Below are 144,179 nucleotides of genomic sequence, written 5' to 3' on the forward strand. Positions count from 1 at the left end.
TGGTAAATTTGAAATATATTTTTAATTAGTTTTAGTCAAGCAAGTCACTAAATCCCCAACCTTAAGAATTTAAAAAATAAAAAAAAGAAAGAAAAAAGAAAAAAAAACCTCAATCCACCAAATTGCAGAAATTGTAACGTAATGAAATGGGTCAATCTTAATTAAAGCAACAAGGAAGGAAAAAAAACCCTATGCTAGAAACATTAGATTTAATTTAAAGAACAACAAGAGAGATAGATGCTAAATGACAATAAATCAAAGTAAGAGTAATCGGATTTCACAGTGAGGCCATTGGTTCTTTGGGAATTCGAACTAAAAACGCTAATATAAAAGTGATGAAAAATGAAACAATGGCTTGAATTCGCAAAATAAGAGATAGGAAATGAAAGAAATGTGGGTGAACCTGTTGGAAGCTTGCGAAGGACACTGGAGTGGTGAACAGATCGGAGCGAACGGTGAACAGCAATCTGAACCAAATGGCGAACGGAGATCTGAACCAAAAGGCAATCGGAAGGACACCAAAAAGCGAACGGCGAATGACGATCGAAAAGTCACCAAAGATCTGAACCAAACGACGAACGACGAAGGAAACGGGAGCTTGTGAACGGCAGACGACACGCGAACAGCAGACGAGCGGCGATGGCAGGTGAATGGCAAACAGATTGAGAGGGAGCGTCGGCTAGGGTTTGTTTTTAAGATTGGGGTTATTAGAGAACAAAAGAGGTTGTCTGATCTGGGTATATACCAGATCTGATCTTCCAATGACTATCGACGGTCGCCGAGAGATCTAGGAACTCCCGACGAATAACTTACCGCGTCGAGAGATAGGTCCTACCTCCCAACGGTCCCTTACGTCGTCGGGAGAGACCCTATCTCCCGACGACTGATCTTCCGATGACGGATTTAGGCGTCGGGGGAGCTTCTTTTTCTTGTATTGCCATTATATTAAACTTTTCATACACAACCAGATAACTTGTATATCTCATGGTATTGTATATCAACTATTAGAGAATATGTTTTCTCATAATTAATACCAATCTGTTGCGAGAACTATTGTGGGATCTGTCTCGCTTTATATCTTGTGACTTCACTCTATTTGTTTTACAAATACTCCACTTGTATCCTACATGTTTGACTTTTTTTATGTCTGGACTACTAGTCCTCACGATTTGAAAAATGAGCTTATTTATATTGGATTGTTTCTTTCTGTATAAGTTAATCTTTTCTATGTCGATATTTTCATACTCACTTTCATAAATAATATCGTGGTAACATTGTATACAAAATGTTGTCAACTTATATGATTCCACAATTTATTGAGATCTCATTATTATTCTCATTTACTTCAATATCCTTATGAGTACTCATATCTAGGATTTCTTCTAGAACATCCATATTCTTAGCTGGGTCATTTATTGGCTACTTCTTTTTCGAGGATTTTAATCTTTGGAACTGAATGGTCTACCACGCTTCTGGCGTGTCCCAGACTCATTCGTGACAACTTACTGTATTTAATGGAGCATTTGCAGTTGGTATATGTGTCTTAGTCACTTTCTTAGCATTTATAAATGTATCTAGTAACTGATTTGCTAAATATACAAATGAATTATTTTCTGAACTTCAGGTTCACATTAATCTATACGATGACCTAAATGAGACAATAAACGATGCATTCCATGTGACTTCTTTTTCAAACTTCTTAATTCCTCTCCCTAATATTGAAAACTTTGTCTCACTAAAATGACAATCAGAAAATTGCGTAGTAAATACATCACCCATCAGGGGCCCTAATACTTCGAACGGTCGACATGTTTTGGACAGTAGAATGGGGAGAGGGTAGATATTTAATAATGGATGAGGAATCAAATCCAACATATATTCCTAATCTCTTTTGAGGACACATCTTAGTACGTTGTGATGGAGAAATTGGAACATATATTGCACATCCAAAAATTCTCATATGAAAAATATATGGCTCATGGTCATAAGCGGTTATACTTATGATACATTACTGGCCTAATACGTACAAGTGACGCTGCGCAAAATAACATGTTCCCATACAAATGTATTTAGCTCTCATAAGTAATAGTCTAGCAATTAAGTGCAAACATTTTATGAATGATTCTGCTAAACCATTTTCTATATGAACATGAGCTATATGATGCTCAACACTTATCCCAATTGACATATAATAATTATCAAAAGCTTGGGATGTAAATCCATCATCATTATCAAAATAAATTATCTTAATTGTATAATTAGAAAATTGTGCTCGTAACTTAATTATTTGTGCAAGTAATCTCGCAAATGCAAGATTTCAACTTTATAATAAGCACATCTGTGACCATTACTGGATGCGTCTATTAATACCATAAAACACTTAAATGGTCCATTTTGTGGGTTAATAGGTCTACATATATCATCATGAATTTGTTCTAAAAATTTAGATGACTCAGTCCCTACTTTAGTTGATGATGATCTAATAATTAATTTTCCTTGAGAGCAACTAGCACAGGACAATTCATTGGATTGACGAATCTTCTGGTTCTTTGACGGATGTTCATGTGAATTTTCAATAATTTTTCTCATCGTTATTGACCTAGAATGACCTAACTGATTATGCCAATCATAAAATATATGGATTAATGAACTTCAAGTTCATGGTTGCATAACTTCCATTACTAGTAATTTGAGTATAATATAATTCAGAATAAAGCAGACAATTTTTCTAATATACATTTTTCTTGCATGAATGTTGATGTAAGCCCTAGGCCTTGATTTTTCCTACATAAACATGTTTAAGTTAATGTATTAAAGTATGGTTAACTCTATGATATGAATTTTATGTGTAGAATGGGGTAAAAGAGTTTACAAGGAAAAATATCCTAAGTAAGGAAGCCTAGACTCTCGGGTAGCAAGAGGTGTGAAGATGTCTACTAATAGGAGGGGAAAATGGCTAAGTGTGTGAGGCATACGTTCTAGACATGTTGTGCTTGGTGAAGGCCAATGCTTGGGGGATGTGGCAACCTAATTTGTCCAAGGAGGTTAGAAGAGGCGTTAAAGTAGTGGCAAGGTGGGTCGGGAGGGCAGAGTGTGTGCTGATTAAGGGCCAAATCTGGGCATGAGCGTGTGTGGTGATGGCCAAAGAGGTTGAGGTGTGTGTGATAGACAAGGGCGCATGCATAGGCTCAAGGGGTGCTGAAGCGCACAAGGGAGGCAAAATAGTGATGAGCGGCATGCGTCAACGCAAAGGTTTAAGTCATGAAGGCAAGATGCAAAGGATGGGAGCACGTTGGCCGAAAGAAAAGCCTATGCAATAGAATGTAGCCCATGTGCGTTGGTGAAGAGATGGAAAAACTCGGGTTAATCACTGACCTTAGTGGGCCAGCTGTCATGTTTAGATGCCTTAATCCTACTTAGTGGGCTAGTTGTCACCTTAAGAATGCATGATAGTCATGCACTCCCAAGTATATAAGGGAGGTTGAAAGAAAATATCAATTTAGTTGTTTCACATATGCTAAGGGAGGAGATTCTGCTGAATTACAGCTTGAAGGTTGCTGATAAAGAGTTGAGGCCTTCGAGAGGAGAATTCAAGTTGAAACCTGGAAGAATTCCTAAGTGTCTTAAGACTTCGAATGTTTCTGGGCAAGGTGGACAGATTGAGGTATTCTGAGCTTAATAGAAGGAATCTAAGGCTCAAATTCTAAGGTAAGGAAGTCAAAATGATGCCTGGAATTTAAGTTATTCATGATTGAAATTGAAATATGGGAATTTGGGGTTGAATAAGCAGACAGCTGCTTCTGTGGGATAAGCAAGTAGCTGGCAGGCTAGGCTGGGCATTAGTGTGCATGCTAGAGAGTGTGTGGTTAAGCGCAAATGCTATCTGTAGGTGTGCGAGGAGTGAGTATACAGTCACGTTGTTGTTAAAGGCGTCGATGCATAAGGGAGCGTGCAGCGTGCTAGCACAGTGAGAGTGTCCTAGTGCATAGGCAAGCGCTTGTGGCCGCATAGTACCCATCAACTATTCACAAGGTATTTAATTAACTAAGTATAGGATGTGCTAGGTGGGTGTGATGTGTTGATGAATGTGGAAGATGCTCTAAGTTTGATATTAAGCTTATTCATGTAAGTTAAGCTCAAAAGGGAGCTAGTGGCATTTACTAAAAGTATTTGTCGATGTCACAGGGCAAATGCCAATAGGAAAAGCCTATCAACTATGAGGAAGTAGCCCAATACTATAAGTGACAAAGTTTATAAGTGTTTTTTCTGAATAAGTCTTCCAACACATGGTTTACTTTTAAACTAGCTTTAACAGGTTCTTTTCCTAATAATGTACTATGCGTGAGTTTTAGTTTTATGAAGAGCTTTCTAAGTAACCATGTTTTCCTCAAGCTTTATTTTAAAAGCAAGCCTAGTATGATAATGAACACATGAACGCATGACCTAAATTTTCTAACTTAAAGTCTTATGAAGCATGCATTAACTAGTATTCCTGTGATTATGTAAACATTTTATGATGATTATATTAAAAGTCTATTTTACTGGAATACTTAATGATAAAATCGAGTTTTCTTCCTTAAAGTTTGAGATATGATGATATGATGAGGAAACCCGATATCGAAGGACTAAGAGAAGGTATCTGGGCCTAAGGTATGACGATATTCGAGAAATTGCCACGTGCACGTGGGTGTGGATTGATGTTGCTTGTGTTGAGACCATTCCATACCAACTAAGGATCTCAACGTTGGGAGATTGAGCGAAAGGGTTCTCTCTCAACTAAGGCTACAAATTAATGATTTATGTATGAGCATACGATTTTCGGGGTTTGAATGTTTTACACATTTGATGTTTGTGCGTTTGAGTATTTAAAACTCTGAGGTTTTATATGATTGATATATACTTAACATTCAAGAAACATTTTTTTTTTTAAATAGTCACTCACTGGGCTAGTAGCTCATTTTTTCCGATATTTTCCCTTTTCCCTAGGTAGCGGTCAACATCCATGAGTATAGTTGTTATGCTAGTCTACCACTCAAAGTGAAAGTTGAAGAGCAAGAAAAAGGAAAAAAAGCTTAGGTGGTTTTTTAAGGAACTTTAAATAGAGAACCAGTGAGCGGAAGCGGATCGTTTCAAACTCCATTGAGAAAGAACACAAAACAATTAGAGTCTATAAGAACAGATTATGCATAAACAATAATTACAAGCATGTTTCTTTAATTGAACAAGGGATAGAGTATGCAAACCTTTCAAGAACTCTTTCTTTAAGTATCCCTTGATCAATCTCCAACGCGTCCAAAGAAGAACTCGAACCCAACGATCAAAACAACCAACAACACGAACTAAAGAATCCTCGATCACTATCAAGTGCAACTCGATCCTTGACCCTTGACCCTCGAACAGAACAAGAACACCACCACAAGAGTTACCTTGGTATTCTCGGTGTGAGAATCTAGGAGTTGTGGGCTCTGGGTGACTTTGGATAGAGGAATGAACGAGGTGGATGACTGAGTAAGTGGGAGAAGGAAGAAGTCTATAGTATAGACTTAATACTCAGTCGTGTAGTAAGAAGAAGTCTATTGTATAAACTTGCTACTCGATCGTGTAGTAACGAGTAACTATCGTATAGTAAACTCGGTACTCTATCGTTTAGTTTGTGAGATGCTATCGTTTAGTAAAACTCTTTTACTCGATAGTCTTTCTTTTTGTGAGACGATAATAATGAATCATCAAGACGTGACTTTGGAAAACCATTTTTCGTTTTATCTCACAGTCACCATAACCATGCATAACCTCCCACTCAAGTCGGTTATTAAGAAAAAGAATAATTAATATATTATAAATAAATATAATAACCAACTTATCATATTATATTTATAACTTATAGTTTTAATATTTCATCATATGAAACATAAACCATAGTTCTTTTTCTATTTTATGGTATTTAATATAAATCACATTTATATTAAATCCCCCAATTAACAATGTATCAAATACATCATATCAATTATATCACATATAATTGAATCAATTTAATTATATCATATATAATCAAATTTCCTCTTGTTAATTTGACTTCAAACTAACCCAAACTCTGATTCTCAACTTGAACCCATTGAGCTACCAAGGGAACCTTATGGACCTGTAGCTTGAAGCTCCAACAGTATGTGAATAACCGACTAAACTCTTTAATCACGAGATCCACCATCCGTTAACTGTTGGTCACTCCACTAAAGACTGACAGCTGCACTTTTCGCACTACAGATATATTTTTATGTCCATACAACCAACCAACAGTGTGATGACCCTTCACAAATCGTTCGTAATTACAGTTGGGTCAATTTACCGTTTTGCTCCTGTAGTTACATCAACTCCATAAGTACCACTGATTCCTCTAATGAACAATAAGTCATAGTCCCACTATGACCAAGTCCTCTCAGGTCAGGAGAGGATGTGACCACTATGTTCAAGACCTGGAATCAGCCCTTAAGAGAGCAATTTATTTACGTACCCCTGCTTCAGGGAATGAGTGAATTCCGTCTTGTGTAGTTGAGTTCCCAACTCCCCAATCAGACGAATCCCCAAAATTGTAGGCTTGTTGAGTTGGCAGTATAGCCATTCTTACCCATACAAATCAAAGGACCGCCCTGGCAGGAGTTCCCAAAACACTTAGGATTAAGGTCATGTCACCTATGGTCATTTTAGTGAAATGTAAGTCTCAATTATCAACGGCGTTATATAAAGAGACTAATCATCTCATGGTCCGGTCTTATACAAACTCTTTGTATAAAATACCCCGCTCACATGTCTCCACATGAATGGTCAGAATCAGACCATTTGTAGTACTTTACAACACTTGTTACATCTACAAAGCAGGTCGTATCCATAGTGTCATCAGAATAAGATATCCCTCCTTTATCTATCTACTACAGACCATTTAGGTTATTACTTAAGGCATGATCCATTTGTATGTATCCACATACATGCTTAAGTTATATGAAATAACCACAGATCTTAGTTTATTGGATTGAGTAAATGCTTATAAAATAACACTTATTTTATTAATAACAATTGTTTACAGAATGTTTACAAACTACAAGACTACCAGGAGATTTAGGACACCAATCCCAATAGTTTTGTGGTTTTGTCCATATTTTAGTTAACATGTACATATTAGGGACAAGGGGAAAATTGATGGGACCCACTGTATTGTGTGTATGTAAATATGTTACTGCTTATATGTATAAATTCAGGCACATGTTCAAATTATTAAAGTTATGAAATGTCTGTAGAAAGAATATATGTTATGTTATGTTATCAGGTGTCTAAGGCTAATCTAGCTGGTGATGTTGGTAGAGATGGACAGTAGTTTCCATAAAAGGGTTGGTAAATACTATCTTTACATCTTCTCCTAGGATAGAAAAAGGGTGCGACAGTTGATATAATATAAAGATACTCTACATTATTCACAATATTAGTCTTTATATAATAATCATTAGAACGTATATTCTTAAAACTCAGTAAATTTCTCTTTGGCTTATTAGAGAACAAAGCATTATCAAATGTAAATTTTGTTTCTCTGAGCAAACATATATTTGTTTTCCCAAAGCCTTCAATCAAGCCTGCAGGACCTGAGATTGTATTGACTTTTTCTTCTTTCATCGCTGTCAATTATGAGAAATATTTTATGCTTCCTCGTTGCACTATATGCCAAACATATATCTTCGTTATTCATCTCAAAGTTATCCAATAATGGAGAAATATTCATGTTTCTTCATAAAAGTAATGACAACAATAAGTAATAAACCATAATAATAAAAAAAAATAGAAAATGTAAAATTAGGCTTTAACAAGTAAATACGAGCAAAGCATAACAAAATATTAAATATATTCATAACATTTGTTGCTTCTACAATGATATTTATTTTCTCTTCGGGAGATTCAAATGAATTTGTAATATTTAAATATTTCATATTTTCAAGATTAATTCATCTCTACGGGAGATTTGCAAAGTTTTTTCCACACATATTGTTCCAATTTCCATCTATTGAGACATTTTAATTTCTAGAAAAAAAAATAAATGTAAAATAGGTACATTACACATGTCTCTTTTGCATCACATTTAAAAATATGGAACTTTCCTTTAATTATCAGGTTATGTTTGGTTTTATTGAAATTTTGATGATTACCACGAAAAATACTTATTTCTTCTTTTACTGCGATCATGACCTCAACCTCGACCGTGATCATGATTATTGAAATCTAAAACATCCACTTCAGAGAATGTTGTTGCTCTAGTTAGCTAAGATTCATGATTTTTTTTTTTCAATCAATAACTCGTTATTTCATTCAACCAGAGAAGACATTAGACAAGTTCATAATACTTTTCTCTCGATATTGCTACTTCAGGAGCATATTCAAAAAATATCTTCTTTAATATATTTGCATCATTAATTTTCTCTCTGCATAATCACATTTTGAGCTAAGTTTAAATAATGCAGAGTTGTAACCCACTTACTAATTTGAAATCTTGGAGCCTCAAGTGCATCCATTCATAATGAGCTTTAGAAAGAATACTTTTTTTTTCGATGATCATATCTTCATGTCATCCAGGTGTATTTTGGCATAAAGCACTCATAATAAATAATTATTATCATTAAAATCAAATGCTACAAATTCTAATTTTGTAAAAATTTTCATGGTAATACTATCACAAAATATTGTATTTATATTAGAAATGTAATATATGTAATAATTATAACGAAGAGGAGAAAATTTTGCTACAGCCTCTTGCCTACACTCCTCTTTACTCACTTATTTCATTGATGGACTCCAACAGTTTGATCTAAATTTTACTATATCTACAAATTTTTCTGCGTTGTACTCCATCTATTAATATTTCAGGTCTAATCACTATATTTACAACCACCTTAGAAAATAAACTAAAAACTTAAAAATCAAAACCCAATATTTTGAAACCTAGAAATTAAAGTCATGTTTACACCAGGAAAAAAGTAATAGATGAATGATAATATGAAAAATGGGTCCCAACGAATTACATTCGTTGTTGTTTACTCTGTGTATTCTGTACTTGTACCGACATGGGGCCCATTGCCCAATTTGTTATAAAAAATGCAAATTGATTCACGAGTGGAGGATAATCGATGTGTTTGCGTTTTAAAATTACGTTATTATTATCGTTACCGTAAACTGATTGACGAACGAATGTTAAATGTGAGATATTCATAGATATAAATAAACGCGATTAAAATCAATCGAATTACATTAGCGATTCTGGCCATTATGATTGATCTATCAACAACATTTCTTCATGATTCCACAAATTTTTATTACGGATGGATTAAAGTGGCCTAAATTAAAACTAGATAAAAATTTTAGAGGAAAAAAAGTTATTTTTCTGGAAAAAAAAAACAATAGGTTAAAATTGATTTTTTAAAATTCTTTTTCCAAATAAAAATATATCGAAATGTTGACCCCTTCAACGATGGTTGACCGAGGTGAATTGCGATAACTGGTCTTAAACCCTATAAACCTTTTCCCTCCCTCTCATGAACACACTCCTCTGCCTCTCTTCTTCCCTAAACCAAATCTCTTCAACGCCAGAGATATATGAAATCTTCTTTCGAATTTTGATGCTGTGGAGATGATTCGTCCTCCTGGCGGTTCTTCACAACAGGTAACTTCCTATGAATTTGATGCTTTTTTGCTCACTTTCCCCTATCCACTCGTTTTAATTTCTTCATCTTTTCAAATCGACAGTTACCCAATACATCTCTCGCGAATTCCGGCAATGGGTTTCAAAATCAGGCCCCCTTCTGCAATCCCAACCCCCACTTGAACAATCTCCATGGAAACCCTGTTCCCAACATGCCACCTCCCATGTTTCAGCCGGGATTGATGATGAATTTGCAAAACCCTCTCATGGGGTTGCCTAATAATCCTCTTTGTGCTTCCCCTTTTGCCCCGGGCCATGTGGGTTTTGCAAATTCTGCTGCTAATTATCCAGCTCAGGGGCAGTTCAATTTGGTGCCGAATGTGAATCAGATGAATATGAACACTTGTTTGCCTCTAGCGCAGTTTTTTGGGCAGAACATGCCGAATTTGGTTCAGCAATTGGGTCAGAATATGGGTTTAAATAATGGGCAATTTTGTTTACCCTTTCAAAATATGAATCAACATGTAATTCCTGGACAGATGATGAATATGTCGCAAGTTCCTTCTCATACTTCGTATGGTGGTCCAAATCAACAAGCTATTCCAATGCCTTTTCAGAATCCTGGCTTCTCTACAATCCAGCCTTTTGGTGTCAATCAGGCAATGCACCCTGTTAACCAAAATCCCCAAAACTTCACTCCACAAGCAATGGGTGGTGCTGGATCAAATCAATTGCCGGCTTCAGCTCAACCGTTGCAGGGGAATTCGACCATGCTGTTAAACTCTTCGACTCAACCACAACAAGCTAGGAACCTGCAGTCACCTGCTTTTGTTGGGTCACAGGTTCTTGTTGCATTTCAATTTGTAAATTTGATAAATAATATTAGTTCATTATCTTATAGAATAATGCTATACTTGGATTGTTATGTATTTGATTGAATATGAAAAATGTCCTAGCCAAAAGAAATGTGAAAGATGATATGAATTTTAAGGGACAGTTTAGTCTGAATATTTGCATGAGTTCCTGAGAACCTATCGATTCTCATGACTTCAAAATGTTCACATTTTTTCCTTTTGAGAATGCGAGACAAAGATATTTGTGTGTGGCACGAATAGTTGGAATAGTGTTGAATGATTTGAGGAGTTAGGATGAGGTGTTTGATGTTGCCAGGTTTACTTCTATTGTTTGTCTTCGGTTTTAATTAAACTAGTTTTGTAACTGCAATTCCATTGTGGTTAACTTAAATCGAGATGCTTGTCTGCTAACTCTTAGTGTGTGGTTAGTACCCTTGTAAACTTTCACTGTCTATCAAAAGTATTATTTAGTTTATAAATGAATCCGTTTATATATTTGTGTTTGCTTTTCCTTTTCTCTATGATCAGTGTTCTTAGAATGTTTTCTTAAAGGAAATGATCAGTTTTCTAGAAATAGTTCATTTGTCCAAACATTAGTCCTAAGGTCCAAAGAACATTTTGCGATCAATTGACTAATCTTTAATCTTTATTGATTATTACAGGGTAATTCTTCAATAAGTGATGGTGGAAATGGATCAAATTCATTTTCGAATAATTTAGCTCACAGGAATTTCACGAGGAACTCAAAAAAAGGGTATGCTATTCCAATTGTTCCTTTTTTCCCCCCATATTGTGCTTTAACTTAAAAAAAGAGTTAAATTTGAGGGCCTGCTTCTCAACCAACTCATACAATGTAGATTTCAGAAGAATCAAAATCATCATATGAAAAATGAGAAGAAAAAGTTTGGGTTTCCTGGCGGACAGAAGGGGAAAGGTTTGTGGTTTCATACATGCAGATTGTTGCACAGTTTAATTCTATACCCTCTCTCATGGATGGAGACAATCACTTTAAGATCAGCTTTATATAATTTCAAAAGCACTTCGGGAATACTTGTTCTTTTAGGATACCTTTAGGCTTCATTTCACATATCAAATCTGATGGCCTGCATATTAGCTAGAAAAGTACTGGCTTTAAGCCATGTATGTAGAATCTCTGTGCTCTGCTCAATTGGTCCTTGAAATTTTCTATGTATTGAGTTGATTGTGATGACCTATTTAACTTGGTTTTCTAATTTCCCATTGTTCTTTAACAAGAGAAAGTATGATTTACGAATGTTCATAAAAATTGAAATTCTCGAGTCTGTATAGGGCTGCTCAAAATCGTTCTTTGATTTGAAACCCTACTCGGGATCAATAGGTTCATAATATATTCTAAATGCAGTACCTCATTCTTCTTCTTTTTATTTTTAATAAATATGGCATTAGCTTCACTTTTTATTTTACTTTAGCCAGAGAATTGAAGAATATTGTGCAGTTTGAATTTCTGTCTTGTAATTTACTGTGGTTTGTTTCTTGTTACTTCCGAAACATGACTAATAGAGACTGCAAACAGGTTTTCACAATGAGAGGAGGAACAAATTTGGTGACGCTAACTCCACAGATCAAGTGAAAGACCAGAAGAGGTGATACTTTCTTGTTCTTCCATAAATAAAACATTAAGGCACCGTTTGGCAATCATTTGGTTTTTTAAAATAAACTTATTTGCTCTCAATTTTTTACCATGGTTTTCATCTTTCTTAAGTAAAACAGTTGAATTCTTAGCCAAATTCTAAAAACAAAAACAAGTTTTTAAAAAGTACTTTCTTTCGTTTTCAAAACTAAGCTTGATTTTTGAAAATATTGGTAAAAAGTAGATAACGAAGCAAAGACTTTAGAGGTGAAAGGGGATAGGCTTAATTTTCAAAAACTAAAAATCAAAACCAAATTGTTATCAATCAGGCTTAAGTGTTCTCATTTTTAATTGCTCTTGAGGGATTTTATGGGCAATTGATGAAATGAGTTTCATAATCTTAGGATATTTTATCTTAATAGCATCTCTTATCTTGACCATTTTATGTAACTGTTAATATATTTAGGCAGCCTTTTTTTTTGGTATGCTATTGCATTTCTTTTTTATTCCTCACAATGAAAATATGGTTAGTCAAAAAAAAAAAAAAAATCTTGACCATTTTATGTCGATGTTAATATATTTAAGATGCTATTATCGTACATTTTTTTAGTACGACAACTGCGGGGGCGGGGGATTGAACTTACTTTGATATTGGTTTCTGAAAGTTACAATTTGTTCTTGTTAAGTTAAATGATCTGTTGTAGCTCCTCGTCTCATATTTAGTTTATATTTTCCCTAGATCTCTCTCTTTGGTCTATACGGATCAAGAAATTCGGCAATGGCGTGAAGCACGCCGGAAGAATTATCCATCATCAACCAACGTACAGAAGGTTTGACTTACTTCCCTATCCCAGTGCAAGTTATGGATGGTAGGTGTGCCTCCGATCTTATGTTTAATCAAGTTACCAATGTGTTGATAATCTACTTTCCTCCAGAAACTCACTGAAAAGCAAACTGACTGCACATTGGTTGATAAGGAAGCTCAGCTTTTGCGAAAAGTACGTATCTCATGTTTTCCTTTCCTTTTCTTCCTTTCTCTTCTTTTGTTCTCTCTTTTAAAGACCATGGAGATGGCACAACCTTTCCTTAAAGATATAAATATCCATTTTAGATGCTGGGTTCTGTTTAAGAAGTTTAGTTTTTGGATTGAAAGGAACAATGGTATTTTTAGGGAGGTCGAGATAATGGGTGAGGAGGTTTGGGAGGTGGCTAGGTTTAATGCTTCGTTGGTTGTCGGTCCTCTATAACGTTAGTAATTATGATATTGATTTTGTTGTGTTGGATTGAAGTCATTTCTTAATAGTTAGGATAGGACTTCTTTTATGTTGGAGCTTGTTTTTTTGTATTCACTTGTGTTCTTTCATCTTTCTCAAAGAAAGCATGGTTTCTTACCAAAAAGAAGAAAGGAAAAAAGAAATAGAGTATAAGAAAACAGTTTTCTTGTTTCAGAAAGATTTGGTTGCAGAAGACGTCCTTGTGGGTTAACGCTATCGTAAAATGGAAACATGATTCACACAGTGGCTATATAAACTCGAGTAGTCTGATAAAGAGTAAACTATAGTCCTTTTGCTGACATGACATTTTGTAAAAAAGGTAATGCCTTCTTGTGTCTAGTCAATATTAGCAAGAAAGTAGGGAGGAAAGGAAAGAATGGGTCGTTTTTACGATTTATCAAATCACATTGGTATGAAAGTCATTATTAATTATTAAGACCCTGTTTGGTCAGCCTCATCAAGCCCAAAGGCTAAACCAAACCCAATCCAAACTCAATCCAAACTCAGCCTAAAGTCAACATTTGACTGGTTCAATCTAACCCGTTTATTTATTGGATTGGATATAGATCACCCTTTTGAGAATCTGGGCTGGTCCATGGGTCAACCCACCTGAGTCCCGTTGGGCCGGCCCACTGAACTTATTATTGATTTTTTTAAAAAAATATACTTAGATATATCGTATTTTTTAATTAACATTAATTTTTTAAAGTGTTAAAAATTAATAAAACTTTTTAAGACAGTTCAACACTAAATAAAACTTTTAAAATTTTGTCCAAAAAATTAATAAAAATATAAAATAAAATACAAAATTAATCAATTTAATAATAATTTTCTTAAGAAAATCTAAAATTTACATATATTTTTAAATAATTAATATTCAATATGCTAATTCAATTGGTTGATCTCCCAAACTTTGATCTAACAGAACTTTGATCCAACGAGCCAAGCCCAAGGATTGGGCCATGGGCTTGGCAATTGAAGGTTGGGCTTGCTCGATCCAAGCCCAAACAATGTCTTAAGTCCTTAGGCTTGAGCCTTCACTTTTTAGGATTGGGTTGGGCTAGGCCAATGATGAAGGGACTATTTGGTAATCATTTTGTTTTTTTTGTTTTTAAAGATTAAGTCTGTTTTCTCAATTTCTTATGGTAAGTGCTTAAGGAAACGAGTAGGATGGAGCGAAGCAGCTCGCCCTAAGAAATGAGCGGTTTTGTATTCATTCGACCTGAGGCAAAAGAGAAGTCATACAAAGAAAGGTTCTTTCATTGCATATTTTTAAGTGTATGAGTTAAATTTTTAGCCAAATTTCAAAAACAAATACATAACTTTAAAAACTATTTTTTTCCCCTCAAAATTTGGAAGCAATGGTTAAAAGTAGGTAACAAAGTAAGAAATTTAGAGGTGGAAGAAATAAACTTAATTTTCAAAAACTAAAAACCAAATGATGAGGTAACCAAACCAGCCTAAGTTAAAGGTTTTGCTTACGGTTGATGTTAATTGTGGTCATCCTGAATAAGAATTAGTTCAACTTTCTTCTGAAATATGAATGATATGTAAACAACATAAATAGAGAAACGGGTATCAAAATCTTTCTTGTAAAGGAGGATTTGGCAACAGATGCGATAATATTAACTACTAAGTAAGATGATGAAAACGTTTGCAGGAACTCAAAGAGATTTTAGCAAAGCAGGCTGAATTAGGAGTTGAAGTTGCAGAAATACCACCAGAGTATCTCTCATATTCAGAGAAACACAACAATCGAAAACACCGTAGAGATCCATCGACATTAGGAGAGGAAGGCAAAGGAGCCTCGGTAGGGAAAGAAAAATCTCGAAACAGGTTCAACAAGAGGGGAAGACCCGAGAAAAAGAATCGTTCGAGAAAGAAGGGAAAATCAGAGAAGCATTTGTCAAACAAGCCGCAATTAAAGAAGAGAGAGCCAACATTATTGCAGAAGCTCTTGCAAGCAGATGTGAGGAGAGAAAAAAGCCAGTTGTTACAAGCTTTGAGATTCATGGTGATGAATTCTTTCTTCAAAGAATGGCCGAATAAACCCTTGAAGTTTCCTTCTGTCATGGTCAAAGAGAACGCAGATGAGATTAATATGGTTGATGAGAATTCTCTGTCTATTGGGAACTTCAATCTCCAAGAGACAAACAATTCAGTGGTTGAAAACAATGGTAGTCATGAGATTGACAGCGATAACGAAAATGACGATGATGACAGAGACAACAATGAGAAGTTCAAAGGAGATGAAATACAGGTACTCGAAGAGGAAGGAGAAATTATTGATTGAAGTCGAGCCTCTATCGCGAGCTCCGGTTTCCTTTGGAGTACTATGAAAAGATGTGAGTTGTTTTTCTAGGTGCAGGTTCCAAAGATAGATAGAAACTTGTATTGTGCTTAAGTTTAGCAGCACATAACAATTAAAAGGAAAGTACAAGTCTCTTTTCTTGGGGATGCTCAATGAATCCAAACTCATTATTCTTATTCCCTCTCTCTCCTTTGGTTGGTTGAATCTAATCTTAGTAGCTCTCCTCTTTTGGTCTTTGGGTTTTCATTTTTCATAGCTTATTTTTATCATCTTTTTCACTAATGAGCATCTTTTTCTTTTATTGAGTTTACCTTGGCAATCATTAATTAAACTGCCTTTTATCTTTTTGTCATGTTCATAATTGTTTTTTAATTACTATTTCTACAATGTTTTATGTTATCTACTTATCTTTGTCGTGTCTTTGGTTTCTTCATTAAGGATTAAATCTGTAATTTAATCGAACTTATTTTACAAAATGGTTATTTAAAGGAAACAAAAAGGAAAAAGCTGATCTTGTTTCAATTTCCATGGCTGCTGATTCAAGCTCCTATGTAGTGTCAGCAAGGAAGTGAAGCAAGTCAACCTTCAATTGGAATTAGAGCTTGAAAATGGATTCTCTTGGTTGCCAAACGAATCAATTTAGATCCTTTATTAAGATTGTCTTTGAAAATTATCAATACATACATTTTTACACATGTATGCACTTATTCAGATGTCGAGTTAACAAAATTGATGAACAAATGAATAAATTTCAATGAATATTCTAAGAGCTGTCAAATTTGATTTGCTTACAAAAGTTTAAAGGTTTAATTAACAAAATTATAAGTCTTTATCCAAGCAAAATATAATGAATGTTGTAAAAATAATTCAACGAAATTTTCGGATAAATTTAATTCGTTGAATTTAAACGTTGTGTTTATTTATATTGATGTTAAAGTATAATAAGTAGAGTCTCTAATAATGTTTTCCAAGGTCTTTGCAACTCTTTCTCAATGCAGATTTGTCTCAAGGACATTGCAGTTTATTCGTAAATGCAAATCTATTTTGAGGATTTTTCAGCTTGTTCTCGAAGCTATAATTATTGGGATTAGAAGTCGTCTAATGTTTGAAGTGCTTTTGGTTTTAAAAAATGTGATTAATTCTTAAGAGTCGAATGAAATCTTCTGTTTTTTGAATCCTCTCTAGAATATCCTTTGGAGTCTCTAACTTTTGCTTTGGGTTGTTTATGGAGTTTCTAATTTAAGGAGGTTCAGAAAGTTTTCTAATCTTCTGGAAATCTTTTGAACTTTGGTCTTTAGATCTTCAGGAGAGCAAAAGTTGATCTTTAGAAATGTTTGATATGTTTGGTCGGATCATATTCCAACCTCTTAAAATGAATGGGTAGGGCCTCAATTTAAAGAGGTTTCCCATTGGCCTTACATGGACTTGGGCCCAATTGCTTTTGGGCTTGGTCCCAATCTTTCCCTTGGCCCAAATTTCTTCATGGACTTAAATTGAATTAGACTTTTGGGTCCGAACAACTTAAATTACTTGACCTAATCCAATTTATGATTTCAAATTCAATCAAGCTTCTAGTCAAATTTATCGATTACAGTCAAAATTTAATTACCATTGAATTTGATCAGCCTACCATTGTAATTAGATGGCCAGAAAGTAGACACGCTACATTTTTTTTGTTTGCCATTTGAATGACGTTGCAAAATTTGATGGGCCAAAAATTTTCATTCAGTAGAATTTCTTGAAGATAGTAAGAAAATTTTAAAAAGTCATAAAAATTAGAGTGTGGTCTTTACGTTTGGGCTAAAATTTATTATTATTATTATTATTTTTCCTTCTCTATGGTTGATTATAGTTAAGAGTATGATTGAAAATGATTTGTAGTCAACAAAGTTATTGGGTCTGCCTTTACCCATTGTTACGATGTTGAAGTGTTGTTGTTCAAACATATCAAAAACGTTTTGTTTATTTTAACATAAATTTTCAAATTTGACTTTAAGGAAAATAAGTGGAAAATTATTAATAAATGTAAGGTAATTGCAATGAGTAGCATTTTTAGGGATAATAATCAAATGTGTAACATTATTTTTAAAAAATTGCAGATATAATAAAGTCTATCAACAATAGAGTTTCATCATTGATAGACTCTTACTAGTGATGTGGTCTATCACTAATAGACTCCTACCGACGATATGGTCTATAACTGATAGCTTTAGACCTAATTGTTATATTTGCAATTGCCTCGTAAATTTAGAAAAGTAACTTTTCACCTATTAAGTTTTGTCTGTCCAAATTATATGTGTATAAAATAAATAAACGACAACAACTAAATTATATCATAAGATATAAGTAGTACAAACCACTCACGATATAGAGAAGATTAGAAGAAACTTGTTTTTCCAGCACCTTAAACACAAACGAGTGTACTATAATAGTGGTGGTATGGGCCTAGCCCATGCCACTCTTCTTTCCGACCTCGACCTGTATTGAACTTTGCTCATTTTGACCCAAATCTTGTTGCTTTGTCTCAAAATGTTCATTATATTCTTTGGTCCAAAATAGACCATCACACATATAATTTTAATTTTTAATACAGGTATTTTATTTTATTTTTTCTCACAAACAATATAATATATATATATATATATTGAGTCTTTTAGTAAATTTAAGTAGAACTAATTTATTTAAAAAAAAAAAAACTTTGATAAGTTTATATTTAAGTGGATAATTTTGTAATTAATATTAATGTAGATAATGTATATCAACCAATTTAGAATTACATTTTTTGAGTCAAACTGTAAGTTATCGTCCAAAATTTTAAAAATGTGTCTAATCAAGTCCTAATGGTTTCAATTTCGTGTCTGGTTAGTAATTAGTCCTTTAGAAAATTCAAATAGATATATAAATTTTTGACTTTATATCTAATAAATATTAGATATGTTCAATTTTTTTATACTAAATTATCTTTTTTATGTGAAAATTTTTAATTTTATGTCTAATTGAGTCTTAGAGTTTTAATTGTAGTGTATTTTATGTCATAATATTTAATTTTTTTTTTAATGTTTTTGAATATGTGTAAGAGTCCTATTAAATACAAAATTAAGAATTTTAACACCAGTGAAACATGAAGTTGTCAAGCACTTTTACATTTCAAGTGTTATATATATATATATAAAGTTTTTGGATCAAACTTATCACCTTATATAAATTGTACCCCTGACATTAAGTTCTAATCCGATGCAATACAAAAAGAAAAATGAAAAGTACATATTATAGCCTTGTTTGGTGATCATGTGATTTTTTATTTTAAAAAATTAAGTATATTTTCTCTAAAATTCTTACAATAATTTCCATCTATCTTAAGTAAAATAGTTGAATAAATTCAGAGTCAAATTATAAAAACAAAAACAACTTTTAAAAAGCTGACTTAATTTTTTAAAATATTGATAGGAAATAAATAACAAAATAAGAAATTTAGAGATAAAATTAGTATTCATAAGCTTAGTTTTCAAAAACTAAAAAAAAAATAAAAAAAATCAAATGGGTGATCTTAGAAAAGGAAAAGTAATGAACCTCCAGATCAATAAGAACACAATAATCCTTAAATTTTGTTAATTGTTTCAAAACCGCTATTTGTATGGAACAGATGATAAATGGTAAAAAAAAAACTAAGTTTTTTCTACATGGATCTCTTAATAATAATTATAATGATAATAATGGCAAGGCTTGCTTGGTAGACATGTAAAAATCCAAAAAACATCGGGAAAGACTTTTCTGACATTTTTTTTACCGTCGACTACGTCGTCGGCATAATCCTATCCCAATGCAAAAAAGTTCCTTCATCGAAAAAAAATGATCTTGCAACGATTGAAATTGGGAGGATATTTGTTGATACCAATATGGTGGCGTCGGGAGAGGGTTGGATATGTGGAGAAAAAACATTTTTCCAACGCTAAATAGGAAAGATAAGCAACGGGAGACAGTGCCTTTCCCAATGCCAACATGATTTAGCATCAGGAGAGGGTACTTTTCCCGATGCCAATCTAGTTTTGCATCGGGAAGGCTTCAAAAATGTACTTCTTTTGCTGTTTTATTCGACACCTTAAAATTTGGCGTCGAGAATGGTCTTTTTTTGTATAAATTTTTTTTCTAATTTACTGAAAATCAAACTTGTTAATCTTTTTATTAACAATTGAAAGCCACTTGAATCTTACAAATTTAGGTAAATAAACTAAAATCGACAACTTTTATATTTAATTAATTTTTTTTACATAAAATTCAATTTGGTTTCACAAAGTTAATATACAATTACATGATATCCACAAAACATAAATTCCAAAATACCTACAAAATACAAATCTACAATTACATAATATCCACAAACATATCTTGATTCTACTCTTCTTCTTTGCTTGAACATAAACTCTAAGATACTTACGAAATACAAATTTAAATAGTTTCAATGCTACTAAATAATTAATTTCATGTATCATGCATTTACCCCTGTAACAACAGCAACGTTAATACAAGACTTAAACATAACTATATGCATTTATCTACATATTAATATCAAACTCAATATAAAACCTAAACTTAAACTTAGTAACATTAGTAACTTCAAATAAAATCTAGACCCTCAACCTCACCCAACCCTACCCCTTCTCAAAACACGTCAAAACTCAACATCAAAACTTAAAATTCATTTAATGTCAAACTTAAATATATAAACTATACTTTGCAAATACGTCAAAATTAAACATCATATGTATTACAATTCAACTCAAACTTAAACATAACTATGCATTTACATTTATACCATTTTCAAACTCAATATAGAACTTGAAATTCAACCTAAGAATATTAACAACTTCAAATAAACTCTAGTGGCTACCATAAATTTAGGATAGCCATATGTATAAATTATACTTAAATATAGTATCAAACTCAACATCAAAACTTAAAATTCAACTAAAAAAAAAATATAACTATGCTTTTACCACCATAATAATTTCATCAAAATAAAGCTTCAAATTCAACCTAAGAACAATTAACGATTTTAAATATATTCTAGACACCCCCTCACACACACTAAGGTCTTTTTTCTATGCAACAAGTCAATTAAATTATGTGAAGAAAAACCAGAAAAATAAGAATTTTCAATAATCAATCAAATGATCAAGACAAGACTTTCCCACATTATCAATTATATATGTTTAGTACGCAAATAAAATTCAACTGAGTATTTCATGTTTTTAGATATGGTAGCAGGTTTAAAAGTTAAGCTCCAATTTAAACAATTTTTCAAAATATGTCTGATAATGTATTTATAAACTCATAGAACTAATTATAGTTAATTACTAATATTTTAGGTTGAATATAAACTATTATTGATTAATTTAGGTTGTTTTCAAATATAGTAAAATGAATAAAAAAAATATTTCAAATATAGCATAACATCATAGTCTATAAGTGATAGGCACTAATTGTTTATCAATGTTTATCATTGATTGTCTATTAGTGTCTATCATTGATAGATTGTGTGACATTTTGCTATATTTGTATATATTTTCAATGTTTTTCTATTTAAAAACAATTTTTCATTAATTTATTATCTTTTTAGGTTAAATTTTTTGTATAATTGTTATTTTGTTGTATCATATAATATGATATAATATTTATATTAATTAAAAAAGTAATTGAGTTTATATCATGAAATATTGAATTTGTTTTTTTTTTAACTTCTCTAATATAATTTTTCATTTTAAAATTTTAAATTCAAAATCTAGATATGCTGAAAACATAAAAATATTATTTTCAAAATTTATAGGGTTTAGATTATAGAATTTAGAAATAGTTTTCGAAAACATAATTCTTACTACCTACTAAATACATATTCCTTAAACTCGATGAATTTGATTTGATTTGATTTTATTTTATTTTATTTTATTTGCCAAACACACCCCTAATTCCTTCTTCCATCTCCATGGAATTAAGCAAATTTAAAAATTCATGTGAACAACAACTCTTCACACAATGGGAAAATGAAGACCCAATAACTTGACCATATAAATCATTTTCAATCATACTCTATACAAAAATCAACCAAAGAGAAGAAAAACAATGATGATAATAAATTTAGCCAAAACGTAAAGACTACTCTCTAATTTTTATGAGTTTTTTTTTTTCCAAAATAAATTTTAAACAAAAAGGGTAAATATTAACTCATGCTTCTAAACTTTTGGGATTATATCAATTTAAATCTTAAACTAATAAATATAGGACTTAAATTCTGGATTTTTGTAAGTGTATCAAATTTTGCACTCTCCATTACATTTCGTTTGAAAAAACTTTAAGTGAAACTTATAATCGTATCAATTAAACCTTTAAGCTTTTATAAATAAATCAATTTTTACTCTTAGTCAAAAAATAATTTAAGAAACATTCATGCATTAACTCTAATAATCCATTTCATAAAACCAACATTTAAAGAAGTTTACAGACATTTGGAAAATAATGTATTGATGATTTTCAAAGGTAATCACTATGAAAGGTCTAAATTGATTGGCTTATGAAATTCAAAAGTTTAATTGACTCAAATTATAAGTTTTATATGATAATAGTCAAACGAAATTTGTAGGAGATAAATTAATATACTCACGAAAGTTCGATGTTAAAAATAATACAATTATTAGCTCATGGTTTTAGTTGACATGACTCCAAAATTTAGAGTTATAAATTGATTTTGCCGTAATATTAACCTATACCTCCAAACTTTAGAATTATATCAATTATGACAATAAACTACTGATTCTATTCATTTAAGTCCCAGACTTTTTTAGATGTATCAATAATTTATACCTTCAAATTCCTTTGAAAATCATTTATATATCAATTCAAATCGTTGATTTTGTTAATTCGATGTTTAAAGAAGTCTATACACGAGTTAGAATTGATGTACTGGATATTTCCAAAAGAATTCTTAAAATAATCTAAATTGATTCACTTAACAATGAGAAAGAGGGGGAAGCGAGTTTGAAAATTACTTCGCTCGTTTATTGACTATGGCATATTTAAGAGTGATTATGAAATAATTAAAATCATTTTTTTTTTAAATTTTCAAAGTCACTTTAAAACATGTGCTTAATCATTCAAAACTAATTTTGATGATATGAAAATTATATTTAAAAGTGTAAAATTAAACATTAAATTTAATTTAAATATGAATTCTTACCTTTTGGGTGAGGTACATGGGAGAGCTTGGATGAGGAGCCATGAGAATAGACTAAGATTGAAATTTGATCTAATAGAAAATTGATCTTACTTTGTAAAATGAGTTTGGTTAAATTATAAATTTAATTATTTTATCGCTAAGATCTTCTCTTTAAAAAAAAAAAAAAATCACTTCAATAATTACATTGTCAATAAAGATACAAATATCACAATCTCAAATATACAAATATATCTATATTTGACTAATATTTTTGTAAATCGTGAAATTAATAATAAAAGAATGTCTTTCTTTTTAATCAAATGACTTTGACCTCTCCAACTTTTGGAAATTTTGTCGCAACTGTGATCGAGATGCGGAGGGGTTGATATCCTCTTTTATGGGTCAATAAAGAGTTACCAAATTTTATCTTTTATTATTCAATTAAAAAATAAGGTCCACGAAATATTATTTATTTTGTTTTTAAATGTCTCATGTTTATTAGCTCATATTTTAGAAATAAAACATGAGTTAATAATTGTGTGAATAGCATCGAAACCATTAAATAAATTAAAATTTTATTTTAGATTCCCAAAATAATTTCCTACACTTCAAGAATATTATAATATCAAACTTTGATGATTCTAATCTCCGTCATCGATATTTAATGAAAAATTTTATGTATTTAAGGAATTAATAAATTCCAAAAAAAACGAACACTACCCAATCTTATTTTTAAGTTTAAAATTGTTATTGATGGTTCAAATTCAAATTGTTAATTTTTGTGAAAATGATTTCAAATATAGAATTTTAAATTAAGGAGAAATTTCAGGTATTTATGGACTTTTAACGATAAAACCCATAAATTTATTCTTTTTAAAAAATATATATTTACTTGCAGCTTCATGTATGAATTAAAATAATTCACGAAGATAACGGAACTAATTCTCAAATTTAATTTTGGTTAGATATTTCATGTATGTATGGAATTTAACGAAAACCCATAAAGAAACACTACTCCGCCTCCAACCAAATATTAATTTGCTATTTTTAATTTAATAAATATTTATGGTGAATATTTTGTTTTTTTTTTTTAATTTGACTTACACCTGAGAAATGAGGGATGAGATTTATGTAAAGATATATATAGAAAATTACAAATTCACTGTAACTAATTACCTGTGATAATAATAATTAGAAATAAAATTGTGACATATCAAAGAAAATAAAAAAGTTACAAGTTACAAAAAAAGCGGGTAAAAAATTTTACAAAAATGACTCTCCAATTAGCTAAACGATGAGATCAAAATCAAATCAAAACAAGGAGATTTATTAAATAACAAAAAGAATATCACAGACTAACTAACATCAACAAAATCTCTACTTAAGTTTTCTCCTTCCATGACACAAGATAAAATCAATTTTGCATATTTGATATTGATTCTTGAGACACGATTTGGCAATTTGAAAGAAAAGAAGAAAATAAATGTTCATAGTAAAAATAGAGAGACGTGAAAATTTACCATAGCTTTAAGACGGCAAATTACCTACTTCAGAGACGGAAAAAGCAGCATATTTGTGTTCTTTCTACCCATCTCCTTAATTAATGTAAAATTGGAAAGAGAGGAGAAAAAAAAAAAACTAATAATGGAAAATAAATCTTTATCATTCCCCTCTCTGATAGAGTTAAAGTACTTAAAATTAGAAAAGAGAAGAAGAATTAGAAAAATTAGAAGATCTTTGGTGAAATTAATATTTTGTTAATTTATTTATTTTTTTTTAAAAAAAACCAACTTCATATTAAATTCAAACTTTATCTTTTTTTTCTTGTTTTCTTTTCATTTTATGAAGTTTTAACGATAATAGACAATGATAAAAGTGGAATACTAAATCCAATGAAAAAAATGTAAAATAAAAAATAAGTCGGACAAGATACATTATCTACAAATTTCTCAAAAAAAAAAAACTTAGATTTTTCTAGCTTGTTCTGTTTTAATGTCATTGTTACCTTACTTTTCTACTTAAAATTAATTTTATCCAAGGTTTTTTTTTTTTTTTTTTTTTTTTTTTTTTTTATCTACTCTACTATCTACTTGAAATCATGTTTATATTAATATACTAGAACACGTACTCAAATTCACGTCATTGATCGGATAACATTAAAATAAAGTCAAATGCATTTTTTTGCCTTTTTTTTAAGAAAAAATTAAATTTATTAAGCCAAAAATAGCAAAAAAGAGAGGTCTTATCTAGAAATAGGCTAGAGTGAGCTAAATTATTATAAGATCTCTTAATATAAGCCAAAGAAAGATGTGAAGTTGAAAATGAAATCGCTTTATATATTTCGAATAGCTATTTTCCAAAAAGTTTAAAGACCAAAATAATATATATTTGAAATTAAAATAATTATCTATATTTTATTTTGATTTCTTAAGCTTTCAATTTTTGTTTATCAGTTCCAAACTCTTCCATTTTTTCTATTTTGATCCTCAAAATTTAGAAATGTCTATTTCAGCACATTTATTTATTTTTAAACATAACTATTTTAGTTCCTACTTTTATTTTAATTTAAACACACCAGATTTCAAGTAAAATAAGTTAGAAACATGGGAAAAGGCAAAACATATTAAACTTCAATTATTTCAATAATTAGATCTAAAAGCACAAGGCCTCCATAAAGTCAAAGTCAACTCCCACCTAAATAACGGTCTTACTTGGATAAATAAGTAAATATAAAGTATGTTTTTTAAGGGGAAAAAAAGGTTGTAGATTCTTCCAATTTTGACTGTTCGCAATTTTTCTTATTATGTCATTTAATTAAACAATGGGTATTGAATTTAAAACTGAAATTTAAACCATATTTTAAAAAATATTTGCAATTAATTCAAATAGAGATACTTTTAAAATAAAAGTATTAGTAAGATATAAAATATCATTTTTCTATCTTTAAATCCCTTATCATTTGAATATCGAGTCATTTGTTCTATTATAATATGATTAAATTTTTTTATTATTTTTGGAATAATACTTTTTCTGTCCCTAGATTTTAGTTATAGTTTCTATTTGATCTTTAAATTTTAAAGTATTACATATTTAGTTTTAAAATTTTGAGTTTTGTTTCAATTTAATCTAAATTTCAAAATGTTATAATTTATTGATATTTGAGTTTTGTCCATACATTTCAAGATTGTACATATTAAAACATTTTTAACCTCAATTTTTTATTAAATACTTGCTTTCAATCATAGACATCAATTTTTATTAATTAATTAAAAATAATTAGAAGTGAAATTTTAAATTTAATTTTAAAAGTGATAAAAATAGTAAAAATTAATTATAATTTTTTTAATGGTTTTTAATTTATTAATATAAATTAACTCCAAAAAAAAAAAGTGAAAATTTAGTAAAAATTTGAGGTTAAAAGTGTAAACCTCAAGACATGGGACCAAATTGAAGCAAAATTTTCTATTAAAACTGAACTCAAAACTTAATGACTAAATGTGTAATATTTTGAAACTTATGGACTAAATAGAAATTAGACCCAAAATCAATTTACCGAAAAGGTCTTTTTTTTTTTCTATTATTTTTCTCTACACTCATAGAACGATAAAATAAACTTGTGAAACGGCCTTCAAAAAGATTTATTTATTGAATTAAACACATGTAACTAAAAAAAATTAAAAATATGTGAACGGGAAGATTGGAAAATACTAATTTTATTTAATAAAAATACTAATTTATTGTGAATTTGAGGAGTATAAAGAAACACATATGCCAATAAAATATAATATTAAAATAAATATAATAATAATATATAATAAAATAAATAAATATCAAATAAATAAAGCATAATATAATAAAATATAATATATAGAATAAATAAATAATAAATAATAAAAAATATGAAAATATATAGATATGAAATAAATAAATAAATAAAATATTAATATTATGAGATTTCCTTTAATTTCTCAAAAAAAAAAAAATAATTAGGATTTCTTACCAATATTTTCACACCAACAAAACCTACAAATAACCACTATTTATAGAATTCTTTGCAAATAGAATGCATAATGACTTTGACACAAATAATAAGACACGTGACATTTGGACACTAAGCATGGACTACTATATATTATAATATTTATAATACTTCCCTTAAATGCCTATCATATATATGAAATATGTCTGGTTAAAACTTTACTAGGAAAAAATCCTAATGAAGGAAAAATAGTACATATTTTATATAATCTATAGTCCTAAAAGAATACAATATGTTTGCTCCTCTCCATAAAAACATCACGTAAGATTTTTGAGTCACCACATTCCAATATTGTGCACCAAATTTTCAAAGGTTGCGGTTAGTAATGGTTTTGTAAATAAGTTTGTCAGGTTATCTTTTGAACAAATTTGTTATACAGTGATGTCATATTCTTCAAGATCATAAGTGTATAAAAGTTTTGGTGAAATATGCTATGTTCTATCTTCTTTAATATGCCCTCATTTGATTTGGAATATGCATGTTGTGTTGTCTTCGTATAATATCGTTAGAAGATTTTTATTAGAAGACAAATCATGTGTTTCTCGAACATGTTGAATCACTGATCTTAGTCATACACATTCTCTGACTAGCCTCGTGAATTGCAAGAATTTCAGCATGTTTTGAGGAAGCGGTTATTATGGTCTGCTTCACTGACCGGCACGATACAACAGTTCACCCACATGTAAATAAAAAACCTGTTTGAGATATAGTTGTGTGGATCAGATAATATCTAGAATCTACAAAGGCCAACTAGATCAAAATTTGGTTTATTTGAATAAAACAAACTCATATCAATCGTTGCTCGGAGATAACGAAGTATATGCATAATTTCCTTCCAATGTCTTTTTGTTGGAGAAGAACTATATCTTGCTAATAAATTTACCGAAAATGCAATATCCGATCTTGCATTATTAGCAAGATACATAAGTGCACTAAGATATGGTACTTCATGATCAAAAAGTTCTTCATTATTATCTCCAGGGCGAAATACATCTTTCTCCACATCTAGTGAACGAACTTCAATTGGAATGTTCAATGGATGAGTTTTGTCTATATAAAATCTTTTAAAAAAATTTCCTGTATAAGTTGACTAATGAACAAATATCTCATCTACTAAATACTCCATTTGCAAATCAAGGCAAAATTTTATTTTTTTGATATCTTTCAGCTCAAATTCTTTCCTAAGATGATCTACTGCCTTTGAAAGCTCTTCAAGAGTTCCAATTATATTAAAATCATCAACATATACAATTATAATAGCAAATCATGACTGTTATTTCTTCATAAAAACACATGAACATATTGGATTATTTTAATATCCTTCTTTCAACAAACATCCATTTAGGCAATTGTACCACATTCATCCTGATTGTTTCGATCCATATAATGATCTTCGTAACTTTATTAAATACAATTTTCGGGAATTTGATTTATATGTTTCTGGTACCTTAAATCCTTATGGGATTCTCATATAAATATCATTAGCAAGAGATTCATATAAATATGTTGTGACCACATCCATAAGATGCATGTCCAGATTTTCGTACACAGTCAAACCAATTAAATAGCTTAATATAATTGCGTCCACCACCATAAATCTTTATGAAAAACCTTGTGCAACTAATCATGCTTTATATCCGCTGACCACATTATTTTCATTTCTTTTTCTCACAAATACCCATCTGTATCCCACAGGTTTGACACCTTTTGGTGTTCGAACTACTGGTAAGAAAACCTAACGTTGTGAAAGTGAGTTTAATTTTTCCTTGATTGTTCTTCCCACTGAAGCCAATCTTTTCTCCGTCAACATTCTTCAACAGATTTTGGTTCCATCCTCATGTTTAGATATAATATCAAGAGCAACATTATACGCAAAAATGTTGTCAATAACTACATTAGTTTGATTCCATCTTTTTTCTATCATGACATAGTTTATTGAAATCTCATTATTATCTTTAAGTATTTCACCTTCCTCACTAGTCATGGTGAAGATTTTTTTTATGGGTATTTACATCCTCAACCAAGTCTTCTCGACTGTTTTTTTTCTTTTTTAAGGATTTTTATCTTTGGAACCCATTAGTCTACCACATTTTTGGCATATACCAGACTCATTAGTGACGACTTGCGTAGGGATATCAATTTTTTTTAATATTTGCAGTCGGTATATGTGACTTAGTTACTTTCTTTTCATCTGGTAATTGATTTGCTATATTTTGCAAATGAATTATTTTATGAACTTCAAGTTCACATTAATCTATACAGGGATCTAAATGAGACACAATGCATTTAATGTAATTTCTTTATCCTTCTTTTTAATTTATCCTTCTAATGTTGAAAAATTTGTCTCATTAAAATGACAATCAACAAATCGTGCAATAAATACATCACTCGTCAAGGGTTCAAGATATTTGATAATTGATGGGGAATCATATCCAATATATATTTCTAATATCCTTTGAGGATCCATCTTAGTGCGTTATGGTGGAGCAATTAGAACATATACTGCACATTAAAAAATTCTCAGATGCGAAATATTTGGCTCATGACTATAAGCTAATTGTAATGGTGATACTAGCTTAATGCGTATAAGTGGCACTGCATGCAAAATAACATGTCCTCGTATAGATGAAGGAAGCGTAGCTCTCATAAGTAATGGTCTTAGAATTAATTGCAAATGTTTTATAAATGATTCTCCTAAATCATTTTGTGTATGAACATGAGCTACAAGATGTTCAACATTTATCCCAATTGACATACAATAATTATCAAAAGCTTGAGATGTAAATTCACCAGCATTATCAAGACGACTGGTCTTAATTGTATGATCAAGAAATTGGACTCTTAACTTAATTATTTAAGCAAGTAATCGTGCAATGCAAGATTTCGATTTGATAATAAGCACCATGTATGACCATCTATTGGATGCGTCTATTAATACCATAAAATATCTAAATGCTCCACTTGGTGGGTTAATATGTCCACATATATCACCATGAATTCATTCTAAAAATGTAGGTGATTTAGTCCCCACTTTAGCTGGTGATGGTCTAATTATCAATTTTCCTTGAGAGCAAGCATCACATAATAATTCATTAGAACGAATAATCTTTTGGCTCTTCAATGGGTGTCCACTTGGTTTTTCAATAATTCTTCTTATCATTATAGACCCTTGATGACTCAATCTATCATGCTAAATAGCAAATATATTTAGGTTCATGAACTTGTTTATTGTTGCATATGTTTTTATTACTCGTATATGAGTTTAATACAATCCAGAAGATAAAGTAGACAACTTTTCTAATATACATTTTTCATTTGAGATAGTAGAGATAATATATAGATATTCCACATTATTTTTACTATCAGTCCCAATATGATAACCATTGCAACGTATATCTTTAAAACTAAGTAGACTTCTCTTTGAATGACTAGAGAACAATGCATTGTCAATTGTAAAATTAGTTCCTTTAGGCAAAATAATATTTGTTTTTCCAAAACTTTCAATCAGGTCTGCAAAACCTGATATTGTATTGACTTTTGCTTTCAACATTGTCAATTTGGAAAAATATTTTATACTTGTAAGTATTGTATGTGTAGTTGTATTGTCTACTAGACATAGATCTTCTTTACTCATTTTTTAGTAAAATGATCCAGGTTTATTCATTAAAAGAAAATAATTACATAAGAAAAACAACATTTAAAATATACAAAGACTAACATCTACTAAGAGGGAAAAAACATGGAGATGAAAAAATAAAAGTCTAGATATTTCCAAAGTCAAATGAAACGCTAGATGTTCCATCAATTATGTCGATTTTCTATTTAGGAAATTCAAAGAAGACCGTCACATCTAAATTTATCATATGGGATGGGTCAAATATGTCATTATCCCGGTATGCATAATTTGTTTCCACATTTTCTCTTTTTCTTTCAGAGAGGCTTGATAAAGGTCAACTAAGTGTTTTGATGTACGACAGGTACGTGACCAAAGCCCAATCATTCCGCATTTGAAGCATTTATTTTCAACACTTTTTAAACTTTTATCTCGTGGAGCTTTTCCTTTGTGATCATCATTTTGTATAGTTCTTTTGAAATTTGAATGATCAAAACGATCACCATGAAAATAATAATTATTTCTTCATCTGCTACAGTCACGATCTCGATCGCGATCATGACCTCAACCACGATTATTAACATTTACCGCATTCACTCCCGGGATTAGTGTAGTTCAAGTTGATCGAGATCTATGATTTTTCATCAATAACTCGTTATTTTGTTCCACCACGAGAAGACATGAAATTAGTTCAGAATATTTTTTAAACATTTCTCTCAATACTGCTGCTGCAGGAGCATATTCGATACATTAAATGTAAAAAATGTTTTCTTTAACATATCAACATTAATAATTTTCTCTCCGCAATAGCAACGTCGAAGTGATTTTAATTAATGCGGAGTTGTAATCACTTACTTATTCGAAATCTACTCATAACGAGCTTTAGGAAGAATAACTGTTTTTTTTTAAGATCATACCTTTCTTTCAAATTTTTCACAAGATACGAGGATCTTTTATTGTAAAATACTTCATTTTTAATCCTCTCGTAGAAATGATGACGAAGGAAAATCATAGCTTTTACTTTGTTTTGACTGGATGTCGTATTTCTTTCTTTAATAGTCTCTCAAAGATTCATAGTATCTAGGTAGATTTCCAACACCCATGACAAATAATTATTGTCGTTAATATCAAGGGTGAAAAATTATAATTTTTTGTCATGACAGCACTATCATATAAATATTGTATTTATAGAATTCTTTGCAAGTAGAATGTAGAATGACTTGGACACTGATGATGTGTATTTACAAGACACGTGACATTTGGACACCAAACATGGACATCTATCTACTTTCTATTATAATATTTATAATATAATTTTATTATTTGACTCGGTTTGATTTAATCTTTAATCCAATTTTTTTTAAAAAAAAATATTAATAATAATCCAAATGATTTTGAAATGAACTAGTTTTATAATCACTGCATTTAATTTGCCAAAAAAAAACACTCCGTTTAATAACTTTTATTTTTTAAGTTTCTACTTTATAAAATTACATTTTTTATTTATTTTTTTATTTTTTACTTTCCATTAGTCTTATTTGGTTCAACTAAAAGATAAAAAAGTTTAGGCCAAGTAAGTAAATAATACAAGGGTATACATTAAGTTCTCGTAAATTATTTGTATTTTAGATCCCGTTCGATAAATATTTCGATTTTTATTTTTTGTTTTTGAAAATTAAATTTATAGACACTACTTCTACTTCCAAATTTTTTTCATTTGTTATCTACTTTTTACCAATTATTTAAAAAACCAAGCCAAAATTTAAAAATTTAAAAATTAGGTTTTAAAATTTTATTTTTGTTTTTGAAATTTGGCTAAGAATTCAACATTGTATTTAGAAAAAATATAAATCATCATAAGAAATGTGAAGGAAATAGACTTAATTTTCAAAAATAAAAAACCAAAAACTAAATGGTTACCAATTTTTTTAAAATCAACCTAAATTTTCAAAACTAAAAAATAAAAATAAAAAAGGCCTTTGTTTTTGGAATTGGAAAATAATTCAAATGTTTATTTATTTTTAATTGAAAACTATAATAAAAATTTAAGAGAAAAGTTGTTCATTAGACCCTGTTTGATAACCATTTTGTTTTTTGTTTTTTATTCTGTAAAATTAAGCTTATTTTTTTTTCCAATTTCTTATAATGATTTGCATTAAGTTGCATTTCCATCCAAACTCTAAAAATAAAAATAATTTTTTTTTTTAATTTTACTTTTTTACTTTTTAAAATTTGGCTGGATTTTTAAACTATTAGTAAAAAAACAAACGAAAAAATGGTTACTAAAAAGAGCTTTAATATTCCAATTTTCTATATAAGATAGATTCGTGCAATTTTCTATGTTTCAAAATGTTACAATTTTACCATTGAGATTTGTGTCTTGGTTTAATTCGATCCATAAGTTTCAAATTTTATACTTTTAAACTCGATTTTTCACTAAATACCCACTTCAGTCATTGGTGTTGATATTTATTATTTATTTATAAACAATTACTAAAATTTCAAAATTAATTTTAATAGTAATGAAAAAATAGTGAAGCTTAATTAATTAATCAAAGAAAAATAATGAGTATTGAATGAAAATTTGAAAATTCAAAGTGTGAACTTTGAAGTTGAATACCAAATTTAAACAAAATTAAAATCTTAAGGGTCAAATTGTAGTATTTGAAACGTATAGACTAAATTGAAATCAAATCGAAAGAGATATTTTTTTTCTAAAAAATAATTAGAAGTTTAATTTTTTTAGTGAAGGGAGTTTTAAAAGTCATAAAAATTAGAGACGGTCTTTACGTTTTCCTTAAACTCACCGTTTATTTTTATCAGCGAGAGTGAGAGTGAAAAAATGGTGGGTAATTAAACCCACTATTTTTATTTTTATAAGTGGTCGTCAAAGTTGAAAACGCGAAAGTGATAGGTAGAGTATGTCGTCAAAGTTGCTTGTGCGAAAGTAGTCGTTGGAGTTAGTTGCAAGAGTTGTCGTCAGAGGTTGTTGGTGGAGCTTGGAGTTCTTCATTGAAGTTGGTCGTACGAATATGGAAGTTAGAGTTTTTTTAACCAAGGTGGTTGTCGAAATTGGTTGTCGGAGTGTCATCGGTGGTAGTTGTTGGAGCTCGAAGTTAGTCGTCGGAGTTGGCCACCCGAATGTGGTCATCGGAGTATGTCACCAGAGTGTGGTAGTTGTAATCGCTAACGAAGACCGATGGGTGGAACCATTAAAAACATTGAAGGGAGAGAGAATTGGGAACCAACTCAACCCCACCAACATTTAAAGTTGATTGTCAAACATCGAGTTGGCAACTCTACTTGGTTGTCAAACACCCCCTAAATAAGAAGTCGGTCTTTACTAATATTTTTTAAAAATGAATACACAATCATTTGTTTACATAAATACACAATCTAAGTTTTTTTTTTCTCTTTTCAAGTTCGTAAAAGATTCAAATCTCCAATATCGAGCAAACATACATTATAATAATTAAAATAAAAGTAATGATACAATATGTCATTCATACAACATATATTATAAAATACTAACAATATACCGTCTATCCAAATTTGAGGGTATATATATACTATTCGTTCAATTCGACTTTGATTGGTTTGTTCAATAAAAAATCAAACTAACCAATAATCTTTTTTGTTTTCTTTATATACCAATATGTCCAATTCTACATTTAACAACAAAACCAAACCGGTGTTTGGATCAATTTTATTTTTTATTTTGTTGGTTTTTTTTGTTACATTCCTAGTTTATAATAGTGACGTATTTGTATAACGAGACTTGGACAATGTTCTTGAATTATCAATTTTAGAAAATTGCACAAACCACACCTCAATTATATGATTTGTTACAATTACATCCCTAAACTTTTAATTTGATCAATTACTCCGTCTCCATGTTCTTGTTAATTGTTACAATCAAGCGTATGTAGTTTATTAAATTTGTGCATTTACCCTTATTCCCGAGTTATACATTTTTTAACATTTTTTTTTTATTGAAATAACATCCGATTAAATTTATTCTTACAAATATATTGATATGAATACGTGGTCTAATTAATAATTAACCGACATAAAAGTTTAAAAAGGTAAGTTTTGAGTTTGGTTTTGGATCTAATTTCTGTCAGGTTCTTAGGTTTAAAATGTTACATATTTAGTTATTAAGTTTTGAGTTTAGTTTCAATTTAGTCTCTAAATTTCAAAATGTTATAATTTTACCATTGAGATTCGTGTGTGTGAGGAAAATACATTTTTAGTACCTAGGTTTTGGATCTAATTTTTGTTCGGTTCCTAAGTTTTAAAATGTTACATTTTTAGTCCTTAAGTTTTGAGTTTGGTTTCAATTTAGTCCCTACGTTTCAAAACGTTATAATTTTACCCTTGAGATTTGAGTTTTATTTCAATCTGGTCCCTAGATTTCAAGATTTTACATTTTTAACTTCCAACTTTTCATTAAATATGCACTTCCAATCATTGAAGTCGATATCTCTTAATTAATTTAAAATAATTATGATATGAAATTTAATTTTAATTTTAAACGTGATGAAAGACCGTGAAACTTAATTAATTTTAAGTATATTAATTATTTTAAATTTATTAGCATACATTAATACTGAAGATAAAAAATGAGTATTTAGTAAAAAATTAATGTTAAAAATGTAAATGTTGAAATATAGGGACGGAACTAAAATAAAACTTAAATATCAATGATAAAATAATAACATTTCGAAATCTATGAACTAAATTATAACAAAATTCAAAACTTAATAACTGAGTGTGAAACCTAGAGATGAATAAAAATTAGACCTAAAACCTAAGGACCAATGCATTATTACCTATTATTCTCTCAAATATTTAAAGTTTTCCTAAAAATTATATATTATACACTTGGCATGCCACGTGGAAAATTTGTCAGACTTCCTGACCGAGGGTTTGAACAGTCCTAGGTGCAGTGTCATTCACGTACTTTGTTCCCAACGGTCAACAGGAGAAAGTTGCCTTCACATCAAAATATAATAAACCATTTTTCTCCCAAAATAAATAAAACAAATCAATAAGTTATTGATATCATCATGTATACACACACGCTCACTCGCTCGTTGAATCGGTTAAGGACTTTAATAGCGATATTGAAATTTTAATTTTATATTTTTGTAAATAAAAAATAAAAATTTATTTTTGTAAATAATTAAATTGATTCTATCATTGAGTTAAATTGTGGATATTATTATTAGTATTTATATTCTTTTTGAATTAAATATATGATATTTTTCATGTTTTACAAGTATTTATAAAAGATATTTGTGGATATTTAATATCAATGTTGGACCTTCACTTTATGAACATGTTGTGACATATCGATGAATGTCAGCGTCTTTAGAATGAGTTATATTACAAAATTGGCACCTATGGGTATATCTAGAAAAAGTGGGAGATTAAATTTGAACGTACGTAAATTAAAATAAAACAAATTCTAAATAATTATAGGGACTAAAATTTGGTATTTAATTTTTAGAATTTGACAATTACATTAGCTACTTATGTTAGGGTTCATAGTTGACCATGAAAATGATGGCATTCTATGTAAGTTTTTTTCTTTTAAAATAAAAGTTTAGAGGTGATTTGTGACCATGAACTTCGGAAATGGACCAAAATTAAAGCTTAGTCCCAATTATATAAACTAAATTTGTAATTTAACATATAAAATATATATTGATTTTTATGTCAAATTACATTAATATGTATTTTATTAGTATATTTTTTTAAGTTATCGTTTAGTAACAATTTGATTTTTTTTTTTAAAATCAAAGTTATTTCCTCCCAATTTCTTACAATAGTTTTTTTTTTTAAAAAAATATTTTTTAAGTAAAAGAGTTGAATTATTAGCTAAGTTCCAAAAACAAAAAAAAACAAGTTTTTAAAAATTACTTGTTTTAGGTTTTAAAAATCTAGCTTGGTTGTTTAAAATATTTGTAAAAAGGAAATAATAAAGCAAGAAGTTTTAAGATGAAAATAATGTCTATAGACTTAATTTTCAAAAATTAAGAAAAAAAATAAATTGTTACCAAACACAATCTAAACTTTCCAACTCATGTTTTTATTAGTTTATTAACTCTATGGACCATGGTATTTACATAATATGATTATGTCATCTCAACCGTTCAATAATTTAAGGTTCATTTGGTAACTTATTTTGTTTTTTATTTTCTATTTATAAAAATTTTGCTCGTTTTTCTCACAAATTTAAAAAATTATAAGAATTCTTAAAACATAGTAGAAAATGGACAATATAACCTAAGAATTTATAGGTGAAAATTAGAATTTACAGGTTTAATTTCCCCACCGTGTCCCACAAATATTTATTAAAGAAAACTCTATGACATTTACAGTTAAATAAAGATTTTTAATTATAGTTAATTGTTGCGAAATTGACAATTAAAGAACACAAAAAGGAACATAGAGTAAGGAAGATCGACACATAGATATACGTGGTTCACTATGTGTTAGCTACGTCCACGGTCAGAGGGAGAACAATATTATTTGAGAGAATATTTTCAAAATTACATCAAAACGGAACCTCTAGTGTTAGAGAGTTTATATAGCGCACTACTCTAAACCCTATAGTCAAAATCGTAAATAACTGCAAATAAATAAATATGCTGAATACAAAATCTGAATAGTCTTTGGGGGCAACCAGGGCGCGCAGCGAGATCCCCGTACTAGGTTGTTCGAAGTGCCAGCAAACAGATTCAAGGTATTTCAATACTAATATAGTCATTTTTTATAATATTTAGAGTGGAAAAATTGAACCTTAAACCTCAAAATCAATAATAAAAATTTGATATCAATTGAACTACACTCATATTACTATATAACAATAGTCGTTACACAAGAGGAAGTGACATCTAACTACTATATACTTTTTTGGTTGAGTTGGTATTATGGAACATTTCTAAACAATCTATATAATGACCCTGTTTTTAATTTAGTCAACAAAAATTAATTTTTGGTATTATCTTTATATTCTATTTTAGTATTATTATTTCTTCTTTACAAGATCCTATTTTCGAGATAGATATAAATTACACTCTTTTTACTATGCCAAATTTCTTTTAAAGTTGAAAATGACAAGTGCAATAGAGTCAAAATTATATTTGATGTGAGATAATAATTTAACCCATCATATCTTAACTGCTTCATATTAAAAGTATGTGCATTTATTTAAATTAAATGTATGTTTTCTTCTGTTAAAGTGAATATATATAACTTAATGATAATTGACATGTATTAACTATTTTGAGACCCATACGTAATTTACTTCGAGATTAAAAGTTTAATTTCCCATTTATTAATTGTCAAAATAATAATAATAATAACTCAAGAGACGAGAGGTTTAATCTCCTTTGTCCTTGTTTGATGAATTAAGATAAAATATATAATGTTTATTTTTTCAAAAAAATTTCTTCTTATTTAAAGAGTTTAAATTTAAAATTTTTTCTCAATTACATAATTTAAATTCACTAAAAATATACACAATTTTCATGAATAAATATTAAAATAGGGCAATAAAGTAGGATGTTTAGTCAACTAACAAATGATATTAGTTAGGGTGATTTTATAGAGTTCACGAAATAGAAGTTTTATAATTCCTTATCATTTAATTTGCATCTCTTTTTGAGAATATTAAGTGCACATTATTTATTTGAATAATAACTTTTAAAAATGTATCAAATATAATTTAACTAACTTAAGTTATACACTCTTAAGTCAAAAGTTGTTATAAATATTATTATTATTATTATTAAAATAAATAAATAAAAATGCTTACAAGCATGTTAAGATATTTTTTTCTTATTTTTCTATGGACATGTGGAACATCATTTAAAGGTTTCTAATTTAATGTGAATAATGGAATAATAATTATTTGTAAACACGTCTACACAATGGAAAAATCTTAGAATTTGGGGCTGGAAAATTGTGTGTATTAACTACAATACATGGTGACATTGGCTACTTCACTTTAGCATTAATTATTGGGAAAATTCATTTTAATTTTTCTTATTTTCTCTTTAAGAAAAAGGGATAACGAGATATTTGGGCTAGAAGATTAATAAAATATATTTATATATAATTTATGTTTTTTCAACTTAATCATTCAGGGGAGAGGATCAAATCATCAACAATCACTTAAATTCTTCGATTTTAGAAAACTAATGTCTCATTACTTATTTTTATTTAAATTATAACTAAGATTCCATTTGATTTTTGAAACATTCATCATTTGTAGCATTTGAATTATTGGCAAAATTTTAAAAATGTCAAAAGACAGGTTTAAAATTAATTGTAAGTTTGATTACTATAAATCAAATAGTTATCAAACAGAACATAGGTAGTTGTTTATATTAAAATAAGAAAGAAATATAACTGAAATGTTATATAATAGTATGGTTTGGGTGCTTCGAGACCACCTAAGGGGCGTGTACCATCTTGCTGGTTTGAAGTTCATCCCTCGTTGTAAAGAGGTAAAGATTTTCGAAGCAATGACAATATATTGTTCTAAATTTAAGAGTATTTTTTTTTTTTTTTTATCTCCACATCTTTGTTAATCTATTGAATGATGTTGTGATCATCGTTTTTAAAGTTTATTTTCTTACTAAAGAGACTAATGAATGAGGCTGTAATCTAGCCAATGTCTATTTTTCTTATCATGTTTGGGCATAGTCAAAACATACCGGTACACTTTGTTGTGTAAGGCTTTGAGAATCGAGAGATCTCAATCCTTCATACTCTTTATCTTGAATGATTTAAACTACTTATATATTTCGATGTATTCATATAGGTTGCTCGAGCTATTGGTCTTTTTTTAAAAAAAAAAAAAATCTATAAAATATAGGGTTTGAAATGATGTAATTTAACCTAAAATATTATTGAGAAAACAAAAGAGAGAGACAAAAAGGCGGAAAAAACGATGAAGAAAAAACCAAGAGTGGAGCAGTTACATTGTAGGTATTGAAGGGGATGTGCATTGATTGGACTCACAACTCCTTCTCCCATTAATTATCAATACCCATGCATAATAAATAATTAACTAACACTAAAATTGACCATTTATTTCTTTCTTTATATTATTTTTTTCTATTGAAAATAATTTATGTACAAAACATCCATCATCATTTCAAATAAAGGGTTTGGTCTCCCACTCTCAAAATTATTTGTTGAAATATCAATATGACTGGATTTACCAAAATCCATGCGTTTTTTACTACAAAAATTGAGGATTAAATTTACAATCTCATGTAAGTATATGATAATTATCATTAAATTAACATAATTTATTGGTAATTTAACATAATATCGTAACACCAAATTCTTTGGTCGAACATTTGTATTTTGTATTAAGAGAAAAAAGTTGGTTTAAAGAGTAGGTACAAGATAATTTATATGTACAATTTATGATAAATTAATTAATTCTTAAAATGAAATAATATTTAATTCATACGGACTGAATTAAAGTTTTTAAAATTATAGGATTAAATTCTAATTATATAGCTATTTGAATTAAATATGATAAATTTATGTCAAAATGAATTTAGCTCAACTAGCATAAGTATATGATAATGATCACTAGATTTGTGATTCGAATTCCTCTATTATGAAATAATATTTAATTCATACGGATTGAATTAAAGTTTTTAAAATTATAGGATTAAATTCTAATTATATAGCTATTTGAATCAAATATGATAAATTTATGTCAAAATGAATTTAGCTCAACTAGTATAAGCATACGATAATGATCACGAGATTTGTGATTCGAATTCCTTTATTTTTATTGTATTGAAAATAATAATAATACCTCATAAAGGTGATTAAAATAATATTGAAAGCATGTTTGTGTGGAAATTAAAGATTATTAACACTCAATATATCTTCTGTTATTTTTTAAAAAATTGATCCTAAAAAGAAATGAAACTTTTAGAGATGGATGGTAACACATTGAATCTAGTTTTCTCTTTATACCTAATATCTCATTTCAATATAGTTAGATAATTAAATAATTGTTTAAAATTAGGTTAACCTACAAACTTATGTCCTTATAAAACATGCTTTGATATTTATACTGTCATCCACCGAATTAGAAATTTCGAGAATATTATGATTCTACTATTTCGACGAAACTTCGAGATTTCGAGAAAATTTGAAGAAATTTCGACATTTTGATTTTTTTAGTTAACTATGTTAGTTTGGTTTAAGTTCTTCAATTTTATGGTTGTAATTACCCACAATTCTATAGTTTTATACACTAATATTATTTTCCACAAAGGATTAAACCTTTGTTAAGCATTACTTTTTCTAATTTTCAACTTTTCTCAATTTTTAGCTTTATTTTCGATTAAAAAAACTTTTATTTTTAAAGATATTGAATTTGAAAAAACCACAAAAAAAACAACATATTTATTTTTAACCTCATTCAAACTTTTTTTATTAAATTCTTACATAATTTCATCTCAAAATATTCACAAACTTTATATTATTTTATAATATCTTTGTCTCTTTTTAAATTTATGCTCTCGCATCAATATTTACACAAACATTTATAATAGACATCTAAATGTTGTATAGAAATTGTGATTCAAATTGGTCAATTATAGTCTAATTGAGTCACGATTAAATTTTTATTAACTAATTATAACAATTTCCATGTTTTTTTCGAAAATTTTATCAATATTTCCAATAAAATCAATACTTCGATATTTCCATTGACATTCATATTTCAAACCTTAATTACATGTAACGAAAATTTAGCATTAGACACGTGTATGCTAACACAACATTGGTGTAGATAGAGATAATTATGATCAACAGTTATTTAAAAAAAAAAAAATTGTATAGTTTAACCTAAGGCTTTAACAACGTCCATTTTTAATTTTTAAATAGCCAATTGTAAAAATATTATAATAGATAAAATAAATAATAGCCCAACAGAACTTAAGGTCAGATCTTGATAGAAAAGTATATTTTTTTAAATGACTTAGGCTCATAGGAAATTTATTAAATTTAATTAAAAAAACAAAAAGATATTAAATCACCATAATTTTTAGTAACACAACAGTAATATAATGAGAATTGCCATAAATGCCCCCATAAATAAAATATAAGATTATTTTCAAATAAAAAAAAATTGAATTAACTAATTTATAAATATAGTAAAATGTGACTACCTATCAATAGTAGATCGTGATAGACTTCCATGGTAAATTAAATTTATAACATATAACTTATTTAAAAAGTGCAAAACTTACTTCTTAGTTAAGTTATTTTTGATTGGTTTAATAATTAACATGAATATTTATCGCTATCAGTATTTTTCTAATATATACGTAATTGACTCACATAAGTTGATTGAAACGAATATGGTATGTCAAAATAATTACAAAAACCAAAGTAATTGTTCTTGCATGATTAAAAATATTTGTAGCCATCGTATATTAATTGAAGTATGAATTTAGTTATCAAACTTTAGTATGTAAATATTTAATATACGTACATTCAAATTCATAAAAATCTAATATTAGTGTATAGTAGATAATAAATTTGGTTCACGTTGGTTAAATTTAATAATAATTTAGTCTCTTCCGCATTAAATATGTTGTGATTTAACTAAATTTATTATATATGTAGATTAATAGTACGAACAATTAAACTTTAAACCAGTTCATCGATTATATAATAAAATTAACAATTAAATTCGTTGAGACTTTTTAAACCTATCCAAATTAAATTGTTACAAACTTCAAACTAGATAAATTAAATTGTTACTATCTTAAAGTTGAACTAAATTGTTGCTATTTTAAAGTACATAAACTAAATCATTACTAAACAAATATTAACAGCAAATCCATAGAGCAAAATGTGTTTTAAAACTCAAAATATTAAATTAAAATAAAGGGAGATATTTTTTACTCTAATTTCTAGTTGGTTTCCAAATTTAAAAATGTTACATTTTTAAATTTAATATTTGAGTTTAATATTCATTTGGTCTTTAGGTAATAAAATGTTGCATTTTCATCCGTTGGCCCAATTTGGTAACTATTTTGTTTTTGAAAATTAAGTCTATTCCATTGTTATTTATTTTTTACTAATGATTTAAAAAACCAAGCCAAAATTTGAAAACTAAAAAAGTAGCTTTCAAAAAGTTATTTTTATTTTTTTAAATTGACTAATAATTTAACTATTGTACTTAAAAAAAGATGCAAATTATTGTAAGAATTATGTTTAATTTTTTTTTAAAAAAAAATAAAAAATCAAATGGTTATCAATCAGAGAGCCTGAATTTTGCGTTTTGTTTATATTTGGTCCCTATATTTCAAAATTTGTAGTTTTAAATTTAATTTTCAATCGAATACTCTCATTCGGTCATTAGTGTTAATGACCATTACATAATTAATTTTAAAATTTTCATATTTATTTTTAAATTAATTAACTTGTAAGTTAATACTGTAGACAAAATGAATGTGAGTGAAAATCAAATTAAGGATAAGAGGTAAATTTGAAATATTTTGAAATAACTAAATCAAAATTAAACTAAAAATTTATGAGTTGTGTTTAATATTTTGAAACTTATAAATTAAATAGAATTTAGATTCAAAACTTAAGTAGGCAATCCAAATTCTTTTATGTTTTCAAATTCACAGTTAATATGTCTTTGGTAGGTAGTCCGAAAAGATCGTGTAATCCCAATCGTGCAAATTTTGAAAATAACATATTTACGTTTTAGATTATGAATTTAAAAATTTAAAATGTATAGTTATATTAAACAAGATAAAAACATTAACAAATATAATATTTCATGTTATAAACTCAAATATATTTGTTAAATTATGATATGCATTATATAATATGTTATAAACTATATGATATTACAAAATAATAACTATATAAAAAAATTGAACCATAACCAAATTTATAAATAAATAAATTAATAGATTATATTTAACCAAATTATTAGTTTTATGATTTATTAATGTATTATCAAATATATTTTAACAGTTATTTAAATTAGAAATTCTAAATCTCCTTTCAAACATATATCAAGATACAATTTTCATCATATGGCTACCCAAGATTCTCTCAAGTCTTAACTACCAAAAATATTTTTTCCTAAAATAAATTTATAAATTCAAAAAATAATTCAAATTCCAAAAAATATAATCATGTATATCCATAAATTATTATTATTTTTTTAATCCGGTCAAGTTCGGACATCAATATTTCTTCCCATCAATTTCTTTCCCGTTTAAACAAAATTCAGCGGTCTTTCTAGAAGCATCTTCAAGGACCAACGCAGGCTATATATACATATATGTAGTTTTAAATCATATTTTAATTTTCGAATTTTGAATATTGTTCCAATTTGGTTTTTAAATTTTTAAAAGGTGTTTATTTTGATCTCTACTATTAAGATTCTGTTAACTCTTTAAACAAAATATTGAGATAACTTGTATTTTTAGATAACTAAGATGCCAATTAGTTACACTAAAAAAATATAGGATTTCTTGATGGTAAAAGTTATAGGATTTTGCCTGTTCAATAATTTATCGTGTTGGTTGTTGACTTTGTATTTTACCTACAAGTTCAACACATATAAGACACAATTTCATCAAAGAGTTAACAAAATCTTAATGATAAGATTAAAATAAACATCTTTTAAAGTTAAGGGACTAAAACGGTCATTTTTTAAAATATAGAGATCAAAATAGAACAAAATTACGAGTAATGGACCACTATGATATATATATATATATATATATTTTTGTATATCATCATCCAATAAAAAAATTCAGTCTTTTTGGAACAATGACTTCTTCCTTAATGCAGCAAAATAATATAAAAAAAACAAAATCGAAATTTGAAATGCGAGAAAATAAGAAAAAAAAAAACCAAATTTTGTTTGCGATTTTTTGATTCGGTGGATCCATTTTTTTGTTGTTGCTGTCGCCACCCATTACGACTTCTTCCCCCGTTTCTTGCAATGATCGTCTTCTCACTCTCTTTCTCTCTCTAGATTCCCTCTTTCTTCACTCCTCTCTCTCTAAAACGCTAAGATGGCTTTGACCTTCCTCTATTCTACTTCTTCCTTCTCATCTCCTTCTTCCTCTCTTACACGACGCTTCGCCAACTACCATTTTCCCTTAAGAAATTTCTCCATTTGGCCTCTTTCTTGTTTCCTCTCTGATTCTCTGTTCATTGACAGAGTACGTTTTGTGTTAATCCCAGCTCTTACTCTGCTTTTGATCTTCTTTGCTGCTGCATTTCAGTTTTTGTTGGACTGACGATTCTGCTGGGTTTTGGATGTGGGGTTTGTGTTCTTGTGTTTGATTGAGGTTTTTGCAATCTGGGATTCCGTGGAATGAGTTGATGACTGAGTTTTGAATTTGGGTTTCTCGTTTTTCTTTCTGGGTTGTGTTATTCTAATTCGATTTCTCAATCTGGGTGTTTCGTGAATGTGTTGATTTGTGTGTCTCGACCAGAGATTTGAAGTTGGGATTCTCGTTTTCTATCTGGGTTTAGTGTTTTCTTAGCTCGTTTGGTGTTTGATTGGGTTTTTTGCAAGTTGGGGATTTCATGAATGCGCTGATGATTGAGTTTGTGTTGGTAATTCAGAGGCCGCTGATTGCTAAATCATGGCTTCAGAGCGGCCACTACTGATTATATCTCCAAAAACACCCAAGACTGTCTCTCACGATCTACATAAACCGGAGTTGAACCGACCTGGATTGTTGTTCGCCATGGATTGTCGAAGTCCTAATGAGAACTCAGCGAGTACCGAACTGGGATATCGTTCTTTCTCGCGGCGAAGTCAATCATGGCTGCAATCGAAGTCGTCAATTCGTGAAGTGAGTTCTAGTGATTTTGGATCGAGGCCAGTTCGTCATGGTTCTCGAGGTGCTGATTCTGAAGCATTGAGCATATCCCAGAAGGAGATCAGTGACGAAGATGCGAGGTTAATTTACATCGATGATCCCGAAAAGACAAACGAGAAGTTTGAATTCGCTAGAAATTCAATTCGTACCGGCAAGTATTCGATTCTAACTTTTCTGCCCAGGAATCTGTTTGAACAATTTCATAGAATTGCTTATATATATTTCCTTGTTATTGCGGTTCTCAATCAACTTCCTCAGCTTGCTGTTTTTGGTCGGGGAGTTTCCATTTTGCCTTTAGCTTTTGTGCTGCTAGTTACTGCAGTTAAAGATGCATATGAGGATTGGAGAAGGCATCGTTCTGATAAAATTGAGAACAATAGATTAGCTTCAGTTTTAGTAGATGGTCAATTTCAACTGAAGAAATGGAAGAATATTAGAGTTGGTGAGATAATTAAGATTGGTGCAAATGACACCATTCCTTGTGATATGGTTCTTCTCTCTACTAGCGATTCCACTGGGGTTGCATATGTGCAAACTCTGAATTTGGATGGGGAATCAAATTTGAAAACCAGGTATGCAAAACAGGAGACGATGTCGAAAATGCCCGACAAGGAGAAGATTGTTGGGTTGATTAAATGTGAGAAACCCAATAGGAATATCTATGGATTTCATGCTAATATGGAGATTGATGGGAAACGTCTGTCTCTTGGACCTCCAAACATAGTTCTTCGTGGGTGTGAGCTTAAGAATACTAGTTGGGCTATTGGTGTTGCTGTATATGCTGGCCGTGAGACAAAAGCCATGCTTAACAGTTCTGGAGCTCCATCAAAAAGAAGTCGACTCGAGACTCGGATGAATGTGGAGATTGTTATGCTCTCTTTCTTTCTCGTTGCTTTGTGTACTGTTGTTTGTGTTTTGGCCGCTGTTTGGTTCATCAGAAACAGAGAAGATTTGGACATTTTACCTTATTTCAGAAATAAGGACTTTTCAAAGGACCCACCTGAAACTTATAATTACTATGGATGGGGATTGGAGGCATTTTTTGTGTTCCTCATGTCAGTCATCGTGTTCCAGGTCATGATCCCCATTTCACTATACATTTCGATGGAAGTTGTTCGTATTGGCCAGGCTTATTTCATGATCCGAGACACCCAAATGTATGACGAAGCATCAAATTCAAGATTTCAGTGTCGGGCTTTGAACATAAATGAGGATTTAGGACAAATAAAGTATGTGTTTTCGGACAAAACAGGTACCCTTACCGAGAATAAGATGGAATTTCGATGCGCAAGCATCTGGGGGGTCGATTATGGAGGTGAAAGTACCAATCCCCTCGACGAGCAGATTGGATACTCTGTTCGAGGTACGCAAAGCTATGTTGAATCTATTTCTTTCTTTTCTTTTTTTAAATAAGATCTCCTATACATGTCCTTGGCAATTAAACTAGTTTAGCTTATCTTTTTCCATGTTTTGCAACAGTGAATAGAAAGGTTTTGACACCGAAATTGGTTGTCAAAACTGATCCTGAGCTTCTACAGTTATCGAAAAGTGGAAAGCACACCAAGGATGGAAAATATATTCATGATTTCTTCCTCGCATTAGCTTCTTGTAATACCATCGTTCCTCTCATTACCGAGACTTCTGATCCTTCAGTGCAATTAATTGACTACCAAGGGGAGTCTCCAGATGAACAGGCATTGGTTTATGCTGCTGCAGCATATGGTTTTATGCTAATTGAACGAACTTCTGGTCATATAGTTATTGACATACATGGTGAAAAACAAAGGTAGATCATGCTTTAGCTTTGGACTTTGGTTCATTGAAAATATTATTTTGCACTCTATGCTTTAACATTGGAGCTGTTTGATTTTTGTCCCATAACTATTTGCTCAATGATTATTCTGAGTAACAAAGAGCTCAGAATTTTCCCTCTTCCACTCTTTTAATGCTGCTTTCTCAATCTCTTTAATGTTGAGTTGCAGGTATAATGTTTTGGGAATGCACGAGTTTGATAGTGACAGGAAGCGGATGTCGGTGATATTGGGGTGTCCTGATATGACCTTTAAAGTATTTGTAAAAGGTGCTGATAACTCCATGCTCAAGGTGATGGGTGAAAATCTGAACATGGATATCATTCAATCAACTAAAGCTCATCTTCATTCATACTCATCAAAGGGTCTCAGAACCCTGGTTATTGGGATGAAAGAACTCAGTTCCTCCGACTTTGATAAATGGCACATGATGTTTGAGGAAGCTAGTACTGCTTTGATCGGTAGGGCTGCTAAGCTTCGCAAGGTTGCCAGCAGTATCGAAAACAATTTGTTCATATTAGGTGCCTCAGGCATTGAGGATAAGTTACAAAAAGGTGTACCAGAAGCCATAGAAGCTTTAAGAACCGCGGGAATTAAAGTATGGGTTTTGACTGGAGACAAGCAAGAAACTGCCATATCAATAGGTTACTCCTCAAAGCTCTTGACAAACAAGATGACCCAAATTACAATTAACAGCAACTCAGCAGAATCGTGCAAAAGGAAATTAGAAGATGCAATAATCATGTCGAAGAAGCTTGCTACTGCCTCTGGCGTTGCACTGGATAATGAAAGAAGTACTGAAGTTGTAACGACTTCGGTTGCATTGATCATTGATGGCAGCAGCCTTGTTCACATTCTTGACAGTAAACTCGAAGAACAGGTAAATGCTTATGAACCTTTGAATTCTATGTATTCTGGAATGTCTAACGCTTACCTAACTCGCCTGTGTTTCAGCTTTTCCAACTATCGTGTAACTGTTCTGTGGTGTTATGTTGTCGAGTTGCCCCGTTGCAAAAAGCTGGAATTGTTGCTCTTGTGAAGAGGAGGACTTCTGACATGACACTTGCCATTGGTGATGGTAATGCTCAATGCCTTTGTTTTCTCGTTTTCCTTTATCTCCCACTTTCTAAAACCTATGTTATCAACATATATCATCTCTTCTTCGCTCTGGATGTTTGGTCTCATAGAGTTTGTGCTTGTTAAATTACATTGTAGGCGCGAATGATGTGTCAATGATCCAAAAGGCAGATGTAGGCGTCGGTATCAGTGGTCTAGAGGGTCGACAAGCTGTTATGGCATCGGATTTTGCCATGGGGCAATTTAGATTCTTGGTCCCTCTTTTATTGGTCCATGGACATTGGAATTACCAGCGGATGGGCTACATGATCTTGTACAACTTTTACAGAAATGCAGTATTTGTTCTTGTTTTGTTTTGGTGAGTAATGTCTTCCTAGACCACACAAATCTTGAAAGTAATTAAAAAGAATGAAATGATAACCACAAGTTTCCTATGACTTGAATAGAATCTGTTCTATGTACAGGTTGTACCATCGCGTCATTGAGTTCTAAGAACATAAGTTTATTAATACTTTAACAACTTATTGTAGATCATCATAGGCTTAGATATTTTCATGTATTTGTTTGTAGGTATGTGCTCTTTACTGGTTACTCATTGACGACGGCGATCAACCAATGGAGCAGTGTGCTTTACTCTATAATCTATACTTGTTTGCCCACTATTGTTGTTGGAATTCTTGACAAGGACTTGGGAAGAAGGACTCTTCTTAGTTATCCTCAACTGTATGGGGCTGGCCATAGACAGGAAAGCTACAACTCTAGATTATTTTGGTTAACAATGATTGACACTGTGTGGCAAAGCATTGCTATTTTCTTCATCCCCCTCTTTGCATTTTGGGCTACCACTGTCGACATTTCGGGCCTTGGAGATCTCTGGCTACTTGCCACGGTCATCGTTGTCAACTTACATTTATCGATGGACGTAGTTCGATGGTATACCGTCACCCATGCTGTGATCTGGGGATCCACTCTTGCGACTGTCATCTGTGTCATTGTTCTTGATTCGATATTGTCGCTTCCTGGTTACTGGTATGTATTATAACATACTATTTTGTAGTGTTTTCTGAATCTCCATTCATTATAAGAAGCTTCTTAAACTTAAAACATTCTAATATGGCAGGGCGATATATCACGTGGCGGGCAGAGCATCTTTTTGGCTAAGTTTGTTATCCATCGTCGTAGTAGCATTACTTCCTCGTTTTGTCGTAAAATTCCTTTATCAATATTACTATCCATGTGACATTCAAATAGCAAGAGAGGCTGATAAATTTGCAAGGACAGGAGAGCTGGTAGTTGTACAAACAGAGATGATCCCAGTCCTCAACAATCCTTTACAAGTATGACAAAACAACTCTTTGTACCCTTTTTTTTGTTCTTTTATTTCATTTGTACTTCACAGTTTTGTATTTCTTTCTTCATGTAAAGAAAAATCACAATTCTTTAGGCTGCTTCAGAATAATTCTCCTGTTGCCAGTTGCCATCCAAAGGATAGGAAATGTAATATAATCTCTCTCTCTCTCTCTCTCTCTCTTTTTAATTTAAGATTTTGTTGTTGTTGTTTTTGTCATTATTAAGGGTAGTCAGTGTTGTTTAAGAGCAGTTTTTGGAATTTTCTGTGTCTTAATTGAGTAAATATTTATTCTTCTTGGAGTTGATGCCTGCTTCCATTTGTTTTGTTTACTATTTTGGTTTTCAAAGCTTGGTTCAAAACAACTATTCATTTCAATTTTAATTGAGTAATCCTACACAAATATACTTTTTTCTCTTTATGAATATGATTTTTTAATATTTTAATAATGTCAAGCGTTGTTCCTATTTTGGCACAATGTGTCCTTTTATAGTAAGGCGAATTCGAGAATGCTTTTCAGTTAGTTAAGATAATATGAATTGGACATTTAATATTTAGATGTTAAAAGCACCTTCGATCATTTATTAGGAAGGGAAAAAAACCCCTAAAATTTAGAAACATAAAAAAAAAAAAAAAAAAAAAAATCAAATCAATCTATGTCATATGTGAGAAAAAGTGAGCTCCCAAACTTTTTAGGAATATATATATGAAAAGAGAAATATATTAAAACAGGAGCTAAGAACCTGAAAAGTCATTAGATAAAGCAAAGGACTCATGATTTGGAAAACTTGCATCGTAGAAAATACTGGAACTTCCCACAATGGAAAGAGGAGCTACAAAAAAAAAATGTTGTGGGGAAGACAAGACTCGTCAACTTCGAGCATGAGTAATCCTATTGCAAGTCTTTTTACAAAAGGAAAATTTCGTAACATTCAATTGAGTGATAAGGAGAATAATATCCTTCCCAACGTTCAAGTAAATATCAAAGGTATTGATAATGAATGTACAAAATACAAGTTTCAAAAAAGATTCCAAACCAGGAACAATCCAAATATTTAGATTGGTTGGATTGACAATCCAAATGATCCAAATAAAATCTCTAACCCAACCCAACCGGATGAATTGTCGAGTTATAACTTATTTTTCTTTTTAATTAAAAATATGTGAATTTATATACAATACATGACTAATTAACTAAAATCTCATAAAATTCAAATGCCAAATACTATATATCTATGATATTTATTGCAAACTTTAAACAAAAATAAATATAACAATTTTAAAAGAAAAATATTAAAAATTCACAAATTAATCAATAGAAAGTAATCCATTTTTAAACATTGAGATATATATATATATATATATATATATATATATATGTATATGTATATATAATCCGGGTTGGGTTAGGTCAACCCAATTTTTTTTTTAAACCAATCCAACCCAATAAAAATAGAAAAAAATTTAACCAAACTCAATTTAATAACAAAACTAACCCAACCCGATTCTTACATTTTGAGTTGGGTAGTCCGGATTGTTCGAATTGTTGATTATTTGAACACCCTATCCATTATTATTATAAGTAACTCAATAAACATCAATATCAATATTCAATTATGCACATGGACAAAACTTGCACAACCAAAAGTAAGATGGAAATTGTTGTATAAACAAAGAAATAAAAATAAAATTAATATTGGGTTTTCAATTTAAAAACTATAGAAGGATAGTAGATTAATGTGATTTTGAGAAAACCTACATACTGGATGCTCTTTCTCCTAGTATATATGTATATAGACTATATAATCAATAAGAGTCATTAGCAGTGTCTACAAAATGACAGATATAATCAATATGAGCTTATGATTTACACTTACTAAATCTTTATCGTTAAGACCAACAATATAATGATCTAATCTCATCACGGTAAAATTTGAAGATTACATACCAACCAAGACTATAAGCTTATTGAATACGTCACTAGTGTATATGCAATTTATAATAACTAAGGACATTATATACATGTTATTGCTTCAAACTTCCGCCTAAGCAACATTTCAAGAAGTTGATTGTAGCAAGTCGTCTCTGTATAGTTAGTTAGCAACTTGAGATCTCGTTCATTTACAAAATTAACTACATAAATTACTCTATCAACTAAGAACAATGGTCATATGCACCACCAAGGATCCAAATTGTCAATTTATACCTAAGGTATGTTGTATATTAGCAGTAAAGTCAAGTTTAAGTTGGAAAGAAAAAGTTACGCGTTTATCAATTCAAAGTTGTGTTTAGTAGGTTGTGAGATTTTTAATTTTATGTTTGATGACATATTCACGACCCTTAAAAAATGCCTTACAAGTATCTAAGCTTTCAATTTTAAATATAAGATTTTTATTTCTTAATCTCCAATGAGGTAGATTCATTATTAATTGTTGACATTTCTTCTTAATTTTTCCTTGTTTTTCTTTTCTTTAAAAAAATAAAAAGAAAAAAAGAAAAAAAATCTAGTAGAATCGTTTCCTATTAAAAAAAAAAAATTTCTCACAGATTTATTAACACACAAGGTTGATAAGTTAGAGTTCCATTAATTGAAAACTTCAATTTATGTTTGCTAGAGTCATAAATTTCTATAATGTTCAAATTATATTTTGATCTTTAAAATTTTAAATTTATTTCATTTTGGTCCCTAAATTTTCAATATATTTTTACTTGTATTTGAATTTTCATATTTGTTTCATAGTGAATTAAAAGCTTTTTAATGAAAAATAATATAATAAGGACCAAAACAATTGTTTTTAAAAAAATCAAGGACTAAAATAAACATTATGAACCAAAATATATCCAACATGGAAGTTGAGAATTAAATTACAAAATTTTAATTTCTTATATATATAGATATGCATATACATATATACATATAAATATACATATACATACATGTAAACATAGGCCGCCTCCGCCTCCGGCTGTCTGTCAGAATTCCGTCAGGGTTTTTGACCGAAACGCCCTCCCCGAATAAAGGGCTTCATCAATCATTAGGGTTTAACACCTCTCCTCCGAGGGTTTCTCTGTACAGATCAATTCTTCATCAGCTCTGCGAATCAATGGCGAACGGATTAATGAAATTGACCCGGTTTGTCTCTCGCTCTTCTCTCCTTCTCCGTCAATGCCACCAGCCCTCGTCATTTTCTCGTCTCGGTGCTCAGGAATATCTCCAGGTCACTTTGCATTTCAATTTTGGTCTTTATTTTACTCTACTACTACTACTACTACTACTCCTGACTCTCGAGTACTTGCTCCATCGGTGAATACGACCGCTTTTGGTTCGCTCGGGATTTCAATTTACCTAAACTTCACAGGAGTACATTATACTGATGCGATTCTTTTTTATACGTTTTTTTTCAAAGAAGTTTAGTTTAGTTTGTTCGTCGCGAGAAAATGCGGAATTTGATGTCTCGAGTCGTTTCTATCTCAATATGTGAAATCAGACAGCGGAGGTGATGAGCAGAAGTGGGATGAATGTTTCTAAAAGAGTTGCTGTAACTACCTTCGACGAAGCAAAGAGGGCTTTATCAGATACTTATGCTGTAACAGAGGTATGTTTTGGATATTGGTGGAGCAAATCAGTCTCAAAGAAAATGTGTAGGATCTGTAGGTTACTTCTGCTGTGTTAAAGTCTATAGGATTTTTCACAGCAAAGAGAATCAAGGAACAATCTAATAGTCAAATTGTATCTGCCTTGGATGTTCCAGTATGATATATATAGTTCCTCGACAGAAAAAAGCAGAAAAGCAATAACTTGTTAGCAGATATTGGCATCGGATCATATGAAAATATGTGCATCCTTTTTGAACTTTGAACTCTTTACTGTACATGATCGATATGTAACTTCTTTCTATCAATATCAATTTCAATATGGAAACCATTTGCCTTATCTGTATGTGCAATTAGGGAGTAAAATGTTTTATGTGGGACAGCTTTCGGATCAACTCGACGATTTTGGAATTTTAACTTTGGAATGAACTTGAGAGAGTTTGAAATAGAGAGCTCATAGATCCCATTTTGGTCAACTCACTGCAAGTCTGTCTCTTTCTAACATGCTTTTCATGGCTCTTTGGAGAGACAAATATCCTAATAACTAAACTAATAAGTCTTATCAACAAAATGTTTCTTCTCTAAAAAAATAATAAGTAAACTAATAAGGTAAGGTGTTCCTTCTCCTTCAACAAGAAAATTTTAAGGTGTTCTTTTGGACAGCTTTCTTTGAGGGTTCATGTACGATGAGATCATACAATGGAAAAACCTTCAAAAGCTTTGAGTGGATATATGTTTTTTTTGAGGGGGTGGGTGGGATAGGGAGAAGGTTTCTTATTTCTAAGCATTGACAAGAAACCCTCAAGCATTTGGGGTAATGTCTTTGTTGCTTCCCTTTAAATCTATTGTTTGAAACATTTTTGCCTATCTCCCTCCTATATCAACCCAATAGGATGCCTCTTTTGAAGCTTTCCGACTCTTCGATTAATGTTTATTAAAAAAGACAAAAGTTCACGCTGTACTTAATATCTTGGCAAATAACGTAAGAAAATAAATGTTTAACTCTGTAGGATGGATGTAGGTATTGCTCAGAGAATTTCTCTCATCCTAATTATGTTCTTGCATTAGTTACAAAGATTCTTAGCCAAAGTAGAAGATTCTCTAATTTGGGGTTTCTAATGAAGATGTGTAATTGATGCAGCTGCTTGGTCCACTGAAGTCTGGGATTTCCAAACGATCTGCTGTGAATGTGTGTGACATTCCTAAGGTGCAATAACTCTTTCGTGGCAAATGTTGATTTTTGGTTATTATTTTGTTAGCATTCGTTGAATCATGAATGTCTAATTTTATTATTCATCGACTTTGCAGGCTGCACTTGGAGCTAATGGTTGGTTCTATTACATTTATTTTTCATGAACTGGGCTATTCTGCCATGTTTTTGGTTTTATTTTTTCTTGGGGGGGGGGGGGGGGGGGGGGGGTGGTATTCTTGTATGATGCTATTCTACTCCGTATATGGCAATGAAAACTGAAGTAGTTCTAGGGAATGTTCAATATGGACGAACAGGTGAAAAATGAGTTTTAGTGGCTTCATCGTGAGAGCTATTAATCAAATTCTGAATTGTTTGCTCCCTCTCTTGTTTTTCCTTTTTTTGGGGGGGAGGGGGGGCATCTATTTCTTAACCCTTGTTATATTTTTGTGTAGGTATGGCTGTTTTATCTAGATGGCAAGATGCAAGGGCATCTGTTGTCACTTCTTCAACATTAGGTATCACCAGTAGATGTGATACAAGTGCTAGAGGGCCGTGCTTTGCTAGGTTTATGTCATCAAAATCTTCAGAAAAAAGAGAACAAACTGCATCTGAGGTTTGTGTTCAATTTTGAATTTGTTTTAACATTTAAGGAGCTCTGGGTTTCTCCAGGCTTGATTTCTGAATTTTAGTGGAAGGTACTTTGACTGAGTTTAGATGTGGTGTTTGTGTCTCGAATTTATGGATTGTCAAATGACCATGAAGATGACTAGCCTTGTGAGAAAAAAGTGATCAATCTCATATATATCTTAGATCTAATAAAGCAAGGACCTGGGGCTAATTAGAATATCAATAATTTTTGCGAGGAAAATTTAAGTTATTGTTAAACATTGTCGAATGCATTTCTGTAATATTTAATAATATATTCATGAGAAGAAGTCAGCTTCCTGTAAGAGAGTGAAAGAATAACAAGAGGTAGCGATATGACAAAGGAGGGAATACCAACAGAAAAAGGGCTATAGCAGACTAAATACCTTTTTATATATATATATATAAAATAAATCTGAATAAATGCGGTGCACTTTACCAAAATCAATAAGCATGCATCTCATTTGAATGATGGTAAAAATTAAATCTGACGTAACTGAGCCTCATCGTTGCCGTACGGGCTTTTTATTAAATTTCTTGTGCGTATTCTCATTTATTGGTGTTGGCCAGGTGAGGCCAGTGTTATTTTGTGATCACCGATGAGTTCATAAACCTGGGTTTTCCCTTGATTTTATTATCAGAGCAAAAAAGAAATATCAACAGTGGAGGATCCATTTGATGCTCCTACATATAATATACCAGAGAAGCCTGTTACATTTGCAGAGGGAGCTTCCTACAGTTTTATCATCCTTGCAGGGCTTGGAGTTGCAGCAGCTGCTGGATATGCAGTTTTTAAGGAGCTCATATTTCAACCAAAAGAGTAAAGAACCAACTTGCAGCTAGATTAATATTATAAACGTTTGCTTAGAATTACGACTTTAAATTACCATGTGGTTTCCTCTACATGGTGACTCTGATATGCGAGTTCTCTTGCTTAGGTATAAGATCTTTGACAAGGCTCTTAAAAGGATTCAAGATGATAGCCAGGTTAGTGAAATTAACCTTGACCTTTTGAGTTTTGTATGTGTTTGTGTCAAAACTTATATCTTCCCTTGGGGCTCATGGCTTCTTTTTAAAGAAACAAATCCAACAAGGGACTCCATGAGAACAAAGATACTAAATGAAACAAACACAACCAAGGCAATTACGTCTGTGAAAGACCAAATGACTTAAAAAGATGAACTAGGAACTTAACAAGAAAACAAAACAAGATCTGCTAGAGACTGAGAGGAACTAACCAAACTACAGCAGATTCTCAGGTAATCACCAACCAAGAGAACAAAGAGAACCACATAGTGGACCTTTTGCACCTTAACTGAAGGTACTCTCTAGATGGGCCAATCTTTTCTCCACCTACTATGGATTAGATATAGTTCATGTTTTTTTAGCACCATGTTCAGAATTGAAAACGTAATGCGCCACTATGCAGCATCGTAAATATTCCTTGCACCTTAATTGAGTTGGAATAAGATGAATTTCACATCATATCCTTTAGAGATGATGCAGAAGCAGAAATATATACATACATATTATAGTCCAGAAAGTTGTTCTTGCTGTATCTCCAATTCCTAGGTATAGTGAGTCATTTTACTTCAGTAATTATGAAAAAATAACTCGGGTTAATTGGAAAATTAATAGGCACAGAGGGGGTGGTTGGTGGGAATGGGATAATTCTTTTGCATGCTGTCTTCTTCCGTGTCTATTAAATTCAGACTACTGTGTAATTTTCTTTCTTTTTCTTTTTTTTTCTTTGGGTGCTTACCATGAGGATTTCTTATCCTTCTCTTCCTCTCTCTTATGGTTTTTCTTATTACAAAAAAAAAAAAAAAAAAAAACCTTTTTTTAGTATGTTTCCCTTTTTTTTTTTTTTTTTTTTTTTTTTTTTTTTTTTTAAAAAAAAAAAATTTTTTTAAAAGATTTAGCCTTTTGAAGTCTAACTCAACTACTGCTTTACTTTTTTCAGTGTTCAAGCTATCCTTTGAGATTTTATGTTTTATTAGATTGGTTTTGCTATCCTGTCAGGTTAGGGTAAGGATTGGTTCCCCGATAACTGGTTATGGGCAAGAAACTAGAAATCGAGCTGCTCGCCAACGTATCCCAAATAGGGTATGGACTGACGAAGATGGTGTAGAGCGAGTAGAGGTAAAGTGTGACAAGATCCTCCTGTTGTACTAATGATTATGTTTTTCTTAGGTTAGGTTCCTGAATGACCCCATTCCCCTTTTCCATTAGAAATTAACAAATAAAATTTTGTATAGGTGAATTTTTATATCCGTGGGCCCCATGGAGCTGGGAAAGTTTATACCGAGATGTTCAAGGATCAAGTGGACAAGCAATGGAAGTTCACATACTTGATCGTTGAGGTGAAATCACCTTCTCCAGCCCAATTGATCCTAGAATCTTATATGCCTGCCTGAATTTTGTGCACAACCAATTCGCTCAAGATTTTGTATCAAATTATAACATGGTTTTAGAATCATCTCATGTTTATAATATTTCTTCCTCCTCTCACCCCATTTAAACTTTTCGACTCGGTTAGGCTAATTTTTTTCAAGTTCAATATTTCTGATTACCACCTCGACTCCTAGAGAGAGTTCCATTCCAATAAGTAATACTCATTCGACGTGCTTCCACTTGATACAACAAGTGAGTCAGGAAGTTTTGCCCATAGGATCGATTTTCTCTTAAAAGGTCAGATTTATTCTTTTCATATGTCTTTGTTTATGTGCAAAAAAAGGTTCCAGATTTTTTCTCTTGTGACTGTGAGGTGAAGCTTACCCCACTATGTTATGAGACACAACAAGGAATCAACTGGAAATTGGAAGGTATCGAAGCTTTATTTATTTGTTTTCTCTTAGCTTTGTATAACTTGGCATGCTGTGTTAAAAAACTCTCTTTGCCCTTCACCAACATGTCATAAAAGTATGGAACAATAAAGACTTGTGCCAATAAATGGGTGGCAGTTATTTTTGTGACAATAACTTGTTTTTGTTTGCTTTTGGTTGCTGATTATTCTATATTTAAGTGACCAATTGAGTTTGATGGGCCAGCATGATTGTTGTTGGGCATAATCGTGAGAATCATTTCCCTTACTGTGCATGTCCTAGGCACTCTGGCGCCCCTCGAGTCATGGTATTAAATTTATCAACATGGCGATATTTTCATTGATATTTTTGCATATCTATAAATTTGACTTCAAATATAAATATATAAGGGGTGAATCGACATTTTTATCATTGTAAAAGGAAAAAAAACATGAAACGTTCAAAATAAGTAATAAAAATTTTGGTCCTATTTGGCATTTTGTTTTTAGTTTTAGTTTTTTAAAATTAAGTCCATGGACACTACTTTCACTTCCAAATTTCTTTCTTCATCCACTTTTCATCAATGGTTTAAAAAATCAAGTCAAATTTTGAGGGAAAAAAAGTAGCTTTCAAAAAGTTTTTGTTTTTAAAATTTTGCTAAAAATTCAATTATTATACTTAAGAAAAATGTGAATAAAATAGTTTTAATTTTAAAAAACAAAAACAAAAGATTATCAAATAGAGCCTTATTTTTTTTAAATATGATAGAAATAACAGACATTTCAACTAGTTTAAAAGGTGTTAAAATGTTGCTTCATTAATCCATATTTTTTCTTTCTTATTATCTTTCTAAAAATTTTCGACCTTTTTAAATTTATAAAATCGAGACATTGAGATTTTTTTTATGATATTAATATTTAAATTTTACTGACATTTTAAGCTTGAGTTAGGGTTAAGGTCAAACGTGCCTTCCATAGAATTCTAACAAAAGGATTACAGATTTTATTTCTTATTTCTTCTTATTTTTTAGAAGACAAATTTTCTTTTATCCATTAATTTTCTTTTTCAAAATTATTTAATAGGAATCTAACATAAGCACATGTAGAATACTGATAGAGGTTTGAATCATGAAATGTTCGACAAAAATGAGATTTAAAATCTAAAATCTTTGAACATTTGGGATTCCTACAAAATGAGTGGATACAATCATTGACGTATTATTGTTAAAGAAAGGAAAATAGATTAAAAAAAAAAAAAATCAACGAGGAATAAGATGGCTTTCCAAACTTAATTACGATCTTGTCGCTGTGTTTTTAATGATTTTGCTAAAAGCAACGAATTGTTATTTGGTTTCATTTCATTACATCACGACAATGACAAAAAGAAAAAGAACACTAACAAAAACTTTAGCACTCGAAGAAAATGGCCCTCAATGATTGCCTGAAGACCAATAATAATAATTAGTTTTGGAGAAGTGGCCAAAGTACTAACTTCCAAGGTAATTAGTTTGCCCTATTTTTTGAGGTTGGAAAGTTCAATCTTCTATCTTCTCCCGTTTTTGTACTTCAAAAACTTTGTGATCCTTTGTTCGAACATCGGTAGTTATGCACTATTATCTATATTAGATTTAAGATTTAAATATTATTTTAGTCATCGTACTTTTGATTTTGGTACATTCATTTTTTTTATCTTTGTCACTTTTCAATGAATCATTTACTACATTTCTTAAACTATAGTCATAAATGTACTAAAGAGTTTCTACGGTACATAAAATTTATATACAAATTTGCAATTAGTGATCAAAATCATTACTTTTAAGTACAATAATCAAAATAAACAAAACTTTAAACTATAGAAATAAAATGGATATTTTGAAAGTACAGGAACCAAAATCGATAGTATAGGAACTAAAGTAGTAATCGAAACTTAAATCTTATCTATCTTGATTCACCATTTTATCAAAGGCGTCCAAGTTCGACTTGTATGACTCAAATGATCAAGAACTCGATAACATAACATACTGTGAAATTTGAGCAGACTACAACTGGTCCCTAATGAGATAAAAAGAATGGAGTTTGGGAAATTAAATTGATGAGCTGCTTTACAAGTTGTTCATGAAATGAGAAGTTGAATATGAGTACCATTTTCCTTCGAAGACATTTGTGGGGATGGTGATGGTGATGCAGGTGCCTCTCTACTTGAATCCTGAACTTGTCCTGCAAAATGCAAATTCCAAAGAATATCTTCTATTGAAGGTCTATCTGTTGCCTTCTCATGAAGGCATCTTACACATATTTCCATCATCGTCTTGAGCGAATCGTCCGAGCACCCCTTGTGTACTGCTGGATCCACAATGCTCTTTCGAGCTATCTCATCAGTTTTTAGGCTTACCTGCAACTGAAAACAGGAATGGAAGCAAAAATTCCTAGTTCAGTAACAAGGTTAATTATGGAAAAATTACACTTTTGGTCATTGAGGTTTTGAGTTCGGTAGTATTTTGGTCTCTCGGCTTTCAGACTCGACACTTTATCCTTTAAAGTCTGATTTGACAATAGTTTTTGTCATAAGTTCTTCGTTAATTACTAACAGAAAGCTAACGGGACACTCAATTTTTATTTAAAAAGATACTTTTGAATTGAAAATGTACTTACAAGATCTCTTGAAACCTGAACTTCGTTTTGGGAAGTGATTTGTCTTCCCAAAATCATTTCCAGTAGAATGGCTCCTATGTCATACACATCATTCTTATCTTTGTGATTTACTCTGCAAAAACACACACAACTCCAACATTTAAATTTATATTCCACTACATGATTCAGTTCTCTTGCAAAGGTGTATCCAAATTATTCTTTACAAAATAAAAAATTTGCATCAAATTTCATCGTGAAAATATTAGTTTCTTTTTGGTTATATTATAAGTATAGTTTCTAAACTTTCAAGTTTGTGCCATAAAGGTCCTTGAACACAAAAGGAATTTGATAGGTTCCTAAACTTTCAATTTTGTATTTAATAAGTTCTTAAACAGTTAAAATCTCTAATAAATCTACAAACTCTCTTTGATATATTAAAAAATTTAGAAACATAACTGATCTATTCGATTTGAAATTTATTTTTTTTGTAATCAGACCCTAAACTTTTAATTTCATGTATAGTATGGTTAGTAGATACGTCCATAAATTTAAAATTACGTTGAATAGGTCAAGAATCTATTAGATGCAAACTTGAATGTCTAAGGACCTATTAGGTATTTTTTTGAAATTTGAGACCAAATAGGCAAATTTGAAAGTTCAAAGATTAAATTTGTAATTTGACTTCTATGATGTGGTATGAGAGGACATGGCAAACAATGGTTAAAAAAAAACCAATGTGACTTGTTTCTAGAAACAAAAGGAAGAAGCTGTCTATGTTTGAATTTTACAAGTAAAAAATAGAAGTGTTACCCCATAGCTTGGCGCTTCCCTTTTGTACCAGTGGATGAAACTCCTGAAGTCATCTGAAAGGCAAAACAAATATATCAGTCACATTAACTTTTGAGAGGTTATTATGGAAACATACAGGACTTTCTTTATTCTCTCTGTATCATACCATTCCACCATGTTCAACTACAATAGGTAAATTATAACAGCTGATTTTCACATGGAGATCTTGATCAAGTAAAATATCTGTAATCTTCAAATTGTTTGAGCATACACCAGGCACAATTCCTGTGTGTAGGAACTGAATTCCCTTCACCATTTCGATCGCAGCCGATATCCTTTTCGTCCAAGAAAGTTTTTGCCCTGGTAGCCCTGTGGAATCAAATTCTTTTACATACTTGTGTCCATTGACAGAACAGTTTGCTCTGCTAAATCTTATGCACCTTCAGTACAATGCTAAACAAAAAAGGATATACCATGTCTGGATTGAGAACTTTTTTTTTTCTTTCCCCTTTACCTCTGCCCACTACAAGGCCCGGACTTGGGGAGACATCAAGGGTTTTTAGTATTAAGCTCACCTGAAAGTTCGAAGTTGGGATCTCTAAGCCAATGTGACCAAGAGACCTCAAGTCCTTGCCAACGAGGTCACCCCTTAGAGGGCGAGATTGAGAATAAGTCCAACACAAGTTATACGTAATAATAGTCATACATATTTGTCATGGAAAGTCATTTTACCAGATACATGGCTCCTTAGTGTCCCATATGGATAGTACTCGAAGATAAGGAATACTCTGCCAATGGTTAAACCATCTGGTAGGAACTCGTAACAATGTCCAAGAGCACTGATCAAATGGATGTGTCGTAGTTTAGATATCAACTCCAATTGATGCGTGTAGGTTTGAGAGGTTTGCCGCCTTTTCAAAGTTAAACTCCGAATTGCCACGACACTACCATCCGTAAACACCCCTTTGAATATCTGTTGTTGTCAAGACAGAGACTTCATTTATAAGTCTATTATCGAGTTCTTTTTAACTAAAACGAAACTTCTCATTGGATAAATAAAAAGAGACTAAATCTATTAGTTAGTTTTGTGTAGTAGCAGATTAGGAGGTCACGTGTTTGAATCCTTCTAACATCATTTACTCCTTGATTAATATTAATTCCCATGTGTTAGAATGTTTATTAGATAGACATGGGGAACCATGCTTAAGCTTTTTAAGCCAACTTTTTATCTTTGATTCCAAGTTTTCAATAAAAAAACCATTTCAAAAGTACTCTCCTTTCAGACATGCTTTTTGGAGGGGGGGAAAAAAGGCATTGAGAAAAGTAACTGAGATGTATGATTTGACAGCATAAACTAAGAGAGATATGGCAATTTCTGAACAGTGAAAATGTATTAAATTAACAACTGGTGAATAACCTCTGTAAATTGGTACCTGGCCATCCAGACTTTCAGTTATCAGAGTTGAAGCATCAAAGTAGTTGGTAGCCTCTTTAAGTTCATCCAAACTGAAAGTTCGATAAGGAGGAAGACTAGTTCCCAGCTTCATTGTTTGAGAAATATACTCTGCATGCACATGGTGGATTTTAACAAATATACAAAGATGGATTAAATTCATTAACAAAACTTGCTACAAATAACATTTAGAATAATCTTTTATCCCTAAACTTTCATGGATAGACTTTAATAAGTATCAATTTAGTCCTTGAAGTTGACCTTTACAATTTATAATGATTTAGTTCTTACCATGAAAAGTACTATCAAGATTTTTAATGAATTTTTTGCACATGTAGATTGAAAAACATATTAGAGTCAAGTTTGACAATTGATGAGATTTTTCATGATAGGGACCGAAGATACAAGGACTAAATTGTTACTTCTATAAAAGTTCAAGGATCAAAAGTGATATTTGACATAGATGGATATGAAGAAAGCAATTTTTGACAATCTATTCGTTGATATGGGTTAAAAATGCTGAAAGCAGACCTCCAGCCTCTGGGAAGTTAATGGATGAAAAACAATGAATTATGCAAGCAGATGCTATAATACAGATAAAAGTGATTACTTTTCAGTTGTTTTGCTTTAATAAGATCGACCCAGTTCAAAAAATCATCAACCAGAAAGAAAAGGAGAAAAAAAAAGAAAAAAGATAGAAGAAAAGAAAAGAAAGGAAAGAAAAAGATATTCATCTTACTGGCATCATACAGCTGCTTGGCTGTGCCTGTTACAGATGAATTCTCTGTGATAAACCTTGTTGAAGGTTCTTTAACAACTCCCATTTTGTATGTCCTTCTCATCGTCAAGAACACCAGAGCAAAAACTACAATTCCAGCAACACTTCCTCCAAAAATTCTCAAGAAAGTCATTATCTCAGTATGAAGTTTCCTATGCTCCAGATTATGAGGTCTAATACTCACTGCCAAAGCTTCATTATGACAGAAATTCAAAGGGTGCTGTTTTTGGTCTTGATTTGACAAGCAATTTCCACCATAGATGCTATCACCATTCTTGGACTCCAATTCCTGAAGACAAGTAGGCAAGTCTCCCGTCAAAAGATTTGAGGATAAATTTGCAAAAGTAAGATCACTATTGCAAGATATGTTCTGTAAAAGCAGTCCAGTTAATCTGTTTCCCCCAATATTCAGATACTTAATGGAAGGAAGTCCCAAAAGCGATGCCAGAAAAGGTCCAACAAGTTTATTGGAAGATAAGTCCAGCTTTTCAAGGCGATATGACAAGCCTAACTCAGGTGGAATACTTGAGCGAAATCTGTTGTTTTTGAGCTCAAGTATACTTAAACTCTTTGGTAATTTAGGAAAATGGGGTCCTAGAAGATTGTCTCCCAACTCAAGAACTTGCAAGCTGGTTAAGTTGCTGAGGTCTGGGACATTCCCAGAAAGGGAATTCCCTGAGAGAGAGAGAATTCTTAGACTCCACATATGTGAAATGGAATCTGGTAAGGACCCATTAAAGGAATTGTTCTGTAAACTCAGAGTGGTCAAGAATGGTAGTGAACCAATCCAATCAGGAATGCTGCCAGAGAAATAGTTGCTGTCAAGATTGATAAACTGTAGGGTTTTGGAAGAAGAAAGTTGGGGAGGGATGGAGCCATAGAAGGAATTTGAGGACAAGTTGAGTATTTCTAATGAAAAAAGGTTAGCAACAGATGGAGGCAATGGACCCTCAAGACCTAAAGAAACTAGAGAAAGCACTTTCAGATTGGGAAAATGGGAGAATGTGGAAAACAAAGAATCAGTGGAAGTATTAAGTAGAAATGAGGGGGGATGTTGGAGAACATCATCAACAATGTGGAGCTGGGTTATGTTATCTTCATAGCACACTATTGTAAGAAACTGAGTGGATTCAATGTTACAGAAGTCTGTGACATTGTTAAAGCTGGATAGAGCTTGAGGGAAGTTTAAAAGTTGCTGGATTTGTAGAAGGGATTGGGATTGAGAAGGTGGAAGCTGAGTTGAAAGTTGAAAAGAAGAGAACAAAAACAAGAAAAGAAGAAGATGGAAATGGCAGACTGCTTTTAGTTTTGCCATTAAAGCTCAGAAGAGGAGAGCAAATAAGTTACAGAGACGAGAAAGAAGCTGGAAAAGAGAAAACCCCATTAAGAAGAAATGAAACTCTCTCTCTCTCTCTCTTTCTTTGGCTGTGTCTTCAGAGCTTGTTAAAGAAGGCCATTAGAAGTACAGTGGCTGCAATAAAACAAAAAGCTTTAACATTAATCAGTGCTTTTACCCTTTTCCCAAGGGATTAGAATCTAGACATTGCCTACAGATTGCTTAACTTAAATTAACAATAGCATTGGACTCCACCACAATCTTGGCACTGAATAAAATAGAATGCCTTTGAGATGCTTTGTGGTTGCCAAAATAGAATGTATGGACTGGAGCCTCTGTTCTTGTTTATGAATTTGAATTTTTTAAGCCACAAGAATCAAGTTATAGTATGGTTAAACTCAAAGCCACATTATAAAACTAAGTTAAGATACTAATTGTCAGGAGACAGGCTTTTTGTGCTAAAGTGGAACACTATCCTACTTCACTTAATTGTACTTGATGGTGTGATTAATGTAAGGTAGCTGTATATTGGTAAAAAGAAACCATTATTATTCCACCAAAATACATTAAAGGATGTTTTATTTAGTTAAAGTGATATACATAGGAAGAGGGGGATGGAGGAAGAGAGTTATGGGAAAGATGGTGTGAGTGAGTGACTGTTATAAAGACCTTATGATGGGAGGAGTTGTCCCTAAAAACAAAAGCATATAGTTCACGGGAAGCACAGAAGCTGACCAAAAAATAGACATTTTAGATTGACAAATCAAACAATGAAAAAAGTGCTTTTTGATTGTATAAAGCACTTTTGGCATCTATCTTTATCTTTAACCCCAAACCATTTTCAAATACCATACCATAAAATACAAACAATTTCATCTCTTTCTTTTCAGACCTTAGCAGACTCGGATTTGGGGCCCCCAAGTGTTTAGTCACGGGTGAATCTTTGTTGGAGCATTGTTTGGAATTTTGTTCAATGATTGAATATATAAATTATTAAATGGGATTCTTTTTTTTCTTTTTTTTTTTTTTTTATCACTAACTTATTAAGTTGTGTTCATGGGTTGGGTTGAGTTAGGTTGAATGATTTTTAAACTTAACCTAATTATTTGGATTATAAATTAATTCAATCCAAATAACTCTCATTAAAAAATGAATCCAACCCAACTCAACCATGAAACATTTTGGGTTGGGTTGGGTCGATTCAGGTTACTTGAGTCGTTTGTTTAAAATTTTATTCTAAAAGGAACTAAAATGTTAATATGTAAAAATTTGATTTAACTATTTTCATATATTGAATTAAGATTAACAACTCAATTTCAATTTATATAATATATAATCTCTTTCCAAAGTGCTCAAAAAATTAATTTTAAGAGTTGTTGAGAATAAATTATCTAAAAAAGCTAATGAAATTAAAATAAATACATGTACATTTATTTGTATCATAAGCAAATATATATATATATATATTTTAAAGTTAATAATAAGTTCGGGTTGGTTTGAGTTATTATAGATGACATTTGAACCAACCCAATCCATAAAATTTTTATTTATTTGAACCCAACCAAATCCAAAAGAGTTAATAACACAACCCAAACGGCATGGATTGGGTTAGGTTTGGGACCATCATCCTAGTTCTTGCGCGATCTCAGACCGGCCTCTCATTTCGCGGTATTCGAATATAGCAACTCTCCTCTCCGAGCCCATTATTTGCCCTGAAAACAAAATACCCACCTCTTCGGGCCTATTGATCAAACTTCCCAAAGAACTTCTTCTGCTCCTCCTCCGAATAGGGAAAGATATCCTATAATTCATCGTTGGTCATTTTACACAGTAGATTCTCACAATCCTGGTGGCAGCTTACCAGTTGTGATAAACAATGATACCATTAGACCTAAACTCAGAACATTCTGCTCGACTGAAATGAGAGGCTCTTGGATATTCGATCGAGCCATAATTGCAGTGTCCACCTGAATGAAGTCAACAACTCCTGTGCCATATTCGAACCCACCAATAAGCAGTGGGAGAGGCACCACCACCGCTTAATCCACGAAGCAGATAGGAATGAAGTAGAAGATCAAAATCCAGTCGTTTATCCAAAGAACAATTTGAGGATTGATTCTTATTCACCGAGCGAAAGCAGCAGTTCCACCAGTTGCGCCGGTTGTGTGTTCGTGGTAGGCGTAGGAGCTGGGCGAAGCATTTGGCTTCACCACAGCTGCCTGCTCTCTCCTTCTTCGGCACTTCCCAGTCCACAACAGACCTGATCTTCTCTTGATCTATCTGAATCACACCCTTGTTGATGCCAGATTCTCCTCTGGGTGTCGGCTCGTCTTCTCTTCTTCAAATGCTTTTTCTGCTCCTTTATAAGGTAGCTAGCTTGGTATTCTCCTAGGCGGGTGGAGGTGGAAATCCAATTCCGTTTTGTCTTTTTTGCATAAAAACCACTGGTAATATATATTATATAATATATATATATGAATATTAATGAATTTGGAAACGCCAGTTGGCGAAGTGGCGTTAAGCATCCCTAGCGGTATGAAAAGAGAGGTCGTGATGATATCATCTACGTCTGTACCGCTCCTCGTGGAATAAATCCCGCATCCAACCAAGTCTTTGACTAGGGAACGGGAGAATTCCCACTACCGCTGGCAGGCCAGCCGGGCCGTGAACGTGGTGGGAACGGGCTTCCCAAAAAGCCAGCCTGGGGCCGGAGTCAGCATAGAATGAAGGGGACGACCAGTTGTGTTGGCAAAGCCAACTTCTTGGGTTTCGGGAGGAGAAGAGCGCTCTCGGTCTTGAGGGACACTTCGTTTCCGTATATGCATTTATGTGTTTCATCCGACCGCGAAGCTCTTTCCAAGAGTGCACCTTTCCCATTTCGTCAGCCAACGAGATCCCCCTTGGTCCTCAGTAAACAAGGGAAGTAGCACTAAGAACAGCGAAAGGAAGGGGTCCATGTAGCTGCTGCGCTCGCCCCCTTCTTAGTCTAATCTATCTTTTCGAATCATTAGATTTTTTGAACACCCCTAGTTCCTACTGTTTCTGTTTATATATATATATATATAATTATTTTTTTAAAACAAACACTATTGTTTCATTTTATTATTCAGGGTAATTGTTTAAATGATAAAACAATGTCGGTGTCTATCCGTAATAGACAGAAATAAATATGAGTGATAGGCTAGTGACATTTTTCTATATTTGGAAATAAGTTGACTAATTTTTTTTTTTATATTTGAAAACAATCCTATTATTTATTTATTTTTAAAAAATAAGAATAAAAAAATATTTTCAAGTATGACAAAATGTCATTGTCTATCCATGTCTGTCACAAATAGACACTGACATTTTGTAACAAGTTCATTCATTTTTCTATATTTGAAAACCACTCTATTATCTATCTATTATTTATTTATTTAAAAAATAAAAAATCAAGAATGGGAGATTTCATGTTTAGCACCATCTTTGGGTTTTTTTTTTCCTTCTTTTTGTCTATCTAAAAAGGGGAATTGGTAAAAAAAATTTCCTCACGTGAGATTATTTTATTAAGAAAAAGAATCATTCCCGAATTTGCATATGTATTTGTACGTGCAGTTAAAAATTCATCAAAATTCCCAACTAATAATTGAATATGGTAAATAGAAAACAAGAAAGGTTAAAGTAAAAGTAGCTTTAAATTAAAACCCCTTCATAGATATATTTACCAAATAGTCTAAGGGTTATTTTTAAATATAAAAAAATAAACTAAAATATTTTCGAGATATAATAAAATTTTAGAACTATTAATGATAAACACGGATAGACTTCTCTGTTAGCGTCTATTATTGATAGTTCTAAAATTTTGTTATATTTTGTAAATATTTTCAACAATTTTTCATTTGAAATAGTTTCCCATAGCCTAAATATAATTACCTTTAATTTCTTTAACTAAAAAAGTAAAATAAAATGAATCTGATTTTTTTTCGGTTTAAATACCATTCCAATATACGTGAATGAGTCTTGTTATTATTTTTAAATTATGGAAGAAGACGTGAATGAGATATTATTTTCTATGATATTTCTTAGAATTAAGTTAAGATGATGGTGATAAAAATTAATAACAAAGTGAGAGTGAGATGAAATATAATAAATAAAATGAAAAAGAGAGGTAAAATATTAAAATAATAAAATGAGATTTTTGAAGGAAGTTAGAGTGTTCAAAACTCAATTTAGTCTCGTTGAGTTTTGAATATTTGACTTCCTTTGTCGAATTTTGAAAACTGATATACTGAATTAAAAAAAAAAAATCAACAATACTTTTCTAAATTATTTTAAAACAATAATATTTTTTTAAATACTTCTGAAAACCACACTATTTTTCTAATTTTTCCATTTCAATATAACCCAAATTTGTAGGCCATACCTGCAAGCTGCTTTCGAGGTTTGATTTGCAGAGTCAATCTTTACCTACAAACAATCAAACCTCGAAAGCATCAATGAATTCCGAAATAATAATTGACACAGATTTTACATAAGAAAATGAGAGAACGAATATAATGAACATAAACTTGGTAAACTTTGAATGGGTTTCTCGAAATGTCTCATAATTAAAATATAATAAACAAGATCGATGCTGGGAGGTATTCCTTTTCTTTCATTTATTCAATGAAATGTTTCTTATTATGTATATATAATAAATGAGATCAAATACTTATTACACATACCTTGATAAGGTAAATTTATCTTTTAGGAGGCGTTTAGCACGCGATAAAAACAGAGAGTGAGTTGAATTGATAATTATTATCCGAAGAGTTACATTATCTGTGTTTGGTGTGCAGAGTTAAATTGAATTAGTAATTATTGTCGTATTTAAGGAATGAGTTGAGTTGGAGTATCTAGTGCTTCAATTTTTTTTCCATTCTCAAAACATTACGATTTCTCTATAATACAAAACACAAAACTTTGAATTCAATGTTTTAAACACTCAAATAGAAGTGATTATTCCATTCAGAAACCCAACTTAATCATTAATTATCGTAAAAGTTAAAAAAAACTGAAAAGGTTAGTGCCATCAAATGAAATTATTGGCGTTATTTTAGATAGAAGAGTGACACTTAAATGTTAATATTAAAAAAACCAAAATCTTACTATTTAAATCGTAAAACCAACTTTTAGTTTTTTTTTACCAATTTGTAGAATATGGATTTACCTTCTAAAATCTTTGAAATGATTTTAGAAATATTGATATCTATTTTTCTCTACTATTATGTTGCATCAGTGTACAAACTTTTTTTTTTTTTTTTTTTTTTTTTTTTTTTTTATACACTTAAGCCATAATTTTAAATTCCACCATTTCATTAGAATTATGTAATATTTGAAAACATCAAGGGATAAGTTATTTAAAACATATCGTTGAACTTTTTTTTAGTGAAACAACAATAGGACGTCGTGTGTAATATTTTTTAGATCTAAGAAAAAAATGAAATAGAATAAAAATAATTAGATATAAAAAACAGTCATAGAAAGAAAATAAAAAAAGAGAAAGGAAGAGTTGAGAAAGAAAAGAGAAAATAAAACTCATATGAGCCAGACAGAGAAAGATGAGAGAAAATGAGAAAGACGAACCAGAAGGAGAAAGAACAGATAGATGAGAGAAGGGGAGTAAATGTGAAGAGACACATGAGAGAGAGAAATGACAAAGTAATTGAGAGAGTTGGAAGAGTAATGAAAACATGTGAAAAAACGAGTGAGAGTGAGAGCGATAAAATGGTGGATAATTAAACCCATGTTTTACTTTTATCGGTGATCGTCGAAGTTGGGGACACAAAGGTGGTAGTCGAAGTATGTCACTGAACTTGCTTGTGCGAAGGTAGTTGTTGGAGTTAGTCGCTAGAGTTGTCGTCGGAGGTGGTTAGTGGAACCCAAAGTTCTTCATCAAAGTTGGTCATGTGAATGTAGAAGTCAGAGTTGTTTTATACCAAGGTGGTTGTCGAAATTGGTTGCCAAAGTGTCATTGGAGGTAGTTGTCGGAACTCGGAGTTGGTCGTTGGAAATGACCATCCAAAGGTGGTCATCGGAATATGTCGTCTAAATGTGGTAGCGGTAATCGCAAACGGAGACCGGTGGATGAAACCATTAAAAACATTAGAGAGAGAATTGAGGAAAGCTAGAGTGAGTTGGAATAAGTTGGTAAAATAACCAACTCAACCCACCAACATTTAAAGTTGGTTGTCAAATATTAAGTTCGTAAAAAATATCACTTAAACTGAGTTTGCTTCTGAGCCTAGTAGCAAAGTAGCTAGTAGTAAGCTATGAAAGTCATGGTAGCTGCCACCCGACTCTCCTTGGGTTGTCAAACACACCCTTAGTTTGGTAACCTAAACTAAAAGACAAATTCACCTTATCAAGCTAATCTAGTCCTTTTAGTTGAAACATTATACATTCATTATACCTTATATATTTGTTTTGTGTTTTGTTTTAGAGAGGTGAATCTCCACCACATTGAATTCCAAATAAATAATGGAATTTGTTTTGCCCCACACCCTAGAACATCTTTAACTATGGTTGACGAAAAATCATTCAATGTGGTTGCCTCTTAGCAACCACTTAAATGTGGATTAGAAAACTTGCATGCTCCTAATAACCACTAAATACATTTGTACTTCTGCAAATTCTCTCTTATACACTCAACGCTACAAAACTGTCCACCACATCATAGCAGCCTCCAACAATTGCTCCAAAAGTTAATGCAACCCCCGTTCAATTACCTATGTTCAGCCAATGATATGGTAAAAAAATAATAGTGCTACAACTTTTAAGCAAATATAAACAATAAGTTACAATTAATCATTTATCGAGTAAATCAAAGAAAAAACAACAGTTCTTCAAAATATATATACAGAGAGAGAGAGAGAGATGAAAGACAAGAGGGCATCATTTCTTTGCATCCTCTTTTAGGAGCAGTCCAACGGGTCCACCATGCTTCATCAATATGGCCAGTGAACAAATTGTGAATATAAACCATTTCACTGGCTGAAGAACAATAAATAAGAAACTTGACAGAGAACTTACAGGATGGGAAATTGTACTTCTAAATTCTTATCAATCTTCTAGCAGATATCTGTTTCTTCTTGCACCAAAAGCAAGTCTCTGAATGCATGGGAGACATGAAACAATTAATTGGATAGCATGAAGAAGGGGAAAAAGAAAAACGTTTCAACTTAATTGAGGAGTAATTAATCATTTCTTAACTGAGAAAATCTGGGAATAAGCTTTCAGTCCAGTGAGGAAACGGATGTATGTGGGCCTTGTTGAACCATTGGTTGGGATAGATCTTATGTTTGGGACCAGGTATTCTGCGACCTGTAAACTCAGATATCAACCACCGGATGAAGAAAAAGGGCAGATGCAAAAAAATATTATAAGGCTTATAGTGATCTATGGATTTAGTACATTTACGATGTTAGTAGCAATGTTCTTGTCCACGAAGGATGTAATGAAACTGTAATAGGTGTCAACTTATCATGAAACATAATGAGATTGTCCACATTTTCTGCACCAAATTTACAACTGTTCTCATTTGGGCTCTATTTGCTAACCATTTGATTTTTTATTTTTTAAAATTAAGCTTATAAACATACATTTCACCTCTAGATTTCTTTGTTTTACTGTCTACTTTCTACCAAAGTTCTTAAAAATCAAGCCAAGTTTTGAAAACTAAAAAAGAAATAGTTCTTAAAAACCAAATGGTTACTAAATGGGACCTTAGATTTTTAGTTTTTAATTTTTGAAAAGCGAGCTTGTTTTCTCGTAGTTTTCATCTCTCTAATGAATCATTTGGTTTCCTATCCAGCTTTCAGAGGGGAAAAAAACTTACAAAAACTACTTTTCTTTCATTTTCAAAACTGAAAATACCAAATAGTTATGCTTAATAAAATTCACAATCGTGAATGAGACTTGATCCAAGAGGAATTTTCTTAGGTTTACAGCCATGTAATATGTTTATTTTGGATCAAGGTCACTATAAAATACAGAAGACACTCTCAACTGTATGCTAGGAAAATATAAGTATGAAGATAACGAAATTCAAAACATAATCTTACCACTTCAGGTGGTTCCGCCAAAACATTGATGAAAAATTTCGCCTGCAAGAGACCAACTAGTATGATGTTTCCAAATTCATGAAGTTATTAAAATAATCTAATTTAAAATAATCTATAATGCCTCATCAACCTGCTTTGTATTAGCACCAGACATGAGAAGTTCAGTTGTAACCATCCCAGGCTGCAAAACCAAAAAACACAAATAACATTATATAAGGCAAAGAAAAGAAGATGTGATTGTATGGTGTTAAGAACCTTTCTGATGGACCTTAGATGATGTGAAATTTTACGATTTCAATATATTATGTTCTTGAATACATCCCTGGAATGTCAAGGATCTTATTTATGAAAATGATGCAAGATTCAAAATAATACTGCAAAATCAACATCAGAAAAACATAAATAAACTTCTCAAGCAGTTTTGAGTCCTTGACAAAAGGGTTGAGATAGAAGGTTTCACACTCAAATTGAAGGCATAAAATTGTGTAGGAACACACCGAAAGATTGTGCACAACAACATTTTTCACGTCCTGCATCTGCAATTCAGCCTGCAAATAGTTTTTAAAAATTATGGAAATATCGACACTAAAAGCGAAAACAGTAGACAAGTTATTTAAAGATGGTTGAATGACGAGTAAAAGGAATTGAAGGGAGTAAGAACGAGGAAGAACAAGATATTTAGATTCTTCGAATTTTTTTAAAGATCAATGATAAACCCATTTCAATTATTTTTTGTTGCTTGGTGAAACCTTGGTACTCTAGACTCTTGAGGGCAGCGACTTTCCTTGGACTTTATTATTAGATTCTGATGGTAGGTAGTTCTTGAAATGCTTATTCACCCTGTAATACAACCCAGGGATCTTCATGAGTCATGACTGAGACCATCCCAAATAGGCACTCCAAATGCTAATAGATTTTCTAGCCAATCTTATACGTGGTCAAAATTGGTTATCCTCGGTATGTCTACTATATTTGAATCAAACAGAGCTGATGCAGGCTACTCTATATGATGCATAACACATCGATGCTTCGTTTTTAAAGTACAATCCTGATTAAAATCTAATTTATTTGAGAGAGAGCGCGCGTGCAAGAGAGAGAAAGAGAGAGAGAGAGGCTCAAGTAGCCAGTACCTGTAACGACTTTGTTAAATGGACAACACTTCTTTTAGTTGCCCCGTATGCAGCAAACCTAAGGAAAGACAGAATTATCAACCAACAACATTTCTGAGTAAGTGACCACTACATAAACAGAGTAAATGCATATAATAGGCTCATCCAAGACAAAACCAATCATTACCATAATTTAGTTTTCTAACACAGATTTTGAAGTCTTGTCTAATATAGATGTTCAAACTGACTGGGTCCATCCTAATAATTTCACATGAGATTATCCTTATATTCATCAGAAATGTGTAAGATCTCGCTCCCTGAAAATCGAAATAAAAGAGCAACAAACAGAAAAGAGCAAAATAGAGACAAGAAGAAGAGTGAAGATGATCGAAGATGTAGCTCTGCTACTCCTTGCTTTTATTTATGCACGATTTCTTCTATAATAACCCCTCCTTACAATCGTTCAAATAGCCTCTCTAAACCTTCCTCAAAATGGAGCAAATCTCTCCCCAAAAAGTACTCTCCCCTGCCTCCCCAAAAGAAGAAATGCAAACAAGGAATACCCCAAAACCTTAGAGAGAGCTGGGCACTTCTCTCCTACCTAAAAGCCTCCTCACTTTTAGCAAATTCCTTTTCTACCTCCTTCAGTACGATCCCTGCCCTTTTGTAACAGACTCGTGGTCCCCTCCATCCTCTCTCCCCACATTCTTTCCTTGATCATCATTGGTTGTTGTGACATTTCTTTTTTTACCCCTTCTTTTATAAGTATATATTATTTGTGGCCTTACAATACCCCCCTTCTCAAAATGAACCTTGTCCTCAAGGTTGAAATGAGGAAACTGTTGATTCAATACCCGAACATCTTCCTAAGTCGCTTCATTCTCGGACATCCCCTTCCATTTGACCAGCCACTCGTGTGTTGCCATGTCTCCATTCCACCGTACCCCCAAAACAGTCTCAGGTGCAGTTTGTAGCTCAAACTCTTCAGTCAACATGGGAGGGTGCCGTTGGATCTGGTGGCCCTGTCTGAGCTTCTTCTTGAGCTGAGAGATATGGAATACGTTGTGTATTTCAGCTTCTGGTGGCAGGCTTAACCTGTAGGCTACTTCTCCCACTCGTTCAGTTATTCTATAAGGTCCATAGAACCTCGGTGCCAGCTTTTCACTTCTTCTTCTAGCCAATGTTTTCTGTCGGTAAGGTCTCAGCTTCAAGTATACTTCTTCTCCCACCTCAAAATTCAATTCTCTCCCATGTTTGTCGGCTTGCTTCTTCATTCTATTCTGTGCTATAGCCAAATTCTCCTTCGAGGCATTGAGAGCTAAGTCCCTCTCTTGCAACTGTTGTTCCACGGTGTTGTTGAATGTCTTCCTGTCCCCATAAGTGATTAGGGGTGACGGTGGTCTCCCATAAACGGCCTGAAAAGGGGTGGTTTTGATGGAGATATGGAAAGTTGTGTTGTACCATAATTCGGCCCAAGCTATCCATTTGTTCCATTTCCTCGGTTGTTCATTAAAACAACGCAGGTAAGTCTCTAAACATCGGTTCACCCTCTCCGTTTGTCCGTCAGTTTGTGGATGGAATGTACTTCTTTTAAGTTTCGTTCCCATCGTTGTAAACATCTCCTTCCAAAAATTGCTCACGAAGATTTTATCTCGATCAATCAAAATAGACATGGGTACTCCATGGTGTCTTACTACTTCCTCAATAAATATTTCCACGACTTACTTTGCTGAAAAAGGGTGTTTGAGAGGGGTGAAGTGAGCATACTTACTCAATCAATCTACCACCACCATAATAGCATCATACCCTTCAGCCTTTGGTAATCCTTCCACGAAGTCCATGCTCCAATCTTCTAATATCATGTATGGAATAGGGAGTGGTTGAAGTACGCCTGCTGGAGTGAGGGTCTCAAACTTGTTTCTTTGGCATATTTCGCACCCCTCAACATACTTCTTTACATCAGATTTCATTCCCTGCCAGTATAGCTCTCCACTCATTCTCTTGTACGTTCTCAAGAATCCCAAGTGTCCTTCTAATACCGAATCATGGAATGTATGCAATAGTGAAGGGATTAAACTAGATTTCTTTGATAGCACTAACCTGTCCTTGTAAGTTAAACGATCATGTTGCCACTTATATCTCGGCATTCCCTCTGGATTTTCCTTCAAAAGGGTGATAATTTTCTGTAGATCCCCATCTTCCTTCAAAAGGGTGATAATTTTCTGTAGATCCCCATCTTCCTCCACTTCTTTCAAAACAACTTCAATATCTATAATAGTAGGTGCTGACAGTGTACTCAATTCCCCTTGTTCTCGCACTTTTGACAAGGCATCTGCAGCTTTGTTTTGTAATCCCGGTTGGTATAGGATTTCAAAATCATATCCAAATAGCTTGGTTAACCACCATTGGAACTGGGGTTGTACTTCTTGCTACTCTATCAAGAATTTCAAAGCCTTCTAGTCCGAAATCACTGTGAATTTGCTTCCCAAGAGATAGTGTCTCCATTTTTCTACTGCTAGAACTACTGTCATCAACTCTTTTTCATAAATAGACTTCCCTTAGGCCCTTGCTGATAATTTCTGACTGAAGTATGCTATAGGTTTCGAGTCTTGGGACAGAACAACCCCTAAGCCAGTTCCTGATGCATCTATTTCTATCACAAATCCTTTTGAGAAGTCTGGGAGGGCTAGGACGGAGGCCGTGACCATGGCTTGCTTCAGATTCATGAAGGTCTGATTGGCTTCTTCACTCCATTTAAATGAATTTTTTTTTGGAGAAGCTTGGTAAGAGGGGCTGCTATATTCCCATACCCTTGCACAAAGCGTCGAGAGTAACCCGTGAGCCTAAAAAATCCTCTTAACTCAGACACATTCTGAGGTTGTGGCCACTCCCTCATAACTTTAACCTTCTCATCATCAACTTCTACTCCATTAGCTGATATCCAATGACTCAAATATTGTATTCGCGCCTGGCAAAAGGTGCATTTTTTTTTATTTGCATACAGCTTGTGATCACGAAGCACATTGAAGACCACTCTCAAGTGTGTTTCATGTGTTGATAGGTCAGGGCTGTACACCAATATGTCATCAAAGAAAACCAGTACAAATTTACGAAGGAAAGGACGAAAAACCTGGTTCATTAATGATTGAAAGGTAGCTGGTGCATTTGTGAGTCTAAACGGCATGACAAGAAATTCATAGTGACCTTCATGCGTTTAGAAAGCTGTCTTCTCGATGTCCTTCTCATTCATCCTGATTTGGTGGTACCCTGAACTCATATCTAACTTAGAGGAACCTGCTAACCCATGTAGTTCATCTAACAGCTCTTCGATGACCGATATAGGGAACTTGTCAGCCACTGTTGCTTGGTTTAGTTTTCTATAATCAACATAAAACCTCCATCCTCCATCTTTTTTCTTCACTAATAGGACCGGGCTGGAATATGGGCTGCGACTTGGCCGGATGATCCTTACTTTCAGCATTTCCTCCACCAACTTCTCAATTTCTTCCTTCTGGCAGTGGCCGTATTTATATGGCCTTACATTGATTGGTCTCTGATCCGTGCTCATCGATATGCGATGGTCTACAGCCCTTTTAGGTGGTAAAGCCCTTATCTCCTCAAATATGTCCTTATTTTCTTCGATCAGAGCTCGAATCATTGGTGGAAGTTCTTCTGCCTCATTGAGTTCCTCTTTCCCTTCATTTTTTTCTTCACTGTCATACTCATAATTTTGAAATTCTACCAAAAAAACCCTGGTCATCCTCTTCCCATGATGTTGTGAATGTCTTGAAGGAAACCTCTGCCTTGGTTAAGGAAGGATCACCCTTCAAAATGACTTGTGAGTTCCCTGACATAACTGACATGGTTAAGGATGACCAATGTACTCCCATGAATCCCGTCGTGCATAACCAAGCCATCCCTAGAACCACGTCCATCTGTCCCAAATCAATCGCTAGGAAATCGGCCTTCACACTGAGGTTGGGAAGTTTAAGATCAATCGCCTTGCAGATCCCTCCCCCTCTTATAGCATCCCCATTTCCAATGACTACAGAAAAGCTCTTCCTATTCATTGGTATTTTCAGTTCGTCTACTAACCTTTTATACACAAAATTGTGTGTGGCTCCGCAGTCGATCAACACTACTACCTCTTCCCCCTTCATTTTCCCTCTCAGCTTCATCGTCCCCCGGGCTGATAGGCCATATATCGATCTCAAAGCAATTTCGGCCGGTTCCTTTGTTTCTTCTTCTTTTGGCGGCTCCCCTTTTTCCTCCTGCTCCAGTTTGAGTTCTTCGATATCATTGGTGATGAATAACATCAGTTCCCGGTTCTCCTCCAGCTTGCATCGATGGCTTGGGCTGTCTTTCTCATTACAACGAAAACATAGTCCCTTGTCCAGCCGTTCGTGAAACTCACTTCTGAAAGTCGTTTCATGGGTGGCTCCTTCTTCACGAAGTTGCTCTTCACAGGTAGGGTGATCCTTTTAGTCCCTTGTGTCTCCAAGCTCTTCTCGCTCGTCAGAGTCGAATTTTCTTTGCCTTGGGCTTCCTTTTTGCAAGGCCCAACAACCCCCAGATCTACTAAAGCTATCTTCAGGGCTACATTGCGGTCGCTCACCAGTTGGGCTTCATACATACATTCCTCCAGATTGGTTGGTTTTCTACTGATCACTTCGGCCCTTAAGGTTGGTTCTAGTCCATTTACAAACGCATCTCTGAGAATTTCTTCCGCCAGGTTGGGTAGGGGTGCCGAATATGTGACAAATTTCTTCACGTACTCTACATAAGTTCCTTCTTGCTTTATTCTTAACAATCTCGCGCTCAAGCTCCCTTCTCCGGTCGGTCTATAGTATTCGAACATCCTCTTTTTCAGCTCCTCCCATGTTCTAACAGTCTCCGGTTGTGGCTCCAATGAAACCAGTCCACTTCCTCCGGCCCAAAGCTGATGACCGCGACCTTAACCTTCTCCTGATCAGACAGCTTATGGATTTCGAAGTAGTGTTTTGTCCTATACACCCAAGACTCCGGGTTCTCTCCAGCGAAAACGGGTATTTCCAGCCTCTTATACTTGCTTTTATCGAATCCCCCTCCTCCATTGCTGGGGTCGACACTGTTTCGTCAGCCTTCCCTTTCATTTTCATCCTCCTCCCATCAGAAGCGCCCGACTCCTTAGCCTTTCGAGCCGCATTGCTTTCTCTCATCTCCTCTGTCAACTTCTCGATATTCTTGCACAAAACCAGTAGCATCTCTTTCATCTCCGATACTTCCTTCTCATTCTTTTCAAGCCTTTCTTCTATTTGTTTCTGAGCCATCGCTCGTGCACGCCCCAGGATGAAGCGGCTCTGATACCACTTGTAAGATCTCGCTCCCTGAAAATCGAAATAAAAGAGCAACAAACAGAAAAGAGCAAAATAGAGACAAGAAGAAGAGTGAAGATGATCGAAAATGTAGCTCTGCTACTCCTTGCTTTTATTTATGCACGATTTCTTCTATAATAACCCCTCCTTACAATCGTTCAAACAGCCTCTCTAAACCTTCCTCAAAATGGAGCAAATCTCTCCCCAAAAAGGACTTCCCCTGCCTCCCCAAAAGAAGAAATGCAAACAAGGAATACCCCAACACCTTAGAGAGAGTTGGGCACTTCTCTCCTACCTAAAAGCCTCCTCACTTTTAGCAAATTCCTTTTCTACCTCCTTCAGTACGATCCCTGCCCTTTTGTATCAGACTCCCCACATTCTTTCCTTGATCATCATTGGTTGTTGTGACATTTCCTTATTTACCCCTTCTTTTATAAGTATATATTATTTGTGGCCTTACAAAATGCTTAAGAGATAAACCTTCAGATGTTTCAGCATGAAATTAATTGCTCCATCTGCTAATCAAGTAATGGAAATAAAAAGCATATGCCAGTGCGTTGCTGCAATTCTAAAGCAATTACATCATATAAGATTGAGCACATTGTGCATGACATTCCAATGAACCACATATTTCTTGTGCTTTTCTCATGTCATCTACAGTCTTCTTGAAAGAGCGTATGTAAGATAAAGAACGTCATAACAAGCTCAGACATAAGAGAAAGAATGCAAGTGATAGAAAGAATGGCACCTAGGGGTGGGTCGACCATCAGAACCAGCCCCATCAATGTTGAAAATATGACCCCCTCGAGGTTGGTTTAACATCATCTTTATTGCCTAAACAAGAAGTTAGGAACTTAGCCTGATTTACATGTCAAAAATACAATAGAGTATGTGACTGAAGCAGTATATACCTCTCGGCAACATATCATCAAACCAAGAGCATTTGTAGTGACAACTTCACTGCATTAGAGAGTGTCTAAGGAATAAACTAAAAGGATTTCTATTTCATGTCATTGAGGTTTGGGGATCAGGAGGAAGCTCACATGAGATCTTCATCTGAAGCCTCGACCAAAGGCTTAAAGCTATAAGCATTTGATCCTGCATTATTGATCTGCATGGTTCTTCCAAAAAGTTAAAATAGCAATAGAAGCAAACAAAATTCCACCAAACCAATAATAGGGCATAAAACAACAGACTCGTCATATCCTCTCATGGCTTTCAAAATTGATCAACAGTTTAAGTAGTAGACAATGAAATGTTTCTAGATCTTTTAAGTCCAGTTTCCTACGATATGTGCACAATGCCATATTGAAAATGTACACTTTAGCCTAGAACATCTAAGGACTGTCTTAGCTTTAGGCGAATACCTCTCAGATATATCACATGTTATTATTAGAATTGTTTGAAAAAAAACCCCTCAATGACATGATATGAATATTCACATCATATGACAAAAGACAAACTGGGTTAAGGCACTTTTTTGTTGGACATCTCAATACTCAATAGCATCAATATACATGACAATTTTCTTTTACATTTCAACAGGTCTAATTTCATAATTGCTATCGTTATCCATACAGTTTGCTTAATTACTCAAGTATGAGAGGATTATAAATGATATATATCTTGTAATATGTGAATTTGTGAGACCTCTGTAAATACCTATTCACGGAAGGGTAAACTGGGAAGTGGCTGAGAAGTAGTTAATGTGGGACAGAGTTGGGTTGGTGTGGTTGTACTGTCTGTAGGGGAGAGATTTTGTGAGGATTTTGGGGGTTTGGAGTTGGCAGGTATTTTGGTAGACTTGAGTCTAGAGAGGAGAGGGCCAGCTCTCTCGGAAAGCTGGAGGGGAATCCTAGTGGTTTGGATGTGAAATTTCCTTTTGTTTCAATTTCGGATTCATAACACACTGTATATTAAAGAACTCTGGATATATCAGTGTTGCTGAGATGTTTGGGTCTCTGTCTTGTGTCTGTTTGGCTGTTTTGTGCTTGTTTGGCTATTTTCTGCAGGTTAAGGAGCTTGGATACCTAACAGAATCATTCTAGAACAGATATCATGTTATAGTATCAAGATTTTCTAAGGTTTCAATAAAATTCCTATATTAACCACATCGTACTAACCATGAATCGGCCAATTGTAAAAGAGACGAGTTGTAAATTTGGATGATCTCGAAGTTACAGGCATATGTTCAACCCTTAAAGGCCACCTATCTAATATATTCAATATTATATAGGTTTTTTCCTTTTAGAGTAAAAATACTGTATAGATTCTTTGACGCCAAATAAACATACATTCTAGTCACTAGAAAATACAAATTAAGATATACTCATCAGTCTTCATGAAGAAGGGGAAGAGAGAAGAATTTGAAGTAAATACCCATATGTCAATATATTTAAGATTTTTCTGCACAAACGTGACTAAATTCTTTATATCCTCTCCTTCTCGCACATCACATCTAGTACCCTGGAAAGGAAACTAGATTTAGGCCAATGAACTTGACGTATCAGCAACTGCTCAAATTGTAAATAGTACATGGAAAACAATGGAATGATAGAAAAATGGTAACTAAATTTCTGCAGAGAAAAATTAAAATGGAAAAGTCTAGCAGGAGGTACCCACACATGCTGCTCCCCAAATTCTTCTCTCAGGCTTTGAACAGATGACTCAACCCTCTCAGCTGTTAAAAGATTTGTTGAGCAAATGTGAAATGGTGCATTTCATTTACAGACAAAACTTAAACTGCTTCCGAATCTTAACATTAATGTGTATATAAATATTTTTTAGGCGAACATTAATGTATACTTGAACTGCTTTAACAAGTGTAACTCAAAGCCTACTAAGGATGCTGACACCAACCACAAATCAAAATGGAAATAAACATAAAATTATAATGTTCCAAGCATCTTGATAATCCTAGACCTTTCCAGAAAAAAGGAAAAAAAATCAACAAAAAAAACTAAAAAGGTGCAAGATCCCGAGAATGACTAGAATCCAAACCTAATCAATCAACACAAAAACTAATAAATGTGCAGCAACAGACATATGTCTATAAAATAAAAATAATTACAAACACATAACTGCATAAGAAGCCATATCTTGCATATTAAAAAATAAAGGAAAACCAAGTCCATTTTACATGATAACATACAGTCATTATGGGATGTTCTACAATACCGTACAGATATACTCAGAGTCCTATGTGATTTGTGAGTGTGCATGAACGGGGGAGAAAAAAGGTCAAGAAGGAAATATCATGGTGATCCTAGTGCAAATGTTACCTGATCGTGAACAGATAACGACATTGTCACCTGCTTTCAGAAACTGTCTAGCCAATGCATATCCTATTCCTGGATAATTTGCAAATATGAGTAGAAAACGACATAAGAATGGCAATAAGGAAGTCAAAGACAATAGAATCAGCAAATTCTTTGTAAGCTCTCATAAAGAGAACTCTACCAATCCCATGGATCTGTAAGTAGACTAGAATTACATGAACAAGGGAATTGAGGTTATAATGTGAAAATATAATTAACATTTGCCGTGGAATGTGGAGTTGGATTGGATGGATACCCTAAGAAGGACCGATTGTTCTTCGGTCCTCGTAGGAATAGAGTTTATAACATCATATGTCCAAAGGCCTAACTTATTTGGTTTATGAATAAGTTGACAGTTGAAAGTATATCTTGGCACTCCATTCATTTAAGGACTCAGACTTCAATCACGAACGAGAAAGAGACAAAAGAAAGACCGGCACACCTTTAGTAGAGCCGGTGATCAAAACGTTGTAAGGAGGAGCCATAGGCTCCCTCTGCTGAGATTCTTCGGCGTTTGTCGATACGGAATTCGAATTCACGACGCCATTCGTCGGAATGTTGGATATCTCGCGCGAAAGAGCTAGGGAATGGCTGAAACTCTTCAAATTGTAGAGTGATAGGCGGATTCGGGAAGGAGGAGAGAAGAAGAAGCCATGGTTATGGTAGATGAACGGAGACGGAAAGAGTAGGGAGGAAGAAGAAGAAGCTGAAGCCATTTCGCGCGGTAGAAATTTCCAGATTGATTACTTATGGATAAAACTTTTTTGTTTCTCGTTTTTCTTCAAGCATCGTCAAGTTGGTAATCATCATTCTTCCCTTTTATGAAAATTAATTATGGGATAAAATATCATTTTCGTCCCTTAACTTTAATTTAACACATTTTTCATTTTTAATCCAGGCACTTTTTATATATTTTATACTAGATTATTAGTTAATTTTTTCATAAAATTTTACCATCTATTACCACCTTTACTATAAATTTACATATTTTTATTATTTTCATTATTATTATTATTATTACTTAATCAATATCAATTAAAATTTTTTGAAGAACTAAATTTAAGTTTATTGGACGTATAAGGACTAAAATGAGACATTTAAAAGTAAAATGATTAAAATTAAATGTAACTCTAAAAAATAGGGACTAAATTTATCTTTTAACCTTAATTAATGTATAATTAAAAAAATGTCAAAGCCAACCACCAGGGCTGAACTTCTCCTCCCTTCCCCAATTTGATGCTCTTTACACATTGTTCGCACGAGGTTTCCGGAGAAACGTGTTTCGTGGAGTTGAACTTGAGTTGGTGTTGATGTTGGAGTTGATTTGATGCGATGTAGTTCGATCTCTAATATTTGATCATCTGATTCTCTCTCAGTTTGGTGAATATGCTTGACTTGGAGAAGGAAAGCACCGAACGTTCTTGAAGTAGAAGTCTTGGAAGCTTGGAGTAGAAGTCTTGGAAGAGTATTTGTGTCTTCAAAGGTCTTCTGCCTTACAGGAGTGCAGCTTCAGGAGTCTTGGAAGAGTATTTGTGTCTTCAAAGGTCTTCTGCCTTATAGGAGTGCAGCTTCAGGAGTCTTGGAAGCTTGAAGTAGAAGTCTTGAAAGAGTATTTGTGTCTTCAAAGGTATTCTGCCTTATAGGAGTGCAGCTTCAGGAGTCTTCAGGAGTCCTCTGCTTGTTAGTGAATTCTCTCTGAGTCTTCTGAGTATAGAAAATGCTGCCCTTACAAATGAAGAGAACTTCTCTATTTATAGAGTTCTAGGTGGGCTTCATGGGCTTGGTTGGTCCATGGGCCTGACTCTTGGGCCCAATTAGTTGGTTTTGGGTCTGATCTAGAATTCGGGTCCAATTCAACTTTTGTGTAGTTTGGACTTTAAGCCTAAATAATAATATCAAATTGAATTTGATCTCATTTGATTCATTCGCGTGACATCATCGAAACTTGTCTTCAATTCAATTCGAGACATGTGTCAACTTCTAATTGGACCCAAAGTCAATGATTTAGAAATTCGTCGTTAATTTAGCAAATGACGTGGTGACTTGTGATTGGTCCAAAATTTCCCATTCAACAAATGCCCCCTTTTCGAGATTTATGCACGTATATGGGTGGATGAATCTTGAAAAAATGTAATTTGAGATCAAAGTATGATTTTTTACTCTTTTAATTTGGTGCATCATTATGATCAAAATATGAGAATTTAGCTCAAAATTTTGATTTGAAATCTTGTTCGTTTGATACACTTTCGCTAAATAAACTTTAATTTGAACTAAAGTAGGATTTATATTCCACTTTAATTGTAAATTTAATTTAACTTAATTCGAATTTCAGAATAGAATTTGGGGTGAAATTGAATTTTGATCAATTTTGGTTTGAGATAAAAATTTGGGATATGCTCAATTTTACTTGGAACTGAGTATAGAAACTAAGGTTGATTTAAATTTGAGATAAAATTTGGAATATAGCCAAATTTTGACTCGGCATTTTATTCATAACTCAATATCTAAGGTTAACTATTCGAATATTGATAAAATTTGGGATATGGCCAAATTTTAATTTGGGACGGATTTGATATTTATCTCACCCGATTTGGCTAGCTTGAATTTAGAATAAAAATTTGGATTAAAAGCTTTAGACTGAGATTTGGAATAATAGTTGATTTTAATTCCAATTTGAATGGAATATGAATTTGAACTTAAATGGAAGAGATTTCAGAGAGCCAACGTATTGGAAGACAACCTTACTAGCGAGATCAGGCCATTACCAGTGATACCAAGCCATTATCAGCGAGATCAGGCCATTACCAGTGATACCAAACCATTACCAGCGAGATTAGGCCATTACCAGCGATACCAAGCCATTACTAGCGAGATCAGGCCATTACCAGCGATACCAAACTATTAGTGAGATCGTGGGAGAGAGCGAGATCAGCGAGAGCATTTAGAGCGAGATTGTGGGAGAGAGTGACATCAGTGAGAGCGAGATTTTGGAGAGAGCGAGATCGTGGGAGAGAGTGAGATTGTGAGCGAGAAAGTGGGAGAGAGCGAGATCAGCGAGAGCATTTCGAGCGAGATTGTGGGAGAGAGCGACACCAGCGAGAAGATTTCGAGCAAGATTCTCCCCTTTTTATTATTATTATTTATTAATAATTTTTTTCTTTTTTCTTTTTTATCTCAGGCAGCCGTCTGCTTTATGGCTAGTGATACTAACCTTAGCGAGATTTCCTTCTCCATACTGTTGGCTTATGCCAGATTCTCTCAAGTCTTAAGCTCAAAACTCCTCGCCGTTGAATCTGGGGATTCAAAACTCCACCGTGACCCCAAATTCAGGCAACCTCCAATCGAGCATGATCTTTTTTTGTTGACTCTTAACTAATTTAAGCAAGAATCGGAGTTCCACAACAAAATAAACAGTATTCAGTTCGAGTAACCCGTGATTTTATCAGATTTCAACTGATTAGTAGAAAAAAAATCCCATCGAACTTAGCTATATAAATACTGGCAGGACGCATGCTCTTCTTCATCTTGTAGTGTGATCTCCTTCGTTCTTACGTCCTTTGCAGTTTGAATTGTGATTCTCTTTCGATCTTACGTTCTTTAAATCTTTGTCAATCGGACTCGGATTGCAAATCAGCCTTGAATTGCAGTAGGAAGCTGTAAGTGAGGAGAAGGGAGAAAGAAGGAAAGATGGGGAATTAAGGCTTCACTCCCTTTTTTGTTTTCATATATATATTTTTTTCTTTTTTTTTTTTTTTGCTCTTTTTTTTATTATTTATTATTATTATTATTATTATTTTACTAACTTGCCCCCCTACTATTTTTTTGTAGGAGTTACGGTGCAACCAAAGGAGCACAACAAAACAAGTTTTTTTTTTTTTATTCTCATCGACCCGTCTTTGGTGCGCTCGTGTATCCTGATCGTCATGGGAGGGGCCCCGTAAAGGCTTACAACTCCTCCATTTGATCACCTTAGGTGGATCCCGAAAAGGTCTACTTTGTAGCACTGTTCGTATATCTTGATCGTCATGGGAGGGGCCTTGCAAAGGCTTATAACTCTCCCATTTGATCACCCTAGGGAGGATCTCATAAAGGTCTACCTTGTAGCGCCGCTCATGTATCCTGATCGTCATGGGAGGGGCCCCGTAAAGGCTTACAACTCTCCCATTCAATCACCCTAGGGAGGATCTCGGAAAGGTCTACCTTGTAGCGCCGCTCGTGTATCCTGATCGTCATGGGAGGGGCCCTGCAAAGGCTTACAACTCTCCCATTCGATCACCCTCGAGAGGATCTGGGAAAGATCTACCTTGTAGCACCACTCATGTATCCTGATCATCATGGGAAGGGGCCCCGCAAAGGCACACAACTCTTCCATTCGATCACCCTAGGGAGGATCCTCGAAAGGTTTGCCTTGTTATGTTACTCCTTGATCAAAATTTGAAGATAAGGGAAATATGCCATTGAGTATTTGAAGATGAGGCGAATATGCCATCAAACCTTAAAGATGAGAAGAATGTGCCATCAAGATTTTGAACGAAGTTAGGTTGGCTAGAGTCGATCTCGCATACAAGGCGGAGCCAGACGGACCAGAGTTTTCCTCGCATATGAGGTAGAGCTGGGCAAACCAAACTTGATCTCACATATGAGGTGGAACCACACCCACATTTTTGGAGAGGAAGCGAAGCTACACTAATTTTGGAGAAGGGGTGAAGTTGTACCAATATTTTGGAGAGGAAACGAAACCGTACTACGACTTTGAAGATGGAGTGAAACCGCATCATCAGTTTGGAGATGAAGTGAAACCGTGTCATCAGTTCGGAGATGAAACGAAGCCACGCCACGACTTTGGAGATGAAGCGAAGTCGCGCCAACATTTTGGAGAGGAAACGAAACCGCACCACGACTTTGGAGATAAAGCGAAACTACGTCATGATTTTGTAGACCGAGTCATTGAAGATGGAGCCGAGCCATGCACACCAACCTTGAACTTGAAGATAGAGAAGCATCGACGGGACCTTCACATTTGAGTTTGACAAAGCATCGACAAATCCTCTGCATTTGAGTTTGATGAAGCATCGATGAATCTTCACATTGAGCTTGACTTCGTGACTTTGAGCGTGAAGATGGAGCATCTAAACTTGAAGATGGAGGAGCGTATAAGTTTACTTTTAAAGAGGAAGCGAAATGCATTCCACGTGTGTGCCTTTTATTTACCGTGTTGGCTCCTTATGAGGGATGAACATCTTTAACCCATTGTGTTGCCCCTAATAGGGATGAACATCTTTAATTTGAAGTGTCATTCTTTGACGGGGATGATCAACATCAATCTTATAGTATTATACTTAGGTGGTTGTGGTATCTCTTCTGATGGGCTAAACTTAAATTTCTTTAAGTTTCTTTCGTACCTTTAAAGAAAGGGATCGAATCATGACGTAGTTCAAGTTTTTTTTTTTTAACTGGACTGAACTTGAAGTTTCTTTCAAGCTGCCTATATACCCTTCTTAATGATAGGGATCAAGTCATAATGTAGTTCGAAGAGATTTTTTTTTTTTTTATGCGCGACTGAACTTAAATTTCTTTAAGTTGCCTACGTACCCTTTATAATGAAAGGGATCAAGTTGTAATGTAGTTCATATATTTTTTTTGGGCAGTTCACATTTTAAGCTCATGTGGGCTAGAAGCATCATGCAGTTTAGGCTCGTGCGATGAGGAGCTTCTTCATTTAAACTTCAGAAGCTCTTATTTCATCATAGTTTTGATTATTCTCTTCATTTGTAGGATTCGTCAATATGATGAGTTTTGACTTCACTATCAAGGAACCTTCTGTACTTATGTCAATAGAAAATTTCCTCTTCATGCGTGAAAGGACACGACTGTGAATCTTTTCGTCGTTGTTTTCTTCATGGAATGACGTTGGCTTCAAGATTTTCATCCTTCCTTTAAGTTGATCGCTTGTTGTCTTGATACGATCAAAAGTAGATGCTGGAGGTTAATCTTTCTTTGATGTGGATGTACTTAGCCTTTTGAAGGCTGAAGTTCGAGCAGAAGTAGTCGTTGGACATTGGTCTTCTTCTCCTACTGTGGCCATACTCAATCTTTGAAAAACTGAAGATTGAGCACTTGAAGGCTTAATACGATCGAAGACATAAGTTCTTTGCTTCATTTCTTCTAATTCTTTGACTTCTTCAGCAGTCACATGATTGTTGTCGACTTCTACTATGCCGATAGTGTGACATGCAATAACTTCTGATACTTTCTCTGGATGATTATGGAGAAAGCTTTTTGGGAGAAATTCTACCAAAGTTGCCGGCCGTCGGAATTGAGGGAAGTCTTTGTCTTCTTTCTTAGCAGGCTTAGGCTTCCGTGTCATCTTTTTGCCTTTCTTTTTATGAGTCTTGTTTCTTCTTCTATAGCTTCGATAGGAACGCGACTCTTTTTGGGTGGAGTTTGGTTGTCTTCTCTTTCGATGAGTCACTATTATCCACCCTTCGTTGTCATCTTCAAAAAGCTCATCTTTCTTTTCGGAATTTTCTATTTGAATCTCTTGTTAGAACCGAACAACTATAGGCTCGAATTCTCCAAACTGGATCGGACTTTGTCTTTGAGCATGGGACACAAACAGTATTGGAACATTTGAAGTCACTGCTACTATAGCGTGATTTGTCTGAGCTACTTTACCCAAATCTAGCTCAATCTTCTTTTCACGGCCAACTTCATAATTCGTTCCTTCAACACGAAGCACCTTTCAACTGGGTGACTAATGACCCGATGATACTTGCAGTAGTTAGGATCATCTATTTTTCCTTCTTGTTCCGATCGCTTGCATTCCGGTAGCTGAATAAGTTGCTTCTCTAGTAGTTGCTCCAACATATCTGCCACACCAGAGTCAGGGAATGGATAAACCTTCTCTTGTCATTCTTTAAGAGTTGGACGACGTTTCTCGCCCTCATTGTGCCTTCTTTCAACTTTTGTTTGTTTTTCTTTGGAGGAAAATTTCAGCGGGGTCACATGAACGACCATAGATTCTTTTGTGGCACTACCCACGATCTTTTCAGTGCCCTTGGCATCATTTTTGTATTTTCTCCCTTCAGAGACTAGGAAATCTTTAGTTCCCCTATTGGTAATGCTCAGCTCCATATCATGAGCGCGTGTTGCCAGCTCCTCAATAGTACGAGATTTTATCCCTTGTAGGATGTAAAGAAGCTCCCAGTGCATGCCTTGAGTGCACATCTCCACTGCAGATAATTTAGTTAGTCTATCTTTGCAATCCAGACTTAAAGCTTTCCATCGGTTGATGTAATCGATGACTGTCTCTCCCTTCCACTGTTTGGTGTTTGTCAGCTCCATCATGCTAACAATACGCCTTGTACTGTAGAAGCGGTTCAAGAACTCCCTTTCTAGTTGTTCCCAACTGTCAATCACTTCTGGCTCCAAATCAGTATACCAATCGAAAGCATTTCCTTTCAAGGTACGGACAAACTGCTTGACTAACTGGTCTCATCTGGTTCTTGCATTTTCACAGGTTTCAATGAAGTGTGCAACATGTTGTTTTGGATTGCCCTTTCCATCGAACTGCTGGAACTTTGGAGATTGATACCCAGCTGACATTCTGAGGTTGTCGATTCTTTTAGTGTATGGCTTGGAGTACATAAAGGAGCTTTGCAACGGTCCTTCGTACTGAGCTCTTATGGAGTTTGTGATCATATCCTGGAGCTGTTGAACTGACAGGGAGGCAACAGAGGTGGATTGTGGTGGCTGACTTTCCTGCAAGACAGTCTTTCCTTTGTCATTGGCTTTTGTAGCTGGGAATTGACTTGATTCAGCAGTATCTCGAGCTTGTATCTAATCTCTTAAAGCAGCGATTTCATGATCTCGCTCCTCTATAGCCTTTATTAGGAGGTTTATCTTTACCTCCATCTCTGCCATGGTCGACTCAGTCGTTACATCAGTCATCATGACAGTCACTATATCAAGATGTGATTCTTTCTCTGATAGATCAGTAGCAGAAGCATAGTTGTCGAACAAGGGATTTTTTCTAATGACGATCCCACCTTTAGGAGATTCCATCAGTTGGTCCCAGATTTCCTCCATGATGACAAAGCTTATGTAAGTGTTGCTTGCAATGGTAGCTTTGGATGCAACTTTCTTTGGTGCCATTTGTAGACTTCTTGTCTCGGATGACGAGAGAGAGATGAGAGGTAGAGATGTTCCACTGGGCGTGCCAATTTGTTCGCACGAGGTTTCCGAAGAAACGTGTTTCGTGGAGTTGAACTTGAGTTGGTGTTGATGTTGGAGTTGATTTGATGCGATGTGGTTTGATCTCTAATATTTGATCCTCTGATTCTCTCTCAGTTGAATGAATATGCTTGACTTGGAGAAGGAAAGCACCAAACGTTCTTGAAGTAGAAGTCTTGGAAGAGTATTTGTGTCTTCAAAGGTCTTCTGCCTTATAGAAGTGCAGCTTCAGGAGTCTTGGAAGCTTGAAGTAGAAGTCTTGGAAGAGTATTTGTGTCTTCAAAGGTCTTCTACCTTAGTTATCTTTTCTTTTCTGCTTCACACGTAAGACTTGCCACCACATCACATGATCTTTGTATAATCTTCACAGTCAGCCTCAACCTCAGTATTTTGTATCATGAAACCTTTATCTTGTATCATCTTAGATTAGGTTTATTACACTTTATTTTATTATCGCATTTTATTGCTTTCCTTTATTTTATCGCATATTTTAATATTTGTACACAAATACTTTTATAAATTGAAAAACCTGGTCGCATGTATCATAAACATAAGGCAATAACCTCAAACAGTCCTATGTTCGACCTCAAATCACATCGAGAAACTTTCGGTAGAATTATACTTGGTTCCAAAGCAAGGAAACTTGTGACGAAACACAACATACTACAAGAACATCCATAACGCATATCTAGAAGTAGTATCTCATAAATTGAATCTAGTCAGGTCATCGTTGTATATCTTTGGACTTGAACCGTGCTTGCATTGTATATCTCAATTTAATGTCATCAAGTTTATGGCGCCGTTGCTAGGGATCTGGTTAAGGGTTAGTATTGAATATTTTTGTGTTATGTGCAGGACAGATCTCTTTGTACTGACTGTTCAATGCAGAGAGCAGTCTGACGGCTTATGAGTGCTGGAGTGATCTGGTAATTCTAAGCGGACCCAGAGATCAAGTGTATTATTCGTGCAAGGGTTCATTAGGGCCGAATTATTTGGTGAGAAAGCATGGCTAATGAGAATGTGGCACCCGCAGGAAACCAAAAGGAAAATTTACTAATGCAAGATCCAGTTTTTCTTGCTGCTGATCATAACATCCCTATGAGGGATTATGTGGCGACGGATTTTTATAATTTCTCACCAAGAATTTCAAGACCCATGGTTGAAAAGAATGTAAGCTTTGAGAGATAAAACCTATTATGCTGCAGCTGATTCAGAATGTGGGACAATTTGGAGGATTACAAGGAGAAGACCCACACGCTCATTTTACGAATTTTGTAGACATGTGCAGCGCATTCTCCATGCCTGGTGTAACTCAAGAAGAGCTTAAACTATATCTGTTCCCATACACACTACGGGATGAAGCAAAAAGGTGGGCTCAAGCTTTAGAGCCAGATGAGATTAATTCATGGCAGCAGTTAGTTGATAGGTTCATGAACAGATTATTCCCTCAAGCCGTCTACGTAATGAGACAGAGGGATGTGCTGAATTTTGAACAAAAGGGTTATGAAACCTTGAGCACCGCTTGGGTGCGATTCCGACAGTTAGTGAAGAGCTGTCCGCATATCGGGATTCCCGATAGTATTCTGATGGAAACATTTTACAATGGCTTAGCCCAATCAATTCAAGCAGTTGCCGATGCCTCCGTAGAAAGGGGATTAATGAATAGATCATATACGGAAGCAAAAAATATCTTGGATCGCATCTCGCGACATTCTGATGAGTGGATTGATATCGGGCTCGAGGTAAGAGGTCGGGAGCAAGAAAGAGTAGAAAGTATCGATGTGTCAACGGATACAATGAGTGCACTGGTTGATCAAATGACCACAATGACCTCACTCCTCCAGACAATGGCTAACCAACAGAGAACTCTCTCGCAAGGAGCAACACAAGTTAATGCTCAAGGTATACCACCTTGTGACCAACCGTTCTTATATGATGCCTCTTGCAGCACCTCGTCTCTGAAGACGTCGTTAAAACACTATATTGAAAAGAGCGAGGCAACGAGACAATCGCAAGCTGACGTCCTTAAAGAATTAGAAGAGCAGATAGACCAGCTTGTGAGGGAATTAAAGAAGAAAGCGTCTGGTACGCTACACGGCAACTCAGAAGCATCGGGGCCACGAGGAAAAGAACAATGTCATACAATGACATTGAGAAGTGGCAAAACAACAACCCCTATGCCATCAGTACCCGATGCGACAACGACACTAGTAGATTCGACTGTTGATGATGACCAGTCAACTAATATTGGAAAAAATGCCAGTTCAGACGTAAGTTCACCTACAAAAGATGAAGCTTCTCAAGACATGAATTCTAAAACAATGCAACCTCCAGCTAATGAAACACAGCAAGCATAGGACCTCAACAAACAGCCAAGTGAACAGAAATATGGCGGGACCCTCCACCTTTCCTGTCCAGGCTGCAGACGAAAGATAATAGCAAGTAATTTCAGAGGTTTCTGAACGTTCTCTGACAGCTACACATTAACATTCCCTTAATAGAAGCACTAGAGCAGATGCCGAGTTATGTAAAATTTTTCAAGGATATTCTTGCCAATAAAAGGGAGATTGGGGAAAATGAAACAGTTGCATTAACATATGAATATAGCGCGCTGTTTCAAAACAATATCCCCACCAAAATGAAGGACCCTAGGAGTCTTACATTGCCATGCACAATAGGAGGGAAGATGGTGGAAAACGCGTTGTGCGATTTAGGGGCAAGCATAAATCTAATGCCCTTGTCGATTTTTAAGAAGCTGGATATCGGCAACGCAAGACCAATCACGATCACATTATAGTTAGCCGAAAGATTGATAAAGCATCCTGAGGGCAAGATAGAGGATGTACTCGTGTAAGTGGACAAGTTTATCTTTCCAATAGATTTTGTCATATTGGATTACGAAGCTGATAGAGAAGTCTTTATCATCTTGGATTGCCTATTCCTCGCAACAGGGCGAGCACTGATCGATGTGCAAAAAGGAGAATTGACCATCAGGGTCGACGATCAAGAAGTAAAATTCAACGTATTTAATGCACTGAAATACCCAGGTGATATGAAAAATTGCCAATATATTGAGGAACTGTGGGAAGAACTTTGGCACAAACCCCCGAAGGAGCTGGAAGAAGAAGATTTTGAAATCGGCGCAATGTTGGAAGAGGACTGCGTCGCAATTTATGTTGAAACAAATTTTGAACTGCTCAAGTTATCTGAACGAACATCACAACGCATTAAGCCATCTTTGGAAGAACCACCTGTGATAGAGTTAAAGCTGTTGCCCATGCACCTTAAGTATGCTTACTTAGGGAGTAACAACACATTACCGGTTATCATTTCTACATCGTTGAGTAAGGAGAAAGAAGATGTGTTCATACAGATCCTAAGAAATAACATAAAATCTTTAGGATGGACCTTGATAGACATACGAGGAATCAGTCCCTCTTATTGTATGCACAAGATTCGTCTGGAAGAAGGAAAGACTGGATCAGTAGAAAGGTAACGTCGCTTGAACCCTGCCATGAGGGAGGTCGTGAAAAAGGAAATAGTAAAGTGGCTAGACGCAGGTGTCATCTACCCGATATCTGATAGTAGTTGGGTGAGCCCAGTGTAGTGTGTTCCAAAGAAAGGGGGGATGACAGTTGTAACTAATGACAATAATGAATTAATCCCCACAAGAACGACTACGGGGTGGTGAATTTGTATGGATTATCGCAAGTTAAACTTGGCCACTAAAAAGGACCATTTCCCACTCTCGTTCATTGATCAGATGTTAGACAAACTTGCGGGGAATGAATTCTTCTGTTTTTTTTACGGCTATTCAGGGTACAACCAGATAGCAATTGCGCCGGAGGACCAAGATAAGACAACATTCACGTGTCCATTTGGTACGTTTGCATTCCGACGCATGTCATTTGGACTCTGTAATGCGCCAGGCACTTTCCAACGTTGCATGATGGCCATATTCTCAGATTACTTGGAGGAGTCAGCTGAGGTATTCATGGATGATTTCTCAGTCTTCGGCAATAACTATGACTCCGGTTTATCTAACCTTGAAAATTTTTTGAAGAGATGCGTGGCAACAAATCTTGTTTTGAACTGGGAAAAATGCCACTTTATGGTGGAAGAAGGAATAGTTCTCGGTCACAAAATCTCTAAAGTAGAATTGGAAGTTGATCAAGGAAAGGTCGACGTAATTTCAAAGTTACCCCCACCAGTGAACGTGAGAACACTTAGGAGCTTTCTGAGACACGTTGGGTTTGATAGAAGATTTATTCGCAACTTCTCCCAGATCGCAAGGTCCCTAAGTGCGCTCCTTGAAGCTGACCGAGAATATAATTTTGATGATGCATGCACCAAAGCATTCAACACATTGAAAGATGCGCTTATCTCCGCACCCATTTTGATTGCGCCAGATTGGATGCAACCATTTGTGTTGATGTGCGATGTAAGTGGATATACTATGGGCACAGTTTTAAGTCAGTGCAAGGACAAGGTATTGCATCCCATTTATTATGCAAGTAAAACATTGAATGATGCACAGGAGAACTATACAACCACAGAGAAGGAAATGCTCCCAGTGGTGTTTGCACTGGAGAAATTCCGACAGTACTTAATTGGAACAAATTTTGTGGTGTATACGGATCACTTTGCGATCATGTATTTGTTGACAAAGAAGGATGTAAAATCGAGGCTTATATGGTGGGTGTTGCTACTGCAAGAGTTTGACCTAGAGATCAAAGACCAGAAGGGCACCGAGAACCAAGCCGCTGATCATTTGTCAAGATTGGAGAATTGCGAGGTTCAAGGGACAGAAAAAGATATTGAGGAAAGATTCCCCGATGAGCTGCTAATGGCAGTAGACATTAATGTTCCCTGGTGTGCGAACATAGTAAACTTCATCGTTTGCGGTCAAATACCGGATGGCTATACTTATCAGTAGAACAAGAAGCTAAGATATGATGCCAAATTTTATTTATGGGACGATCTATTCCTATATCGACTTGGACCTGATCATATATTATGTCGATGCGTTCCTGAGCACGAAGTCAAGCATATTTTAGAGCTTTGTCATGAGTCCCCATATGGAGGACATTTTGGGGGGCAGCGAACCGCAGCAAAGGTCCTATAGTGTGGCTACTTCTGACCAACACTGTTTAAAGATGCCCATGCCCACATTGTGCAATGCGACAAATGCCAGAGAATGGGAATATGTCGAAAAGGAATGAAATGCCACTGACGTCAATCTTAGAAGTGGAATTATTTGATGTTTGGGGAATTGACTTCATGGGCCCGTTTCCATCATCAGAAGGTCATCACTATATTCTGGTCGCGGTTGATTACGTATCAAAATGGGTTGAGGCCATCGCATGTGCCAAGAATGATGTGGCCACAGTGGCGAAGTTTCTGAAGAAGAATATTTTTGCTCAATATGGGACACCACGTGCCTTAATCAGTGATGAGGGCTTTCACTTTATCAACCGCATAATTGCCAACCTGTTAACTAAATTTAACCTTAGCCATCGAGTTGCAACTGCTTATCACCTACAGACTAATGGGCAGGCGGAGATTTCTAATCGAGAGATCAAAACTATCTTGGAGAAGGTAGCTAATACTTCCAAGAAAGATTGGTCACCCAAGCTTGATGAAGCACTATGGGCATACAGGTCTGCCTATAAAACACCAATTGGCATGTCCCCATATGTCCTGGTCTTTGGAAAAGCTTGTCATCTGCCGCTCGAGTTGGAACATAAAGCAATGTAGGCATGTAAAAAGCTGAAGTTTGATTTAGCAAGTGCGGGGAAAGTCTAGAAGCTGCAATTGAATCAGCTGGTCCAATGGCGAAGGGACGCCTACGAAATTGCCAAGATCTATAAGGAGAAAAACTAAGAAATGGCATACTGGACATTCACCGAAGGTCAACAGGTATTATTATTTAACGCACGTTTGCAATTGTTCCCAGGAAAGTTGAAGTCTCGCTGGTCTGGGCCATTCCGAATCAAGACAATCTTTCCTCACGGCGCAGTGGAACTAACAACTTTAGACGGGAATAACATGTTTAAAGTCAATGGTCAACGAATTAAGCCTTACTACGGAGGCGACTTCGAATGACACATGGACACCATTGACTTGGGCAAGTAGGATTAAACCGCTTGCAGGGCAAGCGATTGCGGTAATTCTAAGAACTTCTTTCAAACAACATTCCTATCTATGTTTACTTGCTTTCTTTACAGATTTCTTTTACCGTTTTCTAAATTTCGTTATTTACTGCTTATTAGAATTAGTCTTTAATGCTTTCTATGTTTCCTTTCAATATAATTTCGTATGCATTTCCATTTCTTATATTTAGTAGCGCCGTTCGTAAGTTCTTGTGAATGATTGGATGAACCATTAAACACCGCAAAGTCCTTTTCGACTTATGTTTTAGATGAATTAAAAAGAAAAAAATAAATACTAGTATGAAACGCGATGATGGGTGCTGTGTGTTAACAAGAGACACCTTGCGTCCATTACACCCAAATGCATTGCGTTAGGGGTGTGTTGCACGTGTATGTGCCCTTGCCCATCCTTAGCTAGATGCACTATGTTGAGGTATCCTCCAGAAACGTGTTTAGTTAAGGGGCGTGTTGCGGGAGTACATGCGTGTTGCCCGTCCTCGGCAAAAATGTATTTGCGAAAAATGGAAGTGCGGTGTTAATTTTTATCGTGCACCCGTCTGAATTAAATTCAATAATTATTCTTGCCTATACAATAAATTTTGTATTGCGTTCATTTGTAATTATTTATACTTTGTTAATATTCAATACAACGAGTACATATTCACTCTACTTTTTGCCTGTGCCTTTCTCTTTATCATCCTTTGTCAATACTTGCAATGTTCTTAATCTTTTATTTTTGCGTTCGTCATTGCGTTGCTATGATGTATTATATGTTTATACCTAGAAACATTTCCCATACTTTGTAAATTCTGACTAACACTTAGTTAATTCTTAGTTTAGTAGTACTTTACCTTTTATCTTTCAAAGTTTTGCTCAAAGCTTCTTTTTGAAAATTTTCTTCTAAGTGTTTGTCTAGTCTATCCAAACAACGCAATGAGGACCTTACTCATCTTTAAATTTGGGGGTGAGGAGGGTCTAAGTAGATAAAATCAAGAATATGCAGTATTTAAGAAAATGCGTTCATTGTCTGTGAAAAAAAAAAGATTTTTTTTATGCCAAACTCCAATGTCATCGCAAGGGAAAACCTAAAAAAATGTTCCCAACCTAATAAGAGTTTAATTGTGAAAAGAACCTGCTGTAGTTGGATGTTCGTATGACACCCGTAAGAGCAAGCCAAAACGAAGGTGGGTTTCCAAGAACAACGTAGGATGAAAATGAAAAAAAACAAATATATATAAAAAAAGAAAAAGAATAATAAAAGAATGCAAGAGACAACTCCTCTGAATATCATGAGTTAGAGTTGAAATTGGCACACAACCATAGTTGGATGTTCGCATGATACCCGTAGGAACAAACCAAAACGAAGAGTGTAACCATGATCAACAGTCTCTAATAAATGACGCAAAATTTTTGACCCCTGTATGTAGATATATCAAGTTGTTTTGACAAATAAGAGATAAACATTCTATTTTGAAAACTAGAAAAGCATGTTTGAGCAGAATTTTGTTATATAGAAGAATAAAGTAGGGCTTGTTAAGAATTAACAAGGATAGGAAGAAATTGCGATGTTAAGTAATGTGCCTAAGTGTAACATTCGGAGCAACCAATTGATGCAGAAATATAGGATAGGAATTGAGCATTATTGCCGTAGTAGAAGATATGCTTGAGGACAAGCATATATCTAAATTTGGGGGTGTGATATCTTGTAGAAATACAAGTTATTTATGCTGCCTTATCTAGATATTGCGGCCAAAAGTGAATAAATATGTGCCAATTGTATGAAAATTAGCTTAGAAATACAGTAATTATGAATTATCGTAATTACACCCACTAACATCATTAAGATGGAAGAAAAGGAGATTTCTACTCTGTTTTGCAGGAAACCAAGTCACCGCTTGCGATTAAGGCTCAAGACAAACTGACCAACACATCCCTATCTTATTGCGCCCATCAATCAATACTGAAGAGACGATCAATGCAATGACGACGCAATGCGACAGTCGATCCAGAGCTGAACTTTAACCGCATATGGTAATAAAAACAACGCCGCATGCAAGCACCCGATCGAAAGATGCAGCTGAGCAACGCAAACGCAGAGGACACGTATACAACTAACGGTTTTGCAGATTTGACGGTCTGATTGCATAACAAAAAGAATACTTATCCCACCATCTTCGGAATTGCCATAACAAGAAGTGGGGTCCACCAGCTAAGAGTCAAAACTTTTCATCTATAAATACCCCCATAGACTTCAGTGAAAAATATACTTGATACGGGGCTAATTGATGCTAGTTTATTGAGAGAGAGGCTGAGCTGAGTACTGATCGGAAGAAATCCGGGAAGAGAAGAGACAAGGCCGAGAGGTGAGTCTCAGTGTTATTCTGCCAGATCCCTACCACGAAGCTCTATACTCAGATCCCTGCTACCGGTTGAGCAAGCCTGAAAGGGAAGCTCATCCTTCCGCACGATCCATCCACGCCGGCAAGCAACTTTCCATCCAGATCGACGCTAAGACATTGGCGCTTATTTGTATTTGTTTCTAACTCTATTCATCATTGTATTTCATCTTCTTTATCTCTTCATTCACAAATCATGTATTAGACGCTGAATAGAAATATTGAATGTTTCGATCGCTTGCATATCCCCTCCTCTATCTATTTCCGTTCCTCCTTTTATCGTTTTCTTCATAAAGCCTTCTTAATCCCTTGGTAATTAATATGGATTAAACGAGTAACTTAATCTGTGATAAAGAGATAAATGCGTTTAGCTAAGGCATGCTAGACGGTATCTTTACCTGTGAGAGCAGAAGTGAAGATGTCATTCCGATCTATCGAGAGAAGGTTAGAAGAATGCGTTAACTAGAGCGAGTAGTACTTCCAGACATGGAAGCAACCTTGCGTTCATTATGTTCGTCTTTTTTTCACCACAGAAATGTGAGAATGCGGCCAATCACCGAGAGGTGTATGCTAAGGGAAAAGCGGAACCGTACTTATATCATTATTGCAATTAAGGAACTTGCACTGTTTATATTAGTTATCTTTTCTTTTCTGCTTCACACGTAAGACTTGCCACCACATCACATGATCTTTGTATAATCTTCATAGTTAGCCTCAACCTCAGTATTTTGTATCATGAAACCTGTATCTTCTATCATCTTAGCTTATATTTATTGCACTTTATTTTATTATCGCATTTTATTGCTTTCCTTTACTTTATTGCATATTTTAATACTTATATACAAATACTTTTATAAATTGAAAATCCTGGTTGCATGTATCACAAACATAACACAATAACCTCAAACAGTCCCTGTGTTCGACCTCGGATCACACCGAGAAACTTGCGGTGGAATTATACTTAGTTCCAAAGTAAGGAAACTTGTGACAAAGCACAACATACTACAAGAACATCCATTAATAACACATATCTAGAAGTAGTATCGCATAAATTGAATCTAGTCAGGTCATCGTTGTATATCTTTGGACTTGAACCGTGCTTGCATTGTATATCTCAATTTAATGTCATCACCTACCATTTTGGGGATTCGTCTGATTGGGGAGTTGGGAACTCATCTATAAAATGAAATTCACTTCTTCCTTGGTGTAGGGGTAAATAGATAAATTGCTTTCTTGAGGGCTGATTTTGGGTCTTGAACATAGTGACCACACCATCTCTTGAGAAGAGAGGATTCAGTCATAGTGGGACTATGACTTTTTGTTTCATTAAAGGAATCAATGATACTTAAGGAGTTAGATGTAACTACAGGGACAAAACGGCAAATTGGCCCAGCTATACTTACGAGCGATTTGTGAATTGTCATCACATTGTTGATTGGTTATATCCAATGGACACAAAAATATATCTGTAGTGCGAAGAGTGCAACTGTTGGTCTTTAGTGGAGTGCCCGACAGTTAACGGATGGTGGATATCGTGATTAAAGAGTTTAGTCAGTTATTCACGTACCATTGGAGCTTCAAGCTACAGGTTCATAAGGTACCATTGGTAGCTCAATGGATTCTGGTTGAGAATCAGATTTTGGGTTAGTTAGAAGTGTTCAAATTAACAAGAGAGAATTTGATTATGTATGATATAATTAAATTAATGAAATTATATATGATATAATTGATATGATGTATTTGATATATTATTTTATTGGAGCAGTTAATATAAATATGATTTATATTAAATGCCATAAAAATAGAAATAGAATTATGTTTTATATGTTGCATATGATGCAATATTAAAACTATAGGTTATAAATATAAAATGATAAACTAGTTATTGTATTTATTTATAATTTATTATTTATATGGTAATTAATATTTCTATTTTTCACTAACCAACTTGAGTGAGTGGTTATTCATAGTTTTATGGTAACTGTGAGATAAAAGGAAAAATAGTTTTTGAAAATAATTCTGGAGACGTTGCCAGAAAGCTTCCTACACTTCGTAAGCAACGTTGATCTGAACAGGGTTGATTACACCCTTATAACTCTCCTCAACGAGTTGCAGACATTCCAGTCCTTGTTGAAAAGCAAGGAGAAGAAGGTTGTGAGGCAAATATTGCTTCATCATCTAAAAAGTTCCTCCGAGGTTCGACCTCACTAAGTCTGCACCTTCTTCTTCCGACACTAAAAAGTGGAAGAAGACGAAGGGTAGTAAGGGGAAGGGGAAAGCGCTTGCTAACCCACAACTTGCCACTCCGCAGGGTAGACAACCAGTACCAGTTGAATAAGAAAAATGTTTCCACTGCAACCAAGATGGGCACTGGAAGCGGAACTGCCTATTCTGGTTAAAGGAGAAGAAGAAGGCCAAGGTCAATTAAGGTAAATGTGATTTACTGGTTTTAAAGACTTGTTTAGTGGAGAATGATGATTCTGCTTGGATTATAGACTATTGAGCCACTAGCCATATTTGTTCTTCTTTTTAAGGGATTAAATTTTGGTGGCAACTTGAGGCTGGTGAGATGAAAATGCAAGTTGGTACCGGGCACGTCGTCTCAGCTGTATCAGTGGGATGCCTCCGATTGACTTTACAGAATAGGTTTATCATTTTGAATGATGTGTATGTTGTTCTCGAGTTAAAGAGGAACTTGATTTCTATAAAGTCCTTGCTTGAATGCAAATACACTATAAACCTTTTAGTTAATAAAATGTTTATTCTGAAATATGGAGTTGAGATATGTTCGGTTAAACTAGAAAATAATTTGTATGTGCTAAGGCCGTTAGCAACAAATTCCCTCCATAATATAGAGATGTTTAAATTTGTCGTAACTCAAAACAAATGACTTAAAATTTCTCCTAAAGAAAATGCCCAACTTTGGAACCTCCGTTTGGGGCACATTAATCTCAATAGGATTGAAAGGTTGGTGAAGAATGGACTTCTAAACGAGTTGGAAGAAAATTCTTTACCTGTGTACGAGTCATGTCTTGAAGGCAAGATGACTAAAAGACCTTTTACTGGAAAGGTTAAAGAGCTAAAGAGCCTCTAGAATTAGTGCATTCAGATCTTTGTGGTCCGATGAATGTGCGAGCCAGGGGAGGCTACGAGTATTTCATCACCTTTACTGATGATTATTCGAGGTATGGGTATGTTTATTTAATGCAATATAAGTCAGAATCCTTTGAAAAGTTCAAAGAGTTCAAGGCTGAAGTTGAAAACGCATTAGATAAACGGATTAAAACACTTCGATCTGATTGGAGTGGAGAGTTTTTGGATTCTGAGTTCCAGAACTATTTGATAGGACATGAAATAGTTTCCCAACTCTCAGAACCTGGTACACCTCAGCAGAATGGTGTATCGGAGAGGAGAAACAGAACCCTGTTGGACATGGTTTAGTCAATGATGAGTTACTCTTTCTTACCGGACTCGTTTTAGGGTTTTGCAGTAGAGATTGCAGCTTACATCCTTAACTGTATTCCCTCTAAGTGTGTTGCTAGAACATCTTTGGAGTTATGGAACGAGAAGCTAGTTTGCGTCACTTCCGCATCTGGGGTTGCCTAACACATGTGCTTATGGCTAATCCTAAGAAATTGGAACCACATTCGAGGCTGTTCCTTTTTATAGACTACCCCAAAGGGACATGAGGGGGTTACTTTTATAATCCTAAGGAAAATAAGGTGTTTTTGTTGACAAACGCTACCTTCCTTGAGGAAGATCATGTTAGGGAGCACAGTCCAAGAAGTAAAATCGTGTTGAGTGAGCTTTCCAAATAAACTACCGAAACTTCAACAAGAGTTATTGAAGAGTCTGCTCCATCAACAAGAGTTGTTGATGGAAGTTCATCTAGTCGATCAAATCCACCTCAAGAGTTGAGGGAACTTTGACATAGTGGGAGGGTTGCAAATCCACCTGTTTGCTATATGAATTTAACTGGAATCTTGGCTAGGTAGCCGATGGTGAAGTTGAGGATCCGCTGTCTTATAAAAAGGAAATGGAGGATGTTAACAGCGATGAATGGGTAAAAACCATGGATCTTGAGATGGAGTCTATGTACTTCAACTCAGTTTGGGATCTTATAGATCAACTTGACGGGGTTAAACCTATAGGTTGCAAATGGATCTACAAGTAAAAACAGGGTGTTGCTGGGAAGGTGCAATACTTCAAGGCTAGACTTGTGGCAAAGGGTTATACCCAGGTAGAGGGAGTTGACTATGAGGAGACGTTCTCTCTGTTGCCATGCTTAAGTCTATCCGCATCTTTTTATCCATTGCCTCATATTATGACTATGAGATATAGCAAATGGATGTCAAGACCGTCTTTCTGAATGGTAATCTTGAGGAGATCATTTATATGGTGCAACCCGAGGGATTCATAGCCCAAGGCCAAGAGCAAAAGGTTTGCAAACTGAATCGGTCCATTTATGGGCTGAAATAGGCATCTTGATCTTAGAACATAAGGTTTGATACTGCGATCAAATCTTACGACTTTGACCAAAACGTTGATGAGCCTTGTGTCTGCAAAAAGATCATCAACAGTTCAGTAGTTTTCCTAGTGTTATATGTAGACGATATCCTACTCATTGGGAATGATGTAGGTTCATTGACTTCAGTTAATCACTGGCTAGCGACCCAATTCCAAATGAAAGATTTGGGAGAGGCTCAGTTTGTTCTTGGGATTTAGATCTTTCAAAATTGAAAGAACAAAGTGCTAGCACTGTCTCAACCATCATATATTGACAAGATGTTGATCAAGTACTCAATGCAAAACTCCAAAAGGGGCATTTAGCCTTTTTGGCATGGAGTTGCATTGTCTAAGGAACAGTGTCCTAAGACACCTCAAGAGATTGATCAAATGAGACAGGTCCCCTATGCATCTGTCGTTGGTAGTTTGTTGTACGCGATGTTATGTACTAGACCTGACATCTGCTACGCTGTGAGGTTAGTCAGTAGATATCAATCTAATCCAGGACTGGGTCACTGGACAACCATCAAGAATATCCTCAAGTATCTTCGGAGAACGAGGGACTACATGCTTGTGTATGATTCTAAGGATTTGATCCTTACAGAATACACAGACTCTGATTTTCATATTGATAAGGATTCTCGAAAATCCACTTCAGGATCAATGTTCACTCTTAACAAAGGAGCTGTAGTATGGTGAAGCACTAAGTAGGGTGCATCGCTGACTCCACCATGGAGGGCGAATATGTAGCAGCTTGTGAAGCTACTAAGGAGGCCGTTTGGCTCTAGAAGTTGTTCTAGACATGTCTAGGCCCATCAACCTTTATTGTGATAATAATGGTGCTGTGGTGAATTCCAGATAGCCTCGGAGTCACAAACGCGACAAGCATATTGAGCGAAAATACCATCTCATCAAAGAGATTGTGCATCGAGGGGACGTGATTGTCACGAAGATAGCTTTAGAGCACAATATTGTTGATTCGTTTACGAAGGCTCTCACGACTATAGTGTTTGAGGGTCACCTACAGAGCATGGGTCTATGCGACCGTCTGCGACTGGACTAGGGCAAGTGGGAGATGTTTTTATTGGGCTTAGTGCCCTAGTTTATTGTTTTGTACTTGTAATATGATTACCTTGTACATCTCACTAGTTTTAGGACAAGTGGGAGATTGTTGGGGTTGATGTGCTAAATCTCGTAGGATCTTGTAGTTTGTAAACATCTATATGAATAAACAATTTTGGGATTTATAATATGAGATATTTTATTCGCTTCAGTCTATGAAATATGAGATATTTTAGTTGCATTAACCAAAAACCAATAAACTAAGATCCTTGGTTATCGTTGTAACTTAAGCATGTATGTGGAGACATACAAGTGGATCGTGCTTTAAGTGATAACCTAAATGGTCTGTAGTATATGGATAAAGGAGGGAAACCTTATCCTAGTGATGCTACGAGTGTGACCCGCTTTGTAGGTATTACAAGTGTTGTAAAGTGCTACAAATGGTCTGATCCTGACCATTCATGTATTAGACATGCGAGTGGGGATGCTTTATACAAAGGAGTTTGTATAAGATCGGACCATAAAATATTTAGTCTCGTTATATAACGCTGTTTATGACAGAGACTTTCATTTCACTAAGATGACCATAGGTAACATGACATTAATCCTGAGTGAGTTGTGAACTCCTGCCTATGAGGGCGGTCCTTTGATTTGCATGAATGCGAGTGGCCAGATCGCCGACTCAAACCTACCACTTTGGGGATTCGTCTGATTGGGGAACTGGGCACTCAGCTACACAAGACGAAATTCATTCCTTCCCCAAAGTAGGGGTAAGTAGATAAATTACTTCCTTAAGGGCTAATTTCAGGGCTTGAACAATGTGGCGCCACACCTTCTCTTGGCCCGAGAAGGGTTTACTCATAGTGGGACTATGACGTATTGTTCATTAGAGGAATCCGTGGTACTTAAGGAGTTAGATGTAACTAGAAGGACAAAACGGTAAATTGGCTCAGCTGTATTTACAAGCTATTTGTGAAGAATCATCGTACTGTTGATTGGTTATACTTAATGGACATAGAAATATATTTGTAGTGCGTAGAGTGTAGTTGTAGGTCTTTAGTGGAATGCTCGGTAGTTAACAGATGGTGGATATCGTGATTAAAGAGTTTAGTGAGTTATTCACGTACCGTTGGAGCTTCAAGCTATAGGTCCATAAGGTCCCTTTGGTAGCTCAATGGATTCATGTTAAGAATCAATTTTTGGGTTATTTTGAAGTATTCAAATTAACAAGAGGGAATTTGATTATTTAATTCAAGTATATGTGATATAATTGATTTAATGTATTAGATGTTGGGTTTTATGTCCTAAAACTCGTGGTTTGTAAACAATAAAACTGAAAATTCAATAAGTTGTTATTGAATATATGTAATACTTATTAGAATTCTAATAAACTAAAAAGACCCACGACTATTATATGAGTACTTGAACTTTATGTGGAGACGTAAAAGTGGATTAGGTTCAAGTAAATAGTCAAAATAATCTATAGTATATGAATGAGGTTGGGTGCCTTATGATGGTAACATTATCGGATGCGGCCTACTATGTAGTTGTTATAAAGAGTTGCAAAATGCTACAAACGATGTGATCCTAATTCGTACATGTTATGACATGAGGAGTGGGGGCGTCTTGTGCAAATGGGTTTGTACAAGATCGGACCACGAAATCAGTCACTCTTACTTTATAACGTTGTTCTGTTTAAGATTGACTATTTCAGAGCGATGGCCTAGGTAACTTGACCTTAATCCTGGGCTAACTATAAACTCCTGTTTATTCGGGATTATCCTTAGATTTGCATTGGTGAGGATTGGCTCAACAACACCGGCTCATTAGATCTCCATTTCAGTGGTAAGATAGGGTAATAGTTGGAGACATAGGGTGCAAGATGGAATTCTCTTCTACCCGCTTTTAGGGATAGTATAGAGGTTGTTCCCTTAAGTGCCGACTCCGGATCTTGAACAAGGGGCCTCACCCTCTCATTGGCCCGAGAGGGACTCTGTTTGTTGATTGGATCACAAATCAATTGTTCATTAGAAGATTAGTGGGACTTAAGAAACAAGAGGTAATCTCGGGAGTGAAACAGATTTTTAACCCAGTCGTTATTACGAACAACCTGTGAAGGGTTAACTTACTAATCATGGTTATATCGAGTGGACATAATATATCTACAGTAAGGGGAGGGCAACTATGGGCTTTAGTGGAGTGATCCATTAGTTAACAAATGAGGATTAATTCAGTGTAATGAGTTTAGCCAATTAATCTCGGATCGTTGGAGCCCATGATCTGTAGGTCCGTGAGGTCCCCCTACTAGCTCGTAAATGGATTAGCTTTAGAGTTGCGTGATAAGTTAATTTGAAACGTTCAAATTAGAATTAAGAGAATTATTAATTATATGAGATATAATTACATGTTTAATTTTAAGAATTAAACGGAACTGGAGAATTAATTATATTTAAATATGATTTAAATATTAAATTCATGAAGGTGGAATTTGTGTAAAATTAATTTAATATTTGATATTAAATTAATTAGAATGAATTAAATTGCTTAATTAATTATTTATTAATTTTATTTAGAAAATTAATTTGTGAAACTAATTTTATAAAATTAATAAAGTTTTCAATTCTCAAATTAAAATGGATTTTTGAAATCATTTTGATATTGAAAAATTTGGAAAACACAAAAATCTGAGAAATGGGATTTCTCCACTATCATGAAGTAGCTCTCTCAACATCCACTTCTTTCAAGCTTCAAATCTCCAAGCATGAGCTGCATCTCATGCAACCATCTTCTTTGCATGAAAGTCTTCCAATAAATAGAAAAGATTGGAGTGAAATTGAAGCATGCAACAATAGAGTTTTTGCTGAAAAATTTGTGTTAAAGAAGTATTCTTCAAGTGGGTTGTTGTAGTGAGTTCTTCTCCAAGTTTCCTTCATTCAAGCTTATTTTGAGTTCCACAACTCAATCTAAAGCTCCAAGAGAATAGTGGGAAAGATCTTGAGGTGGTCCACAGTGAGATTTGGAGAAGTTTACAGCTGAGAATCGAGATTCTAAAGGTTCTACAAAGGTATTTCTTCAAACCTTCTTATTATTGTATGAACATGCTTTAGTTACAGCCAAAATTAATGATTTGGTATGCTTATTGATTCTTGTTGCTTCCATTGCATGCTGATATACTCCTACATTAGATACATTAATTGGAAGAATTAATATAAATATAATTTATATTAAATGCCATAAAGGAGAAAAAGAACTATAGTTTATATATTACATATGATGTGATATTAAAACTATAGGTTATAAATATAATATGGTAAATTAGTTAGTATATTTATTTATAATTAAATAAATTATAAGATAATTGAATTTCAGTTTTTTCTTTTAATAACCGACTTAGTGGGAAGTTATAATCAGTTTCGATAACTGATGAATAAAATAAAAATCGTTTTCGTTTTTTAATAATCCAACGTGCATAAAGAAAAGGTTATGCGATAGCCTTGAGAGAGTAAACAATCAAGGAACGAGTATACTATACAATAGCTACTCGTTGCTAAACGATTGAGTACCCAAGTCTACACGATAGACTTCAGTCTTCTCCCACTTACTCGATCGTCTACACGATCATTCAGTTCCTCCTTCCCTTTACTAAATTTATACAGAGCCCACATCTCGTAGATTCTCACACCGAGAATACCAAGGTAGTCTCATGGTAGTGTCGAGTTTTCGTTTAAGGGTCGAGGATCGAGTTTCACTCGTTGCTATTCAAGGATATTCTAGAGGCATTGCGTTCGTGCTGTTAGGTGCCTTGCTGGTGTTGATCGGGGGAATACTAGAAGAAAATTTCTTCAAAGGTATGATTCACTCGATCCATTTGTTTTTAGTCTTAATAGCATGCTGTAATTTACTTGATGCATAATTATTTTGTGTTAGCCTGTAAATGTTGATGTTCTGTTACAATGGGATTTGGAACGATCTGCTTTCGCTCATTGGTTTTCTGAGTTTAAGAGTTCCTTCAAAGAGTGGCCATATTGCCGACTCAATAAGCCTACCATTTTGGAGATTCGTCTGATTGAGGAGCTGGGAACATAGCTACACAAGAAGGAATTCACTCCTTCCTCGTGGTCAAGGTAAATAGATAAATTGTTCCCTTAAAGGCTGATTTCGGGTCTTAAATAATGTGACGTCACACCCTCTTCTGGCTTAAGAGAGTTTTAGTCATAGTTGGACTATGATCTATTGTTCATTAGAGGGATCAGTGGTACTTAAGAAGTTAGATGTAACTATAGGGGCAAAATGATAATTTTGCGCTAGCTATACTTACGAGTAATTTATGAAGTGTCATCATACTATTAATTGGTTATATCCAATGGACACACAAATATATCTGTAGTGCAAAGAGTGCAGCTGTCGGTCTTTAGTGGAGTGCTCGACAGTTAACAAATGGTGAATAATTTAATTAAAGAGTTTAATTAATTATTCATGTACCGTCTGAGCTTCAAGCTAAAGGTCCATGAGGTTCCCTTGGTAGCTCAATAGTATTAATTGAGAATAAGTTTTTAGATTAATTTGAATTGTTCAAATTAATAGAGAGATTTAAGTATATATGATATAATTTAGTTGTTTTAATTATATGTGATATAATTATTATAATGTATTTTATACATTATAACTTTAGTGAGAGGAAATAAATATTTGAATAAGATTCAAATATAGTTTCTATGAACTGGATTCATAATTGTTAAATTTATATAAATGTGATTTATATTAAATGTCATATAAGAGAGAAAAGAAACTATAGTTTATATTGTATGTGATACAATATTAAAACTATAGGTTATATGTTATATTTGATATAACATATAATTTAATATATATATAATATGATAAGTTAGTTATCATATTTATATTTATATTAATTATTATTTTAATAATAAGGGAGGGAGTTACAACTCCGTTCCCTTTCTTTTCTCTCCACCCACGTAAGTGGGTGGTGGTTACTTTTGACATGTAGAAAAAGAAAAAGTTTCTTCTTCTTTGCTAAGTGGTTGATCAATTGAGCAAGAGAGAAAAATAGACAAAAGAGTTTTGGGTTGTGAAATTGTTGTTGAACAATCTCCAAATCTTTTTTCTCCTCTCTATACTAAATTCCCTGTTAATCCAAAATAGCTAGAGTCTACCACTCCTGGGTTCTCACCTTGAGAATACCGAGGAAGTCTTTGTGGTCGTGGTTGAACTTGTTCGGGTTTTTTCTTGAAGAAAGTCTTCAAGTGGTTCGTGTGCTGTTCGAAGGAATTCTTGAAGAAAGATCTTCAAAGGTGAGGTTTCTAAAACATTTTTTATTAGCATGCTAGAATTTATAAATAAATGCATATCTTTTTTATTGCTTTACTGTAAAATCTCACATTCGGTTCCCTCCCGTTAGGGATCCTTCAGCTCGCTCTCAAGAAAAATTGATAATTAGACCATCACCAGCTAAAGTGGGGACTGAATCACTTGCATTTTTAGAATGAATTCTTGGTGATATATGTAGACCCGCTAACCCAACAAGTGGACCATTTAGATATTTTATGGTATTAATAGATGCATCTAGAAGATGTTCAGATGTGTGCTTATTATTAAGTCGAAATCTTGCATTTGCAAGATTACTTGCTCAAATAATTAAGTAAGAGCACAATTTCCTAATTATACAATTAAGATCATTCGTCTTAATAGTGCTGGTGAATTTACATCCCAAGCTTTTGATAATTATCGTATGTCAATTAGGATAAGTGATGAACATCCTGTAGCTCATGTTCATACATAAAATGGTTTATCATAATTATTTATAAAACGTTTGCAATTAATTGCAAGACCATTACTTATGAGAGCTAAGCTTCCTTCACCTATATAGGGACATGCTATTTTGCATGTAGCGTCACTTGTACTCATTAGGCCAGTAGCTTATCATAAGTACTTGCCAGTACAATTAGCTTATAGTCATGAGCCAAATATTTCTCATATGAGAATTTTTCGATGTGCAATATATGTTCCAATTGCTCCGCCACGACGTACTAAGATGGGTACTCAAAGGAGGTTAGGAATATATGTTGGATATGATTCCCCATCAATTATTAAATATCTTGAGCCCCTGACGAGTGATGTATTTACTGCACGATTTATCGATTGTCATTTGAATGAGACAAATTTTCCAACATTAGGGGGAGGAATAAAAAAGTTGAAAAAAAAATTACATGGAATGCATCATTATTGTCTCATTTAGATCCCCATACAGATCAATGTGAATTGTAAATTCAGAAAATAATTCATTTGCAAAATATAGTAAATAAATTACCAAATGCATTTATAGATGCAAAGAAAGTAACTAAGTCACATATACCAGCTGCAAATGTTCCATCAAGAATTGATATCCCAACATAACATGTTGTCACTAATGAGTTTGGAACACGCTAGAAGCGTGGTAGACCGGTGGGTTCTAAAGATAAAAATCCTCGAAAATGAAAAATAATTAATAGTGAAAAAGACTTAGTTGAGGATGTAAATACTCATACAGAAATCCTCAACATGACTAGTGAGGAAGGTAAAATACCTAAAGATAATAATGAAATTTCATTAAACTATGTCATGATAGGAAAAAGATGGAATCAAATTAATGTAATTATTGATAACATATTTGCGTATAATGTTGCTCTTGATATTATATCTGAAAATGAAGATCCTGAACTAAAATCTGTTGAAAAATGTCGATATAGAAAAGATTGGCTTCAGTGGGAAGAAGCAATCGAGGCCGAATTAAACTCACTTTCAAAACGTCGGGTTTTTGGACCAGTAATCTGAATTAGAAGGTGTTAAACCTATGGGATACAAATAGGTATTTGTGAGGAAAAGAAATGAAAATAATGAAGTCACAAGATATAAAGCAAGATTAGTTGCACAAGGTTTTTCACAAAGATCTGGTATTGATTTTGAGGAGACGTATTCTCTGGTGATGGATACAATTACATTAAGATATTTAATTGACTTGACTGTGTATAAAAGTCTGGATATGCATCTTATGGATGTAGTCATAGCATATTTATATGGATCTCTTGATAATGATATTTATATGAGAATCCCAAAAGAATTTAAGGTATCTGAAACATGTACATAAAATTCTCGGGGGAATGGTATTCAATAAAATTACAGAGATCACTATATGGATTGAAATAATTAGTGTTGGCTTTTTGGCCCTTAATCTCTAATTAATTAATCAATCAATGTTTTGATGATAACAGAATCAGTTTTTAATTACTGAAAATTTTAGTGTTTTAATATATCCATAGCGTAGAGCTCGGAACAACGATTCTAACACCTTTTGAATCACTCAAATCGGAGCTAAAACGAAGACGATATGACCGAAACAAGTATGTAGAGAAAATACCATGGTGGATGACGTGGCATAACCAGACCATTTGCATGTAGACATGGCAACATATTGGTTGAATGGTGGATCATTAAGAGATTAACATAATGAACTTTTGATTTTTGGATTGATTTAAAAAAAAAGAAATTTAAAAGAAATTTAAAAGGAAAATAAACTCAATATTATTTTATGTTTATGTCTAACAGCTAGTTTTTTACACATAGTATGTTTTTTTTTGGATTGACTTTAAAAAAAATAAATTTAAAAAGAAAATAAATTAAAAAGAAAATAAATTTAATATTATTTTATGTTTGTGTCTAACGACTAGTTTTTGACACATGGTATGTTTTTTTATTGTTTTGGATTAATTTTAAAAAGAAAATGAATTTCAAAAGAAAATGAATTTAATATTATATTTTGTTTGTATCTAACGATTAGTTTAATTTAAAATCTCCAACATTGATTTTTCTTTTCCAAAATCCAATGGTCCAAATTAATTGTGGTTTCTAAAAATTTTTCCGTCTCTATATAAACCATCTTCCTCTCCAAATTTTGTACTAACAAATTTTACATTTCATAATCCTCCAAATCTCAAAAGCTTCCATTGTTGCTCTCTCTAAGCTCCCAATTTTTTTTCTTTTCATCTTATTCTTGAGAGTGTTATTGTATTGTGAGGATAAATTTGTTGAGTGCTTAAACTTGTAAATCCACTCTAGTGAGAGTTGTATTGTGTTCTTAAAAAATTCCAACATTTGTAACGATTTAATCCTAAATCGTGGAAAGGATCGGGTTTGCTCTTGAACCCGTAAAAGGAGCGGTGGTGTAACGATTGGGCTCTAATCTGTGGAAAGAATCGGAAATATTTTAATCAAATTCCCAAGAGGCGCTTGGAGAGTGGAGTAGGTCGAGTTTGACCGAACCACTATAAAAATTACGGTGTCTTCTTCTCTAACTCTTTCCTTTTTATTTTTGCAATTAATTTAAGCAATTTATTGTATGTTTTAGTTTTTTCTTATTTATTTGCTAAAATTTGATAGAATTAAATTATCACACTATTTGTCATCTTATTTGTTGTATAAATTGAATTTTTCTTATTATTTATAAAAAGTGTATTAATTAGTTTAATTGGATTAATTTAGAAAAAAAAAAGTTTAATTAAACCCTATTCACCCCCTCTAGGGTTGCCATATCGATCCAACAATTGGTATCAGAGCGGGTTGCTCTTCTTGAAATATTTATTTCTTGATAAACTTAATTGTTTTTGAGCTAGGCAACTTTAGGTTTTATTCCTTTTTACCGATAGTCAATCTATTACAAAGCCTACTTTCTTTAATGATACTAATTATAGTTATTGAAAAAATAGAATGAGATTTTTCTTGTTTTCTATTGATTATGATTTATGGGATATTGTTGAGGAAGGTTTTAAAATTCCAACAAAAGATGTTGATGGTGTTAGCACTATAAAACCTAAGGAAAAATGGTCAATAAATGAAAAGAAAGCATGCTCTTTAAATGCCAAAGCTATTAATTGCTTCTTTTGTGTTTTGAATGAAGTTGAGTATAATAGAGTGTCTATTTGCAAAACCGCTAAAGAGATATGGGATAAATTAGAAATTACTCATGAAGGAACTAGTCAAGTAAAAGAAACAAAGATTGACATGTTAGTTCATCAATATGAAATATTTAAAATTGATGAAAATGAAGCTATTTCCGATATGTTTATTAGATTTACTAACATTGTCAATGCTTTAGAAGGACTTGGGAAAAAGTAATCAAATCTTGAGAAGATAAAGAAGCTATTGTGTTATTTGCCTAAACAATGGGAGCCTAAAGTCACTGTCATTCAAGAGGCAAAGGATCTCAAATCTCTCTCCATTGATGAACTCATGGGCTCATTGTTGACGCATGAGATAAAGATCAAGAAAAACATAGAGGATGAGAAGAAAAAGAAAGAAAAGAGTATAGCTTTAAAGACCATCTCTTTAGAAGTTGACTCCCAAGATGAAGATGGCCTTGATGAAGATGATGTTGCCTATCTTTCACGTAAGTATAAGAACTTCATCAAGAGAAAGAAGCAATTCAAGAAGCATCTCTCCAACCAAAAAGAGTCAAAAGGTGAAAAGAGCAAAAAGAATGAGGTAATATGCTATGAATGCAAGAAGTCGAGTCATATTAGAACCGATTGTCCTTTTCTCAAATCATCCAAGAAATCCAAGAAGAAAGCAATGAAAGCTACTTGGGATGATAGCGATGAAAGCGAAAGTGGAAGTGATAATGAAGAAGTGGCCAATTTTTGCTTCATGGCTCATAGTGACAAAGAGGATGAACAAAATGATGAGGTAACTCTAGAACCTCTTTCTTATAATGAATTGTTCGAAGCTTTTGAAAATATGCAAAATGATTTAGAAAAACTTAGTTCTAAGTATGTTGTGCTTAAAAAGAAATACAATGTTTTATCTAGTAAAAATAAGTCTTTACTTGAAGAAATTGCTTGCTTAAAAGAGAATGAGCATGATGCTATGCATATTGATGAAATGAATATCTCTTGTGACAAGCATGCTTTTGATTGTGATGAGAAAAATGCCTTGCTTGACAAAGTTAAATTTCTTGAGCATGATAGTTGTGAAAAAGATAATTTGATTAAATTACTCAAAGTAAAGGAATTTAGTGTTTTGCAAGAACTTGATAAGGTTAAAGAATCTATTAAAAAGTTGATAATAGGTGCTCAAAGATTAGACAAGATAATTGAAGTAGGCAAGCCTTTTGGTGATAAAAGAGGTTTAGGCTATATTGATGAATGTTCTACTCCTTCAAGTTCTAAAACTATTTTTGTTAAAGCATCTCATAATATGCCTAAGCTTAATATCCCTAAGGTTGTGTCTAAGCATGTTAAATCTAACTTTGTGCCTATATGTCATTATTGTGGTGTTGAAGGCCATATTAGACCTAAGTGTTTTAAATTGAATATGCTCATACTACTTCTCCAAGAAGAAATTTTTCTCAAAGGACAAAGTTTCACAATGCTCCAAGGAATAACTTCTCCAAGAAAAGTAGAGTGCATAAATTTGTTGTAAGAGATAAATCTTTGCATAATGTTGTTTGTTTCTCATGTGGCAAGTTTAGACATACAACTTATTCTTGTTACTTATCTAAATCTAGTGCCTTAAATGTCTATGCAAAAATGAAATGGATTCCCAAGTCTGTCAATGCTAACCATCTAGGACCCAAACAAGTGTGGGTACCAAAGAATCAAACTTGAACATTTTTGTTTGTAGGTTTGTTTGAAAGCCTCTAAGAAAAACAAGTGGTACTTGGATAGTGGTTGCTCGAGGCACATGACGGGAGACCCATCCAAGTTTGTCTCTCTCTCCAAAAAGGATGGATGTCTTATAACTTTTGGTGACAACAAGAAATGTAAAATAATTGGTAAAGGTAGTATAGGTAATGAATCTTCTATTTTAATTGAAAATGTACTTTTGGTTGATAGTTTGAAGCATGATTTACTTAGCATTAGTCAATTGTGTGATAAAGGCTTTAGAGTTGTGTTTGATAAAAAGAATTGCATCATTGAAAATGCTAGTGATAGAAAAGTTATATTTGTTGGAAATAGAGATGAAAATGTTTATACTATTGATTTGAATGATTGTCCTATTAATGATAAATGTTTATTGGCTTTGCATAATGATTCTTGATTATGGCATAGAAGACTAGGACATGCTAGCATGCACTTAATTTCTAATATTTCCAAGAATTCTTTGGTTAGAGGTCTTCCCAAATTTAAATTTGAAAAAGACAAAGTTTGTGATGCTTGTCAAATGGGTAAACAAACTAAGTTCTCTTTCAAATCTAAAAATGTAATCTCTACAACTAGACCCCTTCAACTATTACACATGGACTTATTTGGCCCTTCTAGAATTGCTAGTTTTGGAGGAAACTATTATGCCTTTGTGATAGTTGATGATTTTTCAAGATTTACTTGGGTTTTGATGCTAAAATATAAGGATATGCTTTGAAAAGCTTTTATAGTTTTGCAAAAAGAGTTCAAAATGAAAAAGGTTTTTTAATTTCTAAAATTAGGAGTGATCATGGAGGAGAATTTGATAGCAATGCTTTTAAAACTTTTTGTGAAGAAAATGGTTTTTCTCATAATTTCTCCGCTCCAATAACTCCTCAACAAAACGGTGTAGTTGAAAGGAAAAATCATACTTTGCAAGAATTTGCTAGATCAATGTTGCATGAGTATAGTTTACCTACATACTTTTGGGTGGAAGCCGTTAACACCGCTTGTTATGTTTTAAATAAAGTTTTAATTAGACATTCTTTGGATAAAACTCCTTATGAACTTTAGCATAAGAAAATTCCAAATATTGAGTATTTCAAAGTTTTTGGTTGCAAATGTTTTATTTTGAATAACAAAGAAAAACTTGGAAAATTTGATTCTAAGACGGATGTTGGTATTTTCCTTGGCTATTGCTCTACTAGTAAAGCTTATAGAGTTTTCAATAAAAGAACTTTAGTAATTGAGGAATCTATGCATGTAGTATTTGATGAATCTTGCAATGTTATTTCTAATGAGCCTATTTATAGTGATGTTTTAGAAGAAAATTTTGGAGATTTACTTGTTAGTGACAAAGGCAAGGAAATTGTTTCAAGTAAGCAAGAGGTGAGCTTAATCGAAAAGAAGGAAGTTGGTTCTTCATCCATGCCTAAAGAGTGGAGGTATGCTCCTTCCCATCCCAAAGAATTAATTCTTGGTTGATCCCGAACAAGATGTGAAAACTCGTTCCTCTCTTAATATGTTTAATAATCTTGCTTTTGTTTCTCAAATTGAACCAAAAAGTTTTAAAGATGCCGAAAATGATGAATTTTGGATTTTAGCTATGCAAGAAGAATTAAATCAATTTGAAAGGAATAAAGTTTGGGAGTTAGTCCCTAGGCCCTCTCATGCTTCTATAATTGGAACTAAATGGGTCTTTAGAAATAAAATGGATGAAAATGGAAATATCATTAGAAATAAAGCTAGACTTATGGCTCAAGGTTATTGTTGAGAGGAATGAATAGATTATGAAGAAACTTTTGCACCCGTTGCTAGATTAGAAACTATTAAAATGTTGCTTGCTTTTTCTTCTTATAAGAATTTCATTTTGTATCAAATAGATATGAAAAGTGCATTTTTAAATGGTTATATCATAGAGGAAGTTTATGTAGAACAACCTCCAGGGTTTGAAATTTTTTATTTTCCTAATCATGTTTATAAATTGAAAAATGCTCTTTATGGCTTAAAACAAGCTCCAAGAGCTTGGTACGATAGACTTAGTAATTTCTTGCTTGAGAATGGATTTAAAATGGGTAAAATTGATACTACTCTTTTTATTAAGACTAAAGAAAATGATATGCTTTTAATACAAATATATGTGGATGATATTATTTTTGGTTCTACTAATCCATCTTTGTGTGAAGAATTTTCTAAGTGTATGCATAGTGAATTTGAGATGAGTATGATGGAAGAACTTAGCTTCTTCCTTGGACTCCAAATCAAACAACTCAAGGATGGTATTTTCATAAGTCAAGAAAAATACACAAGAGATTTGCTCAAAAGGTTCAAATTCAATGAAGGTAAAATTGCAAAACCTCCTATGAGCACATCCACTAAGCTTGACAAGAATGAAAAAGGTAAGTGTGTGGATATAAAAACTTATAGAGATATGATTGGATCTTTACTTTATTTAACCGCTAGTAGACCCGATATTATGTTTAGTGTATGTCCTTGTGCTAGATTTCAATCTTGTCCTAAGGAATCACATTTACATGCCGTTAAAAGAATTTTTAAATATTTGCTTGGTACTATTAATTTAGGCTTATGGTATCCTAGAAATGTTGAATTTAATTTGATAGGATATTCCGATGCGGATTTTGCTGGTAGTTTACTTGACTGTAAGAGTACTAGTGGGACTTGTCAATTTCTTGGTAATTCCTTAGTTTCTTGGTTTAGTAAAAAGCATTTCGGTTGCCTTATCCACTACCGAAGCAGAATATATTATAGTTGCTAGTTGTTGTGCTCAAATTCTTTAGATGAAACAAACTCTTTGTGATTTTGAATTAAAGTTTGATAATATACCTATATTTTGTGATAATACTAGTGCTATTAATTTGACTAAAAATCATATACATCATTCTAGGACTAAGCATATTGATATTAGGCATCACTTTATTAGAGAGCATGTGCAAAATGATAATATTACTCTTGAATTTGTAGACTCTAATAATCAATTGGCGGATATTTTTACCAAGCCTTTAAATGAAGAAAACTTTTGCAAAAATAGACTTGAGCTCGATATTATTCGTTGTGATGCCTTTTGATTTTATAATTTTACTTGTTAAATCTTTTAGAAGGCATTTTGATAGGGGGAGATATAGAAAGCATGTGTTAATATTCTTAGGGGGAGTTGTGCTAAATTTATGTTTCTATTTTTAAGGGAAACATTTATGTAGTTCTAAATTTTTCTTAATTGTTCTTTTTTATGATTCCAAAAGGAGAAAAGTTTAAGAAAAATATGCTATAAATTTATTATGATTTTGGTTGTATTAATTAGGGGGAGAATTTATTTTTTTGAGTGAATTTCAAGAATGATCTTTATGGTGATATGTTGAATTTTATTATGTGCTACATATGGTTTACATGTATGTCAAGCTATTTTTCTTGAATGGTTTATCATCATCAAAAATGGGGAGATTGTTGGCTTTTTGACCCTTAATCTCAAATTAATTAATTTTAATTAATTAATTAATCAATATTTTGATGATAACAAACTCAGTTTTTAATTACTGAAAATTTTAGTGTTTTAATATGTCCATAGCGTAGAGCTCGGAATAATGATTCCAACACTTCTTGAATCACTCAAATCGGAGCTAAAACGAAGATGATATGACCGAAACAAGTCTGTAGAGAAAATACCGTGGTGGATGACGTGGCTTAACCAGACCATTTACATGTGGCAGCATATTAGTTGAATGGTGGATCATTAAAAGATTAACATAGACTTTTCATTTTTGGATTGATTTAAAAAAAATGAAATTTAAAAGAAATTTAAAAGGAAAATAAATTCAATATTATTTTATGTTTGTGTCTAACGGCTAGTTTTTTACCCATGATATGTTTTTTTTGGATTGACTTTAAAAAGAATGAATTTAAAAAGAAAATGAATTAAAAGGAAAATGAATTTAATATTATTTTATGTTTGTGTCTAACGGCTAGTTTTTGACACATGGTATGTTTTTTTTATTGTTTTGGATTAATTTTAAAAAGAAAATGAATTTCAAAAGAAAATGAATTTAATATTATATTTTGTTTGTATCTAACTAGTTTAGTTTAAAATCTCCACCATTGATTTTTCTTTTCTAAAATCCAATGGTCCAAATTAATTGTGGTTTCTAAAATTTTTTCCATCTCTATATAAACCATATTCCTCTCCAAATTTTGTGCTAACAAATTTTACATTTCATAATCCTCCAAATCTCAAAAGCTTCCATTGTTGCTCTCTCTAAGCTCCCAATTTTTTTCTTTTCATCTTATTTTTGAGAGAGTGTTATTGTATTATGAGGATAAATTTGTTGAGTGCTTAAACTTGTAAATCCATTCTAGTGAGAGTTGTATTGTGTTCTTAAAAAATTCCAACATTTGTAACGGTTTGATCCTAAACCGTGGAAAGGATCGGGTTTGCTCTTGAACCCACTATAAAAATTACGATTTCTTCTCTAACTCTTTCCTTTTTATTTTTGCAATTAATTTAAGCAATTTATTGCATGTTTTAGTTTGTTCTTATTTATTTGCTAAAACTTGATAGAATTAAATTATCACACTATTTGTCATCTTATTTGTTGCATAAATTGAATTTTTCTTATTATTTATAGAAAGTGTATTAATTAGTTTAATTGGATTAATTTAGAAAAAAAAAATTTAATTAAACCCTATTCATCCCTCTAGGGTTGCCATATCGATCCAACAATTAGGACAGATGGGATATAATCGCCTCAGTGGATATTTATTGAAAGAATGATATAAAAAAAATCCAATATGTCCATGTGTTTTTATAAATAAATCACAATAAGGATTTGCTATTATAATTGTATATGTTGATGACTTGAATATAATTGGAACTCTTGAAGAGCTTTTCAAAGGCAATAGAATATTTTAAGAAAGAATTTGAGATGAAAGATCTCGGAAAAACAAAATTTTGCCTTGGTTTACAAATTGAGCATTTAACACATGGAATATTTATTCATTAGTCAACTTACACAGGAAAAATTTTGAAAAAATTTTATATGGACAAACCACATCTATTAAATATTCCAATGGAAATCCGTTCATTAGATATAAAGAAAGATATATTTTGACCTCGAGAAGATAATGAAAAACTTTTTGGTCTTGAAGTACCATATCTTAGTGCAATTGGTGCACTATCTTGCTAGTAATACTAGACCATATATTATATTTTCAGTAAATTTATTAGCTAGATATAGTTCTTCTCCTACAAAAAGACATTGGAACGGAATTAAGCATATACTTCGTTATCTTCAAGGAACAATCGGTTTGTTTTATTCAAATAAATCAAATCTTAATCTAGTTGGTTTTGCAGATTCTGAATATTTATCTATCTACACAAAACTAGATCTCAAACAGGTTATCTGTTCACATGTAGAGGAACTACTCTATCACGGTGATTGGTGAAATACACTATAATGGTCACTTCCTCAAATCATGCTGAAATTCTTGCAATTCACGAAGCTAGTCGAGAATGTGTATGGCCAAGGTCAATGACTTAACGCATTCGTGAAATGTGTGACTTATCTTCTAATAAAAATCTTCCAATAATATTATATGAAGACAATAGAGCTTGCATGGCCCAAATCAAAGGAGGATATATTAAATGAGATAAAACAAAACATATTTCACCAAAACTTTTCTACACTCATGATATTGAAGAAAATGGCGACATCACTGTACAACAAATTTGTTCGAAGGATAACTAGACAGACTTATTTATAAAGGCATTATCAATCGTAACTTTTGAAAAATTGGTGCACAACATTGGAATGCGACGACTCATAAATCTTAAGTGACATTTTCATAAGATGAGTAAATATATTGTATTATTTTGGGAGTATGTATTATATGAAATATGTACTTTTTTTTCCTTCACTAGGTTTTTTCCCATTGAGTTTTTCCTACTAAGGTTTTAAGCATATTTCATATATATATATATATAGGCATCTAAGGGGAGTACTATGAATATTATAATAAAAAATAAATATCCATTACTTAGTGTCTAAAGACAATGTATCACCATTCATATTGTCATGTGTCTTGTACTAATTCATGTTTGGTGTCCATGTAAGTTTATATGTCACTTTACTTATAAATAGTGACCTTTGGTAATCTTAAAATGATATACCCATTGGTGAAAAATCCACACCAAATTTCACTAAAATTTTTCATTGTCCAATTTTATAATTTTTATTTTTATTTATTATTATTATGTAAAAATATTATTATATTATATATTTTCATATCCGTATTCCATCTAAATTTCATAACATATCATATATTATATACATAAATTGATTCAAATTAAATCTGCAGGCTCAATGTTTACAATGTTTACAATTAATTTTTAATTTTTTTACTAGAGGACCTCAATGAAGCTCCAATTACCAAAAGGGCTAAAACAGCAGCCCCAATCATCACCACTGGCCGGTTTTCTTCCTTCATCGCCGCCGCTACCGCAGCCTTGCCGGTCTCCTTCACTTTGGCCACCAGTCCTAATGTTTCCTTCCCGCCGGCGCTAGGTTTTTCCTCCTTGCTTTCTTCTTTATCCTTCGATTCAGTGACTATTTTCGCGTTTTTAGCAACTTCTTGCCCGGATTTACTCTCTTTCTTCGGAGATTTGACGACTGATTTCTCCGATTCATCGTCTCCCTGTTCGGCCATTGCGATTTTCATGTTTTTAGCAACTTCTTGCCCTAATTCGCCCTCTTTGTTCTGAGATTTTACGACTGATTTTTCCAGTTCAACGTCTCCCTGTTTGGCCTTGTTCTGATCAGACGATGGCTCTCGATCTTCCTCCTCTTCTTTTCTTGAACCGATCTTAGTCGTTATCCGATTCCATGGCGCCGGAGCCGCGGCACGTGGCGTTGGCGGTGGAGGAGGTGGTGGTGGTGCGGCAATTTTAGAGATTTTCTTTTGGTAATTTTCTCTGAGTTCCTTGACTGAGCCGCCCAATTCACGAACGACCGGTCGCGGAGCGGAGATTTCGGGGAATAGTTCATTGTCTCTTTGCCTCAGTTTCTCCGTCATTTCCTGATCAGACGGCGGCGGCAATGACAAAACCTTTGCAGGTAATTTCTCGCGATCTTTTCCTCCTCCTTCCGTCAATCTGCCGGTGGATTTCTGATCGGACGGAGATGGTTCCGTAACCCTAGCAGGTAATTTATCGCGACTTTTTCCTCCTTCCGTCGATTTGTCGGTGGATTTCTGAACGGACGGCGATGGTTCCGGAACCCTAGCAGGCAATTTTTCGCGATTTTCCTCTACCTGCTTCGTCGGTGGCTGATCAGACGAAGACTTTCGATCATCTTCTTGCTTTGAAGGGGCAGCTTCAGAAGCTGGCCATTCAGAGAGCAATCTGGGCATAATGATGTGAAGAACATCACCTCGAAATCGGCCATAGATTCCGGTGGCTAAGCAGTCGTCCGGAACAGGAAATTGATGAACGAATTCTGTTTTCTGCTTCTTTCCCTGCAGCTTAAGCTGTCCCGATGCCTTGTCGTAAGTTAACTTTATCAGATTCCTTGGGCAACCTGCATATAAATTGTAAAATTACACAATTAGCCCAACAAATATAATTATTTAGGATAAATATCAATTAATATCCCAACAACTAAGAATTCCATTTAAACTCCAATATCAATTTAAATCTTAAACTAATAATTGTAATTAATAATTATATCGATTTAAACCTTAAACTTTCATAAATTATCAATTTCAATCTTAAACTTTCATAAATATATTCATTTAAATTCTGAATTTTCTTAAATGTATCAATTTAAAACTTAAATTTTTACAAACATGTCTAAATAAAATATAATAAAAGGTTTAAATTGATACGATTATGAAAACTTAAAATTTAAATTGATATATTTATAAAATTTAAGGTTTAATAAAATTATTAATTTGAATTTAAATCAATATATTAGGGTTATAAATTGATATTTGCGGTAACTATTTATTACCATCATCCTGTACTTCCGGTAAATTACATTTTGACGGTTGATGATTAATGAATGGGTAAAAAGTAAAAAGGGCTTGCACTTGCATACGTGGCATCTCCATTTAGATTGACGTGATATCCATTTGGTAAACTATTGGCTAAAATACTTTTTTGGTCATTAATTTTTTTATATCGTTTCTATTTATTGCTTAGACTTTGAGAATGTAATATTGAATTTCGTCTCAATTTAGTTTTTAGATTTTAAAATGTCATAATTTTATCAAATTTGAGTTTTAATTCGATTGGATCTCTATTTTCAAAATTTATATTTATAATCTCGATTTTTATTAAATGTTCACTTTCAATTTAAATTGATTTAAAATAATTATAAAGTAAAATTTTAAAATTTAAATTTAAAAGTGATGAAAAATAATGAAATTTAATTAATTATAATTCATTTAAAACTAATTGACATTTTCACCAAAGACGAAAAGGTGCTAAAATCTAGAGGTTAAATCAAAACAAAACTCAAATTTCATAGGTAAAATATTATATAACCTAGGGACTAAACTAAAATCGAACTCCAAATTTAAGGACTAAAAGTGAAATATTTTGTAATTTATTGATCAAATTGAAACTAAACCCAAAACTTATGAATCAAAAAGATATTTTTTTCATAAAATATTTTAGCAATATCTTTTGAGATATGTGTCTTTTGATTTTTACACACAATCTATCTATCACATCAGGTTTCATCTTTATTTTAATATTTTAGACAATTTCAAAATTGAACGGTCAATAGAAATTAAAATTTTCATAGTCTAGAGGTAAAGCTGAAACTTACCTCAAAGTTTAAGGGTAATTTGTACCATTTAACCTAAATTTCTTTTTTAAGTTGCGGTTTAAATCTTGTTTTATACATTGGTCTCTAATTCTTCAAATCATACAAAATCTAGTAGTTAATCTTCATCCATGAATTAGCAAATTTGTAACACTAATTTGGCCTATATGTTGAGCATAATAAGAATACCATGATTTGAAACTTTAGGGGTAAAATTCAAAATAGGGCAGTAGTAAAAATGTAGAGACAAAAATGGAAAAAAAAAAATTGATAAAATTTCAAATATAGTCTCTAAACTTTCGTGTTAACGTCATATCAAATTAACTCCTAAACTTTCAATTACATGTCTAGATTTCCAAATTTTGAAAATACCAATTTGATCTCTCAATTTTGAATTTTCTATCTAATAAGTCTTTTAACATATTTGATATATATTTTTTAAATTAAAAAATCTATTATACATAAAATTAAATTGTGTATTTAATTAAAATAAATTAAAAATATATTTAATAGATCAATAACTCAATTAGGGACAAAAATTTTCTTAAAATAACTTTAACTGGTAATTCATATTAGGAAATTAAAGATGAAAATAGATGAAGCAAATAAGAGATTAAAATTGTCAATATGAGCATAACTCTACAAATCTTGTACTATTGACCTTGAGATAGAAATTTTATTATCCCATCACACTATTGTAAAAAGAAATGTTAAAATACCATATTAGCCTTTATACAATCAAATGTCTAATTTTGTTCATTGTGTTTTCAATAAATTTTAAATTTAGTTTCTCAAGTTAACTTTTATCAAAATTAATTAAATAGTAACAAAAATTATATTGTAAGAATTATATTGAATTTGTTTCCAAAAGTAATAGCAAAAGTTTAATAGATGATAAAAGGTTTTTGAAAAAATCCAATAATAAACCCCTAATAGGACTAAATTTAAGATTTACTGAAAGGATGTGAACTAAAATTAAACTAAAAGGATGTAGAGGGACCAAATAGTCGGTCAATAATAATTGACATGACTTATCTCTCGAGAAGTTAGAGGTTCAATCCTCCAATCGAAAATCGAAAATATAGGTTCTGTTTGGTAACCATTTGGTTTTTTGTTTTTATTTTTGAAAATCAAGTCTATTTCATCCACATTTCTTATAAAAGATTTGCATCTTTCTTAAGTACAATGGTTGAACTCTTAGCCGAATTCCAAAAACAAAAACAACTTTTTGAAATCTACTTTTTTTAGTTCTCAAAATTTGGCTTAATTTTTTAAACTATTGGTAAAAAGTAAATAATAAAGAAAGGAATTTAGAGGTGCAATTAGCATCTATAACCTTAATTTTCAAAGACAAAAATAAAAAACAAAATGGTTACAAAACGAAGACTAAGTTTTTAGTTTTCAAAATTTGACCTAGTTTTGAAAACATTAATAAAAAGTAGATAACAAATAAAAAAAATAGACCTCATTTTGTAACAATTTTTTTTTTTGAAAATTAAGCATATGGACACTACTTCCACCTCCAAATTTATTATTTTATTATATACTTTTTACCTATGGTTTAAAAAACCAAGTCAAAATTTGAAAACTAAAAAAAATAGTTTTCAAAAAGTTTTTTTTTTAAAAAAAAATTTTTGGAATTTAAGAAACATAGATGCAAATAGGCTTATTTTTAAAAAGCAAAAACAAAAAATCAAAATCAAATAATTACTAAACGAAACCTTCAAAATTGAAAAAATATTTATAGGTTTAATTTTGAGGAAAAAAAAATCAAATGTAATGGAGTCATAATAATTAAAAAGAAAAAAGAAAAAAGAACCTGGGATTTGGATTCGCAACTCATATTCATTAAGATCAGGATGAAACAGGATGGGTTCGAATCTTATGCCAAGATTTTCCAACTCATTTTTGCCTTCTACTTTTGAACTTTTTCCCAACCAATCCATTGTTTTCTTTTTTGTATTCTCTTTTGAGATGTGCTATAATTTTTAGTAATGTAGTACATATGGATTTTGATTTTATAACTCCTCTTTATTGTGGGTTTATTTATTTATTTATTTGATTTTCTTGTGGGCAAGTCTATTCCTTTTTTCACTATTTGGGTCTTTTAATGGGTTTTCTTTATCCTTACATGAGGAATAATTAAAATTTTTATGTTAGGTTTACTTTTGATGGAAGAGAATCATTTTTCCTTCCTTCCAATGCTATTTGCTTATTAGGTGTACAAGCAAGTGACTTCTAATTAGGAATGTCTATATTTCTCGTAGATGCACGTGGAAAATTTCTGTTTATGTAGGAAACGGAAAAGGGTGTGGATGAAAAAAATCTTGTCAACTTAACGGGAATTGCAACTTGGAGACGTGTCTCCGTCCCTGCCTCATATTTATTTTTATTTTTAGTTGTTATATATAAAAAAAGATTTGTTATTTAAGGATTTGGATAATTTGATATGTTTGAACCATATGGCTGAACATTTAAATAATGTGTTTGGTTAATTATATTAGGTGGTTTAAGAAATGTCAATTCTTCACGAAGAATAAATTATTTAAAAACTTAAAAATATAAGTAAAAAACTAATTATTTAATTAAAATTTTTCAATAAAATGCATTAGTTTATTTTTTTTTTAAAAAAAATTAATGGAGAATGATCCCCTAAAACTCGATCTTCAAAATTTAAACAGAACTTCATGGAGGATGAGAAAGCCATCCTTGTCCTTGGATAAAATAAAATAGTGACCCTAGGTATCTTATTCAAATCGAGATGAAAATAATTTAAGCCTGGTTGGCAATCATTTAATTTAATTTTTGCATTCCACCTCTAAATTTCATGTTTTGGTATCTATGTTTTACCAATATTTTAAAAAACCAAGTTAAATTTTGAAAACTAAATAAAGTAGTTTTTAAAAATTTGGTTTGGTTTTTAGAATTTGATTAAGAATTCAACTCTTGTATTTAAGAAAAATGCAAACTATTGTAAGAAGATGAGAGAAAATATGCTTAGTTTTCAAAAATAGAAAACAAAAAACGAAATGGTTACCAAATAGAGCCTAATTTTTTACTTTTCAAATTTCCACTATAGCTTTGAAAACACTTAAAGAAATATAGACAGTAAAGTATAGAAAGCGATAGATTGAATTGGTTTTTACAAGACTTAATATTTAAAAAAAAAGTATATGATTATCAAATGAGACCTAAATTATTTAGGTTCTTCGACATTTTTATGATTTTGTTTCTCTAATGTTTATATTTTATAAAAGTTTGTAAATTTAGTTTGTATAATTTTGACATTTTCAAACTATTACTTTTGTCTCGAAGAGGTTAATACATAATATTGTTCGAGTTGCCAAAACAAACATAATTCAACTCATATACGAATGTGTTTGTGATCAACAAGTTTGTAGTTTGAATTTTCTACTCTAAAAAATGTTTTAACCTTTTTTTTTTTAAGTTACATATAAAATTAAATAAATGCAACCAAAGTTGTTGCTACACAAACATTCCTTCCAAAAAAGACAACTCGTCTATTATGTTTTACTTTGGTGCATCTCATCACTTTTATTATTATTACTATCTTTTTATTATTATTATTATTCTTCATGTTGCTAATCTAAATTTTTTTTCATTACTAACATGAATTCAAATATAAATAGTAATTTCATAATTCAATAAATGTATTTATCTTTCAAGTATTCAATAATCTTTATACTTTTATCAAAATTGAAAGTTGATCTCTTAACTTACATAAAAAATTTGATGGATCAAGTGTACGCATCGAAGTAATAAAATTCCAATAAACCAGATATCGTCCTTAGAAAATTAGTTATTCGATTCAACTAGCTATCCGACAATCTCTTCAACTTTAAAGAAAGCAAATAAACATTCAAACTAGGGATTCACTTGAATAGAATGTCCTAGGGTATTGATATCATTCAACATTGTTATCGATTCAAAATATTTTATTTCAACTTATTCAAATTATCAACTTAGGCCTAGAAGGTCTATGATTCGGGTTTCCTCCTTTGAGCTCAACCCTTTCTAATATCTAAAAGTCAATTCTATTTTCATGCAATTGAATCTAGAAGGCATAGCATTAAGCATCTTTGTTCTTAGTCTCTAACGCTTTCCTATCATTTGCATGCATATTCCAATACCACTTTATCATGCTAGTTTCGGCTTAGAAATCTCTTTTGCAAATAGATTAAAAAATCAAATAAATATAAAAATAATGTATCCGTTTTATTATATTCAAATAAGATTTATTCTCATTCTCTCTCTCTTTTTTTTGTTGAAGTTTCATTTGGATGATTCCTTTATATTTTTTTTTTATTAATTATACCCAATCTTTTATACTATGGTTGGAACCATATGATTTTGAGGAATTTTAATTCATAATGGATTTCAAATGAAGTTCATCATTTAGTACAACATGAAAAGGAATGATTTTAAAATTCGAAATGATTTCAAATTTCATAAGACTTTATAAGATTATAATGGAGGGTTTAAATGGATACACCTATGAAACTTAAATGTTTAAATTGATATAACCTTCAAAGTCAATTGTGTAAATTGATATTTATCCTAAAAAAATAAAAAAAATTAAAAAGGAAAAGAACAGGAAAAAGAGTATATATATGTGTGTATGGATATTGCGTCAAGTGAAAGCCTTTTTTTTTTTAAAAAAAAAAAAAAATTAATTAATCAATTAAAATGTAGATTTTATTTTTTATGTGTAGAATTTAAATATTTTGACATAGTTTTCTTCTTATTTTTCCTCCCGAACTTTATTCAACTCATAAAAGGTAGTTTTGTTTATAGAATCGAATAAGTAATTCGCTATACCATTTTTTTATTAAAAACAATTTGTGGTTTAAAAGAAAACACGTTTACAAAGTAAATGTGAACGGCAAAGAAAGAGACGGTTTTCTTTCGATTATTCTTATTGAAAAAGAATTATTTTGTTATGCATAATTTAAAATTTTCAAAAGTAGGAAGAAATTCCTATAGAAAAATATCATATGTAGAAAAAAAAAAGAGACGTTTTCTTTTAAATTATTCTTGCTGAAAAATAATTATCCTGTTATGAATATTTTCAAAATTTTCAAAAGTAGGGAGAAATTCCTTTAGAAAAATATCACCTATAGAAAAAAAAATAGTAGACAAAAAAGGAAGTTCTTCTTTAAATTATTCTTGTTGAAAAAATTATTTTGTTATGCATATTTCAAAATTTTCAAATGTCATCTAAAGAAGTAGAGGAGTGAAATTTGTTTAAATAAACAACGTAAAGGATTGGTTTATGATTTTTATTTTATATATATTTAAAAATAACACGTCTCTAATATCTTTTGATTATGTATTTAAAATATTTTAGTAATTTCTCGATGATATATCATCATCAAACAATTTAAAATTACTAACCATCGTCTAATACTTTAATCATTATCAACTACTAAACTATAGTTAAATTAGAAAAAGTATTATATAATAGTAGTTTTGTTAACATTTGTCAATATGAATATAGCTCATCTGGTATCAAATATGTACTATCAACCTTGAAATCAGAGTTTCATTCTCCCAATCCCATATACTGTCGATAAAAATAGGAGTTTCGTTTGCATTTAAATCACTCTGGTTAATCTAATATTAGAAATAAAAAAATTACACTATCATAATAATAATTTGTTTCTCTCTTATAGCCTTGCACAAATATGAGGTTTATTTTATGAAAAAAAATAAAAATAAAAGGTTGAAAACTCTACTCATAAGGTGAAAAAAGTTTTAAAAGCCTATATTATAAATCAAACACAGCTTGTATATAGTATGTTTAAGTGAAAAATAATTGGTCTTTTTCATTTTAGTCCTTATAATGTCCAAAATTAGTATATTGATTCTAATGAATTGTGGATATGTTTTGAGTTCGGTGATAGAACAAAATTTGAAAACATTATTTATATATGTATTTCTACTATTCAAATGTAAAATGTGCTATCAACACGCACATCTAATAATATTGAACATATGGAATATAAATTTTATCCGTCATTGAACTTAAGTTTTTTTCATATCTTTCTTTGGATCATTAATCAAATACGTCATTGAAAAGCTCTAAATGAGTAGTTTTCACATATATAAATATTAAAGTTCACTTTATTGATAACAAACAAAGGCGTAACACTATTGTTTTCAAGTAAAATGAATAAACAACATAGTTATTATTCCTTCTGCAACCACATAAGTAGGTAAATATTGGAGAGTGTGGTTTCATTGTACTCACTAACATCATCCTTCACATATAAGTTGAATTACAAACATGGAAACAAGTTTCTACATTCACCAACCCTATTGTGGACATAGAAGTTAATCTTTATGCATACACTTAGTAAATCTTGATTTAAATGTAAAGGAAGATTTATTAGGTTTTGAAAAATATAATTTGAAGAGTATCATTAACCAATTTTGCATGTACTTCATCTAGTGAGCAGGTTTCTTCGATTTGTATATGTTCGTTCAAAGGAGTAATATTGAATAGGCCATCTGATTTTTGTCCTGTAATTATAAGCGTCCTTGTTCTTGTATTCAAGTTGATTCGTAGACGATCCTTTGTAAAACCTAAACAAAATCAAATGACAATTAATTCTAACATACACACATATATACATAACCATGAATCTAGTTAATTTAGCTAGATTTACCTGGAAGTTCTATGGTCAATATCCTTCTGTTGTCTCCAATGTTGCTCCATGATTTGATTGGACTATACGGTTGATTTGATTGAGTTGCGTTTCTCCAATTTTGATTCACGATCTGACTCGACATTGAGAAAATTCTTTTTGGATTATGTTCAAAGGTGAAAATTTGAGGAGATGAAGTGGAACAAAAATGGTAAACTCTCCTTGAAAGTGCTTCAATCCACCACCAAAAAATGAGTTAAGAAGGGTATAGCCTTGGGTGTTTGTAAATGCAAGAGAAGAAGCATTCATATATATATGTGTGTGTATACCTATGGCTTTTTCTCTATTTACATCTATTTTTAAACCTTATTCCTTTCATAATGCTTATGGCTTTGTCTTGTGGTTAAAGTGGAATATATCTAGTGATATATGGAAAAGGAAAAAAAAAGTATATCTTTAGATTGTTGCCATTGTCCATCAATTTTCTTACATGTTACACAAACCACCAAGTTTGGCAAGGACCCAATATGCTTTTGTATATCTTTTTCAAATTAAAAGATTCTATTCTATCTTTTTCCAAAGGAAATGTTGCCAAAAGCATTTTTGGTTCTTCCAAGTTGGGTGAGGAATGTTAGGATTTTGATTCTTATTAGAAAAATTAACTTTATTTCATTTAATTTGAGACGGTAAACTCTTTGTCGAATCATTGTAGTTTAAATTAATACTATCTATTTTTTTTAGATGCCTTAATTAGTGAAAATTATTGTTATTATTATTATTTCTATATATATTGATTTTAATTTATTGGTTATTGAAATATGTTATTAATACACCTCGCATTTCTTTTTTATTTGATCAGATAACTTTTTCTTTGTTAAATTTTGCTTTATGAGAATCCATTATCAAATTCTTTAATTATCATTGTATGAAAGTTAGTAAATTATAATTTATCGATATATATATATATATATATATATATATACACACATATGTAGATGAGAAGATCCTAATATCAAATTTGAAGATTGATGAGACAAATACATGTCAATTGAATTGAACTATTATTCTTGTTGAAATCTATTGATATAAAATATAATTGTTTATTCAAAAGATTGAATATTTTTAATACTAAAGTTGATTATTAATTTATTAGTTATTTCCAACCGAATAATTCGTTGAATAGATAAATTTATAGGTAGTGATATGAACTTTTAATTTCTTAATAAAAACAGATGTCTTATCCATATTTCTTTTTTTTTTTAAAAAATAATAATGACGGGATGAGAGATTGAACTTCTAATTTCAAAGGACGAAGTGGATGTCATATTGCTAAGCTCGTTTTCGCTAAATTTGTTGGTATGATCATTTTATGAATTGTTAGTTTTGAACTTTTGAGACATAAATTTCACTATAATACAACTATCATCGTATGTTTGCTCTGTTGAAGTTGACATGCAATTAGCGGAAGAAATCAGGATTATTAAGCACTCTAATTCATCAATTTTAAGATCTAAGAAAGCATGCTCACAAGATAAGAGGAGGGTTTTTCAACATACCTTTGAAGAACTTCTTCAATCTACGAAATTAGTTTGAATCTCCACTTTGTAGACCACCACTTGATTTTCTCTACTATTCTCTTGGATCTTAGATTGGATTGTGAGATCCAAAATAAGTTGAATTGAAGGGAAACTTAAGAAGAAAAGTCAGGTTTTTCTTGTTGGTTTAAAGAACACTTCTTGAACCTAAAAAATCAGAAAAATTCCAAAATGCATGGCATCCTCTCAACTCAAATTAGAATTGGTTTTGTTTAAATTTTCTATGCATTCAGAATGCCGCCTCCAAGAATGACACCACCTACTTGGATAATTAAATAGAAATTTGAGTGTCTTAAGTGGGATAAACCCACTAATTTTTAATTTTCTAATATAAATTGAATTTATAATTAAATTCAATTTTCTTTTTAATTTTGAAACTTATTTTCAAAATTAATATTAAATTCAATATTGATTTTATAATTAATATTAAATTCAATATTGATTTGATAATTAATATTAAATTTAATTAATTTTACAAAATTAGTTCAATAATTAATTTTACAGTAAAACTAATTAATAATTAATTTTCAAATAAAATTAATTAAATAATTTAATTAATTATATTAATTTAATATCAAATATTAAATTAACTAAATACCAATTCATCAACCACGAGTCTCTATTCATGTAACCAATATTTAAATCAAATTTAAATATTGTCCAATTCTCCAATTTCGTTTAATCCAATAATTAAACATGACATTATATCGTATATAATTACAAATTGTCTTAATATGAATTTGAATACTTCACATTTACTCATCACTTTATCCTAAGGATTAATCCGTCAGTGAGCTAGTAGGAGGACCTAATGGACCTACAGATTATGGGCTTCAACGATCCGAGATTAATTGACCAAACTCTTTAAACTAAATTAATCAACATTCGTTAGCTACCGACCACCGGGTCACTCTACTAAAGCCTGGTAGTTGCACTCCTCTCTCTGTAGATATATTTCTGTTCATTTGATTTAACCATAAATCAGTAAGTCGACCCTTCACAGGTGGTTCATAATAACGGCTGGATCAAATGCTATTTTACCCCCGAGATTACATCTTGCTCCTTAAGTCTCATTGATCCTCTAATGAACAATTGGTTTGTGATCCAATCACCAAACCGAGTCCCTCTCCGGCTAATGAGATGGTGAGACCCCTTGTTCAAGACCTGAAATTAGTACTTAAGAGAACAACCTCTCTACTATCCCTAAAAGCAGACAGGAGTGAATTCCGTCTTACACTCTATGCCCCCAGCTATCTACCCAATCTTATCTCTGAAATAGGAGTCTTATTGAGTCGGTGCTGTTGAGTTAACCATCACGTTTGCAAATCTAAGGATAATCACGAATAAACAGGAGTTCATAGTTAGCTCAGGATTAAGGTTGAGTTACCTAGATTATTGCTTAGAAATAGTCCGTCTTAAAACAGTAAACAACATTATAAAGTAAGAGTGACTTGTTTCTTGATCCGATCTTACACAAACTCGTTGCATAGGACGCCTCCACTTGCATGTCTCCATATAAATGATTTAGGATCACATCGTTTTGTACTAAATACAAAGTGGGCCGCATCCAGTAGTGTTGCTAGAACAAAGTACCCAACCTTATTCGTATACTATAGACTATTTTGGCTATCTACTCAAACTTGATCCATTTTATGTCTCCATATAAAGTCCAAGTACTCATGTACTAGCCATGGATCTTAGGTTATTGGATTTAGGCTTTTATAAGTGCAATTTACATTTTCAATAACATATTAATGGAAGAAACTTCAACGAATCTTTATTTCAAATAGAATATGTTTAAACTTACAAACTGCGAGTTTTGGGACTACAACCCAACATGTTCAATGAAGAGTGTTGGATGAATGATATATGTGTGGTGTGGAGGGACTCGATGGTCAATCTTAAATATTCTTAGACCAGAATTTAAGGTTTAGGACATATATATATAATTTATTTGTATATTTGTATATAATTCATCAATAATTTTGATATAAATTATATTTTTATCGTCAGATTAGTGGATTACTAGAATCTTGGTTAAACCGTTTTTTTAAGGAAAAACAAGTCAAAAGCAAAAGTCCAATCAAATTACGTGATTATATCTTGAGACATAAGGAGTGTAAAGCACACAGAATAAAGAGTTTGGAGAATGGTAGATACTTGATCGTCCAAAGTTTTACGCACAACAACGCAAGCCAACATGTTCTGATAGCGATGAAACGTGAGAGAAAGAAACAATTCCAAATCATCTCCTCGTTCCTTAGCAAGGTCCACAATAAACAAATAGATTTTGAAAATATCGATAACATCATCATTAAGAAAAATGATGACGTCCAAACAATTAGAATCAACCAAAATATTCAAAATATGGAGAGGAAAAAAAATACTCTTAGATCTCTAGCATATCGCCATTACTTCAAGGAACTTCACTCCTTGCATAGAGGGACGGATCCAAACTAATAATATGAACATGCCCTAACTGATCTTGAAACACCCACACCAAACTGTCCGAGTTGTACATTGCATTAGTGTTCAACCTCTGGAATTTTGGTTAAACCTTTTTCTTTATGGTTTATAATAAACGATTTGTATGATTTGTTATATATCAATGTCAAACCAATCAAACCTCAATAAATACCCCATTTAGAAAAATTCTTACTCAAGATAATATATCATGTCCATTCTTTCTTTTTGTTTAATTGGAATATTTGCCTATTCTTCACGGGCCGATTGTACCAACTAATAATTCTTTTGAATAATATTGAATATTGTTTTTTAACTTGAATATACTATAATCTCTTCTAATATCGACTTCCCTTTAAATATTATACGAAAATGTCCAATTTAGACTTCTAAATCGTAAATGTATGATCAATTAACACACTCTTTCCAATTTAATTTGAAAAGTATATGGTTATAAAATAAATCAATTTAGATCATTTATTAATATTATATTTAAAATTAAAATTATTTATGTATTCAATTTTTACATGTATATAGATTTCTTTAGATGTTGAATGGATCAAATTAAACGGTTAAAATCGATGCATAGCAAAATTTTAAAGGAAGTTTTAATTGAGAGTCTAAATTGATTCACTTATGAAAGTTAATGGGTTTAATTAATTGTTAGAATTATTATAAGTTTCATGATGTTTTATCCAAACAAAGTAATGAAGGATGGTAAATTGATACACTTCTGAAAGTTCAAAGTTTATATTGATACAATTACTAGTTATGGGTTTAAATTGATACAACTCCTAAAGTTAAGGCGTATAAATTGATATTTTTCCAAAATTATATAATGGATAAAACATTATAATTTTCTTAATCTTTGTTGAGTGTTGAGTTATTACGAACCATTTAAAATGGTAATTGATGTCAAATCCGCTCAACTATGTTTGAATTGGCAGAACCATCTCTATTGTTTTAGTACAATAAATGTGAGGATGAGAATTTAAATCTCTATTTTTTTTAGAATAGGTGATATTATTATACAACAACAAGAGGATCTCACAGCCCAGGATCAAGACATCAAAACAATAAAGCACAAGCAATGGCAGGACTCGACCGAAACAAAGTCAAAACAAACGTAAACAACACCATCCACCTGGGAGAATATAGTAGATGGAAGCACACCAGAAGACATGGAACAACTTACTACGTACCCCCTTACCTGACTCCACTCAGCATAACCAACTAAACTCGACAACCCAACCCGCCACCCGATGAGTCGAACCCAACTGATGCAACACACCTGACCACACCTCTCTCCTAAACCCACACTCAAAAAATAGATGATCCCATGACTCCACATCTCCCCCACATAGAAGACACCCTCTTTTGAAAACACACCCCAACTCTTCAACCAATCCCGTGTACCCAACTTGTCCCTTACAACTAACCACGCAAAAAATGAGTGACGTAGAATATCACCCCTAGACCATAAAAAACCTGCACAAGACACCTTAGGACGACGAGGACGTAAACTCTCCCACGCACTAGCGGTAGAAAATCGACCACTAGTACCCGATACCTAAATCCAATAATTCCACCCCCCTTCCCCCCTAGGCCCCACTGTCTGAATAAGACCCCAGATCTCAAGCATACAAAATATACTTCAATTATTGTTGAGTTATGGTAATGTTAGCATCAATCCCTACTTGTATATTGCTTATTAAAGAATGTGAATAACATGAGGATGAGACCTTGAAAAAAAAAAAACATCCCTTATGTACAAGTACAACACATTTAATCGATTATTTTAATTAGTGAAAATTAAAAAGTTGATATATATAGCTATCAAATAATATATATAACTTTTTTAAAAAATAGTCTTTGATCTAAGAGGTTTGACTTTAAAACTCGACATTTTAACTCTTAGGGGATATTTACTCATCAATATGAGTTGAGTTGATTGAGTTGGTAAATATTGGTGAAGTCGAGTTGATTTTTTTACCAACTCATCCCACTCCTCTAACTCATTCCAACTTTTCCTCCCTCCAATATTTTCAATGGCTCAACCATCAACAATCGTCGATGACTACCGCTACCACACTTTGACGACCATCTTTGCACGACCAACTCTACTTTTGTACAGAGCAACTTCTATGACCACCTTTACGCCGCTAACTCTGATAACCAACTCTAGGCTCCATTAACCATCTTTGACAACCTTCACATAAGAAACTCCGAGGACATACTCCAACGACCACCTTCGCGCTGCCAACTCTGATGACCAACCTTAGACTCTGGCAACCACCTTCGATGACAACTCCAATGAAGACCACCTTAATGATCAACTCTAGTGACAACCACCTTTGACAATCAATACTAACATTCACTTCAGGCGACCAACTCCAACAAAGACCACCTCTTACTTGTAGGCCTAAACTAATTGCACAATTCTTCTAGTAATTAGTTTTAGGTTCATTAATTTTAAGTTCAGAGCCTACTTTTTATAGTCCAAATATTTAGTTGTTGAGAAAAATTTGTGATGTATTGAGTGTCATTTATTGCTATACTTTTTTTTTACACGTTCAAAGACATTTTTGTTGACATCATTATTTCATTTATAAGTGGTAAATTAGATTTAACCATAAAAACCAACCATAAAAAATGTTTGCAAATAACAAATCTGCACAAAAAAAAAAAAAAAACAAAAAAAAAAAAATTTCATTATATTAGTGTAAAATGTAAAACATCAAATGTTTGAACAAAAAAAAATTATTTTCACAAATAGGCAAAAAAAAAAAAAATAATAATACAAGAATTGAGGGCTAGGGATCAGAGTAAATGTTCATTTTATTGCAATTGAGTGTTTAAATTGTGTGGTGCAAATATATTACATTTTTCAAAAGCGGAAAATAAAAAGTTGTTCAATTTTCAAGCTTCTTTAGTGTTCATGATTGATGGCTAAATAGTTGTGAAAAGTTTTCATTTGTTTGGAATATGGTTGGTGTTTAGGAATGGAAAAAAAATATGTTATAGAATTGAATGTTCAAAAATAGAATCCAAAATTTGTGCTTAGTATACGTTTATTTTGTAAAAATTTGTTATGTTTTAAGAATGAGAAAAAAAAAGTTAAGCATTTTTTAATGTTAAAAATTTTAGTAAAATGTGTGTAGTTGAAAATTAAAAAATAGAAAGAAAGATCCAAGAAAAAAAAATAATTTTGTTTAGGAAAACTGTACTAGATATTTTATCACAACTCAACTCTATACACCAAACACAAACTTTTTGGCTCAACTCTAACTCAGCATTATAAACATAAACTTTATGAATCAACTCAAATCAACTTAACACTCTAAATACAAATATTCCAATTCAACTCTACACTCCACAATCTAATTCCACAGATAATCTAATTTCTCAGATAATAATTACTAACTCAATTCTACTTATCAAATGCCCCTTGAGGTTTACATTGATTTTGATCTTTTATCATCCGTCTTCGATTATTTCAGTAGCACAAGCTAATGTGGGAGTGCTTTCTATTAATTAAACATTTGAAAAAAAAACTTATTATTTTTTTCTCCCTTGTTGGTGAAAATTTAGATTTTAAAATAAGAGGGATTTCAAAATAAGAGGGAACCAACCTTTGGTTGGAGAATCCCACATTGATTTTGATTTGGAAGTCTCCCTTTTATACTCCAACCTTGGGCTTTGGGTTTGGGCCCTAACGAGTATCCATGTTTTGAAGAGAGTGAGGAGATAGACCATCCCCGGCGAGTCTTCCGCCCGAGTTCCGGCCCCTCGCACGTTCTAGAGGTTAAGGTGGTGAGAGTTTTCATAGAATGGATATCTCAACTTAATATTTGTACCTGTTATTTATTGTTATATTAATATTTTACCTGTTATTTATTGATTGTTATAAAAGGTATCTTATAATTATACTAATTCATATATAATTATACTAACCATATTCCGAATTCAATGGTTTCAATAAATCCCTTACAATAGTTCGTCTTGGCCCAGATCTAGAACTGTCGTCAACGGTTTCCAAAGTCTTCTTTTTGACGATCCACAAAATTTTAGGACTTGGATAAGACTTTGGAAGTTTCAGTACAGTAGACAGTATTGTTAATCATTTAAATTTCACAAGTGTATCGATATCGATGGTGACTCATTACTTCGATGAATAATTTCTTTGGACAGAAGAAGATTATGTATACACTTACTCGAAATCTCACTAATCAAATTTCATTGTGGAAGACACAATTTTTTCTGAAGAATTCGCCAGGGTTTCCGCCTTTTTCTCACTCGATCGTTCCATGCTGAAGGTCTATAAAAGGCGTGGCCTTCAGCAGATCATTCACACAACTTTTCACTTCCATTTGACTCCTCTCCTCTCCTACTCTTCCATTTTTCGTTTTTTGATCAGTGAGTTAGAAAAGGTGTGTGTTCCGGTCGGTAATGGTGCATTTTCGATCGGATTTTCTTTTTAGGCTGTTTTATCCTGGGGACGACGTGGCAGTATTCCTAACCTGTTACACACTTGGGCAGAGCGGCGAAACGTCTGAAAGAGAGCGAGCTCCGCGACTCAGCCAATAACAAGTTTCTATTTTGCAAGTTTTGTTCTTTGCTCGATTGTCGTGCCTTGACCATTTGTTGTTTGTCGTCTGATGGTCTTGCCATTTCCAACATCCCTTCTCCCATCCATGGTCACTGCCACTTTGACCACTCTATTGTGATTATTTTACTTTTAGAAAGTGCTATTTTGATCCATTTATTTTTAATTCTATTTTCAATTTTTTTTTTAATTTTAGCATTACACACTCCATTCACTAAATTTCTTAAAGTTTATCTATACAATTGCATTAAAAGGGTTTCTGTCAGGTATAGTTTACGTTAAAATTTTGTAAATATGGATCACAATTATCACTTTTTTCAAAATGTAGGAATCAAAATCGATATTTAGGAAGTAAATATATAAGAAAATGAACACTTTAAAATGTATTCCAAAAAATAAACCACAATTAAAAATATATAGACTAAATTATTATATACACCTTAAATTTATGATATAAAGTGGCTTTTCTACCTTTAAGTCAAAAGTACATGAACTGTCATGACTTATAATCAAAATTGAACCAATTGAAATCATAATGCTCTTATTTTGATATTGGTTACTAGAATTTTTTGGGTTTAAATCCTATTTTAGTCCCTGAACTTTGAATCCTGTTCTATTTTAGTCCCTGAACTTTTAAAAAAAATATTTATTTTAGTCCCTGTAGTTAAAATTTTGTTAAAACTTAATGGAAATATGAGGTGGCATGTGTGTTGAGTAAGATGAAGATGAAGTAAAATACCAACTACCAACTGATGAGTTCAAAGCTTACGTCGTTAATAAACCTCAAACCTGATCAAAAGAAAATTAATAAAATCGAACTACTCCTATTACTACAAAAAAACGTAGCAACAGTCGTAAGCACGGGTTAATCTGCAGGGATGCGATTTGTTTCGTCAAACCAATTTCCTAACTAGCGCGGTAAATGGAAGGCTTGGGTGTGAAAGAGATAAAAGCGTGAAACATAAAATGCGAGGGTAAATGTAAACTAAGGATATGAATTATCTAGTTTCAAGAATTAACAGTATGATGGCCTTTCACAAATTTCTCGTAAGTACAACTGAGCCAAAATTACCGTTTTGCCCCTATAGTTACATCTAACTCCTTAAGTATCACTGATCTCTCTATTAAACAATAAATCATAGTTCAACTATGATCAAACCGCTCTTGGGCCAAAAGAGGGTGTGGCCCCACATTGTTCAAGCCCTGGAATCATCCCTTAAGGGAGCAATTTATCTACTTGCCCTGACGTTGGGGAAGGAGTGAATTCCTTTTTGTGTAGCTGTGTTCCCAGCTCCCCAATCAGACGAATTCCTAAAATGGTAGACTTGTCGAGTCGGTGATCTGGCCACTCTCACCTATACAAATCAAAGAATCGCTCTCATAGGCAGTAGTTCACAACTCACTTAGGATTCAGGTCATGTCAACTATGGTCATCCTGGTGAAATGTAAGTTTCTATTATGAATGGTGTTATATAATGAGATTAAACATTTTGTGGTCCGATCTTATACAAACTCTTTTATATAGAATATTCCCGCTCACATGTCTCCACATGAATGATCAGGATTAGATCATTTGTAGCACTTTACAATATTTGTAATATCTATAATGTGGGCCATACTCGTAGTGTCACCAGGATAAGATATCCAGATTTATCCATCTACTACAGGCCATTTAGATTATCACTTAAACATGATCCATCCGTATGTCTATACATACATGTTTAAGCTACAAGATAACCTTTGATGTTAGTTTATTGGTTTATGGTTAATGCAACTAATTTTGAAATAAAACATCACATATTTTATTACATAAATAAAATGCTTGTACATTACAATTACAAACTATGGAACCCTACGTGATTTAAGGTATCAATTGTTGGGAATGTCCTAGAACTCGCAGTTCATCTTAAACATTCTATTTATCAATATAATGACTTGTTGATTTTGTATCTTATTATGGAAATCCAATAAATGCATCCTTGGCTATAGTCTGAATGTTGTAACTTTATGTAGTGACATAAATAGGATCAATTTGACAATATATAGCCTAAATGGTCTAATAAGTATATGGATGAAATTGGGTATCTTATCCTGGTAACACTATTGGATGCGACCCACAATGTAGTGTTACTAGAGGTTGTAAGGTGCTACAAACGATGTGATCCATAAATCGTTCATGTTGAGACATGTGAGTGGGGGCATCCTATGCAATGAGTTTGCATGTAAACTGGACCATGAAAATAGTCACCTTTCTTTATAACGACCGTTTACTATTAAAACTGACTATTTCATTGAGCATATAACCTAGATTTAACTTGATCTTAATCCTGAGCTAGCTATGAACTTCTGTTTATTCAGGATTATCCTTTGATCTGCAAACGGTGAGAGTACAACACTGCTCAATAAGCTTACCATTGTGGGGATAAGATCGGATGAATAGCTGGGGACATAGCCTTGCAAGATAGAATTCACTCCTACCCTATTTAGGGTTAGCAGATAGGTTTTTCTCTTAAGTACTGATTCCAGGTCTTGAACAATCGGGGCCTCGCCTTCTCATGATAGAGAAAGGATTTGATTTATAGATATTATGAATCAGAATTTTAGAGGATCAGTAGGAACTTAAGGAACAAGATGTATTCACATGGGTAAAACGATATATTTGATCTAGCTGTGATTAAGAACAACCTGTGAAGGATTGACTTACTCATTATGGTTATTAAGTGGACATAATATATCTACAGTGAGAGGAGTTCAACTATGGGCTATAGTGGAGTGCTCCATTAGTTAACGAATGGGGGTTAGATCAGACTAATGAGTTTAGCAGATTAATCTCGAATCGTTGGAGCCCATGATCTGTAGGTCCACGAGGTCTCCCTACTAGCTCGTAAATGGATAAGCTTTGGAGTAGCTTGGGAAATTAATTTGAAACGTTCAAATTAAACAGAACAGGAGAATATATATTTAAATATGATTTAAATATATGAAGATGATTATTGTGTAAAAATTAATTTAATATTTGATATTAAATTAATTTATGAAATTAATTTTAGAAAATCTTTTTTCAGTTTTATTAATCAAAATTAGAAATTAATTATTATTTTTAAATTAATTTTAGAAAATATTTTTTCAGTTTTATTAATCAAAATAGTTTTAGAAATCAAAATTTAATTTTAAAAAGAAAAATGGAAATCGATTTTTGCATGATATACAAAATGGAGAATGCAGTTTTTCCATTATCTTCATCTTCTTGCTCACACAAAGGTCATTACCTTCTCTTCATTAATTCTCCAAGCATTAGCTGCAAGCCATGCAATTCACTTTTTTGCATGTTCATTTGCAATAAATAAAGAAGTTTGGAGTGATTTGAGAAGAACTAATGTAGAAATTTTGAGAGAAAATCTCTATGAGAAGAAAGAGTTCTTCCATTTGGCCTGCTGTGTGTTCTTCACTGTTCTACATCAATTAAAATTGTTTTTCAGTCCCACAACTCTGTCTAAAGCTCCAAGAAGATAGTGGACAAGACCTTGAGGTGGTTCACGTTGATCTTTTGCGAAGACTGGTGCTGTACAATCAAGATCTTGGAGAGTTCTTCAAAGGTATGTTCTTAAAACCCTCTTTTTAGAAAAGCATGCTTTAGTCTCTACCAAAATTAGTGAATTTGAATGCTTGGATCCTTGATACTTCCGCTACATGTTATTTAACTCTTTCATCAACCCCAACAATCTCCCACTTGACTTAAAGCTAGTGGAGCACACAATGTAAAAGTCATAATAAAACCATACACGAGCATGTAGTCCCTCGTTCTCTGTAGATATTTGAGGATGTTCTTAACGACGGTTCAGTGATCAAATCCTAGATTGGATTGATATCTACTTGTTGGGAATGTCCTAAAAATCGCAGTTTGTAAATTTTGTGTTAAACATTTCTATTTATCAATAAATTATTATTGAGTATTTTAATTCAATAAAGACATTTATATTGCATTCTATAATGAAAATCCAAGAAACAAATCCATGGCTATAGTATGAATACTTTAACTTTATGTGATGACATAAATAGGATCAAGTTATAGTATATAGCCTAAATGGTCTATAAGTATATGGATGAAGTTGGGTGTTTCATCTTGGTAACACTATTGGATGCGGCCCATTTCGTATACTGATACAAATGATGTGA

At 32.9% G+C, this 144,179-nt stretch overlaps 6 protein-coding genes, 1 long non-coding RNA gene and 1 pseudogene across 12 annotated transcripts; 3 read left to right on the top strand and 5 right to left on the bottom strand.

Annotated features, from left to right (window-relative positions):
- Positions 1-9,498: 9,498 nt before the first annotated feature.
- Positions 9,499-15,897, top strand: NUFIP (GATA zinc finger protein). The gene is made up of 8 exons (XM_039029746.2): positions 9,499-9,694; positions 9,778-10,515; positions 11,190-11,281; positions 11,385-11,461; positions 12,080-12,149; positions 12,876-12,966; positions 13,072-13,134; positions 15,071-15,897. Exons 1-8 carry the CDS (start codon positions 9,662-9,664, stop codon positions 15,701-15,703), a joined length of 1,797 nt encoding a protein of 598 aa, XP_038885674.1. The 5' UTR covers positions 9,499-9,661; the 3' UTR covers positions 15,704-15,897.
- Positions 15,898-44,560: 28,663 nt separating this feature from the next.
- ALA1 (aminophospholipid ATPase 1) lies at positions 44,561-49,956 on the top strand. Its single transcript, XM_039028799.2, has 7 exons — positions 44,561-46,864; positions 46,981-47,287; positions 47,484-48,192; positions 48,267-48,390; positions 48,528-48,747; positions 48,960-49,418; positions 49,510-49,956. Exons 1-7 carry the CDS (start codon positions 45,262-45,264, stop codon positions 49,730-49,732), a joined length of 3,645 nt encoding a protein of 1,214 aa, XP_038884727.2. The 5' UTR covers positions 44,561-45,261; the 3' UTR covers positions 49,733-49,956.
- A 2,624-nt stretch (positions 49,957-52,580) lies between these two features.
- SD3 (import inner membrane translocase subunit) lies at positions 52,581-57,690 on the top strand. The gene is made up of 9 exons (XM_039028152.2): positions 52,581-52,955; positions 53,226-53,333; positions 54,473-54,538; positions 54,640-54,658; positions 54,976-55,136; positions 55,810-55,988; positions 56,107-56,155; positions 57,191-57,310; positions 57,427-57,690. The coding sequence occupies exons 1-9, from the start codon at positions 52,842-52,844 to the stop codon at positions 57,583-57,585; spliced, it is 975 nt and encodes a 324-aa protein (XP_038884080.1). The 5' UTR covers positions 52,581-52,841; the 3' UTR covers positions 57,586-57,690.
- Positions 57,691-59,888: 2,198 nt separating this feature from the next.
- On the bottom strand, positions 59,889-65,088 carry LOC120076113 (putative inactive leucine-rich repeat receptor-like protein kinase At3g03770). 2 transcript variants are annotated; one of them, XM_090312871.1, is made up of 8 exons: positions 63,807-65,034; positions 63,584-63,726; positions 62,825-62,955; positions 62,124-62,364; positions 61,558-61,760; positions 61,413-61,465; positions 60,624-60,735; positions 59,889-60,369 (listed from the first exon to the last, which is right to left on the bottom strand). In XM_090312871.1, the coding sequence occupies exons 1-8, from the start codon at positions 63,818-63,820 to the stop codon at positions 60,085-60,087; spliced, it is 1,182 nt and encodes a 393-aa protein (XP_090168997.1). In that variant the 5' UTR covers positions 63,821-65,034; the 3' UTR covers positions 59,889-60,084. The 2 variants fall into 2 exon arrangements, with proteins under 2 accessions (XP_090168997.1, XP_038885819.1); XM_039029891.2 differs by having other exon boundaries at positions 63,584-65,088.
- A 6,269-nt stretch (positions 65,089-71,357) lies between these two features.
- Positions 71,358-83,619, bottom strand: NOL (NYC1-like protein). Of its 5 annotated transcripts, none has more exons than XM_039029386.2 (14): positions 83,262-83,619; positions 82,784-82,852; positions 82,121-82,182; positions 81,882-81,980; positions 80,546-80,613; positions 80,414-80,462; positions 80,251-80,336; positions 74,170-74,227; positions 73,537-73,587; positions 73,170-73,220; positions 73,040-73,081; positions 72,189-72,299; positions 72,009-72,086; positions 71,358-71,704 (listed from the first exon to the last, which is right to left on the bottom strand). In XM_039029386.2, the coding sequence occupies exons 1-13, from the start codon at positions 83,533-83,535 to the stop codon at positions 72,039-72,041; spliced, it is 1,068 nt and encodes a 355-aa protein (XP_038885314.1). In that variant the 5' UTR covers positions 83,536-83,619; the 3' UTR covers positions 71,358-71,704; positions 72,009-72,038. The 5 variants fall into 5 exon arrangements, with proteins under 5 accessions (XP_038885314.1, XP_090169160.1, XP_038885313.1 ...); XM_090313034.1 differs by having other exon boundaries at positions 81,882-81,968; positions 83,262-83,618; XM_039029385.2 differs by lacking the exon at positions 71,358-71,704 and adding an exon at positions 71,724-71,918.
- A 2,830-nt stretch (positions 83,620-86,449) lies between these two features.
- LOC150036706 (uncharacterized) lies at positions 86,450-90,973 on the bottom strand (annotated as a pseudogene).
- Positions 90,974-122,149: 31,176 nt separating this feature from the next.
- On the bottom strand, positions 122,150-126,694 carry LOC120076872 (uncharacterized). The gene is made up of 2 exons (XM_039030818.2): positions 126,491-126,694; positions 122,150-123,420 (listed from the first exon to the last, which is right to left on the bottom strand). Exons 1-2 carry the CDS (start codon positions 126,615-126,617, stop codon positions 122,228-122,230), a joined length of 1,320 nt encoding a protein of 439 aa, XP_038886746.1. The 5' UTR covers positions 126,618-126,694; the 3' UTR covers positions 122,150-122,227.
- A 4,099-nt stretch (positions 126,695-130,793) lies between these two features.
- Positions 130,794-131,727, bottom strand: LOC120075884 (uncharacterized). Its single transcript, XR_005481451.2, has 2 exons — positions 131,361-131,727; positions 130,794-131,277 (listed from the first exon to the last, which is right to left on the bottom strand). It is a non-coding gene; the product is annotated as an uncharacterized LOC120075884 (long non-coding RNA).
- Between the last annotated feature and the right edge of the window lie 12,452 nt (positions 131,728-144,179).

This window comes from Benincasa hispida, chromosome 4 (assembly GCF_027475165.1).
Source record: "Benincasa hispida cultivar pf3 chromosome 4, pf3_genome.v1.1, whole genome shotgun sequence".
Lineage (NCBI taxonomy): Eukaryota > Viridiplantae > Streptophyta > Magnoliopsida > Cucurbitales > Cucurbitaceae > Benincasa > Benincasa hispida.

What these genes read in the sequence shown, in the direction of transcription:
- SD3 (XM_039028152.2), top strand. Translation starts at nt 52,842, where the DNA reads ATGGCGAACGGATTAATGAAATTGACCCGGTTTGTCTCTCGCTCTTCT. An exon ending in GGATTCAAGATGATAGCCAG is followed by an intron (nt 56,156 to 57,190) that starts GTTAGTGAAATT and finishes CTATCCTGTCAG; the next exon opens with GTTAGGGTAAGGATTGGTTC. An exon ending in ATGGTGTAGAGCGAGTAGAG is followed by an intron (nt 57,311 to 57,426) that starts GTAAAGTGTGAC and finishes AATTTTGTATAG; the next exon opens with GTGAATTTTTATATCCGTGG.
- LOC120076113 (XM_039029891.2), bottom strand. Translation starts at nt 64,937, where the DNA reads ATGGCAAAACTAAAAGCAGTCTGCCATTTCCATCTTCTTCTTTTCTTG. An exon ending in TAGTTGAACATGGTGGAATG is followed by an intron (nt 61,466 to 61,557) that starts GTATGATACAGA and finishes TTTGCCTTTCAG; the next exon opens with ATGACTTCAGGAGTTTCATC. An exon ending in GGGAAGCGCCAAGCTATGGG is followed by an intron (nt 60,736 to 61,412) that starts GTAACACTTCTA and finishes GTGTTTTTGCAG; the next exon opens with AGTAAATCACAAAGATAAGA.
- NOL (XM_039029386.2), bottom strand. Translation starts at nt 83,535, where the DNA reads ATGGCTTCAGCTTCTTCTTCTTCCTCCCTACTCTTTCCGTCTCCGTTC. An exon ending in GATCACCGGCTCTACTAAAG is followed by an intron (nt 82,853 to 83,261) that starts GTGTGCCGGTCT and finishes CAAATTATCCAG; the next exon opens with GAATAGGATATGCATTGGCT. An exon ending in GATGGTCGACCCACCCCTAG is followed by an intron (nt 74,228 to 80,250) that starts GTGCCATTCTTT and finishes GTCTTTCCTTAG; the next exon opens with GTTTGCTGCATACGGGGCAA.
- LOC120076872 (XM_039030818.2), bottom strand. Translation starts at nt 126,617, where the DNA reads ATGGATTGGTTGGGAAAAAGTTCAAAAGTAGAAGGCAAAAATGAGTTG. An exon ending in GTTGCGAATCCAAATCCCAG is followed by an intron (nt 123,421 to 126,490) that starts GTTCTTTTTTCT and finishes ATTTATATGCAG; the next exon opens with GTTGCCCAAGGAATCTGATA.
- ALA1 (XM_039028799.2), top strand. Translation starts at nt 45,262, where the DNA reads ATGGCTTCAGAGCGGCCACTACTGATTATATCTCCAAAAACACCCAAG. An exon ending in GATTGGATACTCTGTTCGAG is followed by an intron (nt 46,865 to 46,980) that starts GTACGCAAAGCT and finishes GTTTTGCAACAG; the next exon opens with TGAATAGAAAGGTTTTGACA. An exon ending in TTTGTTCTTGTTTTGTTTTG is followed by an intron (nt 48,748 to 48,959) that starts GTGAGTAATGTC and finishes ATTTGTTTGTAG; the next exon opens with GTATGTGCTCTTTACTGGTT.
- NUFIP (XM_039029746.2), top strand. Translation starts at nt 9,662, where the DNA reads ATGATTCGTCCTCCTGGCGGTTCTTCACAACAG. An exon ending in CTGGCGGTTCTTCACAACAG is followed by an intron (nt 9,695 to 9,777) that starts GTAACTTCCTAT and finishes TCAAATCGACAG; the next exon opens with TTACCCAATACATCTCTCGC. An exon ending in TGGCGGACAGAAGGGGAAAG is followed by an intron (nt 11,462 to 12,079) that starts GTTTGTGGTTTC and finishes GACTGCAAACAG; the next exon opens with GTTTTCACAATGAGAGGAGG.